This window comes from Haliotis rubra, unplaced genomic scaffold (genome assembly GCF_003918875.1).
Source record: "Haliotis rubra isolate DU_JTF1 unplaced genomic scaffold, ASM391887v1 Scf431, whole genome shotgun sequence".
In the NCBI taxonomy this organism is placed as follows: domain Eukaryota; kingdom Metazoa; phylum Mollusca; class Gastropoda; order Lepetellida; family Haliotidae; genus Haliotis; species Haliotis rubra.
In genome coordinates, this window is record NW_025767115.1 from 567,397 (window position 1) to 711,575 (window position 144,179).

The 144,179-nt window shown below is 40.0% G+C and overlaps 1 protein-coding gene and 1 long non-coding RNA gene across 4 annotated transcripts; one reads left to right on the forward strand and one right to left on the reverse strand.

The window, feature by feature from the left end:
* Positions 1-15,705: 15,705 nt before the first annotated feature.
* On the forward strand, positions 15,706-89,560 carry LOC124289073 (3-oxoacyl-[acyl-carrier-protein] reductase FabG-like). Of its 3 annotated transcripts, XR_006901583.1 has the most exons (11): positions 15,706-15,913; positions 19,056-19,189; positions 22,177-22,269; positions 34,719-34,804; positions 59,482-59,575; positions 61,213-61,282; positions 81,673-81,709; positions 84,488-84,551; positions 86,052-87,416; positions 88,189-88,190; positions 89,491-89,560. XR_006901583.1 is itself a non-coding variant. In XM_046725672.1 (9 exons), exons 1-9 carry the CDS (start codon positions 15,865-15,867, stop codon positions 86,208-86,210), a joined length of 786 nt encoding a protein of 261 aa, XP_046581628.1. In that variant the 5' UTR covers positions 15,706-15,864; the 3' UTR covers positions 86,211-87,488. The 3 variants fall into 3 exon arrangements, 2 of the variants coding, with proteins under 2 accessions (XP_046581628.1, XP_046581629.1); XM_046725672.1 differs by lacking the exons at positions 88,189-88,190; positions 89,491-89,560 and having other exon boundaries at positions 86,052-87,488; XM_046725673.1 differs by lacking the exons at positions 15,706-15,913; positions 88,189-88,190; positions 89,491-89,560 and adding an exon at positions 16,195-16,267 and having other exon boundaries at positions 86,052-87,488.
* LOC124289074 lies at positions 58,409-70,738 on the reverse strand. Its single transcript, XR_006901584.1, has 3 exons — positions 70,728-70,738; positions 59,287-59,291; positions 58,409-58,527 (listed from the first exon to the last, which is right to left on the reverse strand). It is a non-coding gene; the product is annotated as an uncharacterized LOC124289074 (long non-coding RNA).
* Positions 89,561-144,179: the final 54,619 nt, after the last annotated feature.

Consider the following 144,179-nt stretch of genomic DNA (forward strand, 5'->3'; position numbering starts at 1 on the left):
CTGTACTCCAACTGCGACGAAGGCGGTGGGGTAGCCTAGTGGTTAAAGCGTTCACTCGTCACGTCGAAGACCCGGGTTCGATTCCCAACGTAGGTACAATGTGTGAAGCTCGTTTTTGGTGTCCCCTCCGAGATATTGCTGGAATATTGCTAAAATCGGCGTAAAAATATACTCACTTAGTGCGATGTGTTTTGAAACGTATAATGACTTTAGACGGTAATTTGACATCGTACGCAAGCCCATGTACTTATGGATTGAAAAAATGGAGATTGAAAATTGAAGCAGTCTGCCTTAAGAAACTGAAATGAAGTTCTTTCCAAGCTGTATAGCTGTGTAGTTCATTCACCTGACTGTACAACAACACCATAAAGTACTCTGTGAACGCCTAAGCATATACAACCAGTTCAACTCAGGAAACTAATTACATGCAGGTCGTACAGTGTGAATCCAACGTCATTTTAGGTACTGACATTTACCACGCCTCAGCTCAACACGTGAGCATCGACGTGTGATGCGTGGATGAAGAAGCTACATCTGCTGCCGTCACTGGCATTTCTCAAACTACTCCATCATAGTTTATTCAGCAGCTGATTGACGGCGTACAATAGATGAACAATACCTCTCAAGCCTACGTACATCACGGAGATCACATAAGTAGACGCTGCCCTTCGTTCCTCTGACGTCACAATGACGTTAATTCACCACGTTATCTTGACTCTTAGCGTAAAGTTCTTCCAGTGACGGTTGACCGTGTATTTTGGCGTGTGTCCCCCGAACAATGCAGCTATCGGTACACTTAGTATCAAATTTTAATTTAATCTTTTAGTTCTACAAGTGATACTATTGGAAATCGCTGATGGCCTATATATCCTACGTGGCAACATATATGGATGAAACTTTGCTGAAACTGACTTAAACCGAATAAGGATTAACACAAGACTATATTGAATATTAATATCATCAATGGATTGTCTGGTCCAGATTCCATTATTTACAAACCGCTGACATATAGCTGGATCATTGCTGAGTGCACCATTAAACAACAAGCCAGCCAATCGTTTAGCCTCGAGGTTTATTCGGAAGATTGTCACGCGGAAGTTCTGGGTTTAATTCCCAACATTTGCCCCCACAAACCTCATTTTGGGGTACCCGACGTGGCTCCATATATGGATGAAACTGACTTAAACCGAATTAAGGAATAACACAAGACTATAATATTAAAATTACGGGGGTTCTATAAATTGCGATATCGATATCTAGTTAGCGGAGCTTTCGTTTTATGGGTACTGTGAGCAGGCAATGTGCCTGGATATGAGCGTCATATAAGCGGACAGTTACTATTACTATTGGATAAACAATGGGCAGGCAAGACGTTAGTGTTAATGCAATCTGCAGCACTAGGGTTAAAACGAAAAGTTTTACAAGTCAACCAGGAACTCTATTACTTTAAAACCGTTAATATGTCTCCATTACCTCACTAACGCCCCAGGTGGTGCCCTATGTGATAGAACCAACACGAAGAGGATGACGGTCAGCTGCCCCGGGGGTCAGGCCAGGGACGAGTGTCTCCATTGCGGACACTGTACGTGAACTACTGGTCTGTAGCCGGTCATTATGTCTGTGGGCAGAATTATTCCTTTAACTGACAATGAAGTTGACAGCCAGTTCTTCAGCATAGACGTCCTGAGGGTCTCAGATGAAATGGCACGTTTATGGGTTGAGGCAGTCAAGCCTATCCTATCTGCAGACTACAGATAGTATTTCAAGTCCCTTCAGACCATCATCACGGTAATCAAACAGCAGGCAGAACCCGCATTATACTGCATGTGTTCACGCTTTGCAGGGACACGGGTAACCCAGTCGTCTATGACTTCGCTCTGTAGAGTTGTTTCTTCGGTACGCCAGGCTCGTGGGTTCGAACCCTTGAAGATCAGCCCTAGAATTGGTATACAGCTACCCATGCTTGTCGTAAGAGCGGGTACTAACGGGATCGGTGGGCAGGCTCGCTGACTTGGTTGACACACATCATCGTATGTTAATTGCGTAGATCGATGTATATTTTGCCTCTCGTCACGATATGGCTGAAATAACGCCTATGTAACGATTAATCTAAACTCTCACTCAAGCGCTCATCACATTATGTCAAAAGCTATTACGACAGAATCTTAGCAGCAAAATGCCCATCAATCTTCATTCTCATCCCAATCGATCCTGTTAGTAATGAGTATGCCTGATTTTAAGCCGCTTTTTGCAATATTCCAGCAATATCACGGCGGGGGACACCAGAAATTGAGCTCCACATATCGTACCCATGTGTGGGATCGAACCCGTGTCTTCGACGTGACGACCTAACGATTTTACCGCTTGTGTTAATACGAACGAGGAACTGACTCTAAATATTGATAAAAATGTGTTACCCCCAGAGGAGACATGCCTCGGAACCTTTGGTTGTATTCGATTGTTTGATTCCGAAGTCTGTTACGTGGACATGGCAAACAAATGATCGATGTCATGTGGAATGAACTGACCCTCGCCTTAAAACTGTCCCCATCTTTTGCTGTGTTCAAATCACATCTTAAAACGCATCTCTTTTCATTGCACTATTAACTCTATTCAAACATTATTATTATTTTGTAGCGCTTTGAGCACCTACTTAGTGGTTGGATTTAGCGCTATATAAATTTCCATTATTATTATTATTATTATTATTATTATTATTATGTTTTACAGATTAAAAAATTGTATGCAGCAGAGAGGGTTCGGGTGATCCTGGCACAGTCAGGCTGGTAAGGCTCATCATCAGCTCAGGGCCCTTGCCCCCTACACGCAGCCCAGACAGCGAATGGGACTTCTCCCAGGAAACGCTGCCTAGTCGAACCCACCAAGAACTTTCCGGAGAATATGAAGGCTCCTCAACACTGCAGCCTTCTGCATTACCCAGAGTGTCAGAAGGGCTGTGCTCCCGGTGAAGAACCCGGGCACTCTCCTGAGCTGCGCCAAGAGATCAGGAGGTACCAAACCAAGGGCACCGAGAACAATGGGGAGCCTGACGACAGTGTACTTGGGATGCAAGCGAGACATTTCAAAGGCGAGGTCCGCATATTTATCATGCTTTTCCTTAATCTTGCCAATCACATTGGTGTCAAAAGGGACAGAAAATTCAATGATATAAATAAATTCATTGGCTTTATCAAAAGGACAAGATCAGGTTTGTTAGCTGGAATTCTTCTGAGGCTGTATATGGGCCTATTCCAGAGAAGTTTGAAAGCATCATTTTCCATGACGCCCTGGACATGTTCAGGGTCGTACCATGGATGGACCTCGAGTCAAAGCCACAGGCATGTCGGAGACGGTAGTAAAAGCAACGAGCCATGCCATCATGTCGTTTAAGATATGCTGTTTGTGCCAAGGAAGGGCATCCACTGACAAGGTGTTGACAGTCTCTGTAAATTCATTGCAAAGTCGACATTTCATGTTAATATTCTCTTTAAGAATCACATTTAGGCGATTACGAGTGGGAAGTGACTGGTCCTGAGCAGCAAAAAGGAAGCCCTCAGTTTCACATTTAAGACCAGCCGACTTCATCCAGGCGAAGGAGTCGGTGGGATTGCTATTCTGTTCAACACACTGCATGTACACACGATGCAATGGCTTCTCAGAAAGCTTCTCCACAAAAGACCGACTCTGGGCAGACTTGGTAAAGGACTTCACCTGGTTTACTCCCATCGCTGTACCGTCCAGCAGTACATTGCCATCAGCAAAGTCAACCTCAAATTTCAGATTCTGTCCAACAACCTTGGCACGCTTAAAATAGCTGTGGAATTCCTTGCTTTCATCATGAGTCTTCACATGCATCACCAGAGGATCATCCGATAAATAAATATGTACAAAAGTACACAATAAAATTCTGTCATGAAGAGCCTCCACATTAATCAAACCCCGACCTCCAGAATTGATTGGCATGTATAAACGGTTAAGAGAGGAACGAGGGTGGTGGGCTCTGTTATCAGACATGATCCTTCTGGTCAGACGGTCAAGACTCTGGATGTCTTGTTTTGTCCAATCAACTACTCCAAAGGAATAGGAGAGGACTGGCACAGCAAAAGTATTGGTGGCTTTGACCTTGTTACGAGCATTTAGCTCTGAGCTCCAGATTTTCTTTAAACGAGATTTATACTCGGCCCGAAGTTTGTCTTGAATCTGGGCATTCTGGAGCTTGTCTCGAACTTGCATTCCAAGATAGGTGTAGGCCTGATCTTCCACAAGATGCTCAATAACTCCTCCCCCTTGTAACCTGACCGATCCATCATTAGTTACCTTGCCACGTTTCAAATGAAGAGTATTACATTTGTCGAGTCCAAATGTCATGCCAATATCATTAGAAAAGGACTCGACAAGGAGAACCTGCTCTTTCAAATTGGAATCTCCTTTGGCAAGGAGTTCGATGTCATCCATGTAAAGGAGATGAGTAAGAGGTGTTGGGGATCTGTGCTGAGGAGGTCCGGGATGGTAACCTCCTCTTTATTGAGCAGAAAGCTCAAAGGATTTAGAGAAAGACAAAAAGCAAAGGACTAAAGGAATCCCCTGAAATATTCCCCTTCTGATTGGAATAGATTCCGAAGTCTGCACCTGCCCTTGTGAGTATTATTATTATTATTACTATGAGCAACGCCTACGTACAGCTTGTTCAGCTTGACCTGATCAAGTGAATACTAATGTATTGCGTGACCGTGCCACAACTGGTTGGGTCCATTATTGTGAAGGGGTGCACCTTTGTCAGTTCATTGTCAACAGCCGAGACAAGGTCGCCGTTTGACATCTCAGTGTCGAGAAATCGTCAGCAATGTCCTAACTTTCTTCAAAGGGGAAGCTAGAGATGGTTTAAAGTTTCCAATTCGGGCTTTTAGGCATACATAACATTCTCTGTTCCCTTTTTAATGAAGTTAACTTGACCTGCCGTTTTGTGCCTTTTGACCTCCCGGGTCATGCATATGTAGAGTAGCTCAGGTCAAGCTGAAGAAGCTGTACACTATCATTAAAGTAAGATCTTAGTATTCTCTACCTCTAAACGAAAGATAGCAACACTAAGATGTGACTTTAATGGGATTGCCGGTAGGCTGGCATTCATTTACGTGATGTACGATACCGTCATCAAGATATTCAACAAACACGTCCCATCTCTGCACAGTCTAGTTGTATACAATGCCAGAATATGACGGCATTCTAACAACCAACGTGACTCAGAAGATGATAATTTTTGTCGAATAGCTATTCCGATTTCAGTTTGTTATTTACATTAAACAGGACATACATCATGCTTTGTGTGCGCCGAAGACGGTTCAGAGCAGCACGGAGTAAGAATACAATGAATACGTTCAATGTTTTGTCTACAAAGGCCGTTATCCTCTTGGGGATGCATGTTTGTGGAAATATATCACATATTGATTTAAGATGATTTTTCTCTTAAAAATAAGGTTGAAGCATTTTGATAGCCTGTGAATATGAAGATAAGAGTTTGGCACCAAACACATACATGTCGTAATCAGGCAGGGTGGTTCTGCTGCTGTCATGGACCTTTACCTTTGTGTCTGCTGTGTAGAGGTGAGGTGATGTGAGGTGAAATGGGGTTTAACGTCGTACTTAAGTTTATTTACGTGTATGCATGAGTACGTGTGTCTGTTTGTACTAGCCCACACTTAAGCTGGTTTTATAGTGCTAGCACACTGAGATACCATGCCACAGTTAAGCATGAATACCCCACTCAGACACATTATACTGACTCCGAGCCGACCAGTCCTTGTGGCAATTAATGCCGAGCGCCAGGCAGGGACCAACAAGTACCATATTTTAACGTCTTTTGGTATGCCGCGGCCGGGGATCGTACCCACGACCTTCCGCTCTCCGGGACGAGACGCTCTAACCACTAGGCGGTCTCTGCTGTGTAGAACATGATATCCATGTAACTTGTCCCTCTTATAATTTCCATATTGTAGCTCAAAGAAATCTTCTCTACAACTACGGTGGATGTAACAAAACAAGAACTTATGTGAATAGTTCTTCGGATAGTTTGTTTGTTATTTAACGCCGCACTCAGCAATATTCCAGCAAAATGATGGCGGTCTGTAAATAATCGAATCTGGATCAGACAATCCAGTGATTGACTTCATGAGCATCGATCTACGCAATTGGGATACGATAACATGTTTCAACCAAGTCAGCGATCACCCGATCCCTTTAGTCGCTTCTTACAAGCATGGGTTGCTAAAGATCAATTCTAACACGGATCTTCACGGGTCTTCTTTGGAAATCACGGGGGAGAAGGTACGTTTGGACCGGTGTTGACCAAGTACCTACAGGCTTACATTTCACGTTAATACGTCGTGATCATGGTGAATCTCCACAGTACGTACTCTATGTACTTGTTTCTATTTATGTCAAATGTTTCAAAAAGGATCTTTGAAAGATTCAAACTCCCAGTCTTTGACCAATGCCGATGCTGTTTGTCCAAATTCCTTCTTCCACTTATCCCTATGTAAACAGTAATAAACGAGTGTAAAACGTAAAGCCACCAACATCAGGGAAAGTTAGATCGGTGACGTCATTTGATTATGACGTCATAGTAAAGGATGACGTCAAAATGATCTGTAACTCATCGCGATGTATTTTCATTATATTAAAGCGATATCGCCTTGAATACCAGGATCTTTTTTTCTCTTTTTATAAACCGATATCTCAAGTGGTCATTAAACTAAACTACAGTTCCTAGGTTCTAAGCAACAAATGATCAAAATTATTCACTTTGAAATGGTTGGATAAATAACGTGAGGCTAGGATGTACTCGTAGTCCGTGACAAAATTATTCAGCTTCATGCTGTTGTTGTTTTGACTGGTGTACCCATAACCGCATGCAATAATGTATGACAGTCCTTACCACGGTAACCATTTTACCATTGTTGAAAAGGGAAGTAATCGAGTTCACTCATTCAACACTCCTCGCCAGGCTTGGGTTCATTGAGATAATACAGTTTTCAAGAAGAATATCGACGTGAACGTTCTAATCACTTTCTTCGACGAATTAGCAGTCATTTGACGGACAGGGTATCACTGGTCATTAAGACGGCGCATTAACCAGCCAGTGAGTAATACAGTCAGCTGATTGGTCATTTCAAGCCCATTAGTGTTAGGCTATGGGCACATTGGGGTCAACTAAATGTCATCAGCAGAAGGGCGACGTGCCATGGTTAAAGCTGACACTTAGAAAATTACTGTTGTCACCTCGGCTTGGGACGGCATCACTGTCGACAGCGTGGATCTTTACGTCAATACTCTATCAAACTCTATTACATATAGATGTAAGTGTGAGCATGGGCGTTGTAATTCGTGGTCAGTACAGGGACAGACACATCCTCTAAATTGTTGTCAGGATTGGATTCTGCTTGAATTTATTATTTGATTATAATGTTTGATTTATGACCATGATGATATTTACATAACTTATTGAATTAAATAAAACTGGTTATTGTGACATTCCTAGCCAAAATTGCGACTTTTTTGAGTGACTTATTTTCCTGTGACTTTCTTTCCGATACCCCTGCAACTGAGGGTGCACCCTGGCCGGCAGTAGTATTCAACTAATCTCTGAGATGTGCATTTCTTAAAACCAGATGACTGAATGGAAAGGTGAGGTACAGGAGAGCATTGTAGTTTTGAATTTTGAAATTTGCCAAGTGTGTGTGTGCGCGCGCGCGTTTTGGAGGGAAGGGAGGGAGATGAGCTACGGAATGGTTTTGTTGATATTTGTTTGGTTCTATTTTATGTTTTGTGCTTACACGCTTTGGGGTTTTGTTTAGCCTTTTTTATGTTGGCGCTAGTAGGTTTTGTGGGATTTTATGCGATTATGTTGTGTAAGGCGCACTTATGAAAGGCTCACGTGTCCTGTCGATGCACATGGCCGAACCGATGCTTAGTGGCGACCTACTCTCCCTTCACACAATCGACACAGCCAGGATCCATTTGTAGCGCAAGCGCAGCCTACCAAGGTAACCAGGCTGGCGACACCGTGCTTCTTCCTGCTGCAGGCATTACTCGTGTCGGAGACCATATAATCTATTATATGGTCTCTGCTCGTATGTGTTTTATTGTCCGTTATATAAGGCAGTCCGTGTTAGTTTTCCTAATCCCCCTGAATTTTCATTTCAACGTGAAACAACTCGCACCTCAATTTTCCCCGAAAATGGTGCCTCGATGTGGTAAAGCAAATATTACTAAAATTACGCACTCATAACAAAACCAGGTCGGCTTGATCTTTCTGTAGTTGTGTTAAATAATTAAAAATTCGTTTGGAAGCAATGCGACTTGATCGACGTCATAAATTAAGGTAAAACATGATGCCAAGTGTTTTGAACTTTAAAATGTCATCAAAGTTGTAACACAATTAGTGGAAAACATTTTGGGAGGGGATTGTTTCTATTTAATTTTCATCATATTTTTCCATAAATGAATATTCACCCGCCCATTCTCTTGCTAAATGATTTAGGAGATGGGAAATTAACTTAAAATATGTATGACGCCTCCCCGACACACGGCACCACGATTTTCACGGGGTACGCACACGCACGCACGCGCGCGCACACACACACACACGCACATACGCTCTCCTATCCAGTGTTCCCGGCATCCAATCTAGACTGACCCTTAAAATACGCTTAGTGAAACCTTGTTAGTCCAGGGTCCAGACTTCGTTATTGCTGAAACTAATCTACTGCTGTAAACGGTGAATAATTAAACCCCGATTCCCCAATTCGCCGGTATCACACTGCACCTAAATCAGTAGCATGTAATTCAATCATAAATGGTTCTCTCTATTGAAAGTAATCGCTTTACGGTTAATATTACCCGGCCATTTAGCGATCTAACTGAATCTTCAAAGCTTCAATTCATTGCATAGTCAATGGACGAAAAAACAAAGAATTATCAACATATCCTTGGAGATCGTTTATTATTTGTCCCTGGTATTAATTTAGTGATGTTATACATTCTCTATTTTTATCGTTATTTATCATTGTCGGGAGTATCATAGTATCATGAACATCATTATGATTAATTAAGGGGCAAGATTACTGTGCATCCTCCACACACCTCACACCCTCCCTCACCTCGCCACACACACACCACCTCACCACCCACCCAGCAACCAAACCTCAGGTTTTCGGCAAATGTCAAACTAAATATTTGTGTATTTAAGCGACCCAGCCAAAACATGGAGCAAACTGAAGGCGCTAAGATGTATTCTTTTTATTGTTAGTTGTACAGACATTATTATTTGTAGCTGTTTAAGGAAGTGTTCACGTGGCGGTAATTACTTAATTACTCAAACAGCAATAATTACGTCGTCTCGACCTCAACCAGACTCGTCATCAAACCGATGTGCAGTCGTGAAGGTCGAATGCTGATGAGGTGGGATCGATTTCGATTTGCTGATGTTGTTTGTAGTTAATCTTCAAACAAATAGGATTAGTGTATCCATCGACCTTGCTTTTATTGATCAGAATTGAATACTGAAGAAAAGTAAACTGGTAAATTATTCAGTGAGGGCTGGAACTCTTGACAAAGCACAGACCTAATACCACATAAAATAAAGATCGTGTCAAATGAATTCTTCAGTATTCTTTGTTTTATGCTTGAGCTGTTTCTTGTATACTTTTTCCGGGTATAGGGACACAGTGAACCGTGAAGGCTTGATGTAAAATAAATAGGAATTTGTTTAGTAATTTAATTGGTTGGAAACGATTTTATGGTCTTGGACCCACTGCCATCCAAATTTTAAAAATCTGCTTCGGTGAAAAGGAAAACAACAATTCAGATCGATATTTGGGATAAAAAAATTGATAGTGCCACGGAAAATTACTGATAACTCTATAATTTTGTGTAAAATACACGGGTTTCTCTCAATTCAGCCAGGATGTATAACAAACATGAAAACGTTGGTGTAAGAGAAGATATTCTTTAATAAGCATGGGTTCAACATCAGTCCAATGTTTTGTGTGGGTTTTCGATCTGCGACAGCGAGGTGCATGACAGTTTGTCTTTATACACCAAGGTCACAGAATAGCTTTCTATCAGGGGAGCCGTACATATACTTCAAGACACCCCCTGTATATTTGATTGACGTGACCTCCTGATACTTGAGGTACACGTGATGTCATTGATGAACGAATGTTCTCAGACAGCTGCAATGCACTCCTTGTTTTGATTTACGTCTACCCCAAGACAAATACACGTTGTCATTGACGTATATCCTCAGACATTTGCAGACCATTTTATTTCAATCAGCGCATACCCCCAATAACCTCTGGTGTACACTTTCATTGACACGTGTCGTATGCATTTTCTCATTTATAAACGTATGTTCCCAGACACCTGAGTACGTTTTGTCATTGATTAACGCATGCCCTTAGACACCCCGTGTAGTATCGCATATCGCCAGACACCTGGGGTGCACATTGTGTCAATCAACGTACACCCTCAGACACCTGCAGAGCACATTGTGTCAATCTACGTACACCCTCAGACACCTGCATTACACACTTTGCCAGTGATTATCCTCAGACACCTGGGGTGCACATTGTGTCAATCTACGTACACCCTCAGACGCCTGCAAAAACACACTTTGCCAGTGATTATCCTCAGAAACCTGGGGTGCACATTGTGTCAATCTACGTACACCCTCAGACACCGCCTGCAGAGCACATTGTGTTAATCTACGTGCACCCTCAGACACCTGTAATACACACTTTGCACCCTCAGACACAAGCAGAGCACATTGTGTCAATCAACGTACAGCCTCAGACACCTGCAGAGCACATTTTGTCAATCTACGTACACCCTCAGACACCAGCACTACACACTTTGTCGTTGAGTAACGTGTACCTTCAGACACCTGGATCGCACACTATTGCAGTCAAGGTACAACTCTAGTCTGCATTAACACCTTGTCTATCTAAATAACGTATCATCTGCAATACACACTTTGTCAAACAGCACCTACAGAACACACACAATACCCTCTTCGCCATTGATTAACGTATATCCCGTGTACCCATTGTACTCGGCAAAATAAATATACACAAAAGAACGAAGTTTTCAAAGACATATTATTGTAATCGTAAGAGTCCTTGGTGCACTCTTGCTTTCTGTAGAAGGAGACAAACTTCAGTTAAGAAGAAACGCCAAAATTACAAAGCGCTAGCATTAAGCAAGTTAATATTGTGTGTAATGACCCAGCATCCAATAGCACACAGGGATAATACACCTGACATAACAATTATTCCTATAAGCTAACGGAGATATACCACCAACATGGGGGGAGACATGTGAAGTTGACGGACACGATGCTGTTGTTGGCACTCAGGAAGTGTGAAAGACTTAGAGTGCTGAGACCTGGACAAGCTGCGCTATCGGCTAGGATTTGCGATAGACTCTCAGCAGATACCAGACTCAGACGAAGGATGACAGGAACGTCTGCTCCATAAGGAAGGCTGACCGCTGACCTACGGCCAAAACGTCTGAGTTGGTGATTGTGCGATGCCACGCGTGAACGTGTCGTCATCTTACCCACCAGTTGAAGTAATGTTGACTCATCCCATACTGAAGTATAGTTATATTTTGACAGAACCAAACAACTTCATGATAATTGAAAATGATCCCTTGCGAGACAGGGAATTCAGAATCCTGACCCTCAAAAAAATTGTGTTTGACTTTTAGTCAGGACTTTTCTATTGAAGAGGAACACTTGTTTATGGATGGACAATTTCTTTATTGCAAACAGATCTATGCGAGGTTTTGGTGTAGATTCTAACACCGTCATCAAGCAAATGATAACGGTGTTAGAATTTACATCGAAATGTCGCATCTAATTTGCAATAAGAAGTTGTCTATCCATACGAAAGTGTTCTTCTTCGTCATACCAGCTTCTAAATGTTACCTAAAGACATGGGTCTTTGTTATGGCTAGCGAACGCTTTAACTTCCAGGCTACCCAACAGAATGGCCTGGACGGAGGGGGAAAATAATGTGTTTCAAAGACTCTGAGATTGACTAAAGGGCGTATTCATCGTTGACAAAGGCGCAAGTGTCCACTATAGATCGCAAGAGTACACTATTGATTACCTCCCAGAAACAGCTACAATGGCCATCTGTCACAATATGATATATGTTTTTGCATGAAATACAGCCCTTATTGATGACATTAAATACACATAGTGACTGTTAATATCCACCATGATCTATGTAAGCATGTTGTGAAAGTAATGATGTGTAGTAGGTCGACAAAGGATGCATACGTACATTCACCAGGATTCGTATGCACGTGCTTGGTACGCAGCAATCCTAAACGGTTGTTATTCTTGTATTCTTCCATGACGAGCAATGTTTTCAGAGAACATCGGCTATGTCCGCCAACTATTTGACCATGTCCGTCTCTAATCGGCAGTGCCCGTCAGCGTATTGGCAATGTCCGTAAGATGATCGGTAATGTCCGTGAGCTGGTCGGCAATGTCCGTTAGCTAGTGACAATCCGTTAGCAGCCTTTCTTCATTTATTGATTCAAATACCCTTGGTATTTGGTGGGCAAAAAAATCAGCAGTTCGGGTCTTTCAGATCATACTGACATCGTGAATGTGAGTTTGTATTGACTGTACGTTGTCGGCCTTGAACGGAGTCTACCCATATTCCAAACGTGCTCTTCTTCGACAATCAATGAGTGTAGGGTTTGTTAGAAACAGATTACTGCGCACTGCCTGCCTGTCAGGATCCATTTAGCGTATGATTTGTTGTTTTAGAACAGTGTTAACTCGGTTTCGCTCCTCAAAACGTTTTGAAAGAACTTGGTATAAGTTGTACATTTCATTACATTGTAAATTGTTAAACACTCGTATAGTGATGTCTGTATGGTCAAATTGGAGATGCCTAATGACGAGCTTTCAGCCTTTGAAAGCATGGTGCAGTGGGAGGGAAAACTTTCAAAAGGCAACACGATGCAATTCCACATATGGTATCTCACTGGGTTAACGCCATTACATAGCTGTAAGTGCGAACATGACACACACACACACGCGCGCACACACACACACTCATACACACGTGCATGCACCTCAGTTCACCTCTCATCATTACACAGGCAGAAGACTAAGCACATTAGAATACCACGGGTAATACCATGGGTATTTTCACTCGCCGATAAATATGGAACAAATACATGTTCCTTAATATTCACAAATTTGTGTATATTTAATGCTGTGAAAAGGAAACAATTCTGGAGCTGCAAAGACTGTAATGACTACAAAATCCATAACCCGCAGAGGAATGTTACACTCTTAAAAAACCAGAAACAGGAAGATGATGAGAATGTTGATTTTTGTTTTATTCATGAAACTTTCGACTTACTAGACGTGGGGAAATGCCGAGACTGAATGCTGTCAATCACGATATCCCCACAGGATTTCATTAAAGCTAAAGAGTCTCGTCTACAGTTGCACGTCATTTTAACGTTCCCCAAACACCTTATCTCGGCAAACCTGCCTCTGTTCAACCCAAACATCGTCCGAGAGGTGTCCAAACCAAAAGGACTGACTGACTGAGTTTGGTTTATGCCGCTTTTAGCAATATTCCAGCAACATCATGGCGGGGGACACCAGAAATGGGCTTCACTCAGTGTAACCATGTGGGGATTCGAACCAGGGTCTTCGGCGTGACGAGCCAACGCTTTAACCACTAGCCTACCCCCCACCCCACCCCCCACCAAAAGGAACCTCCACTGCACAAGATCGTTACATCCGGGTCGTTCATCTACGTCACCGACACGCTACAGCCACCAGCATGTCCCTGGTTTGAGGAGGGCATTGGCCCAAACGCGTTGGACCCGGAAGACCGGTATTTGTCCCTTTACAGAAGCGTTCGCATCTGCGACAACGTATGCGACAGAACAACGCCCTACAGACGTGGACTCTGGTTGAGTGATGAATTACGTTCACCTCTCAAACGTAAAGCGTGTCTACCGACGTCGAATTTAACGTTTAGCACCAAACTGCGTTTGGCAGGTCGACAGATTCGATGGCGGAAGTGTTATAGTGTGGGGGCTATATCCAACACCCTGAGACCTGCCTTGGTTGTGGTTCAGGAAACTCTGACAGCAAATCGGTACATCAACCTAATTCTCCAGCATCGCCTTCTTCCGATCAACAACCGACAACCCTGCAGCACTCACATGACTTACGTCATAAGTCAAACGTCAAAACCTAGCCACGGTCCCCCAGCATCTGAATCCTACATAATTTTAATCACCCGTATGAAAGATTGTATAATGCCCGCTAGTCAGGAAAACTTCAATCTTTCGTTAGTTAGACATGAAAATAATGTTTTCAACATCATACATACGTGATGAACAGGTTATCACGTTATCGTGCTGGTAAAACCGTTTATCATCCAAAACTGTGTTCCACAGGAGATATCGCTTGTGTGAGATCATATGTAGGCTCGCGTACAGATCTCGATTGGTTTGACAGTAGATGTTGTACAATGCCCTGACAATGCTATGCTATGATGTCATCAACTTGATGACGTCACAATGCTATGACATCACTGCACAGCAAGTCTAATGGTAGTACAGTGTTGAGAGATGTACATTTTTCATTGAAAACTAATGAAGAATGATTTTTGATGATAAATAGAATCTCACCCTCGTGTCTACTGATATCAATTATATCAACACTCGTTGATAAAAGTGAAAATAACCTCGGCAAGCCTCGGATATTTGTAACTTTATCAACGACTGTTGATATAATTGATATCAGTAGACACTTGGGTGAGATTCTCTATGTGTATTTATAATAAACACTATCCATTTGTTTTTGATTCAGGATATTTAGGATGCTTCAGAAACCCATGCTTGTATTGGGATTGCAGGCTCGCGTACAGATCTCGATTGGTTTGTGCTTAATCCTCGACGAGTAACCTCCCCTTAATCCCTGTCGACGTTTTGGTGATCATGCTCAGCCAGTAATGTCAGTAATGGTGCATAGAGCGAGAACACATATGGTGGGGTGAGGTGAAATGGGGTTTAACGTCGTACTGAAAATTATTTAGCTCATATGACGACGTGCATGTGTATTAGTGGTTGCTTGTTCTAGCCCAAACTTATAAAGGTATTATAATGCTTGCTCACTGAGATGCCATGCAGCAACATACCATATGTAGCATGAATACACCCCTCAGACACATTATACTGACTCCGAGCCGACCATGGGGACATAGAGTTTTATAGATTCAAGACCCGTGTTCAGGTCCGGGTGAAAATTGATCTTCAGTAACCCATGCTTTGCGCAAGAGGCGACAAACGGGATCGGGTGGTCAGGCTCGCTGACTTGGATGACACAAGTCATCGAATCCCAATTGCGTAAATTGCATATCACTGGATTGTCTGGTCCAGACTCGATAATTTACAGACCACCACTATAATTAGCCGGGATATAATATTGAATGCGGCGTAAAACCTAAACTCACTAACTCACTTCAAATATTCAAAGTTATGGCGATATGCTTATGGTTAGGGCAAGATTTGATGCACAAGTTACGTAGGGGCGGTGAGCCGCACACCATTCAGGCGAATGTCACGGGTTTGACGTCACACGTTAAGAAGTAGTGGTACTGTCAAGATGTAGTGATGCACAGTGTGTTAGTATTATCACACATGGGTCTGATCCTGCTAAATGCGATAGCCAATGTAGGTTACTATGTTGAACGGGGATTATCAGTGTCCACACAACCTGACCTGATTTTTCGGTAAAGGTGCTTCACCGCTTCACACACCATGGACTCATCGCTCGGTAACCTCGCAGGAAAAGTTGCATTAATTACAGGTAACTTCATCACAGAATAAAATGCCACCTGAGTGAGCATATTTGAACAGAATCCTTTTCTTACAAATATAACAATCAAACGAATTTAAGTAGATTCAGTAACAAAAGCAAAATATCGAATCGACAAGAGGTCACGTGTAAAAAAGATGATTGCAAAAAAATAACTGTACATAAAAAAATGGATCCGTGAACATATCCACTTGTAAATCAAATGACACGTTGTGAAATACATACATTTCGAATGGATCCATGATCGCCTTCAAATACGCCTCCGGTCAGCTGTTGAAAGGTGAAGGTCATTCAAGATGGCGGCCTCCATTGCAAACCTCGCTGGCAAGGTTGCACTAATCACAGGTTGTGTCACTGTTTAACATATTGTTGACAAGTGATGTAAAATTAATTCTTGGTCTCATCTTCATGTACCGATTTCATTGATTCATTTTTAGCGATTGCCGATCGGATATGAAAATGGTTTTTAAAAATCCCTCCGATATCAATATTAGAGCCGGGTTGCATGCTAACGTAGAGTTGAATGTTCTACATTTCTATGCTGGCCTAGGGTACACGCAGTGTGTCTGTAGTGCTGCATTATATGCATCAGTTGAGCAATATGACTATATTCAGTCAATCATTCATTAACTGTGTGGGATTACAAAGCCATAAATACACGTACACTGTAAACACAATAAACATCACACGTCAGTTAGTGATGGAAGCGGTCATAAAATGTCTTATCATGCCACATGCCCCAATCATTGGAATGCGTACGGTCTATAGTCTGTTTGCAGTGAAAACGTACCGATGAATTTCAATTCAAACAAAAATGTAAATCAAATAAAGTGAAATTAAGATTGCGAATCCTCATAATTTTACCTTGCCATTTGAACGTTTAAATCTGAGAATTTCATTCAACTTAGGATAAAAGTTGTTCAACAGACGATCATAGTTTCAAATCATTATTATTGGTTTGTATTACACGGGGGTATGCAGATTAAATGAAACCCCGAGAACAAGAAGGGTTGGTTTCTACGGTAGTCTAAGTTAACGCTCATCACGCACCGCACGTGCATATGTTTCACTGTTCCAATTACTGCGAGTGGCTATTACGTAATAGACAGGGGGGCCACTCTGGGAATACACCATAAGGACCTGCAGAAAATAAAAGCTATGGATCCGAGTGGTTTTCAGTTGGCTTCGGGTCTAAGGACCGATGTTAATTTCGAATGCTAGTTTTACAAAGTCATAGTCAGGAATAAAGTAGTCCAAGTCATGTGAGAAGTGCAGCATGCTCTGGTCTTCAGTTTTAAAAGAATGATTGAACGAATATGAACATGAATAATAACAGCGGAAAAACATCAAACATGTATCCAAGGAAGGCATGTGACTACTTCATTCCTGACTATGACTCGGTAAAACCACTATCAAACTTCAACTAAACTTACAGGGAAGTCTTGTGTAATCATTCAATTCTACCTTGTCATAGTCGTGACATCACTTCGTAGTCAGGTGAGATTTCTAAACTATGTGTTCAAGAACAACAAATCAAAGAGATCAAACTTACTGTTTATAATGCCTTGTTCAGCACTTAACAACCACACAACCACAACACAAAGATGCTCTGTGAGATGAAATGACACTCATAATTTCAAAAAATACAAAAGTTCCTTCAGGATTCATGCAACTTATAACACAATGTCCAAGGTTTTCCTCAGACTGCGCAGCCCCCTTTCCATTCACACAATTCTGTGGAGGAGGACTGTCTGACAGTAATTCACTCTCCATGTCACTTTGGACATTGTCTGCTGTATTGGCAGCCATGTGGTCCATGTCTCACGTGGCTTCAAAGTCACACGGTAAAACACCTCCTACAAGTTGACCCAAAGCTATGCACGACACCGACAGAGTCCTAGTGGTGAACATACATAACCACTCCAAACAGAAAGTGAACAATTGTTCAAAGAACGAGGAGAGTTCTATGGATATACAACTTCTTTAATATAATATGAGCAACGTTTCAGTGTAGCTACTTGCTTCATAACGGTGTGAGTAGCTACACTGAAACGTCGTTCATATTATATTAAAGAAGTTGTATATTCATAGAACTGTCCTCATTGTTCATCACACCAACTCGATATGACACTCAAAGAAATTGTTCGAAGACCGACTTGAACGTAACCGTTCACACTGAAGACCAGACCACGTGGCTCTTCTCATGTGACTATAAAGTGAGGTCATGACTATGATAAGGTAGAACCCAGTATTGCACTGTAGATTTGTTAAATATTTAATTATCATGAAGATGGTTAATCAGTTACATAGACAAGTAATTGGTTCAAGATTCTTCTTTACATGATTTGTAGAAAAACAACTGATTCATTTTTCAGAAAAATTTGCTGTATGCACAATTTGACAGCAGTGCATATATTCACCCTAACCACAGACTTCAGTCCTTCCTGGTTTCCGCGATTCCACATTTGCAGAATAAATCACGGAAATTACCTTTTGATGCAGAAAAACGTCTAGTCCGTGGAAAACACATTTTCATGCAGAATACCTGCAGAATTTGCCATTTTTCTGCAGCGGAATTTACTTATTTTGAAATATCAAGATTGACATCAACCGAAACAGAAAGTAGGGGTAAATGTCAAAAGTATGATTTGTTACACAAAAACGAACTAAGATTTTTGTTATAACAATATTTTTAAAATATTCACGAATAAAGATGATTTATTCATGAGGTAATCCTTTCTTAAGCACCTTACAATAATATTATTTGAATTTGACACTGCAGTTATGTTCACCAAATCGATCTTTATGAAGATTGTAATGTCATTATTTTGTTGGGTTTTTTTTTCAAGTTTTCAACTACAGTATTTATTGCAGAAATTTGAAAGATGGGATGCAGAATTTACTTAATTTGCTGCAGAATTTTTAAAACTTTGTCGCAGAAGCCAGAAGGGACTGCACAGTGACAATAAACATAGAAGTAAAGAAATAGGAAACAGTCCTTATGTTCTTTGTTTTGTTTGTTGTTTAAAGTAGCTGCAATTTTCCAGACATATAACATCAGTCTGTAAATAGAGTCTGGACCAGACAATCCAGTGATGTGTTTGATTGTAAAAGTGTGATGTATGCCTGACAGGTGCCAGTTCTGGTATTGGTGCCGCAACTGCAGTCCTTTTCTCCAAACTTGGCGCTCAGGTTGCCCTGACAGGAAGGAAGGAGGAGAATCTCCAGCAGGTTGGAGCCGAGTGTGAGAAGAGTACGTCTCAAAAGGTATTCCATGCTTAGGAGTTATTGTTGGAAACACATTCCTGCCAATAAATGTGTTACCTTCTTGTTTCATTGACTAATTTTACCTGGGAATGTAATGACCTAATCTTCTATTGTAAGTACAAACACTGACTGATGTTTTTGTGTTTAAATGAGTGAGTGAGTGAGTGAGTTTGCTTTTACGCCACTTTTTGCAATATTCCAGCAATATCACCGCGGGGGACACCAGAAATGGGCTTCACACATATACCCATGTAGGGAATCGAACCTGGGTCTTCGGTGTGACGAGCCAATGCTTTACCCACTAGGCTACCCCACCGACCCCGTGTGTAAATGATGAATATTTTAATCTGATGAGCAATATGTAAAGTTAGTTGTCTCAGGAACCAATGATTTGATATTCAAGGATTTTATATGAAAACAATTGTCCCAGTAATTTAAAAACCCAAATAATTAAGCTTCATACTGTAGAAAAACTATAAAATTACATTGTTGCATGACATGATGTCTTTATACAAAATACCCCACAACCCCACCCAACACAGACTAACAAATGGCCGTTGCCTCAGCTATGTTGGAATAATGTGCTCATTAGTATAATTGTGATGGATTTTCATCTTCATGCTACAAATGTTTGCTGTATAATATTTAGTATCGATCATCTGATCTGACAGTATCCATCACAAGTTATTGTGTGAGCAAGTGATCATTATATGAAAACCTGTTGATACGGGACCCATGATTTATGTGGCTGTAAGAATATAGGTCATTCCAACTTTCTTGTGGTCAGAATAGATTTATGGAACTACCACTGGTCAAGGATTTGTGTCATAACAGAATGCAATTATTACTGCTGACTGTGACCAGTAACTGACTGAGTGTGGTTTTACGCCGCTTTTAGCAATATTCCAGCAACCTCACGGCGGGGGACACCAGAAATGGGCTTCACACATTGTACCCATGTGGGGATTCGAACCCGGGTTTTCGGCGTGACGAGCCAATGCTTTAACCACTAGGCTACCCCACCGGCCCTGACCAGTAACTATTGACTGTGACCAGTAACTATTGACTGTGACTCTTAAGTACTGATTGAGACTAGTAACTAACTATTGACTGTAACTAGTTATTCACTGTAACTAGTAACTGCTGACTGACTAGTAAGTACTGATTGGGACTAGTAACTATTGACTGTCACTAGTAACTACAGAGTTGGACTGGTAACTATTGGCTGTGACTAGTAACTATTGACTGTGACTGGTAAGTTCTGATTGGGACTAGTAACTATTGACTAACTAGTAACTATTGACTGGAACTAGTAACTGCTGACTGACTAGTAAGTACTGATTGGGACTAGTAACTATTGACTAACTAGAAACTGCTGACTGTGACTAGTAACTATTGACTGTAACTAGTAACTGCTGACTGACTAAGTACTATTGACTGTAACTAGTAACTATTGACTGTAACTAGTAACTGCTGACTGCTGTAACTATGACTGTAACTAATGGAATGACTAGTAACTAGTAACTAGCTGACTGACTATTAGTAACTATTGACTGTAAGTAACTGCTGACTGACTAGTAACTATGCTGACTGACTAACTGTAACTGACTGTAACTAGTAACTATTGACTGTAACTAGTAACTGCTGACTGACTAGTTACTATTGACTGTAACTAGTAACTACTGACTGTAACTAGTAACTGCTGACTGTAACTAGTAACTGCTGACTGTGACTAGTAACTGCTGACTGTGACTAGTAACTATTGACTGTGACTAGTAAGTACTGAATGGGACTTTTAATTACTGATTACTACTACTGCGATTAATTCATTTGACCGTGACTGGGACTAGTGTTGGGAATTGGTTAAAATCTCATAATTGATGATTGGTTCATTACAACCAATAAATCATTGAAAATAATTGGTTAGCATCATTTATCAAATTTTCCTGGTTATGTTTCTTAATGCACGAAACATAAAGAAAAAACATGTCGTTCTTTCGGGGTATTTTCAAATTGCACAAAATGAATTTGCAAATTTCACATATTTTAAGGATGACTAGTATGTTAAGAACATAAATTTCATTAACTCTTTAAGATAATTTCAATCATGACTTGGAGTGAGCTTGTAGTGCTTATGAAATGTAACAGACAAAACCAACCTTGTGAAAATTGAAAAAATGTTGTCAATGCAAAAAAGTGTTCCAAAATTGATTGCTTGATTGTTTAGTCACTGTGACCAATCTTCGATTATTTCAATTAATCAGACCACCACTAACTAGTACTAGTAACTGCTCATTAGTGCAGTGTCTGCTAATGGAAGTTCACTGGACTTGCTGATTGTACTCAAAAATAATGTGGATTGGTTGTGTTGAAGCAGTGACATACAAAATATCCCCACCTCCATGATTATTAAACCTTAGCTTTCTATGCATGTGTGTCATATATAATATATACTCCCCATCAAAGTTTAGACTCACTAGTGTAAATGTAGCCACTTACTTAAGTCAACACTTCTAAACAAGATTTTGCAAAATTTTCCATACTGTATAAACGTTCTACACATGAATTGAGGTATTATAAAACAAATTCGTAACGTTGAAAAGATTATTGTGATGGGTTACGATATTTGCACATGCTGTTTAGCAATATAATGCATGATCCTCGTGCAATTCATCTGCGTCAAGTTTTCAGTTGGTTCCCCAAAGTTAGTGGAGAAATTCATCTTCGATGTAACCACACATATATGCATAACATATTGTTAGTGTTTTAAGTGAGTCTAAACTTTTGATGGTTAGTATAATATCACGTCTCATTATTCAGGATTCAAACTATGGACCTTCTGATCTGAAGTCAAACACCTTGTCAGAATTGTTTAGGAGACAAGCAGCAGTGAGATATCCAGTAATGATTTTCTGTATATTGGTAAGTCTTGACAGATGAGACTGATGCTAACAGTCAATATACCTATCGACCTTTGTCTGTTGCAGCCATTCCTTGTCACAGGAGACCTGGTGAAGGAAGCCGATGTGAAAAATGTCCTTGATGCGACAGTCAAACACTTTGGTAGACTGAATATTCTGGTGAGTTAAACCATCATGTTCATGTTTCCTCTGTCCTGATGGCACGGTGGGGGGAGCCCAGTGGTTAAAGCGTATGCTCGTCATGCTGAAGACCCGGGTTCGACTACCCACATGGGTACAATGTGTGAAGCCCATTTCTGGTGTCCCCTGACGTGATGTTGCTGGAGTGTTGCTAAGAGTGGCGTAAAACTCAACTCACTCACTCATTCACTCTTAAACTGCCAAGTCAGAGTGATGTACAGTAGCTGTGGCAGTAACCACTACGTGATATTATAATGGATCCCGTCTGTGCGTCCGTCCGTCCGTGCATGCACATTCGCCTTTTCCGGAGCAGAACATTAAAACTGTTAAATATTTCTTCACCAAACTTGGCACATAGATAGGTCTGGTGGTGAACTGGTGCCTTTTGGCAGTTTTGGAATTCTGGTTAATATATTTTTTGCGTTTCCATGGCAACAAGTTTGACTTCAACTGAAATTGTTGTTGGTGCTATTTTCCAGAGCAGAACTTTAAGACTGTACGCTATTTTGTCAAAAAACTTCTCACATAGATACGTCTGGTGGTGTACTGGTGCCTTTTGATAGTTATGGATTTCTGAATGAATTATTTGTTTTACGTTTGCATGGTAACAAGTTTGACTTTGACTGAATTTGGTGGTACTGCCCCATTTTCCGGAGCAGAACTTTAAAACCGTACAATATTTCTTCACCAAATTTGGCACATAGATATGTCTAGTGGTGAACTGGTGCCTTTTGGTAGTTCTTGAATTCTGAATAGAATAATTTTGCGTTTCTATGGCAACATGTTTGGTGGTAGTGCTCCTTTCTGGAGTAGAACTTAAGAACCTTTCAATACTCTCCTTCTACTTTGCTATATACATGCCAAAACATTTGACATAATCATAACTAGTAGACATATTCGGGTCATTCTCAAAAAAAGGCCAAATTCATGCTATGAAAAATATGAAAATACAAAGCATCATATTGAATTATCTCTTTATTGTTTTGAATGGTCAACACATTAAAAAATGCAGTCATGATAATTTGCACACAGGAAAGTAACAAAATATTTTTAAAATAACTTTTTAAAGTATCCACTGAAAAAAACCCGTCAGTGGTGTAACAAGCATAAAAGTAATTTTTTCAAACTTTGATGTGAGATTAGGAATTTTTCACTTTTGTCACTATTTACAAACTATTTTTTTTTTTTAAATATAAATTAAATCATTTCATTATTCTCACAAATTTAATTGTAAATTTGGCAAAAATGTCTTGGTGTGAGAAGAATGAAATGGTAACATATGATATTTCTTCTGATATAACTTGTATACTTAAGACTAAACATGTGTGATGTATACATTGGTATTAAAGCTGCTTTCAGTTATCATAAAATATCAGTCTAACTGTTAAATTATTCTTTTGAAATAATTAAATCTTAGCAAATACGCATGTTACACCACTGATATTGTTTGTTACCCCGCCTGTTACACCACTGAACTTTCTGCAACTTACTAGAGCAGTAAACCCAATCAACAGCCATATGATGCTTTGAATTACTTAATAATCATCATTGGAGAACGATTTTCAAAATGTGGCATTGAAAAACAAATAATATCAACAGGTAAGAATAAAATTTACAAATTCAAAGAATACTGTGACACCAATGACATGTTGTGTTACACTACTGACTTTTCTTTACCTTACTGCAAAGTTAAATCCAAATTAATAGCCTTTAATTCATAATCAACAGATTTGAACAGCTCAATAGCAAATTCTGAACACTCAGATTTTAAAAGGTTTTTCAAAAATAATATAAAAAAACAAAACAATTAACATAATGTAGTAATATTGTTACACCAATGACATCTTTTGTTACACCACTGATTTTTCTTGAATTAACTTCATGGATAAATTCAAATTAATTGCCTTTAATTGATCATTAACAGAGTTGAACAGATCAATAGCAAATTCTGATCACTCAGACTTTAAAAGGCTTTTCAAAAATAATATTAAAAGCAATAAAATGAACGTATTGCAGTAACATCGTTACACCAATGACATCTTTTGTTACACCACTGATTTTTCTGAACTTTATATACTAATATACCAGAACAAATTACCTTCACAGACTTTAAATGACTTAATGGCAATAAAATATACTGGATAAATACAACGCAAAGCAGTTAAGTTCTGTGAATCCAAAGCTAAATCTATGGATAAAATATGTAATGATCTGAAAATTGAATGGGTAATTGGTGAATTTGATGTGCTAGGTATTAAATTTACACCAGATCTTAAAGAATGAAGAAGGAGGTTTGAGAATGATTGATGCAAAACATTTATAGGCGCTTTGAAATTATCTACTTTAAGACAGTATTTCAAAAGAGGTGATAAGAATAATCCATGCAATATACCTTTTAAAGACATATTTAATTTTGGAGCAAATTCTGAAACTTACTTTAAGATTGAAAATCCTTTTTGGCGTGATGTGCTAAAAGCATGGCAACTATTCCACAAAAAACATTATATTGACCCTAATAACATTAATGAAATTCTATCCCAACCATTATGGTTTAATCATAATTTTAAAAATCCATTAAACTTCATAAAGAACTGGGCAGATAAAGGGATTATAAATATTAGGGATATGTGTGATGAAACTGGATTATTGTCAATAGAATCTTTAAAAGAATTATATGGTATCAAAGGCACTTTTTTAGATTATGAATATTTACTACATGTATTACCTGACTCTTGGAAAAATACTCTTAACCACTGTCATTTAATACCAGTCAGGATTTAAATATTAACCAATGTCAGATATATCTAGTAAAAACATCTAAAGGCTGCAGGAAGTTTTATGATAAACTTATTTCCAATGATATACACCCAAATATGTGTAATAAATGGCAGCTGCTATTTCCTGAAATAGACTTTGATTGGAAAAATATATTTACAGCATACAGAAAAGGATTGCAAGACACAAAACTTTTAGATTTTCAATATAGATTTATCTACAAAGAGTTATTTATACAAAAAGAGAATTGCTTAAAGGTCACATGCAACCAAAAAATCAAACATAATTCAAACACAATTATCACTTATTCGTGACATATAATATACATTGCTGGTTATGAAAAAACATATAAACAAAATTATAAGCGTACAATCGCAAATCAAAAGTGCAATATTGTGTACTTCGGTTTACTTCCCAAGAAACGAAGCAGCCGGGATACCGAACCCAGTCAGAGCGGGTGGGTGTGCACTCAAGTGTAACGGCTGGTTCATTTGCATATGCCCTCACGGCTTATTGTGTGTGTATATGTAGAGATGTTGGGTTTTGTAAATACATGCTCATTTTTTGTGTATAACATTTTGCAGTCAACAGACATCATAACATGTCATGTGTTCAACTATCACACCTGCCTGTCTGTGTAATTACATAATGTGACAGAGACCGAACTTCGGGCCATAAATCAATGCATTTTGTTTATGGTGTATAGCCTGATTGGTGTTAAGTTCAAATTGCATGTGGTCAGTGATAGCAGATGTGTATTGAATATTGTCATTAGCAGACAGGCAGGCAGACACACAGATGTCAATAAAACAAGACATTGAGTTTTGTCTGTGACAACGACATATCTATATCACAGTTAGAAATTCTGTCAGCTAAATAATGACATTGCTTTTAAGTATCGAACTGAGAAAGTGACTTGGTAAGAAGAAGCGTGTGGTGAAATTATATAAACAGTTTATTTACTGTCATAACATATAAAAGCTTCGGCGCCTGTGAGATATCAACAAAACATTAGAAAATAGCTCACACCAAAGCCTTCACGAGTATTCCCGGACAACCCCGCTTCCAAGTTGCGCGAACCTATTTCACTGCGCTTGCGTGCTATGGCGCAGCCCAGCTGTTGAAACCCGTTTTCCCCAGAAAAGTCTGGGGAAAATTAGTGAAACGTTTGAACTCCGATTTCGCGCGTTTTTTTTCATCGCGTTATTTTTCAACTTTATGAGTTGAATTTGCAGTTTTGACGATTTGTTTCGGTAAGTCCATACCGAAAAGTATCAGAATCTGCAAAGTTGTGTTTTACGTTGCATGTGACCTTTAAGATGAAAAAGGTTGATAGCAGTCTATGTTGTTTCTGCAATGATCTAAATGAGAGTGTTTGTCATGTGTACTGGGAATGTCAGGAGACACAAACTTTTTGGAAAAACCTGCAAATTTGGCTTAACAATTTATACCCTCATCCACTGCTATTATCAAAACATATGGTTTGGTTTGGTACTCTACATCATAATATATTACTAAATCACATCATCATTGCAGCAAAAAGACACATTTACGTATGCAGTATTAAAAATACGCATCCAAACATAACTCTATTTATAAAAACTTTGAAAGAAATATTCTTTGTGGAAAACCATATATGCAAAAGAAATAATAAAATAGAAGATTTCAATCATAAATGGGGTCTTCTCTTCCCAGTACTTTGATGAATTTTAAATGCACCCAATTTACCTGAGGTCATATTTCTCTTTTATTGACTTATAAATGTGTATTAACATGATATTGATACCTGTACATCATCCATCTGTCTGTACATCACTGTTCTACATATCATGACATTGTAATCCAGGGAACCAATAAAAAAAAAAAAAAAGTTCTGTGAACAAGTGTCTTAAATGAACATTTTGTCAGTGGTGTAGCAAAAACTGTCAGTGGTGTAACATTTTCCCATGTTATACCACTGACAGTTACACCACTGACCTATTCCCACTCTATTGAACTTTATAACAATTAATGCTCCCTAACCACTGACCAATGTTGATAAATGTTGATGTTTCATTAACTTTGATGTACTTTAAATGAACAATGTTATGAAAAAGTACATATGAATAAGTAATCAGCCTTACACAACTGACTCGATAAAAAATTATGGTACAAAGTAGACTCACCAATTGCAACAAACTTCAACATCAAAATAAAATTTGGCCTCCACTAAACTCCTGCCATGAGGAGGAAGGCATCAGCAAAGGGACCAGTTAGTATTCCATATTTTACTCAAGGGGATAATTATTAATGTCACAAATTTATATTCGTTACACCACTGACTGTGACATTTTGGACAGTCATTGTTTTCATCATAACTATGTGATTTTTTTTTTTTTTTCAATATTTCATGCAGGAATGCGTTTTTAATATTGGTATTTCATTATAAATCTTTAAAAAATATATATAAATAGCCTGGAATTTAAACTTTATGGTACTGCAAAGTAATGTCGCTGTCCACTGACAGTGGTTTTTCTTTCAAAATGATGATAAAAACCCAAATTTGTCCCAAAAATAACAAACAGGTACACCATTTTACATCATTATGAGGAACAGAATACATTTTTCTTTGATAATATGATTTTTGAAAAACAATTTGAAATGATATTTTCAGAGAAATGTGCTACTGACCAAAATTTGGGCAAATTTTGAGAATGACCCATTCATGAAGAGTATTTTGCCATTACGGGGGATATTGATGACTTTGTTATGTCTGGGGGGGCGGTTGGGTAGCCTAATGGTTAAAGCGTTGGCTCGTCACGCCGAAGACCCGGGTTCGAATCCCCACATGCGCACAATGTGTGAAGCCCATTTCTGGTGTCCCCCGCCGTGAGGTTGCTGGAATATTGCTAAAAGCGGCGTAAAACCAAACTCAGTCAGTCAGTCAGTCTTGTTATGTCTGTTTCTCATCATCAAGCTGCAAGCAGGCAAAAAATAGAATAGTTAGAGAATATTAAAGATGTATTATTTTACACTTTGTGTAACCCATTTTCATGAAATTTCAACAAATTTCGTCACTTTGCAAGTCTAAATTCATTTATAATGTTACTTGGTGTTGTACAACATTGAAGTAGAAAAACCATCAAAGGAAGGTCAAACTGTACTGATTTATTATGCTTGTGCAAGGGTAGGAGTAGTTTTTATCACAGTAGGGCATAAATGTCCCCAGCAGTGGGTAAAATTGAGAAAAGAAAAGTTTTTAGGTTTGGATAAAGGTTCTTGGTGGGAGGTGGGAAAAACAGACGGAACAAACATGTCCTTATAGACATTATTCGTTGACTGCACACATCAAATGAACCTATTCATCCAGAAAATTAAAGAAAGTACTTCAAGATTAATGTGTCAAGCAACACTATCTGTAAACTCTTACTGAAGTTTAGTTGCAAATACAGTCACCTGAGTAACTAAAAGCTGACAGTTTTGGAGCAGGGGGATATCATTTTTCTGAGAGCAAGTTATCTCAGGGCTATCCACAGTGGTATGAAAAAGTAGGATGAAACATGGGTTAATGCAAATCACGCATCTTCTTATCAGTGATAGCATCCAAACAAATCCTAATGGGGTGGTGGGGTAGCCTAGTGGTTTAAGTGTTCGCTCGTCACGCTGAAGACCTAGGTTCGATTCCCCGAATGGGTACAATGTGTGAAGCCCATGTCTGGTGTTGCCATGATGTTGCTGAAAAATTGCTAAAAGCGGCGTATAACCATACTCACACTCATTTGCATGGACACAGACCTATGAATTTATTGAACGGGTGGTGGGGTGGGACTCACTCACTCACTCACTCACTCAAACATTCACTCACTCACACTCACTCACTCACACTCACTCACTCACTCACTCACTCACTCAAGACTCACTCACTTCTAGTCAAACTCATCACTCAGTCACCCAATGGGAAACTCAAGAGTATGTGAGTCACTCACAATGGAAAACGAGAGTATGTGAGTGACTACGCAGCTTTTCGCAATATTCCAGCAATATCACTGCGGGGGACACCAGAAATAGGCTTCACACATTGTACCCATGTTGGGAATTGAGCCTAGGTCCTCCGGCGTGACGAGTGAGTGCTTTAATCTCTAGGCTACTCCATTAGGATCTGGATGCTGCCACTGATAAGATGATGCTTGATTTGTTTAACCCATGTTCCATCACCAGAAATGGGCTTCACACATTGTACCCATGTTGGGAATTGAACATGGGTCTATGGAAAAAAGGGTGACTTATTGTGCTGCATGCTGGGATTTCTGCCAGTTTGTGATCTTGTATTGCGATTGAAATCAGTTGATGATGGTGACAGCCATTTAGAGATGATAAATACGAAGGAAGAATCCTTAATTTCGGATGACAAAGTCTAAAACTGATTTTTCTTATCAAGTGAAATCATACAAATGGCATTTAATTTTCGTCATATGATCACAGAGCAATAATATATAAAATTTCATTTAAAATTATTACCATAACAAGCGATTTGTTAGGAATCTGATATTAGGAAAACATATTTATAGTATGTTAGTTTCACCATGATCAGTTTAGAGAAAGACACCAGTCTGAAGTAATAAAAACTCATCTTATAGACATACTAGACAAAAGGTTTAAGTTACGTGTACATAGTTTAATAGATGTTTCAGATAAATCCTAGCCTAAGGTAACAAGGACTTCTCTCTTTAGCCCACTTCTCAGTTACACAAAAACTATGCCTACAATGTTTTATAAATTGCCTTGTTTTATTTTATACAGTAAAAATATCATTACCTATATTGGAACAACCTAAAACAAATACTTCAATTTGGCTAATTAAGAAAAGGCCACGTGTATGCATGTTCACTGTAATACTATCAATTTATCCAAGCATCCAGTAAATGTGCCAACAAGAATATTGAAGGATTATAGTACTCCTGTCAGTCTGGTCATTTCATCTATTGCAGAGCATTGTAGGGCACAACCCATTTTGTATCATCAATCAACCATAATCTTTTTATTGGCTCAATTTTGAATAAATAGTTAGGAAATCAAAATGTTTGCCAGTAGGGCTTCCCGGTGCTGGTTAGCTGCAGCACTCAGCCCAGAGGGTTGTACTGACTCTCTGTGGCCACTCTAGTTATATGTTCTTCCATTCTTGTAAATAAAACTTTAATTGGATTCCTGTGACTTCTCTGCTGAGCTGGGACCGCCTCCGTGGTGTAGTGGTTAGAGCGTTCTCCCGGAGAGCGGAAGGTCGCGGGTTTGATCCCCGAACGCGTCATACCAAAAGACGTTAAAATATGGTACTTGTTGGTCCCTTCCTTGCGCTCGGCATTAATGGGTACAACAAGGACTGGTCGGCTCGGAGTCAGTATATATGTGTCTGAGTGGGGTATTCATGCTTCACTGCGGCATGGTATCTCAGTGGGCTAGCACTATAAAACCAGCTTAAGTCTGGGCTAGTACAAGCAGCAGCACATACACATGCATGCACGTCGTCATATGAGCGAAATATTCTCAAGCACGACGTAAAACCCAATTTCACCTCACCTCACCTCTTTGCTGAGCTAATTCCCCACAATGACTAGCAACACTATTCAGAAGGGTTACCACACTGGTATCATATACATGGGATGATGATAATAAACAAACATACTCAGACGAATTACAGTGCTAAAACTGGTCGCGAAGAGTGAAGTTGACGGACTACTACTCTGAGGTTACTGTCATGTGACTAAACCATTGCATATTAAATATAGACGTTGTATAGTTGAAACACTGAGAAGGTTTGTTAGTAAACTACACAATTCAGAGATAACTTGAGTTCCATTAACTGATTCTTTTCTGTTGCTATTCTGACCCTGTTCAAATACTGTTCTGACATTGTTAAAATACTGTTCTGACACTGTTCAAATACTGTTCTGACCCTGTTCTGACACTGTTAAAATACTGTTCTGACACTGTTCAAATACTGTTCTGACCCTGTTCTGACACTGTTCAAATACTGTTCTGACACTGTTCTGACACTGTTCAAATACTGTTCTGACACTGTTCAAATACTGTTCTGACCCTGTTCAAATACTGTTCTGACACTGCTCAAATACTGTTCTGACACTGTTCAAATACTGTTCTGACCCTGTTCAAATGCTGTTCTGACACTGTTCAAATACTGTTCTGACACTGTTTAAATACTGTTCTGACCCTGTTTAAATACTGTTCTGACACTGTTCAAATACTGTTCTGACACTGTTCAAATACTGTTCTGACTGTTCTACTGTTCAAATACTGTTCTGATACTGTTCTGACCCTGTTCAAATACTGTTCTGACACTGTTCAAATGCTGTTCTGACACTGTTCAAATACTGTTCTGACACTGTTCAAATACTGTTCTGACACTGTTCAAATACTGTTCTGACACTGTTCAAATACTGTTCTGACCCTGTTCAAATGCTGTTCTGACACTGTTCAAATGCTGTTCTGACACTGTTCAAATACTGTTCTGACACTGTTCAAATACTGTTCTGACCCTGTTCAAATACTGTTCTGACCCTGTTCAAATGCTGTTCTGACACTGTTCAAATACTGTTCTGACACTGTTTAAATACTGTTCTGACACTGTTCAAATGCTGTTCTGACACTGTTCAAATACTGTTCTGACACTGTTCAAATACTGTTCTGACACTGTTCAAATACTGTTCTGACACTGTTCAAATACTGTTCTGACCCTGTTCAAATACTGTTCTGACTGTTCAAATACTGTTCTGACACTGTTCAAATACTGTTCTGACACTGTTCAAATGCTGTTCTGACACTGTTCAAATACTGTTCTGACACTGTTCAAATACTGTTCTGACACTGTTCAAATACTGTTCTGACACTGTTCAAATACTGTTCTGACACTGTTCAAATACTGTTCTGACACTGTTCAAATGCTGTTCTGACACTGTTTAAATACTGTTCTGACACTGTTCAAATACTGTTCTGACACTGTTCAAATACTGTTCTGACACTGTTCAAATACTGTTCTGACACTGTTTAAATACTGTTCTGACACTGTTCAAATACTGTTCTGACACTGTTCAAATACTGTTCTGACCCTGTTCAAATACTGTTCTGACACTGTTCAAATGCTGTTCTGACACTGTTCAAATACTGTTCTGACACTGTTCAAATACTGTTCTGACACTGTTCAAATACTGTTCTGACACTGTTCAAATACTGTTCTGACACTGTTCAAATGCTGTTCTGACACTGTTTAAATGCTGTTCTGACACTGTTCAAATACTGTTCTGACACTGTTCAAAATACTGTTTCTGACTGACTGTTCAAATACTGTTCTGACACTGTTCAAATACTGTTCTGACACTGTTCAAATACTGTTCTGACACTGTTCAAATACTGTTCTGACACTGTTCAAATACTGTTCTGACACTGTTCAAATACTGTTCTGACACTGTTCAAAATACTGTTCTGACCCTGTTCAAATACTGTTCTGACACTGTTCTGGACACTGTTCAAATACTGTTCTGACCCTGTTCAAATACTGTTCTGACACTGTTGTTGTTCAAATACTGTTCTGACACTGTTCAAATACTGTTCTGACACTGTTTAAAATACTGTTCTGACTGACCTGTTCAAATACTGTTCTGACACTGTTCAAATACTGTTCTGACACTGTTCAAATACTGTTCTGACACTGTTCAAATACTGTTCTGATACTGTTCACTGTTCAAATACTGTTCTGACACTGTTCAAATACTGTTCTGACACTGTTCAAATACTGTTCTGACACTGTTCAAATACTGTTCTGACCCTGTTCAAATGCTGTTCTGACCCTGTTCAAATACTGTTCTGACACTGTTCAAATACTGTTCTGACACTGTTCAAATACTGCTGTTCTGACACTGTTCAAATACTGTTTCTGTTCAAATACTGTTCTGACCCTGTTCAAATACTGTTCTGACACTGTTCAAATACTGTTCTGACACTGTTCAAATACTGTTCTGACACTGTTCAAATACTGTTCTGACACTGTTCAAATCTGACACTGTTTCTGACACTGTTCAAATACTGTTCTGACCCTGTTCAAAAATGCTGTTCTGACCCTGTTCAAATACTGTTCTGACACTGTTCAAATACTGTTCTGACTGTTCTGACTGTTCAAATACTGTTCTGACACTGTTTAAATGCTGTTCTGACCCTGTTCAAAATACTGTTCTGACACTGTTCAAATACTGTTCTGACACTGTTCAAATACTGTTCTGACCCTGTTCAAAATGCTGTTCTGACCCTGTTCAAATACTGTTCTGACACTGTTCAAATACTGTTCTGACACTGTTCAAATACTGTTCTGACACTGTTCAAATGCTGTTCTGACCCTGTTCAAATGCTGTTCTGACACTGTTCAAATACTGTTCTGACACTGTTCAAATGCTGTTCTGACCCTGTTCAAATGCTGTTCTGACACTGTTCAAATACTGTTCTGACCCTGTTCAAATGCTGTTCTGACACTGTTCAAATGCTGTTCTGACCCTGTTCAAATACTGTTCTGACTGTTCAAATACTGTTCTGACCCTGTTCAAAATACTGTTCTGACACTGTTCAAATACTGTTCTGACACTGTTCAAATACTGTTCTGACCCTGTTCAAATACTGTTCTGACACTGTTCAAATACTGTTCTGACACTGTTCAAATACTGTTCTGACCCTGTTCAAATACTGTTCTGACACTGTTCAAATACTGTTCTGACACTGTTCAAATACTGTTCTGACACTGTTCAAATACTGTTCTGACACTGTTCAAATACTGTTCTGACACTGTTCAAATACTGTTCTGACACTGTTCAAATACTGTTCTGACACTGTTCAAATACTGTTCTGACACTGTTCAAATACTGTTCTGATACTGTTCAAATACTGTTCTGACACTGTTCAAATACTGTTCTGACACTGTTCAAATGCTGTTCTGACCCTGTTCAAATACTGTTCTGACACTGTTCAAATGCTGTTCTGACACTGTTCAAATACTGTTCTGACACTGTTCAAATACTGTTCTGACCCTGTTCAAATACTGTTCTGACACTGTTCAAATACTGTTCTGACACTGTTCAAATGCTGTTCTGACCCTGTTCAAATGCTGTTCTGACCCTGTTCAAATGCTGTTCTGACACTGTTTAAATACTGTTCTGACCCTGTTTCAAATACTGTTCTGACACTGTTCAAATACTGTTCTGACCCTGTTCAAATACTGTTCTGACCCTGTTCAAATGCTGTTCTGACCCTGTTCAAATACTGTTCTGACACTGTTCAAATACTGTTCTGACCCTGTTCAAATACTGTTCTGACACTGTTCAAATACTGTTCTGACACTGTTCAAATACTGTTCTGACACTGTTCAAATACTGTTCTGACACTGTTCAAATACTGTTCTGACACTGTTCAAATACTGTTCTGACACTGCTCAAATACTGTTCTGACCCTGTTCTGATGTTCATATTTCATCTCCTATATAGTATCAATCCACATACAAATTAGTTTTCTTTCACCATAACAAAGTTTCACAGAACATTACTGATCACTTTATAAACTTTCTGAAGCACATGGAAAATGTCTGTAACACTGTGTACATGATGCAAGGGTTGTCTTTACAGGTGAACTGTGCAGGTATCATAGAGCTGGGTAGCATTGAGAACACATCCCTTGAGCAGTATGACAGAGTCATGGATGCAAATGTCAGGTAGGTGTGCCACCAATATCATTCTGGGGTCAGGACCTTTTCCAAGACCAAAATTCAGCACATCTGCAACATATGTCAACGATATCCCTGTATCAGAATTAGTGATTTTCAAATGCACACTGATATAGTTCTTTGAACCTCTGGTTTGTTTTACAGGACATTATTTTCATAGAAAAAACCTCCCAGGGGATATTGTATATACAGTCATCTGTCCCAAGGGTATTCAAGTTTCAGTCCATCTGTCCCAAGGATATTCTAATTGCCGTCCCTCTGCCCCAAGGGTATTCTAATTGCAGTCCATGTGTCCGAAGGATATTCTAATTGCAGTCCATCTGTCCCAAGGGTATTCTAATTGCAGTCCATCTGTCCCACAGATGTTCTGTCTGCAGTCCATCTGTCCCAAGGGTATTCTAATTGCAGTCCATCTATCCCAAGGGTATTCTAATTGCAGTCCATCTGTCCCAAGGGTATTCTATTGCAGTCCCAAGGATATTCTGAGCAGTCCATCTGTCCCAAGGATATTCTGTCTGCAGTCCATCTGTCCCAAGGGTATTCTAATTGCAGTCCATCTGTCCCAAGGATATTCTGTTTGCAGTCCATCTGTCCCAAGGATATTTTGTTTGCAGTCCATCTGTCCCAAGGATATTCTAATTGCAGTCCATCTGTCCCAAGGGTATTCTAATTGCAGTCCATGTGTCCCAAGGGTATTCTGTTTGCAGTCCATCTGTCCCAAGGATATTCTGTTTGCAGTCCATCTGTCCCAAGGATATTCTGTTTGCAGTCCATCTGTCCCAAGGATATTCTGTTTGCAGTCCATTTGTCCCAAGGATATTCTAATTGCAGTCCATCTGTCCCATCTTGGGTATTCAAATAGCAGTCCATCTGTCCCAAGGATATTCTGTGTGCAGTCCATCTGTCCCAAGGGCATTCTAATTGCAGGCCATCTGCCCCATGGATATTTTGTTTGCAGTCCATCTGTCCCAAGGGATATTTTGTTTGCAGTCCATCTGTCCCCATGATATTCTGTTTGCAGTCCATCTGTCCCAAGGATATTCTAATTGCAGTCCATCTGTCCCTTGGGTATTCTAATTGCAGTCCATCTGTCCCAACGGATATTCTGTTTGCAGTCCATCTGTCCCAATTGATTTTCTAATTGCAGTCCATCTATTCCAAGGGTATTCTGTCTGGAGTCCATCTGTCCCAAGGGTATTCTTATTGCAGTCCATCTGCCCCATGGATATTTTGTTTGCAGTCCATCTGTCCCAAGGATATTCTAATTGCTGTCCAGGATATATTCTAATTGCAGTCCCCAAAGGATATTCTAATTGCAGTCCATCTGTCCCAAGGATATTCTAATTGCAGTCCATCTGTCCCAAGGGTATTCTAATTGCAGTCCATCTGTCCCAAGGATATTCTGTCTGCAGTCCATCTGTCCCAAGGGTATTCTAATTGCAGTCCATCTGTCCCATGGATAGTCCAGTCCATTTTCCCAAGGATATTCTAATTGCAGTCCATCTGTCCCAAGGATATTCTAATTGCAGTCCATCTGTCCCAAGGATATTCTAATTGCAGTCCATCTGTCCCAAGGATATTCTGTCTGCAGTCCATTTGTCCCAAGGATATTCTAATTGCAGTCCATCTGTCCTTGGGTATTCTAATTGCAGTCCATCTGTCCCTTGGATATTCTGTTTGCAGTCCATCTGTCCCAAGGGTATTCTAATCTGCAGTCCATCTATCCCAAGGGTATTCTAATTGCAGTCCATCTGTCCCACAGGATATTCTGTCTGCAGTCCATCTGTCCCAATGATATTCTGTTTGCAGTCCATCTGTCCCAAGGATATTCTAATTGCAGTCCATCTGTCCCCACGGGTATTCTGTCTGCAGTCCATCTGTCCCAAGGGTATTCTAATTGCAGTCCATCTGTCCCACGGATATTCTGTCTGCAGTCCATCTGTCCCAAGGGTATTCTAATTGCAGTCCCTCTGTCCCAAGGATATTTTGTTTGCAGTCTATCTGTCCCAAGGGTATTCTAATTGCTGTCCATCTGTCCCAAGGATATTCTAATTGCTGTCCATCTGTCCCAAGGGTATTCTAATTGCAGTCCATGTGTCCCAAGTATATTCTGTCTGGAGTCCATCTGTCCCAAGGATATTCTAATTGCAGTCCATCTGTCCCTTGGGTATTCTAATTGCAGTCCATCTGTCCCAAGGATATTCTGTCTGCAGTCCATCTGTCCCAAGGGTATTATGTCTGCAGTCCATCTATCCCAAGGGTATTCTAATTGCAGTCCATCTGTCCCAAGGGTATTCTAATTGCAGTCCATCTATCCCAAGGGTATTCTAATTGCAGTCCATCTGTCCCAAGGGTATTCTAATTGCAGTCCATTTGTCCCTTGGGTATTCTAATTGCAGTCCATCTGTCCCAAGGATATTCTGTCTGGAGTCCATCTGTCCCAAGGGTATTCTGTCTGCAGTCCATCTATCCCAAGGGTATTCTAATTGCAGTCCATCTATCCCAAGGATATTCTGTTTGCAGTCCATCTATCCCAAGGATATTCTGTCTGCAGTCTATCTGTCCCAAATCTATTCTGATTGCAGTATTCTAATTTCTAAGTGCAGTCCATCTGCTGTCCCCAAGGATATTCTAATTGCAGTCCATCTGTCCCAAGGGTATTCTAATTGCAGTCCATCTGTCCCAAGGATATTCTGTCTGCAGTCCATCTGTCCCAAGGGTATTCTAATTGCAGTCCATCTATCCCAAGGGTATTCTAATTGCAGTCCATCTATCCCAAGGGTATTCTAATTGCAGTCCATCTATCCCAAGGGTATTCTAATTGCTGTCCATCTGTCCCAATTGTATTCTAATTGCAGTCCATCTATCCCAAGGGTATTCTAATTGCTTTCCATCTGTCCCAAGGGTGTTCTAATTGCAGTCCCTCTGTTCCAAGGATATTCTGTCTGTAGTCTATCTCTCCCAAGGGTATTCTAATTGCAGTCCATCTATCCCAAGGGTATTCTGATTGCAGTCCATCTATCCCAAGGGTATTCTAATTGCAGTCCATCTATCCCAAGGATATTTTGTTTGCAGTCCATCTGCCCCAGGGATATTTTGTTTGCAGTCCATCTGTCCCAATGACATTGTGTTTGCAGTCCATCTGTCCCAAGGATATTCTGTTTGCAGTCCATCTGTCCCAAGGATTTTCTGTTTTAAGTCCATCTGTCCCAAGGGTGTTCTGTTTTCAGTCCCTCTGTACCGAGGATATTCTGTTTGCAGTCTGTCTGCACCAATCAATATCGCAGTAGAATGTATTTCGATTGGAGATTTTGATTTGCATTTTAACTTATAATGCATACCTTAAAAGGAAATGTCTCGAATTATAAAAAGTGAAACAACAAATGCCACTTACTTTCCTGTTAGATGAAACTTGCAACCTTTAGAGTAGGCAGGGAAAGTACCTAATATATTGGTCCCAAAAATTGTGTACCAACAACCAAAATTTTATTTCGAATTTGGATGATCAAACTTTTTTATTGATCATTATGTCCAAAGAAAGCTTCCCCCTTTCATCATGCAGGACATCAGCAGGCACGCTTTTATGTAATTCAAACGCACAGAGGTACAGATAAGCTGTGTATCTGCGTAAATTACGCAAATATTTATGTGAAAACTCAATTCCTATTAAGTGTATTGCGTACAAGTACGCTTGAATTTTTGTAAATACTCAGTATATGTGATCTTACATGCGTACATACAAAAATGTCAAATCTTAGCTTGCGTAACAGTGGATAGATAAAATAACTGAGGTATATTGGGAGGTTCTATTTCAGGACATGAACTTGACAACTTGCAGTCTTTCTTACCGTTTTTCATATTACAGATCAAATATAAATAACAAACACTAACATTTAAACTTCATTATATTTTAAAAATTAATGGAAAATGGCAAAATACCCAATTGAATTTGAGTGAGGTGAGTACAATTTATTTGGTTACTCAAAGGAAAATTAGGATACCCAATTGACATGAACACAAGCGAGTACTTAACTCAATGACTCAAAAACTTATCTGTAGCTCTGAATGCATACGTGATGAACATTTTGTTTACTTTATCTATTATATGGGTATTTTTACTCCCCAAAGCCTCACATATGTGTGGTATTCTAATATCAAAAGCCTAAAGTGTACAGGAAATATGTCTTCACTTTAGAAAGCAACCTCAGTGCATCACCTTAAGACCTTGATTTCATAAGTGTTTCATACCAACAACAAAAATTGTTTGTGTATTTTGTAGAAACAAATTTTGAGACAGACATAATTGTTAATGCTATCTATAAGAATATCAGCAAATCTGACTTTCTTTTTCTGGCTATTCAAGATAAAAAAAAAAAATTTTTGATTCGCTAACATTTCATTTAAATTTTCATTCCAAACAATATTCTTTAACAACTGTTCTATTGTAACTGATCACAGCTTTTTGCTTCAACCTTGATGGCTTGGTAACGCCAACATTGCACATTGTTTAATAAATAAAAGGAAAAAAGGAAAAGGAACAAATGCAACATGTCCCCATGTCAATTACCTTTTTGGGTTGGAAAAATGCAGAAGTTGATTACTTTTCCAGAAGTTGCATAGGATTTGATAATATCTTACTTGTGAAATAAGTGTAATATACATACTTCTTGATACCCACGCTGAGATCAATTTGTGCTTCCTTGACGTCAAATGCCTTGAAAAACCAAATGCGTTTTTTGTTTTCTGCTTAAAGTATTACCATGAGGCAAAAGAAATTAAAAATATATGTGTGTTTACGGTCATGACCGACCCTATCACAAACTTCCCAGACCGTAAAAATTTTTCTGAATGTGCCTCAAACCATACATTTGATAAAGGTCATCAGTGATTAGCTTTGTTTGTAGAAATAAACAAGGATCTCTTGTTACATAAGAGGGCATCAATTCACCCCTGGCATTGATGTGTTACACGGTGTATCCACGTTCCATATCTGCAATACACCGTCGTATAAACAAGTTATTTGCAGATATGAAATCATTTCAGTTAATCAAGGATTCATCAGGCCCAAGTACATGCAAGAGCTCAATTTACAGTGAGACAGTGTAGGTTATATACCCAGAGGCCATATGTGTTTACATCGAAGTTTGGTTCAATAAGACAAATACATTAATTTATAACTCTGTTGCACTGAAAAGTAACTTTACGACTTTTGTGATGACATCTAGTTAAGAAATCATACTTGTTACTGAAATCAAGGAGCATTATGAGTGAGCGAGCAGTGGCAGATCCTTTTGAAAATGACTAAAGGGGTTGGTTTTGGGTGGGTGGGGGGTTCAGGAGGTTCAAACCCCTGAACCCCCCGATTTGAAAATTTCTTGATCCGCCTATGGTGAGTGAGTTTAGTTTTACACCACTTTAGCAATATTTAAGGAAGGGCGATAAAACTGGTTAACCGGTATATTGCAATTCGAACTTCAAAATATGATATATTGCGGTACACTTTTCGCGAACCGGTTCACCCGATCCGATCGGCAATTTCTGTGACCATGATCGGTAATTTTAGTGATGTAGTCAAAAATGCTAAAAACATTTGTATTTCCTTCATATCATTATACATTAGTAGTTTTGAGAATGTTTTTTTGTCATATAATTGCATTTGTGTGACTTTTAAACCATATAACTAAAAAATAGACTGGTATCAGCACTCGTTGTAGGGATAAACCAACTGGTATGGCGGACGCTGCAGCAGACGCTTTCTTGAGTTCCAAACTTTAGAGCGAACTCTTCAGTTTGGAAACATTTTCAATTGATCTCTTGTAAAATCACATCTGAGTTCTGACAGTGGCCATTGGCAATGTTTCAAAAGAAAGGAAACAATAATTTCATTACCTTAAACCTTGTGTTACACACACAGCACATATCACAATATATCGCAATATGAAAATTTTGGCAATACCCAACCCTAGCAATATTCCAGCAAAACCACAGCTGGAGACACCAGAAATGGGCTTCACACATAGTACCCATGTGGGGAATTGAACCGTGACTTCTGCATGACGAGCGCACGCTTTAACCACTAGGCTACCCCACCACCCCACGAGCATTATGAGTTACCTTGCCATCAGGTCTTAAAACATAATGAAGACAGCCAGTTGTGATTTAAGTGCTTTAAAGTGAATTGGTTTGAAAAGTAGTTGACTTTTAAAGATATAACTGAGAGCTCTCTCTACTCTTGGATAATGAGTCATGATAAATTTGATAATTTTAAATGGAAATTTTTAAATTAGTTTCTGTCATATGAATTCATACTAAAATTAAAAAAGGGGTGTGGGAAGTGGTTTGAATTGAACAGTATATTACAGGGATGAGAATTTTGTGCGGATCCGCAGAATTCCGAGAATTTCATAAGGCCAAGGGTAATTTTCAGCAGATTTAAAGTTTTTTAATGGTTGGTGTGTTCCTGATATTGTCATTTCTGTGCCAGTTTTAAAGGTCTAAAATGCCTTAATATCAGGAGCTTCGGCTAGTTTTCAGAGTGTTTCTCAAGACGTCATTCTCATCCCTGATATTATTACCGGTGGTGACTGGTGTACCATCTACAGTACAGGGGCTCTTTTCATGAAGCTTAACTCCCAGTATTTAACATTGCTCTAAGGTTACCTTAGTGACTTACAATCACCTTAGCGCTTTGTGAAAGGAGTCCCAGCATAGCGTGTCATACAGACCCTGAAGCAAATATATCCAAGAAAGCCCACGCAAGTCTAGAAAATGTGGCAAGTCTAGATTTCCAGTTTCTGAAAGTGAAGAAAGTGTCAGGGCTCCTTTTCATTATTTTTTATTTTTTTACTTTGAACTTTTTTTCTGTAAAATATGTTTATTTCAGAGACTAGTTGTTAGTCAAGGCCCAGCACTGCAACAAAGTGTTTGTCAACAGACTAGCAATCACCTGTAATGACTCATGTTGGCTAAAAATTATATTTCTTTGATCACAAGTGCAAACATTGAGCAACCCATTTCAATTGCATTAACTTTGTGTTGTGACCCATATCTTCACGGTTCAGGAACTGGACTCACCCAGTACTGAAGCAGTAACTTTGTAACATTTGTTAGCAATACCAGAATTGGTTTTCCATCGACTGGTCATTCAGATCATTGACCAAAATGTCCCACACTCTGGTCCACACTTGATTATTTACAGACAGCCACCATATAGCTGGAATATTGCTGAGTGCGGCATTAAACAAAATACAAACAAAACATCAGATACATAATGTCAAAATGGTAGACAGTATAGACATGTGGGAAGAGATTTCCTAATTCATCATTGTTCATTTGGCCAGTAAATGGAAGATGATTATAGAGATGTGTCAAACAGATACTTAGGTAAATCTATCAATCAAAATTAAATCCTTTTTATTCTTTATCTATTTTATAGTATTCACAGAAATTATTGAGATGGTTGTTTTGGCAAATATCTAATACACGTATGTAAACTATGAACGCTTTACTTAAACGAATATGTTGACATACGATTGTCTTACAGTATTAGTGTCTTTCCAGTAGGGCGGTGGGGTAGCCTAGTGGTTAAAGTGTTTACTCGCCACGCCGAAGACCCGCGTTCGATTCCCCACATGGGTAGTGTGTAAAGCCCATTTCTGGTGTCCCCTGCCACGATATTGCTGGAATATTGCTAAAAGCAGCGTAAAAGCAAACTCACTCACTCACTCTTTCCAGTACTTTGTGAGACCTCCTTGCCCTGCAATACACAACTGAATGCGCCTAGGTAAACTGCTGATCAAATTTTTTGGGAAAAGCCAGACAGAACTTTCATCAGAAAAGAAAACATTATCCCAGTCTTGATCTTTTTGAGCCCTATCACCGGTTTAAATGCCTTTCTTTTTGTGCATCTTTCATCAGTAGTGAGGGAATTCCGCACTTTTTCACCAAGTTAAGTCTTTGCAAGTTTTGTCTGAGGAATTCATTACATACCTGATGACTAGCTCTATTAATCATACCATTTCTGATATTCTCACTGCTTTTCAATTTTCCCCTCTCACAATCTGAATCGCTGGAGATCCATAGCACTGAACTTCCTTGGCCTCCCTGCCCCTTTCTTGTGCTCAATCCCAACTCCTGACTGAATATTCTTCAAAGTTCTGTATACTGTAGACAGAGGAATGTCATGTCTACCAGGTAACTCTTTTGCATTAGTCACACCCCTTTCAAAATCACCTGAACCAGCTTTCCTTTCTCTTCTGCCATCGAATGTGCCATGTCAACAAAGGAAGCCGTCTGCTACACCAGGGGAGATAACGCTTGATGTAGTGAGGTTCATTCTTAAGCCTACAAGAGTTGCCTCCCATTTTAAGTACCTTACTACATAATGTAACACCTATATATAAATTCTATTATCAGTGTTAGGAAGCAAAGATTTTCTCAATAATTTCTGGGAAAACTACATTTATTGAACAGTCTGAATGTTTCCTAAAATCTGCCAGGTATAGAGCCACATAGCCTATCAGATGTGTGTTTTTATCTCCAGATCACAAGAAATATGTATGAAATATATTGGGAGTGGTTTCCAAATTGTTGAGTAAAATATGCAGGAATTAAACATTATTTAAAACTCTGAGATAGTCCCTCAGGGATGGAATTCAATCACAAATCTGTCAATATTTGACAGGTCGGAGTCCACATCGCAATGATGCCATTGCTACTGTGTTAGAGGTTACAATGTTCAAGTGTTTTTTTCCAAAGCTGGGTGTTCTTGCATGAAGTGGGGTGGTGGGGTAGCCTTGTGGTTAAAGCGTTCGCTTGTCATGCCAAAGGCCCATGTTCGATTCTGCAAATTGGTACAATGTGTGAAGCCCATTTCTGGTGTCCCCCGCCATGATATTGCTGGAATATTGCTAAAAGCATTGTAAAACCATACTCACTCACTCTTGCATGAAGTAGACAACGTCAGTCATTCCATTAAAAATTGTACTCATATCTTACACACAGTGTCCCAGCCTTTATTGTTTACATTCAGAAATGCTCATTTTAATTTGTTTTCAAACTCAGAAGTCAGATACATTGGTCTAAATGCATCACTAAGTCATACCTAAGTACGGTGCTTACCGTTCATCTGACTCCATGTCTTGTGAAAGAGTTGTGAGATATCCACACAGATGAGTTCAGGATTGGAGTAAAAGCTTTTTATGTTATTTTTTCCCCCACTATTGCAAAATTTTCAACAACAGGATAGCTTAACTAAAACTAAAATAGCTTCAGATCCCTATGAAGCTGACTAGCTCAAAACTAAATCAACCCTCTTGATCCACATTATTTTATTTTGTCTGTTACAACTTGCTTCCTTAAGTGGCATTTAGAAGCATATACTGCAACAAAGAGGTTGTCTATCCATAAAAAAGTGTTCCTCTTCATGTTACAACTTGATTTAACTCCAGTCTAATCATCAGGGCCCTTATTCTCAAAACTTTCGTAGCCCTAAGAATTCTTAACTTTGATCGTAGCCTATGTGTTAAGAATGGGCTTATGAAGTTCTTAGGGCTACGAACGTTTCGAGAATAGCGACATCGTTTACCATTATATCTAATATCATGTGTTGGGAGCTATGTTACACCTGTCATGTAATTGCTTCATACCAGACGCTAGACGAGTCCTTGGATCTTGCTACATTGTTATTGTGATGCTGAACATGTTATACTAGACTTGTTTACACAAACATGTTTAATGAAGGCGTTTTATGTTCAGACTCTCGTTTTGCTGAAGGTGAGACTCATTGTCCCTTAGGATAGATATGTACCGATACTTAGCAAGTGAAAAATTTGGAGTTGATGATACTCATGTTTTTATGTGATGATATTCATATTTCAATCAGTTTCAAATTTGTATCTAACAGGACACTGCATCCAAATTCAACATTTAGAAACAAGCTGACTCTCAAAAATTCAGAATCCTCTTAAATGTCACAGCAGATTCTTAAATCTATGTATTCTATTTTTTGTATGTTTGCTATGATTCATTTCTACTTCTGTTTTATATGAAACAAATTTTCACAAGTTTTAGATGGTTTTTCGAGACAAGCTGACAAAATCCTTGATAACAGAAACACGATTACTTTAGATTATCATTATTTTTGTCCAGCTCTGTTTCAGAATTACTTGACATGAGATTTTTTATCACTTCTGCTGAAAACAAAACAATCGTTATGTTTTCGTATCCTTTTCAGTCATACTTACATGTAACCAAGTTAAAAACAGAAAGGGGTTATTTCAGTTTGGGGTGACATTATGTGGGAACCATATTTGGGAACCAAAGGTATGATTGTGTATAGATTTAGAAAATAATTATTCCTTTCACAATTTGTTGTGAATTTCATGTTTTTCATGATTTGCGTGTGGACATGGAGAGTGTGATATTCTTATTGCAATATCGTGTCATTGTCTGGCTGTGATAAAAACCAGACTGCAGGTTGTTCTGATATTGTTTTAAACTCAATTAAACGTTTTAGGACCTGAAGCTTCTGTCCCCATAAAGCTTCTGTCGCTTCAGGTCACGGCTCGATGTAATTGTATGTTGGAAGTTTTGGAAGCTTTGTGGGATGAGCTCTTAATATTTCATTTTAATAAGCAAATTACACTCACGATACTAAGACTGACTGACTGCCTGAGTTTAGTTTTACGCCACTTTTAGCAATATACTAGCAATATCACGGCGGGGGACACCAGAAATGGGCTTCACACATTGTGCCCATGTGGGGAATCGAACCCGGGTCTTCAGCGTGACAAGCCAACGCTTTAACCACTAGGCTACCCCACCGCCCCCACGATACTAAGAGACCAAGAACATTGATGACAGATGTTGTTCTGGTGGAAGGGCGACAGCTGGCACATAAGACCGTTTCATCAGAATGATTGTTGAGATACTGTAGTCAAAGTGCCTCTCAAATTGGATATGAGCTTCACATAGGTCCAGGTGTTTGAGTGAGTGGATGGGTGTAGTCGGCAACACAGATGGAAACTGTATTCCTGATGACCAGGATGTGATGGACCCACACATCTCTCCAAGACGTTGGTAGGGTCAAGTGCAGCAACACTGGACCAGTCGTCACTGGGCAAACATAACTGTGACTGGCAGAACACTTTTACATTCACGGATGTGTTACTGGGCAGTACTGCTATGGCAACATGGTGCCTTTTTTGCACTGACAGTGATGACGTTTTGTGTTCCAGGTTGTTTCAGAGAACACAGGGCTTGTTAATTGTTTCTGAGTACCTGTAACAGGAAAACGTAACCACCTTACCATGGCCAGCACTTCAGTCCAGACTTCCATAAAACATATGTCACTGTCAACAACCACTGACCTGTAACCTTCGACATACTTGGCACTGGACTGCAGGAGGAATGGAATGAATAGAACCAATTAAAGTTGACACTGGACATTATTTATTAGGAGTATGACCTGCTGAATCTGGTATTATCTTGAGATTAAAGGCAGCTGTAGATTGAGGTTATATCAATGATTTTGACTATTCATGATAAATGATGTGATTGACAGTGCCTTGGTCAGTCGGCTGACAAAATCTAGGGTCATCTGACATTCCACAACTCTCACTCAGATGTCCCTGTTACACTGTTAAACTATTCATCTTCATGAAGACTTGAACTAACAATTATAGTTGTGACAACTTTTTATTGAATATCCCTACTTTGTTAATAGAGGATACTAAACGACCTTCCGTGTAATACCATTTTTATTAAATGAGTTAATGATTTGGTATCAAACGAGCAAAAGCAAGTTTGATGCTAAATCTTTCACGAGTTTAATAAAAATGGTATTTCACGAAAGCGAGTTTAGTATTCTGTTTATTACTCTCCAACATAAACTGATAAAAACTGCCTACGAAGTGTAGTGACTTTCAGCTTTCCACGAGTCAAGCAAGGTCTAATACCATTGTGACAGAGGTATTAGCATTGTGACATCATAACTGCAACTCATTATGACGTCATACGTCCAGCTCGCAATCTGGTATCTGGTATTTGGTATAACCTTGGAGAACTTGCTTTCATGTTGATGTCCAGGTTGTTGGGGACCAATTCTAGCTCGCAATCTGGTATCTGGTATTCGGTATCACCTTGGGGAACTTGCTTTCATGTTGATGTCCAGGTTGTTGGGGACCAATTCTAGCTCGCAATCTGGTATCTGGTATTTGGTATCACCTTGGAGAACTTGCTTTCATGTTGATGTCCAGGTTGTTGGGGACCAATTCTAGCTCGCAATCTGGTATCTGGTATTCGGTATCACCTTGGAGAACTTGCTTTCATGTTGATGTCCAGGTTGTTGGGGATCAATTCTAGCTCGCAATCTGGTATCTGGTATTCGGTATCACCTTGGAGAACTTGCTTTCATGTTGATCTCTAGGTTGTAGGGGACCAATTCTAGCTCGCAATCTGGTATCTGGTATTCGGTATCACCTTGGAGGACTTGCTTTCATGTTGATGTCCAGGTAGTTGGGGACCACCCTAGCCTCGAATCTGGTATCTGGTATTCGTATCACCTTGGAGAACTTGCTTTCATGTTGATGTCCAGGTTGTTGGGGACCAATTCTAGCTCGCAATCTGGTATCTGGTATCTGGTATTTGGTATCACCTTGGAGAACTTGCTTTCATGTTGATGTCCAGGTTGTAGGGGACCAATTCTAGCTCGCAATCTGGTATTTGGAATTCGGTATCACCTTGGAGAACTTGCTTTCATGTTGATGTCCAGGTTGTAGGGGACCAATTCTAGCTCGTAATCTGGTATCTGGTATTCGGTATCACCTTGGAGGACTTGCTTTCATGTTGATGTCCAGGTAGTTGGGGACCAATTCTAGCTCGGAATCTGGTATCTGGTATTCGGTATCACCTTGGAGAACTTGCTTTCATGTTGATGTCTAGGTTTTTTTTGGATCAATTCTAGCCCGCAATCTGGTATCTGGTATTCGGTATCACCTTGGAGGACTTGCTTTCATGTTGATCTCTAGGTTGTAGGGGACCAATTCTAGCTCGCAATCTGGTATCTGGTATTCGGTATCACCTTGGAGGACTTGCTTTCATGTTGATGTCCAGGTTGTTGGGGACCAATTCTGGCTCACAATCTGGTATCTGGTATTCGGTATCACCTTGGAGAACTTGCTTTCATATTGATGTCCAGGTTGTTGGGGACCAATTCTAGCTCGCAATCTGGTATCTGGTATTCGGTATCACCTTGGAGAAGCTTGCTTTCATGTTGATGTCCAGTTTGTTGGGGATCAATTCTAACCCACAATCTGGTATTCAGAATCTCATATCTATCTGGTATTTGACATCCACTTGAGAAGCTTGCTTTCAAGTTGATGTCCAGTTTGTTGGTGATCAATTCTAACCCACAATCTGGTATTCAGAATCTGATATCTATTTGTTATTTGACATCAACTTAAGAAGCTTGCTTTCAAGTTGATGTCCAGGTTGTTGGTGATCAATTCTAACCCGCAATCTGATATTCAGAATCTGATATTTATCTGTTATTTGACATGAACTTAAGAAGCTTGCTTTCAAGTTGATGTCCAGGTTGTTGGTGATCAATTCTAACCCGCAATCTGGTATTCAGAATCTGATATCTATCTGTTATTTGACATCCACTTAAGAAGCTTGCTTTCCAGTTGATGTCCAGGTTGTTGGGGATCAATTCTAACCCACAATCTGGTATTCAGAATTTGATATCTATCTGTTATTTGACACCCACTTGAGAAGCTTGCTTTCCAGTTGATGTCCAGTTTGTTGGTGATCAATTCTAACCCACAATCTGGTATTCAGAATCTGATATCTATCTGTTATTTGACATCCACTTAAGAAGCTTGCTTTCCAGTTGATGTCCAGGTTGTTGGGGATCAATTCTAACCCACAATCTGGTATTCAGAATTTGATATCTATCTGTTATTTGACACCCACTTGAGAAGCTTGCTTTCCAGTTGATGTCCAGTTTGTTGGTGATCAATTCTAACCCACAATCTGGTATTCAGAATCTGATATCTATCTGTTATTTGACATCCACTTAAGAAGCTTGCTTTCTAGTTGATGTCCAGTTTGTTGGGGATCAATTCTAACCCACAATCTGGTATTCAGAATCTGATATCTATCTGTTATTTGACACCCACTTGAGAAGCTTGCTTTCAAGTTGATGTCCAGTTTGTTGGGGATCAATTCTAACCCGCAATCTGGTATTCAGAATCTGATGTCTATCTGTTATTTGACATCCACTTAAGAAGCTTGCTTTCCAGTTGATGTCCAGTTTGTTGGGGATCAATTCTAACCTGCAGCCTGGTATTCAGAATCTGATATCTATCTGGTATTTGACATCAACTTAAGAGGCTTGCTTTCAAGTTGATGTCCGGGTTGTTGGTGATCAATTCTAACCTGCAATCTGATATTCAGAATCTGATATTTATCTGTTATTTGACATGAACTTAAGATGCTTGCTTTCAAGTTGATGTCCAGGTTGTTGGTGATCAATTCTAACCCGCAATCTGGTATTCAGAATCTGATATCTATCTATTATTTGACATCCACTTAAGAAGCTTGCTTTCAAGTTGATGTCCAGTTTGTTAGATATCAGATTCTGAATAACAGATTGTGGGTTAGAATTGATCACCACTTAAGAAGCTTGCTTTCAAGTTGATGTCCAGTTTGTTGGTGATCAATTCTAACCTGCAGCCTGGTATTCAGAATCTCATATCTATCTGTTATTTGACATCCACTTAAGAAGCTTGCTTTCAAGTTGATGTCCAGGTTGTTGGTGATCAATTCTAACCCACAATCTGATATTCAGAATCTGATATCTATCTGTTATTTGACATCCACTTAAGAAGCTTGCTTTCCAGTTGATGTCCAGGTTGTTGGGGATCAATTCTAACCCACAATCTGGTATTCAGAATCTGATATCTATCTGTTATTTGACACCCACTTGAGAAGCTTGCTTTCCAGTTGATATCCAGTTTGTTGGGGATCAATTCTAACTCACAATCTGGTATTCAGAATCTGATATCTATCTGTTATTTGACATCAACTTAAGAAGCTTGCTTTCAAGATGATATCCAGGTTGTTGGTGATCAATTCTAACCCGCAATCTGGTATTCAGAATCTGATATCTATCTGTTATTTGACATCCACTTAAGAAGCTTGCTTTCTAGTTGATGTCCAGTTTGTTGGGGATCAATTCTAACCCACAATCTGGTATTCAGAATCTGATATCTATCTGTTATTTGACACCCACTTGAGAAGCTTGCTTTCCAGTTGATGTCCAGTTTGTTGGTGATCAATTCTAACCCACAATCTGGTATTCAGAATCTGATATCTATCTGTTATTTGACATGAACTTAAGAAGCTTGCTTTCAAGTTGATGTCCAGGTTGTTGGTGATCAATTCTAACCCACAATTTGATATTCAGAATCTCATATCTATCTGTTATTTGACATCCACTTAAGAAGCTTGCTTTCTAGTTGATGTCCAGGTTGTTGGTGATCAATTCTAACCCACAATCTGGTATTCAGAATTTGATATCTATCTGTTATTTGACACCCACTTGAGAAGCTTGCTTTCCAGTTGATATCCAGTTTGTTGGGGATCAATTCTAACCCACAATCTGGTATTCAGAATCTGATATCTATCTGTTATTTGACATCAACTTAAGAAGCTTGCTTTCAAGTTGATGTCCAGTTTGTTGGGGATCAATTCTAACCCGCAATCTGGTATTCAGAATCTGATATCTATCTGTTATTTGACATCCACTTAAGAAGCTTGCTTTCTAGTTGATGTCCAGTTTGTTGGGGATCAATTCTAACCCACAATCTGGTATTCAGAATCTCATATCTATCTGGTATTTGACACCCACTTGAGAAGCTTGCTTTCCAGTTGATGTCCAGGTTGTTGGTGATCAATTCTAACCCACAATCTGGTATTCAGAATCTCATATCTATCTGTTATTTGACATCCACTTAAGAAGCTTGCTTTCCAGTTGATGTCCAGTTTGTTGGGGATCAATTCTAACCTGCAGCCTGGTATGCAGAGTCTGATAATGGTGGTATTTAGTATATGTATTCAGGTGAATATACCAGCTGATTACTTGTTTTGCTGTTGAAAATTGAAATACATACATATATAGAACCTCATACTAGTGCATATGGATGTTTTGTATTGAACGAAAAGATGTCATTGGAGCAGAGAAACAACAAGTTTGAAGAACCCTTACCATAGGGAAAATAATGACACCATGCTATTGAAATTTATTCATATGTTAATACATACAAACTTGTATGAATGAATGAACAAGCTATTCAACTTTTATAATGATCTGTCAAGCAATAAACATTTCATAAAGTTCAAGGTACGGAAAATCCCAGAAAGTGCCAAGCTTTGGAGAAAGTAGAATTGGCAGGGGTTCAATACGGAATCAGGGGCGCAATACAGAATTTGACCATGTCATCCATATTGCACCCCTGTACTACTATCCTAAGTTTACATGGGTATATAATAAATATATTTAATGATCAGAACTTTACATTTTCCATCTGTATCTCTCTGCTGCTTCGATATGCATGCATTTATCCTTATCAGTACAACCATGACACAGATATTGGTGTGTGCAAATATAATATTTTGCTTGTTTAATTTTGTGATTTTTTTAATTTTCCAAATATCAAGTGTAACACTTTGAATATAGATTGCACATTGTTACCATAGTGACCAGGAATGAATGGACAGATGAATCACTTTGGACAGTCATCATGTGTTAACCGTGGCAGCTGTCGTCTTCCTTGATGTGTCACTGACTCATGAGAACATATTTCTATCTTTGGATGAAAATAGATGTATGACTGATCAGGTGAATTAACCATACACATACACTACTGCCTAAAAGTACATTCCCCTCACACGCATGGGCAACCTGTCTGCACCGTGTTGGTCACTCATGTGGAACCTGTGAGTCAAGCGTGTGAGACCTGTGTGCAACCTATACACTACTGCCTAAAAGTACATTCCCCTCACACGCATGGGCAACCTGTCTGCACCGTGTTGGTCACTCATGTGGAACCTGTGAGTCAAGCGTGTGAGACCTGTGTGCAACCTATACACTACTGCCTAAAAGTACATTCCCCTCACACGCATGGGCAACCTGTCTGCACCGTGTTGGTCACTCATGTGGAACCTGTGAGTCAAGCGTGTGAGACCTGTGTGCAACCTATACACTACTACCTAAAAGTTCATTCCCCTTACATGTATGGGCAACCTGTCTGCGCAGTGTTGGTCACTCATGTGGAACCTGTGAGTCAAGCGTGTGAGACCTGTGTGCAACCTATACACTACTACCTAAAAGTTCATTCCCCTTACATGTATGGGCAACCTGTCTGCACCGTGTTGGTCACTCATGTGGAACCTGTGAGTCAAGCGTGTGAGACCTGTGTGCAACCTATACACTACTGCCTAAAAGTTCATTCCCCTTACATGTATGGGCAGCCTGCTCATGCCGTGTTGGTCACTCATGTGGAACCTGTGAGTCAAGCTGTGTGAGACCTGTGTGCAACCTGCATACACTACTACCTAAAAGTTCATTCCCTTACATGTATGGGCAACCTGTCTGTTGGCGCAGTGTTGGTCACTCATGTGGAACCTGTGAGTCAAGCGTGCAGAGACCTGTGTGCAACCTATACACTACTACCTAAAAGTTCATTCCCCTTACATGCATGGGCAACCTGTCTGCACCGTGTTGGTCACTCATGTGGAACCTGTGAGTCAAGCGTGTGAGACCTGTGTGCAACCTATACACTACTGCCTAAAAGTTCATTCCCCTTACATGTATGGGCAACCTGTCTGCGCAGTGTTGGTCACTCATGTGGAACCTGTGAGTCAAGCGTGTGAGACCTGTGTGCAACCTATACACTACTGCCTAAAAGTTCATTCCCCTTACATGTATGGGCAGCCTGCCTGCGCCGTGTTGGTCACTCATGTGGAACCTGTGAGTCAAGCGTGTGAGACCTGTGTGCAACCTATACACTACTACCTAAAAGTTCATTCCCCTTACATGTATGGGCAACCTGTCTACGCCGTGTTGGTCACTCATGTGGAACCTGTGAGTCAAGCGTGTGAGACCTGTGTGCAAGCCTGATTTCATACACTACTGCCTAAAAGTACATTCCCCTTACATGCATGGACAACCTGTCTGCACCGTGTTGGTCACGCATGTGGAACCTGTGAGTCAAGCGTGTGAGACCTGTGTGCAAGCCTGATTTCGTACACTACTGCCTAAAAGTACATTCCCCTTACAAGCGTGGGCAACCCGTGACACAACCTGTGTGAGTGTCGTTGGTCACTCGTGACACACACATTTCGGACGGAACAAACTTTTCGCCATGTGAACTTATAATTGGAGGTCGTAACAAAGCGTCAATTTTAAATTATCTGATGAAGTCTTTTTAGATGTGATCTTGCAGGAAAATAAGAGTGAAGTGATCACTCGGACCCATCTTATATATAGGTGAGCATTAGTTTCTACATCCTTTGACATGGCGTTCTTGTCATTGAAAGGTTTGTGTAAGTTGTAATAGTAATAGTCCGCTTATATGGCGCTCATATCCAGGCACATTGCCTGCTCATGGGGCTATGTACATTATTATCCCCGGTCATAGGACACTATCGTACTTTCCGATACTTTTTCAACTCCCTGGGGATCATATTGCCATGCTGCCTGTCAGCGGCAATGAACTATGTAACACTCACATGTGCCCACCTTGGGACCCGAACCTAGGTGCCTCCACCAGGGATCGACCTGGGTCTTCAGCATGATAGGCAGACACTATCGTACTTTCCGATACTTTTTCAACTCCCTGGGGAACATATTGCCATGCTGCCTGTCAGCGGCAATGAACAATGTAACACTCACATGTGCCCACCTCAGGACCCGAACCTAGGTGCCTCCACCAGGGATCGACCTGGGTCTTCAGCATGATAGGCAGACACTATCGTACTTTCCGATACTTTTTCAACTCCCTGGGGAACATATTGCCATGCTGCCTGTCAGCGGCAATGAACTATGTAACACTCACATGTGCCCACCTCGGGACCCGAACCTAGGTGCCTCCACCAGGGATCGACCTGGGTCTTCAGCATGATAGGCAGACACTATCGTACTTTCCGATACTTTTTCAACTCCCTGGGGATCATATTGCCATGCTGCCTGTCAGCGGCAATGAACTATGTAACACTCACATGTGCCCACCTCGGGACCCGAACCTAGGTGCCTCCACCAGGGATCGACTCGGGTCTTCAGCATGATAGGCAGACACCTTTCCACTGCACTATAGCGCTCCACAAATTTAACATTAAACAACTGCGGCACAACTTCCAGTGAGTGTATGCATGATGTTCGATGCTGTATTGTTTTTATCGGATGATCTTAATTATTTTATGATGGCCTCAGTCATTTTGTGTTAGCTCCGTGGCTTTCCTCCCTCACCGGAGAGAGTTGCGGAATCTCCTCCAGTGGTTTAACCATTGGAAACACTACCTGTTGGGGGGAGGCTTTGGTTCTTTTCTCAGAGAATGGACGTTTTAGACGACCCATATGTTCAACGACTTTTGACATGGGCCTATACCCCTTGCCTAGACAAGATTCCGCCGTTAACATCATTCCTGTTGTCATTGGTAGAGAAGGAGGCCGCCTCGGACCCTCAGTCACCCGGCTTTTACTCCCCTATCTTCCTAGTTCCGAAGAACATTTCGTCTATCAATGCATTCATTCACCAATGGGTAGCCCTGCCATTTGGAATTTCCACGGCCCCGTACATTTTCAATCGAATTATGAAACCTGTCGTGGATTTTCTCTATCGTCAAGCTATCAGGGTAGCCTTCTACCTGCTCACCTAGGGTGGATCATTAACCTCCAGAAGTCTTATCCCCTACCCAGGATCTGACATATGTGGGCATTTGATTCAGGACGGCACTCAATCTGGTCAAGATCGAGGGGACAAGATTGTTGCCTGCATTCCCGACCTTCTGCATGCGCCATCGATGGCGCATCGTTGGCAGGAGGTTCTGGGGCTGTTGATTTCAGCACAGGATCTCACTTCTCCCAGTCGACTCCACCTTTGTCCCCTGCAGAGGTTTCTTTACCCACATCTACTGTTTCCCGATCGGCTGCTTCACTTGCCACTCCATCTCCGTCGTCATCTGGAGTGGTGGCTCCTGTCGTTGAACGTTTGTGAAGACGTCTCTATGAGCGTGCCTCCGTTTCAGTCTCATCTCTTAGTTGACGCCTCCCTTGAGGCCTGGGGAGCTCATTTCTACGACGATCAGGTCTCTGGGCATTGGTTACCAGACGAACGGGTTCGTCACATCAGTTGTCTCAAATTGGAAGCAGTCATTCGGGCCATTCGACATTGGGAACGTCGCCTCGCCTCTTCGGCAGACAGTTGAGAATACAGTCGGACAACGCGACTGGGATCGACTCAGTCATCTGCTCTCCTCGACCTCACGTTCGAGTTCTTCGCCCTCTTCGACGCCTTACACATGGAGGCCCGGGCCCGTCACATTCCCGGGGCCAAAAACGTGGTTGCCAACGCTCTCTCTCGCCCATCTCGTCCCTCTCCCATGGAGTGGATGCTTAATCCAATCACCTTTCGCCTTTTGACAGAGTATTTCTAGATTCCACAGGTGGATCTGTTTGCGACACGGCAAAACAATCGTCTTCCTCACTTCGTGTCTCCTGTCCCGGATCAGCTGGCTTGGGACCACAACGCCCTGGTGATATCTTGGGATATACGCATTCCCTCCGACCGTCCTGTTACCTTTGATCTGGGGAAGATTAAACAGACCAATCGACTTTGTCTGTTTTTGGTCGTGCTTTATTGGCCAGCCAGGACGTGGTTCCCGGAATTGCTATGCGTCGTCTATCGGCCTCCACTCGCTCTCCCATTCCGGGAGGATCTTCTGTTGAATCCACACAGCACCGCGCCGCATGTGGGGTTACACAACTTCCAACTTCACGGGTGGGATTGCTCAAAGCCTCGTTGATCAAGAAGGGTTACTTGGCTAAGGCTGCCGTGCTTATCTCCTCTGCTCATCGTGTCACGACTCGTAAACTGTATGATGATAAGTGGGTTGCCTTCTCCACTTTCGCTGAGAAGCAGGGGTTAAAATGTTCTGTCTTCTGCTACACCTCCACTGGTGGCCGATTTCTTAGTCCCCCTCAGGCCATCCAGGTGTCTCAAGGGTTCGACCATCTTGACCTATTTGGCTGCAATCAGTTCAGTTGTGTCATCGGATTCGGGTAACAAGCTCACGAATGTGCCTGCCCTTCAAAAAATCCTTCAGGCTTGTTCTGTGGAAGATCAAGTTTGTAAATTCTCTAGCCAAGGATCAGCTTCCTGGCCAAGAAGCTAGAATGTTTCACATTCCTCCACTTTCCGCCATTCTTGGTTCTCAAGATCATGTTGACTTGTCCCTTTGTCAGGTGCATGCGTTACGCATTTACCTTCAACGTTCTGAATGACATCGAAAGAATTTTCGTTGTTTGTTCATATCATTATCTCCAACTTCCAAGCCAGAGATCACCAGGAATACTCTTTCTTCCTGGTTACGGGCTGTGATTCTCCGTGCCTATGCTGCGCAGAATATGGATCTACCGTCCTCTTCCCACCCTCACGAGGTTTTGGCGCTTGCATCGACATTAGCCCTCCATGGTAACTGCTCCCTACAGGCTATTATGGAGGCTGCTTTTGGAAATCAACCTCGGTTTTCGACCCTCACTATTTGCGGGATATCTCGATGGCAGATATTGCAGGCATCCAGCAATTTGGGCCACTAGTTGTCACACAACAACTTCCCACCGCCCGTCGTCAGTGACTCTTGACTTTCTGTATCTCGACTTCGTTTATTTTCCACAATAAAAGTGACTCACTCTTGTTCTTTATTGCCAGGCAGTATTCCTATCCCATGTTTTCCTTCACCGCTTGTTGTGGTTTAGTTCACTTGGTCACTGATCCCGCAGGACGTTGTTGCCTGGTATACTGCACATGCTATATCTTTGTCGTTCTTAACGATGTTCTGTCGTTGATATTTACATCCTCGATCATTCCTCGTTTTTGTCACTCTTCTACAGCTTTTGGCCTCAGACTCTGGATAGATTGGTGACAGCGAAGTGGAGGTAATTGCACAGGTGGGGTAGTTTTGTGTTTACACGTCGTTTCCTCTCGACTTATGGTAGGTAGCTTAACAGGTAGGTATAAGCATTAGTACGTCTGAATGTAAGCTTGTTAAAACAATATTTTTAATAAAAAAGACCCATATTCTAATGCTGTCAGGTGGAACAGCTGACAATCATGGTCTCATCAACTACCGAGGTTGATAAACCCTGACTCCCACTCTTGATGGGTCGGTGATTAGGACAACAGTTCAATTTATAGGCTTCTTCATCAGTACATATGCTCTTATAAACTAATAAGATATTGTGTGCATGCAAATAGTTTTGGGGTAAGTTTCTACAGTTGCAACTGGTCAAACTTTTTGTGCCAAACTACGAGCTGTCTCCAGTGACCAACATTCACTTCCACAAACTCTGCATACATTAATAAACCATTCTTCAAAAGCTTTAAATAACAGTTCAAGCTTGTTTTGAAGATGCACTTCAAAGGACTTTCACTGAGGAGTTTTATTCCAACTGATTCAATAATATAATCTCATTCTATGACAAGCATCAAACGCAACAAATTTGGATATTCTACATCTTCACATCGTTTTTGGCGTTCCGAGTAAATCTGTGTTGTGTAATGATTAACGTCACCACTTTCTTACAGTGGTTCGCGTCATCATAACCTATCTTCCGATACTTTGATTTATGCTGTGCCAATTCACATCTGTATTTAGAGAATGTCAGTGAAACACCTTATTTCGATAAGTCCTCTCAAAAAGCTTCCACTGGCAGATTTATAGATATACTTGTGGAAGTGAATAAGGGAACACATGAAAGTACAAGTGTTCCTTTATTCTTTTCCAGGTTTCTTCACAAGGTATGAATTGCACTGTTAGTGAAATTCTGGGAATAAATAGAGGAACACTTCTACTTTCATGTGTTCCCGTATTCGTTTCCATGAGTATAGTTGAAATCTGTTTTCAGTTAATAAGGCTACAGTCGGTACGTTTTACCCACATACATTGCAATACATTATAAGTTGTTCACTGATCTCGAGGGGGACATGGGTTGATGTACCCTCGATGTTTGTTTATGTTCCCTGAGCCCGAAGGGGAACATGAAGAAACATTAAGGGTACATCAACCCATGGGCCCCAAGGGACCAGTGGACAGTATTTATCTTACCAAACACCTCAGTGGTTATTTTGAACTGTTTGAAGCACGGGTATCAAATCATAGTATGGAGTACAAGACGACAAGAAAAACAGATTATAGTTATCTCCCTTCCATCGATTTGCATTCGCAAAACATCGGTAATTTCGGTAATAACATGATTCAATGTTATTCAAGATAAAGAATTACTACTACAAAGTACCAAATGAGTTCGGCATTCCCAGCGGTGTACATAGCAAATGTTACTCGCTTGTAAGCAGGCTACATTGGAAATAATAGAAGAGCCCTCAGCCAATCAGAAAACGACATTTATGTGTGAGGCAAGATAAATGTACCTATGTAGCTATACAGCTTTTCAAAGGAGAAACTAATTACTAATATTAGTGTTCTTATGATCGATTTGGATACAATTACTAATACACATCACACTTATTGGTTGTCATCATACTTCTGTGTTTCTGTTTAACACACAGTTATTAGCAAGTCTAATACTGTTTATATTATGTTCTGATCTTGGAGATTGAATCATATAATATGTTGTATGCAAGCAGTGTTAACATAACTGTAACAACTGTTTCACCAATCCCCTATTCATTTATTGAATAAAATATGTTTAAATGAAGAAGATACCATGTTTATGCTTTTGATGACCTGTTGAAACGTCTATGGTATACATACCATAATATGCAGAAATGTTAAAACTCATTTTGATGATGATTTTAAGGGGGGTCACCCATTTTGTGCTGGGGAGGTAGAGGGTCTCAATGTTTACTAAAGATGGGGGGCATAATTGATTTTTTACATGACACTGACTGAGCTTAGTTTTACGCCGCTTTTAGCAATATTCCAGCAATATCACGGCGGGGGACACCAGAAATGGGCTTCACACATTGTGCCCATGTGGGGAATCAAACCCGGGTCTTCGGCGTGACGAGCCAACGCTTTAACCACTAGGCTACCTCGCCACCTCTTGTACATGACAAGCAAAGGGGGGGAGGGTCACTTACTTTGTACATAGATTTTAGGGAGGGTCATTCACATTGTACATGCTTCTCCATAAAATCATCATCGCCACCTAGCCATAAATTATGAACGGTTCCTAAGGCCTCAGTTGATAATTGACCCCAAAATACATGCCTATACATTGTTTGTGTTGATGTCAGAAAGTTGTGGTAAATTATTACTCACTCACTCACTCACTCATGTCTTAATGCACTTCGGGTTATCTTCATCTGATTGATGCCAATGTAAATATAGTGTATTTATTGGAGCTTGCTTTTTGTTGACAGGTCAGTGCTCCACCTTACGATGTTGGCAGTGCCATACCTCACCGAAACCAAGGGCAACATTGTCAACGTCTCCAGTGTCAATGGCATGAGATCGGTATGTACTATCTAAGATCTAACCTAAACCCTTTACATGATACAGCATACCCAACAAACTGACTCCATGGTGTTGTGTAGTCTTCAGCAATCTTCCATCTATATGATAGCAGTCTGTATAACTCAAGTCTATAAAAATATCTAACAGTGGAGTGAGTGAGTTGAGTTTTACGCCACACTCAGCAATATTCCAGCTATATGGCAGCGGTCTGTAAATAATCAAGTCTGGACCAGACAATTAAGTCATCAACATCATGAGCATCGATCTTCGCAACTGGGACAGGTGTCAACCAATTCAGCGAGCCTGACCATCTGATCCATTGTCAAGGCCACAAGCATGAATTGCAGGAGACCAGTTGGGACAGGATTAGGGATCAGAGGATTAACTCCCAAATCCATTAATTCACATCAAGGATTATTTCAAATTCCTAAGGGGCAGTGGGGTAGCTTAGTGGCTAAAGCGTTTGCTTGTCACGCCAAAGACCTGGGTTCAAGTCCCCACATGGGTACAACATGTGAAGCCTATTTCTGGTGTCCCCCCGCCATGATATTGCTTCAATATTGCTAAAAGCGGCATAAAAATAAACTCACTCACTCAAATAAATATATTTGCTATAAGCATTACTAATTGATAATGACTGAAATGTTAACCATCCTCAATCAATTAGTCACTCTAAGCCAGTGTTTGCCCTTATTCCTGAAAAACTGCAGGCCCTTAAAGGACCCAGAACCATAAAAAGTTGTGGGTCCTGATCAGAATGTGTAGGCCCTATATTCTAGCTACAACATAAGTAATTCCAAGCAAACAAGAAATGTGACAACTAACAAAGTGAGTTAAAGAGTTTAATGTTACTCTAGTGACTGACTAGTCTTCATTTACAACTAGAAATTATCGAATGATATGTTCTGAAAAATAATACTCGTAGTTATTGGGGATGAAAAACCTGTCAGCCATAAGGACCTGCAGAAAACAAAAGCTGTGGGTCCGAGTGGTTTTCAGTCAGCTTCGGGCCTAAGGGCCGACATTAATTTCGAATGCTGCTCTAATGTTGTGGTGACACTCACCTGTTATTACTGTGATACTTGTTCAAACTTACTTTTCTGCCATTTGGGAGTTTCAGTAAGAAAACATTCAGCAAACTAAATGCATTCTTTGGGAGCAAAGACATTCTATTTCAAGGTTTTTCAAACATATCAGACCAGTGAAGATCCGGGGTAGAATAGGTCTTCAGCAACCCATGCTTGCCGCAAAGGCGACTATGCTTGTCGTAAGAGGCGACTAACGGGATCGGGTGGTCAGGCTCGCTGACTTGGTTGACACATGTCATTGGTTCCCAATTGAGCAGATCAATGCTCATGCTGTTGATCACTGGATTGTCTGGTCCTGTCTCGATTATTTACAGACCACTGCCATATAGCTGGAATATTGCTGAGTGTGGCGTAAAACATATCAGTAAGATGTTTCGTTTAAATGAATTAGTATATATTATAATGTTTTATAACAGAAATCATTACCTAATTACTTACTGACCATCAAAACACCTGCCTACAATGCAATTCACTCACTCATGCCATGGTGTGCCATGTTTGTTTGTACAAGGAGGTGATAATGTTGATAATGCTGGTACCTTGTCTTAGTTTCCAGGTGTCCTGGCCTATAACATGTCAAAGAGTGCCATTGACCATTTCACCAGATGTGTGGCTTTAGGTGAGTTGTATGATGTTTATATGTACTGACAGATGGTTCCAACTATCCCCTCTATCCATCAATCATCCTCAACTATCCCATTCTAGCCATCAACCATCGTAATGTTCCACCTCCCTCTATCCATCAACTATCCTTTACTCTCCATCTCCCTCTATCCATCAACTGTTCCAATGCTCCATCTCCCTCTGTTCGTCAACTATCCTCCATCTCCCTCTGTTCATTAACAATCCTCCATTCTCGGTCTCCCTCTATCCATCAACCATCCTCCATTCTCCATCTCCCTCTATCCATCAACCATCCTCCATCTCCCTCTATCCCTCAACCATCCTCCATCTCCCTCTATCCACCAACCATCCTCCATTCTCCATCTCCCTCTATCCATCAACCATCCTCCATTCTCCATCTCCCTCTATCCCTCAACCATCCTCCATCCTCTATCCATCAACCATCCTCCATTCTCCATCTCCCTCTATCCATCAACCATCCTCCATTCTCCATCTCCCTCCTATCCTTCAATCCATCAACCATCAATCCATCCTCCATCAACCATCCTCCATCTCCTCCCTCTATCCATCAACCATCCTCCATCTCCCTCTGATAATCCATCAACAATCCTCCATTCTCCATCTCCCTCTATCCATCAACCATCCCATCCTCTTAGATAATCATCAACAATCTCCATTTCCCTCTATCCATCCATCCATCTCCCTCTCTCCATCCATCCATTCCTCTATCCATCAACCATCCCATTCTCCATCTCTCCTCATCCATCTCATCCTCCCTCCCTCCATCAACAATCCTCCATTCTCCATCTCCCTCTATCCATCAACCATCCTCATCTCCCTCTTAGATAATCTATTAACAATCCTCCATTCTCCATTTCCCTCTATCCATCAACCATCCTCATCTCCCTCTTAGATAATCCATCAACAATCCTCACTCTCCATCTCCCTCTATCCATCAACCATCCTCATCTCCCTCTTAGATAATCCATCAACAATCCTCCATTCTCCATCTCCCTCTATCCATCAACCATCCTCATCTCCCTCTTAGATAATCCATCTACAATCCTCCATTCTCCATTTCCCTCTATCCATCAACCATCCTCATCTCCCTCTTAGATAATCCATCCTCCACTCTCCATCTCCTCTATCCATCAACCATCCTATCTCCCTCTTAGATAATCCATCAACAATCCTCCATTCTCCATCTCCCTCTATCCATCAACCATCCTCATCTCCCTCTTTGATATTCCATCTACAATCCTCCATTCTCTATCCTCTGTCCATCAACCATCCTCATCTCCCTCTTAGATGATCCATCAACAATCCTCCATTCTCTCTATCCATCAACCATCCTCCATTCTCCATCTCCCTCTATCCATCAACCATCCTCCATCTGCTTCCCTCTATCCATCAACCATCCTCATCTCCCTCTTCATAACATCATCAATCCTCCACTCTCCATTCTCTTTATCCATCAACCATCCTCTCCATCTCTTAGAGAATCCATCCATCCTCATTCTATTTCCCTCTATCCATCAACAATCCTCCATTCTCCATCTCCCTCCATCCATCAACCATCCTCCACTCTCTATCTCTATCCATCAACCAACCATTAGATAATCCTCTATCCATCAGCCATCTTCATCTCCCTCTTGAGAATCAATCCTCTCGCTCTCTATTTCCATCTATCCGTCTACTTCTCCATTTCCCTCTATCCATCAACCATCCTCCATTCTCCATCTCCCTCTATCCATCAACCATCCTCATCTCCCTCTTAGATAATCCATCCAACAATCCTCCAGTCTCCATCTTATCCTCTATCCATCAACCATCCTCATCTCCCTCTTAGATAATCCATCAATGATCCTCTCATTCTCCTCTATCCATCCCATCTCATCCCTCTTGGATCAATCCATCTACAATCCTCCATTCTCCCTCCTCTATCCATCATCCATCCTCAATCCTCTTTGATGTTCCATCTACAATCCTCCATCTCCCTCTATCCATCAACCATCCTCATCTCCCTCTTAGATAATCCATCAACAATCCTCCACTCTCCATCTCCCTCTATCCATCAACCATCCTCATCTCCCTCTTAGATAATCCATCTACAATCCTCCATTCTCCATCTCCCTCTATCCATCAACCATCCTCATCTCCCTCTTTGATATTCCATCTACAATCCTCCATTCTCTATTTCCCTCTGTCCATCAACCATCCTCATCTCCCTCTTAGATAATCCATCAACAATCCTCCATTCTCCATCTCCCTCTACCCATCAACCATCCTCCATTCTCCATCTCCCTCTATCATCAACAATCCTCCACTGTCCTTTTCCCTCTATCCATCAACCATCCTCATCTCCCTCTTAGATAATCCATCAACAATCCTCCATTCTCCATCTCCCTCTATCCATCAACCATCCTCATCTCCCTCTTAGAGAATCTATTAACAATCCTCCACTCTCTATTTCACTCTATCCATCAACCATCCTCCATTCTCCATTTCCCTCCATCCATCAACCATCCTCCATTCTCCATCTCCCTCTATCCATCAACCATCCTCATCTCCCTCTTAGATAATCTATCAACAATCCCCACTCTCTATTTCCCTCTATCCATCAACCATCTTCATCTCCCTCAGACCATCTATTAACAATCTCCCTCTTAGTTCACTAATCCATCAACACCATCCTCCATTCTCATTTCCCTCCATCCATCAGCCATCCTCCATCCATCATCCATCCATCCTCATCTCCTCTTAGATAATCCATCAACAATCCTCCATTCTCCATCTCAATCTATCCATCAACCATCTCATTCTCCATCTATTAACAATCCTCCACTCTCTATTTCACTCTATCCATCAACCATCCTCATCTCCCTCTTAGATAATCCATCAACAATCCTCCACTCTCCATTTCCCTCTATCCATCAACCATCCTCATCTCCCTCTTAGAGAATCCATCAACAATCCTCCACTCTCTATTTCCCTCTATCCATCAACCACCCTCATCTCCGTCTTAGATAATCTATCAACAATCCTCCTCTCTCCATTTCCCTATATACATCAACAATCCTACATCTCCCTCTTAGAATATCTATCAAGAATCATCCACTCTCCATTTCCCTCTATCCATCAACCATCCTCATCTCCCTCTTAGATAATCTATCAACAATCCTCCACTGTCCATTTCCCTCTATAATCCATCAACCATCCTCCACACTTCATTTCCCCTCTGAGCATCAGTCGTTCCCTGCTTTCATCACACTATCTTTAATCATCATCCCCGTCACCCCTACTTATTTCACAGCAGATGCATTCCCAAACTCTCCTTCTCTCTATCTATAAGCTATTCCTACACTTCTCTATTTCCTAATAATATCTTCATCAAGTTACAACATACCTAGTTTTCAGTAGCATACAAATGTTTTCTAATGATAAAATTTTACAAATAACATATAACTCCTACATTTTAAAATTGTTGATTTAGTATGGCAAGATTAGTATAAAAGTAAACTAAATGTATTTACTCTACTTTCATGTATTTTTCATACAATTCCACTATTAGAGACCCGTGAAGATCCGGGTTAGAATTGCTCTTCAGTAACCCATGCTTGCCGTACTAGACGACTAACGGGATTGGGTTGCCAGGCTTGCTGACTTGGTTGACACATGTCATTGTATCCCAGTTGCGTAGATCGATGTTCATGCTGTTGATCCCTGGATTGTCTGGTCAAGACCCGATTATTTACAGACTGCCACCATATAGCTGGAATATTGCTGAGTGTGGCGTAAAACTAAACTCACTCACTCACATGTCATCGCATCACAAATGCTTGGATTGATCCTTATTATGTTAGTGTGTTGTCGGGTCCAAATTCAATTATATATAGACTGCCGTTGTAGCAGGCCATTACTTTCCCGCCTGTTTAAACTAGGATATTTTGTTCTGTTTTCTATGAAAAGCTGGGTGATTCTGGCCTACCCATGCTACTTCTTCCCCACCCTTGCTCTTATATCAAAAGTGGGAGATTCTGGCCTACCCATGCTACTTCTTCCCCACCCTTGCTCTTATATCAAAAGTTGGAGATTCTGGCCTAGCCATGCTACTTCTTCCCCACCCTTGCTCTTATATCAAAAGTTGGAGATTCTGGCCTACCCATGCTACTTCTTCCCCACCCTTGCTCTTATATCAAAAGTTGGAGATTCTGGCCTACCCATGCTACTTCTTCCCCACCCTTGCTCTTATATCAAAAGTTGGAGATTCTGGCCTACCCATGCTACTTCTTCCCCACCCTTGCTCTTATATCAAAAGTGGGAGATTCTGGCCTACCCATGCTACTTCTTCCCCACCCTTGCTCTTATATCAAAAGTGGGAGATTCTGGCCTAGCCAGGCTACTTCTTCCTCACCCTTGCCCCTAAATTAAAGAGGGAGATTCTGGCCTAGCCAGGCTACTTCTTCCCCACCATTGCTCTTCTATCAAAAGTGGGAGATTCTGGCCTAGCCAGGGTAGTTCTTCCCCACCATTGCTCTTCTATCAAAAGTGGGAGATTCTGGCCTAGCCAGGCTACTTCTTCCCCACCCTTGCTCTTATATCAAAAGTGGGAGATTCTGGCCTACCCATGCTACTTCTTCCCCACCCTTGCTCTTATATCAAAAGTGGGAGATTCTGGCCTACCCATGCTACTTCTTCCCAACCCTTGCTCTTATATCAAAAGTGGGAGATTCTGGCCTAGCCAGGCTACTTCTTCCCCACCCTTGCTCTTCTATCAAAAGTGGGAGATTCTGGCCTAGCTAGGGTAGTTCTTCCCCACCATTGCTCTTCTATCAAAAGGGGGAGATTCTGGCCTAGCCAGGGTAGTTCTTCCCCACCATTGCTCTTCTATCAAAAGGGGGTGATTCTGGCCTAGCCAGGGTAGTTCTTCCCCACCATTGCTCTTCTATCAAAAGTGGGAGATTCTGGCCTAGCCAGGGTAGTTCTTCCCCACCATTGCTCTTCTATCAAAAGTGGGAGATTCTGGCCTAGCCAGGCTACTTCTTCCCCACCATTGCTCTTCTATCAAAAGTGGGAGATTCTGGCCTAGCCAGGGTAGTTCTTCCCCACCATTGCTCTTATATCAAAGGGAGATTCTGGCCTAGCCAGGGTAGTTCTTCCCCACCATTGCTCTTCTATCAAAAGGGGAGATTCTGTCCTAGCCAGGGTAGTTCTTCCCCACCCTTGCTCTTATATCAAAAGTGGGAGATTCTGGCCTAGCCAGGCTAGTTCTTCCCCACCATTGCTCTTCTATCAAAAGGGGGAGATTCTGGCCTAGCTAGGCTACTTCTTCCCCACCATTGTTCTTATATCAAAAGTGGGGAGATTCTGGCCTAGCCAGGCTACTTCTTCCCCACCATTGCTCTTATATCAAAAGTGGGAGATTCTGGCCTAGCTAGGCCACTTTTTCCCCACCATTGCTCTTCTATCAAAAGGGGGTGATTCTGGCCTAGCTAGGCTACTTTTTCCCCACCATTGCTCTTATATCAAAAGGGGGAGATTCTGGCCTAGCTAGGCTACTTCTTCCCCACCATTGCTCTTATATCAAAAGGGGAGATTCTGGCCTAGCTAGGCTACTTTTTCCCCACCATTGCTCTTATATCAAAAGGGGAGATTCTGGCCTAGCTAGGCTACTTCTTCCCCACCATTGTTCTTATATCAAAAGGGGTGATTCTGGCCTAGCTTGGCTACTTTTCCCCACCATTGCTCTTATATCAAAAGTGGGAGATTCTGGCCTAGCTGATACTATTTTGCCCCACCATTTGCTCATATATTGTTGTTGGGAGATTCTGGCCTAGCTTAGTTAAGTTCTTCCCCACCCTTGCTCTTATATCAAAAGTGGGTGAAAACATTTTGAATGGATATGGACATCCAAGTAAACACTGGGTATTTAGTTAAAGTTTTGAATATAGTAATGATTTTGACATATCCCCAATATTGAGTAAGTGGGGATAAGTAAATTATTGAAATATAAAAATAAGTAAATGATAATATAAAACAATAGTAATGATATAATATCTTTGCTTTTATGCTTGCTTTTCTTTTTAATCTCATCTTATAGAAGGGTATTGAAACAAAATGGGAACCAGTATATGAAGATTGAGATGACCTGTAAATTGTTAATGGAACTTGACATCAACATGAATATCTTATCAATGTGTTCACGTGAATAGCTATGTCTTGTTTTCAATTCTGACTTTTTCAAGACAAACATAAACATGAAAACAAGGTTGGAGAAGAAATAGCCTAGCTAGGCCAGAATCTCCCCCTTTTGATATAAGAACAAGGATGGGAAACAAGTAGCCTTTAAAGTTGATTCAAGGGTGGGGAAAATTAAGCCTAGGGGGGAAAGTTTGGCCTAGGCTAAAGTTTCCCCAGGAAAGTTTGTCCTAGGCCAAAGTTTCCCCAGGGAAGGTTTGGCCAGGGGGAAAGTTTGGCCGGTTACACCTTCACATTGATACAATATTGCTGAATTATTTGTTAAGCAACCAGTAATCAAAAGAAAGCTTTATTCAAGACCTACAGGGGTAGAATTCCATGCATGTGGTACGAAACTTTGAATGAGTTTAAAGTGGGGAAAATCTGAATATGCAAGCGTACTCTTAATGTCAACCACTAGCTGATACCGATATTTACAATCATTTTTTGTCCAAACACCGGTTCCGTCCAACTCTCACTCCATTCCTGGCAAACGTTTTAACCTGAATGTGTGGAACTGGGTTAAAACGTTTCCTAACAAATCAACTACTATATACTTTTAAAATTTCAACATAGTACAAATTAGAATTTTTAACGAGTATAATGGCCTTGACATGATACGGCATGAAATATTCAAAGACAGGACAACTATGCTTTGTGATGAAGATTAATTGTTTTATATAATGAATATAGATGTTTTACAAAAAGAATTAGCAACTGCACTTTTTAAAATGTTTAAAAGACATCAAATGGCAGAATAATGTTAATTTTGTAATATATATCTAATTTATTCTTATTTATGCTTTTTCATTTTCTTTTTGGACCTAATTATTTGATTATTTAATGATTACGTGTGTATTTTAAGAATCTACTGTTATTCCTTTTCTTTCTCTGTTGTTGTTTTATCGAGGAGTCTGCTGTTATCAGTGTGACTTATCTACAATCTTAAATTATTATCTCCACGTAAGAATATTGATCTTCAGGTAACCCATGCGACTAACGGGATCAGGTGGTCAGGCTCGCTGACTTGGTTGACACTTGATCGGTTCCCAGTTGCGTAGATCGATGCTCATGCTGTTGATCACTGGATTGTCTGGTCCAGACTCGATTATTTACAGACCGCCGCCATATAACTGGAATATTGCTGAGTGCGTCGTAAAACTAAACTCACTCACTAACTATTCTATTATGTGTGTACCATTAATCTAGTTATAATGTATTTATAGTGTATCGTAAGCCCATGTATGGCTTGACGCACTTCCTTTAAAATGTTTTATGCGATTCTGTATTTTAATTATGGGTGGGTATTGCAGAGAATTTTCATATTGCGATATATTGCGATGCGAAAGCATATATTGCGATATGTATTGCAATATATTGCAAGAAGTATTTTTAAACAAAAACTACTTATAATCGAGTTAAAGCTTGATTTATAGAGCATAAACACAACAAAATAACAATGCTTGATTAAGCTTTAACAACAACCTTTAATCATGACAAAATAGAAAAGTAAATAATATTTGGCACAAATGAAACACGGAAATATCCGAAGATTTCCGAGTGTTGTGAAGTTTTCCGAATGCGTGTCAAAATAACGATTTTTGATCAGCGTATCGCAATACGTATCGTTTTTATGTCTGAACCGGTAAATACCGGTAAACCGGTTATATTGTGCAGCCCTAATTTTAATGTAAATGTTGTGAGTGTGACACTTTAATAAAATCTTACTACAACTATGCTGAGTAAAGGGATTAAGTGACCAGTCTTGTACTCAAATTAAGTTAAATCTGTAACTTTAATGACACAGTCAGGGGAGAAGTGATGTCAACAGTGTAAACATCAGATTCAGTCAATACCGTACCATTAATCGTCAGTCACACGATCGTACATGTGCATGATGTATCGTCTCAGACTGAGGTGTGATTACAGTGCAGGACGTTGCAGACAAATCACGATTGTTGTTGTCACAGTATTGAATAGCACTGGGCAGATATATGGCTTGATCTTGTAAGACTTGGTTGTTTGTTGTTTAACGCCGCACTCAGCAATATTCCAGCTGTATGGCGGCGGTCTGTAAATAATCGAGTCTGGACCAGACAGTCCAGTGATTGAAATCATGAGCATCAATCTACCCAACTGAGATACGATGACGTGTCCACCAAGTCAGCGAGTCTGACCACCTGATCCCCTTAGTCGCCTCTTACAACAAGCATGGAATATATTGGGTCCCATTCCACAAAGCGATCGCGGCGCTAAGATAGTCGTAACTCCCATACTTTAACATAGATTTATGACTGTCATAGCGCGCTTCTAACGCGCTTTGAGGATCTTGGCACTGGCTTACTGAGGAATACCTGGATCAGATGTGTCTAAACACAAATAATGTCATATGATGCATAAATATCCATATTGCAAATTCTTCTATTTTTAATTCATATTTTTATAAAGAAGTTTTAGATAACATCTATTATATTGTCAGCTTGCTGTCCCTTGATGGCTAGGTCAGGTAATATAACGTCAAGTTAGATATGTTAAACCCTATATTAGTCGATTTATTTCCCTGATACTCAGGTTCCATTCACATAGATTGATGCTCATGATGTTGATCAGTGGATTGTCTGGTCCAGACTCAGTCTTGTACAGACCGACACCAATATTGCTGGGAATATAGCCAATATAGCTGGAGTATTGCTGGGAATATAGCCAATATAGCTGGAATATTGCTGAGTGCAGCGTTGAACAATAAACCAACCAACCAGCTCAGAATTACATTACATTGCTTATGATGCTCATCACTGGATTGTCTGGTCCAGACTCAATTATGTACAGATCGACACCAATATTGCTGAGAATATAGCCAATATAGCTGGAGTATTGCTGGGAATATAGCCAATATAGCTGGAATATTGCTGAGTGCAGCGTTGAACAATAAACCAACCAACCAGCTCAGAATTACATTACATTGCTTATGATGCTCATCACTGGATTGTCTGGTCCAGACCCTATTATTTACGGACTGCCACCAAATAGCTGAAATATTGCTAAGTGGGTGCTACACAACCAAGCAACTCATGACTGCATTACAAGAGAGTTTGTCTGCATACAAGCCGTGGTTAAAGCACAAAAACACAACACAGATTGGTGTGCAGAAACATCTGTGAATGAGATCTGTAGCGGAATTTTCATGAAGCCATCATGCAAACTACACTTCCCACTGGCATATATATAAAATTCCAATACTGAGTTGTTCAATGAATGGAAATTGAGATTCCCTGAAACACATAGATAACCCAGATTGTGTCAGGTTGATTGTGATGGTGCATGGTGATGTAGAAGACATACACTGCAGCTGCCGGACCATCCACTGCAGACAGATACAGATTGCCCTACCTTGTTGTTATTCTTCCCTAATGGGGACAGAAAGCTGAATGTTTATTTGCCACAAGCATATTTTAGCTCTGATAAATGGCTTCAAGTTAGTGCAGTCATCTCAAGGGACATAATCATGGAATGGAATACTGACTGTACTGATTATTAAACATGTGCATATTGGAGTCGTTTCAGCAGCCCTCAGCTGGTCTGGAATATATTTCTGAACATGTGTGTCTGTAAATACCTTTAACATTGCTGCAATTGTCATGTTTGAGAGGAAAATGACAGTTAGATTTTTCTTGATGGATCTTCGGTTTTGAAAATTCATCCAGCCGAACTGTTGGAAAGCCCAAGTGAGCTGTGATGTATCCGGTCGTTCATTCTTCATCTTCATGGAACAGTGACACAATGAAATTGCAACATGTTTACTACATGCTATGTGTCAACTGCCACACTGGAACCCGTGAAGATCAGGGTTAGAATTGATCTTCAGTAACCCATGCTTGTCGGAAGAGGCGATTAACAGGATCGGGTGGTCAGGCTCGCTGACTTGGTTGACACATGTCATCGTATCCACATTGCATAAATCGTTGCTCATGCTGTTGGTAATTGGATTTTCTGGTTTAGACTCCATTATTTACAGACTGCTACTGTATAGGTGGAATATTGCTGAGTGCGGCGTAAAACTAAATTCACTCACTCACTACAAATTGGAATAATATTTCAATGCAGAATTCTTAATTGTTTGATCGATTGACTGTTGTTTGACGCCGCACTCAGCAATATTCCAGCTATATGGCAGCGGTCTGTAAAATAATCAAGGCTGGACCAGCCAATCCAGTGATCAACATCATGAGCATCATTCTACACAATTGGGATCAGATGGCATGTGTCAACCAAGTCAGCGAGCCTGACCACTGGATCCCGTTATTTGCCTCTTACGACAAGCATGGGTTAAGACCAATTCTAACCCAGAAATCTATGTGCAAAAGAAAAGTGATAAACCGATGAACATACGTGAAATGTTATTTCACTCAGCAATATTCCATCTCTATGGCGGCGGTCTGTAAATAATTGAGTCTGGACCAGACAATCTGGTGATTGAGATCATAAGCATAGATCTATGGAATTCGGATATGAGACATGTGATAACCAAGTCAGCGAGCCTGACCACCCGATCCCGTCAGTCACCTCTTACAACAAGCATGGGTTGCTGAAGACCAATCCTAACCCATTTCTTCATGGGTCAGTGGCACTAATTCAGAGATGCTTACATTCATCTAGCCTCAACACTGATCAAGTTTCCAAATGGCCTAGGTGGGATATCCATGACGAAAATAACGTGTCTCAATTTAATGTGAGATCATAGAAGCATATGCTTCCCCCCCATTTAGTCTAAATACCTTGTAGAATGTTCCATACTTTGCTGGTAAAATGTGTTGTTCTATTAGCTTCTAGATTACAATTGGTCACTTGGAAAACTTGGTCACCATGTAGAGATTTGAATGGACTCAATTAGGGATGAAATGGTATACCGCAGTATTTTAACTTCGGTTCGGTGTACTATAATACAATTCAAAAATGCGTTATTTAATGCGTTATTTAACGTTGTTTTCGTACCGTCATTTTATTAACCTTTTTAACCCGTCATGATATTGCTGGAAATTATTGCAAAAAGCGGCGTAAAGCCATACACACTCACTCACTAACCTTTTTAAACATTTCCTAAAATTTCTGGAAATGGAATCATTTTGTCAAAATCTATGCATTTCTTTGCTAAACGGCCGTCGACTTACAAGACAGTAACTGAAGATACCAGATCAGTAGCTGGGTTCTGTTTCTTATTCAGTTATTTCAAATCATACAGACAATGGAACATCATAAAAAAGTATAAAAGACAACTTTTATCATAAAGACATGTCATCAGCCAAGTACTGACGATGTTTGCTGTGATGCAACACACCGCGTTATAGCACGGGTAAACACTGCCATCCGAAAACGTATGATGTCAGAAAACACTTAATTAAACGATCTCCCTCGATTTCATTTTATTTGATTAAATTTAATCCCATTTTCATTCATTAAAACTGGTTACAGTAACATTGGAAAAAATGTGTGAAATGGCATCACCTCATTCTATACTCTTACCACTTCCGCTTACCATGTTCGTGAGGGTCCACTTCTCTACCGCGATAGCACAAGTTACACATTTTTCTTGGCAATCACAAACTGATTACCGTCTTGTCATCCATGGACCCCTTGACACGTTATTGACTCATTGAAGTCATATTTAACAATTAATTGCCAAAATTTTGTTTTTACGATCAAAATAACACATACTGTGGGAAGTTTATGGTGACTTGTCAAACTGTCTCATACGTAAAATGTTTCTTGACACGTAACCCAAAATGCTGAGCCTATGTTAATTATGTTAAAAGGGTCATTCTCAAAAAAAGGCCAAATTCGTGCTATGAAAAATATGAAAATACAAAGCATCATACTGAATTATCTCATTATTGTTTTGAATGGTCAACACATTAAAAAATGCGGTCATGATAATTTGCACACAGGAAAGTAATAAAATATTTTTAAAATAAACTTTTTTAAAGTATCCACTGAAAAAACCCGTCAGTGGTGTAACAAGCATAAAAGTATTCTTTTTCAAACTTTGATGTCAGATAAGGAATTTTTTCACATTTGTCATTATTTACAAACTTTTTCTATTTTCAAATATAAATTCAATCGTTTCATTATTCTCACATATTTAATTGTAAATTTGGCAAAAAGGGCTTGGTGTGAGAAGAATGTAATGGTAACATATGATATTTTTTTCTGAAATAACTTGTATACTTAAGACTGAACATGTTTTATGTATACAGTGGTATTAAAGCTGTTTTCAGTTATCATAAAATATCAGTCTAACTGTTAAATTATTCTTTTGAAATAATTAAATGTTATCAAATATGCATGTTACACCACTGATATTTTTTTATATCCTGCCTGTTACACCACTGAACTTTCTGCAACTTACTGGAACAGTAAACCAAATCAACAGCCATATGATGCTTTGGATTACTTAATAATCATCATTGGAGAACGGCTTTCCAACATGTGGCATTGGAAAACAAATGATATCAACAGTTAAGATTAAAATGTACAAATTCAAAGAATACTGTGACACCAATGACATGTTGTGTTACACCACTGATTTTTTCTTTACCTCACTCTAAATATAAATCCGAATCAATTGCCTTTAATTGATAATTAACAGATTTAAACAGCTCAACAGCAAATTCTGAACACTCAGATTTTAAAAGGTTTTTAAAAAATACTATACAAAAGCAATAAAATGAACAAATTGTAGTAATATTGTTACACCAATGACATTTTTTGTTACACCACTGATTTTTATTGAATTAACTTCAAAGATAAATTCAAATTAATTGCCTTTAATTGATCACTAACAGAATTGAACAGCTCAATAGCAAATTCTGAACACTCAGATTTTAAAAAGGTTTTTCAAAAATAATGTACAAAAGCAATAAAATGTACATATTGTTGTAATATGGTTACACCAATGACATTTTTGTTACACCACTGATTTTTATTGAATTAACTTCAACGATAAATTCAAATTAATTGCCTTTAATTGATCATGAACAGAATTGAACAGCTCAATAGCAACTTTTGAACACTCAGATTTTAAAAGGTTTTTCAAAAATAATATCAAAAACAATAAAATGAACATATTGTAGTAATACTGTTACACCACTGATTTTTCAGAACTTTATATACTGATATACCAGAACAAATTACCTTCACAGACTTTACATGAGTTAATGGTCATAAAATATACTGGATAAATACAATGCAAAGCAGTTGAGTTTTGTGAACAAGTGACTTAAATGAACATTTTGTCAGTGGTGTAACAAAAACTGTCAGTGGCGTAACATTTTCCCACTGTTACACCACTGACCTATTCCCACTTTTATGAACTTTATAACAATTAATGCTCCCTAACCACAGACCACCTGGCATAAATGTTGATGTTTTAGCAACTTTGATCTACTTTAAATAAACATTGTTATGAAAAAGAACACATGAATAAGAAATCAACGTTACACCACTGACTCGATAAAAAGTTATGATATAAAGTAGACTCACCAACTGCATTAAACTTCAACATCAAAATAAAATTTGGCCTCCACAAAACTTCTGCCACGAGAAGAAAGTCATCAGCAAAGGGACCATTTAGTTTTTCATATTTTTTATATTCGTTACACCACTGACTGTGACATTTTGGGACAGTCATTGTTTTCATTGTAATTATGTGATTTTCATTTTGTTTTCAATATTTCATGCAGAAATGTGTTTTTAATATTGGTGTTTCATTCTAAATCTTTAAAAAATATGTATAAATACCCTGGAATTTAAACTTTATGGTACTGCAAAGTAATGTCGCTGTCCACTGACAGTGGTTTTTCTTTCAAAATGATGATAAAAACCCAATTTTGTCCCCAAAATAACAAACAGGTACACCATTTTACATCATTATGAGGAACAAAATACATTTTTCTTTCATAATATGATTTTTGAAAAAAAATTGAAACTATTTTCAGAGCAAAGTGTTACTGACCAAAAATTGGGCAAATTTTGCGAATGACCCAAATATGTTTGTAGAAAACATGCATTATACTAATACGATAGCAATATATATTATGTCTGTTAAAGTTACTGCTTGAGATATGAATTATTCTGCTAATGGGAATAGAAATTCTTTGATGTTATATTTTTGGATCGTTTTTAAGAGAATCACTGGTAGATTGGAGCGAAATATGTGTAAACAGCTGATTGCTATTCCCGGCTTTGTTGAATAACAGGAAGCTTAAGAGGAACGACAACTGAATTATCACGTCTAGTGATGTTTGATTGCAAGTTTCGTATACACATATACATCATTTACAAACTGTAAGTTTGATTTTTCACCTCTAACGATGCAATATAGTTTTGACCGGGCATAATACGCAAAATAGCACTTCTGTTATGTCCATGGAAAACGTTTGTGGTCATCCATGGATCCCAAGACCCACGTTATGGCAAAGGATGACTGTAATGAAGGGTATGGATCTGGTGGCTTTCCCATCATAGTTCTTAAGCCTTATGTGTGTTAGTTGTTGCTACCACTACACAAAGATGTGAGCTCATCTCATTACAAGCTGTATCAGAATAATGAACATTTGAGGACCAATATAAAGAGACAGCAGCATTCTCAAGCAACAACATATTTGTTTCAAAAAGAATAAATGGAAATTCCGGAATGTGCCAAGATTGTGTACCAGTACTTCCCAAGGACTGTGGGAAGTCTCTAAATGTTTAACGAACTGAACCGAGAGACAGACTGTAACTGTCCTAGGACAGGAATGACAAGTGTTATGGATCAACTTTTATGTCATTCCTATTACTTACAACTTCTAGAATGCCCCTCTCCAGTTCACTGGCCAGTTGACTACTGTGTTGTGTTAATTTGTTTAATTTATTTATCTGTGATATGTCATCAACAGAGTCACATTCTACAAGATCTGATTTGTGTATAGCTTTATTTAAAGTATGAACAGTTCTGGGACATAGTGGTGATTTCACTGCAGTAAATGTTGATGTGATGTTAGTGACTTTTAATCATACTTGGCTAATTGCTATTTTGCCACACAGTGATACTTTAGTTCTTATATCTAGTCATAAAATGACAGTTTTGTTCATTAAAAATAACAAAGATTATGGTTATGTTTTTTTCATGTTATCAAACAATGTAAGGTTTGGTTCTTGTAAATTTTCTGCATTATGATTGTATCTCATATGCCGAACCTTAGGCCTTGTACTGCAATACGTACCGTACTGTTGTAAGAGCGTACCGTTTTACCCTACAATCAATTAAGAGTACATTTCATTATCTTGATGCCATCTACATTAAGGTGTGTCATTACTTGCAGTGCAAGTTTTTGATGACTAATGTGTGGTTCCAGGGATATTAGGTTTAGTGTATTGTGATGATAACCAAAGGGAAGATGTTCAGAAAGTGGGAAGGAAATGTGTCCTTCGAACTAAAATATACTAGGCACATAAAGAAACTGTGCATACAAAAATTTAAAATCTAAATTTATCAAACCTGTGTAGACACACAAGGATTTAAAGTCAGAGATTAATGACATGTATCCAACATGCATGCACATGCCACGTTCCGTGACGTCAGTGGGTTCGTCCTTGAGACGTGCAATACGTTGTTGCACGTGCATTCCGGGAAAGAGAAACAGAGCAAATGAATGCCACACAATACTGTCACTTTGGAAAGCTCAACCCCTGCCCTTGCAATTGTTCAAAAAATTAAACGGCTATTGAAACGCATAGCATGCCAAGGCTCACGTCTGCACAACGTCATGAGGCCATTGGGATGGTCCGTGGGGGAATGTCTCAACGACAAGTGGCTGCACAAATGACGTCATCGATCGGCCACATTCTGGACGTCCACGTGTAACAACGCCAAGACAGGACAGATGGATAAGGGTGACCCATCTTCGCTCAGAGGTTTCAGACTGCAGTGATGACTGCCCGAACCATCCCAGGACTTCGCTGTATCCACCCCAACACAGTTCGACAACGTTTACGTCATCACGGGATCAGACCACTACGTCCCGCCATACGACCTATCCTGACACAACGTCATCGATAAGCTCGCTGCATGTAGTGCCGAAATCATGTCCGCAGACCCTTGTTTTGGTGGAGAAATGTTGTTTTTACAGATGAGTCCAGGTTTAACATTCCCCATAGTGATGGACGTCAACGTGCCTATAGACGCGTGGGAGAACGTTATGCACAGGCCTGTGTCTTGGAGAGGAATCGCTTTGATGGTGGTTCCGTGATGATTTGGGGTGGAATAACAGCACGCCAAAGAACTCCTTTGGTGATTGTTCAGGGCAACTTAACTGGTGTGGGCTACAGGGATCAGATTCTTTGACCTGTGGCAATTCCTTTTCTGCAACGTCATGGCCCTGGGTTAACATTCCAACAGGACGATGTCCGCCCTAATAAGGCAAGGAATTTCTTGCAACACCACAACGTTGACTTACTGCCTTGCCCTGCAAATTCACCAGATCTCTCCCTGATAGAGCATGTTTGGGACGAGATGGATCGACGTCTACGCCGTCTTCCTCATCCGCCAGATAACGTCCTTGACCTTGCAACAGAACTTGAGAGAATCTGGCGTGACATCCCACAAGCCTTCCTTGCACGTTTGATAGGCTCTATGCGTCGTCGATGCACTCAATGTCGATGCACTCAATGCCGATGGTGGACATACCCGTTATTGAGCTTGTGACATGGTCGTTTGACCCCTGTCCCACTTGTGGACTCGTTACGTCATTGTTATTGACTTTTCAATTGAAATTCTCCCGACTTGTTATGGTCTCATGACCCCTGCATTAAAGATTATATGAACCTTTGACATTGTTATCATACTTATCAACTGGGATAATATTTTGACAATGCACAGTTTCTTTATGTGGCTAGTATATTATTGAAACTAAATTACTTGATGATCTTAGTGCATGGTCTCCACTTTCCCATAGGCATGATATGAGGTCAAGGTCATTGTGAAGGTCTTTTGTGAATAGGTGAGGCTGTTTGGCTCTCATCACACTGACAAGAGGCATCTTTAAGTGGTTTTTAGAAGCTGGTGTGATGAAGAGGAACACTTTTTGTGGATAGACAACTTCCTCATTGCAATGAACGCCAACTGAATAATGACGTCCTCAGTTTGCACGGTCATAACCTTTCCATAAGCATGATATGAGTTCAAGGTCAATGTGAAGGTCTTTTGTGAAGTGGGTCAGGCTGTTTGGCTCTCATCACACCGACAAGAGGCCATCTTTAAGTGGTTTTTAGAAGCTGGTGTGATGAAGAGGAACACTTTTTGTGGATAGACAACTTCCTCATTGCAATAGAATCCAACTAAATGATGTCCTTAGTTTGCATTGTCTCCACGTTTCCTAAAGCATTCGTTGGTTTCACATTACTTTTGTAAACCATGCGCATAGCGAGTTGAAAAGTAATGTGAAACCAACGAATGAGGTCAAGGTCTTTTGTGTAATAAAAGCTGGTATGATCATTTGCTAGATAATGGTGTTAGCATCTACACCGAAAGGTTGCATCAATTGCAGTAAAGAAGTTGTCTATACATAAAAACTGTTCCTCTCCAATAACTTTTCTTTTCTCTTTATACTGGCCAAGCCAGCATATTGTCCTGCTACACTTTCTACAGTAACCATTTTCCTGTGATGCTCCCTATAAATGATTTTGATTTTGACTGGTTGCTGCTCAGAGGTACATACTGTGTGTTAGTGTTTTGTTTAAGGATTTTGTTTAAGGATAAGTTTTTTTGTGCATTTATCAAAGGATAAGAGCTACAATTTGTATAAAAGTGCACAGTGAAATGGATATACATATGGATATGTATATAGGACATAAAATGCGTTGCACGTTTATGCTGTAACAACTGATCTAATGGTAAATGCAAAATAATTCCCTTCCTTAGGCATTGCCATTTGATACGATTATGTTTACTTTGATCTACAACATTTAAAAAATTTATTGATCAAGTTGGAAATGAAACTGAAACTTGATATTTATCCACAGTTGTGCTCAGAAGATGAAAATCTATAAGAATTTTCAAGGGGTATGCACATTAAATCAATCACCGAGAACAAGTAGGGTTGGTCTAATTTACCGCTCATCGCGTACCGCACGTGCATTTGTTTCATAGCTCCAAGTGCAGAGCTTACCCCTTTGGAATACAAACCAGTAATAGCGATTTGAATCTATGATTGTTTGTTAAACAACTTTTATCCTAAGTTGAATAAAATTCTAAGATTAAAAAGTACAATTGGCAAAGTAAAATTAAGAGGATTCGCAATCTAAATTTCACTTTATTTGATTTACGTTTTTGTTTAAAGTGAAATTCATCGGTATGTTTTCATTGCAAACAGACTATAATCATAACACCTGTTATGTTTGGGATTACCCTTTCTCAGTCAAGTGCAGATTCTGGTATTTTTATTGTGTTGAGTCCCATCCGGGATTCCAACCCACACCCACACGAGTCAGGCACACGAAGTCAGCTATCTAACTCAGCCAACGCGGCTTCCAGAAAATGGCTCCCACGGCCAAAACCTATGAATACACAATACCATTTAGAAAGGGGTCAAATTGAACACGTGTTGTATTTGGGATTACACTTTCTCAGTAAAGTACAGATTCTGGTAAGTTTATTCCAACCTACACCATCAGAGTCAGGCACGTAATCACTTGCGAATGAATGAACGAAGGAACGAACGGACGGATGGACTTGCTCACTCACTCACCCACCGACTCACTCACTCCTGTGATGATATGCTTGGATTTGGGCAGTAAAAATTAAATGAAATTATGAAATAGCAATGTACCATACACAATAAATTTCAACTACATTTTATTCCGTATCAAGCTATATGTGAATACTTACTACTGATTTAGGTGAGTACAAATATGAAAATTGGAAATTGGAAAAGTTAATACTAATTTGGGCCATGAAACACTAATATTTGCATCAGTTTTTGGCCAAACTAATGATTGGGCTAATTTATGGTTGGCGTCTCTGTATAATTCTTCTGCAGCTATGACAGTTTATGATATTTTTTTTTTTAATATTGTTTTAGCTAAGTCCCTAATTAAACACCATGTCATTTTAATTAATGTGTTATACAGTTTTCAGGAAATATAAAAGAAAGACAAATTGATTACATTTTTCATAGAGGCATTGTGGTTATATAGTGACTCACTAAACATCGGTCAGGGAAAAAGTAACAACAGGCTTGCCCTCACCTTGCTTAGGAACATGCTCGGTCCACTGTTGTATATATTTGTCAGCTACCTAGATATATATGATGTTCATATGAATAAATCTATGTTTATTGTACAAGTCATCTCCTGTCATCACCTTTAGTCAGAATCGATCATGGTAATAAACTACATTTTATAAAGATCTAGCATTTAGATTTTCCCACTAAATCTACATCGCTAACATTATTTTGCAACAGAAAATACTGATCTGCAAAATATGTTTTGTCAAACAAGCTGAAATCATTGCTCAATATTACTTCTGTGTTCCCTTAGTTTTGGTTCATCAGTATACAATCTGCCCCAAACATTACTTCTGTGTTCCCTTAGTTTTGTTCATCAGTATACAATCTGCCCAAAACATGTTTTTTGTCTGCTGTTCCGAAATTGGCTTTTGGCGTCTATTTTCAGAAGATTTTAGTCCAGTTATTATGACTGTTATTTGCTGATCTTAATGGACCAAAGAGACTCAGGTTTTCGAAATGTTTGCAGACTTAGTACATACTAAGACTGACTGACTGAGTTTGGTTTTACGCCGCTTACAGCAATATTCCAGCAACATCAGGGCAGGGTACACCAGAAATGGGCTTCACACATTGTACCCATGTGGGGATTCGAACCCGGGTCTTCGGCATGACGAGTCAACGCTTTAACCACTAGGCTACCCCACCGCCCCTTGAACATACTGACAACAGCCCTAAGGTCATGGTGAGAGTTGTGTATGAGGGGGCTACAGTTCCCTACTTTCTGAACAATATGTCGTTTACAACTACATCACATGTACTGTAAAATGCTGTTACATTTTTCCATTACCAATGACAGTTTTCATTACCCGTTTCGTCTCTGTTCCAGAGTTGGCTCCCAAACAAGTTCGTGTAAACAGTGTAAAGTGAGTATATCAAATTGTAGGCTACGTTCAGTACAGCATGTTTTTGTGCACACCTTAAAGGCACAATGTCACACTACACTGCTCTAAAAATACATAATGCATTTCCCTCAATAATACTAACTATCAGCCTTCAGGGAAACTACCATAGAATTTATTCTAAAATAAATTAACGTATTTAGATTACAATATTAAATTAAAAAGTTCGAATGAATTATTGCAATGTTGCATTAAATCGACTCTCGCTCCCTCTATCGGCCGAACATTATTTCAAGCGAACCCAATAGAGTCATGTCCCTTGGAGCGCTCTTTACGAATATCCTATGCACAAATTGTGATTGAAACCAGTTCGGCAAATACCGACAACACAGCGTTCGACAGTTTTCGATGTACGGAGCAATCATTTATATTCCATATATGGGGACCGCCTCCGCGGTGTAGTGGTTAGAGCGTCCGCCCGGAGAGCGGAAGGTCGCGGGTTCGATCCCCGACCGCGTCATACCAAAAGACGTTAAAGAATGGTAGTTAATTGGTCCCTGCCTGGCGCTCGGCATTAATGGGTACAAGGACTGGTCGGCTCGGAGTCAGTATAATGTGTCTGAGTGGGGTATTCATGCTTCACTGCGGCATGGTATCTCAGTGGGCTAGCACTATAAAACCAGCTTAAGTCTGGGCTAGTACAAGCACCCGCACATACACATACACATGCATGCACGTCGTCATATGAGCGAAATATTCTCAAGCACGACGTAAAACCCAATTTCACCTCACCTCCATATATGGCAACTGTTATCTGTTTGGAAACTGTTCACCTTGAAGTTTCAATAATCGATTTCAGGCAAGTCGTAAGGGATAATAAGTCTTTTATTGCATCAATAGGAAGCTAAAGTGAGTGCATATGCTCCTAATATATATAATACAGGCTAAAATGTTGTCGAAATTGTGTGACATTGTGCCTTTAACAAACCAGGAGGAATGTCTGTGACTGTCAAACATGTTGTTATGAAGTGTTTTACAGAGTTCTTTTAAAGTGCAGATAATGCGAGGTGGCGATCTTTCCTAATCGGTAAGTTCTGATATTGCCTGTGACTTTGAAGCCAGTGTATTGATCTCTGCAATGCAGTCTCATCATGTTGGCAATCAGTTTGTGGTCAGTTGAACTGAATATAGGATAGAAGAAAATGATAGGTCACACATCCAGCAATAGCTCACAAATGAAAACTTACAATAAACAAGTTGTTTGGACGTCACAGAAGTTTTGATGAATGTTGCTGTCATTTCCAGCCCTGTATTTCACTGTCTTAATGTTTGCATTTTCTGGCATGTATTTGGATAATCGGTGTACAACACATTAGCTACTTATTAGTCAACTGTTTTGGGATCTTAAATAAATATTCAATTACAATAAATACAAGTTTGGAATTACTTTAAACATTTGTGTGTGTGTGTGCGTGTGTGTGTGTGCGTGAGCGCCAAAACTTGATCCATTCCTGACGAACTCCACCAGCTAAAACTAGATTCTAAGTGGCCTCTAGCTTTTGTGGACTAAATTTGACCCTAGTGGCATAAACTTGTCGCACTGAAAACTGATTTGTTGTTGAATCGTCTCTTTGAACTAAAAAACGTTACATTATGGCCTTTATGAACTGAAACATGATCCATGTCTCCATAAGCTGAAACTTTATTCAAATAGCCAAGATTTTATGAACTAAAACTTGAACCATATGTGTCATAACCTATTTAAACTTAAACATCATCCATCATATGAAAGTTTATATAAAGTGACACATGAAATGAAATTATGCACCATTTGCCATTAATACCTGATATGGTGATATTAAGTTTTGATTTTTACAGGTTATGTGCTGTTGGGTATTTTTGTTGGCACTTTTTATGTGGATTATATATGACCTAAAAGGCCAGTTATGATTAGAAATATACCTAAAGCTTTGAAGGTTTGTTTGTTAATAAGGGATAATAAGTCTTTTACTGCAACAATAGGAAGCTAAAGTGAGTGCATATGCCCCAATATATATAATAGGCCAAAATATTGTCGCGAATGTGTGAAATTGTGACTTTAAGTTCATTTCTGGGAGTTTAAGTGACGCTTTAGCTGCCTGGTTGCCATGGACATTGCTAAACATAGTCTTGAGTGACTGTCAGCATTTATCAACCCACCAGTGTGTTTGTAGGTAGGCCCAAAAATAATATGTCCTTTTCCGGTAACCCGACCGACCCTATCCTAACCCCCCGACCCTAAATATTTTTTTAACCTAGTCAAAATCATGACAGGAGTGCATTTCAACTCATCATTTTCATCCAAATCGAGTATGATATTTTCATGTTTTTCAGTGTACATAGGGCTAAAATGCATTGCATTGAATTGGCATAATGGGCTCTCACTGACAAAACCTGCAAATAAATAACATAAATAATGATTTGATATAGAAATCTTTCAGTATTTCATCACAAGGCATTGTCACTACATGATATGGTACTTGGTACTCTTGAAGACATTCTCAGGTGTCCACCTGGTGCATCTAAAAAAAAAAAAAAATAAAAAAAAAGAAGATAAAACCGACCCACCTACCCTATTTTTAAAAAGCATGTAATAGGAAACGGACATATATTTTTGGGGGGCTGTATTGTGATCGGTACTTCGGCTTTCGTCCACCTCAGGCTGACAGGCTTCACAAAGCAGCATAAAGCTGACAGTGGGCTGATTCAGATGATTGCTTGTCTGTAACAACTAACACTAATTATGTCCTGCTTTCCATTCAGCCCAGGGGTGATAGTCACCAATCTTCAGAAGCGAGGAGGTCTGGACGAGGCCAGATATGCGCAGGTATGTCAACAGTGTGGAACAGAGATGTAGCCATTATCCTTGACTGATAATGGCCTTATGACTTTTGTCACCTTAGCATTTTCTTTGGTCTGGTTCAAATAATGTTCTGCTAAAATGCCAATAACATCATTGATGTGGGGTGTCCATATTCAGTACAACTATTTCACATCACTAAACACATCTGTTGTTGATGATGATGATGATGATGATGATGATGGTGGTGGTGGTGGTTGTGCTGCTGCTGCTGATGGAGATGATGATGATGATGATGATGATGATGATGATGATGATGATGATGAAATGCCTAGTGTGACATCTTGAAATCAAACTATTTGTTGTTATGGACAATATATCAGATGATGATGATGATGATGGTGGAGATGAAGATGATGATGATGATGATTTGCCTAGCGTGACATCTTGAAATCAAATAACAGTCTATGTGTTGTCACCTTTTAGTAAATACCTAATAAATAAACAATAAAGATAACAGATAAACAGACTGTACAAATGGGATGCATCAATTGGCACTTTCCAGCATTGCATCAATGTGTTGTCTCAGGAATACTTTAGAGGGCACCTGATATCAGAGGGCTCACCTTTGATCCTCATTTTGGGAAATACTCTGTACAAGCCAAACATGCATTTACATGCCTTCTGTTTGGTGAAAGGTGATAACTTATCGAATCAACTTAACTTGCTTAACTTCATTTAAACTGACTGACTGAGTTGGGTTTTACGCCGCTTTTAGCAATAACTTCATTTAAACAGAGGAGTTAATCAACTTAGTTTGCTTAACTTCATTTAAACAGAGGAGTTAATCAACTTTATTTGCTTAACTTCATTTAAACAGAGGAGTTAATCAACTTAGTTTGCTTAACTTCATTTAAACTGAGGAGTTAAGTGGTCGTTGATGACAAGGACTAATAATTTCATATATTTTGTAGTAGAGCCTGAGATTCTAAGATAAAATTGTTTCCGAAAGTTCTAAAAGAAAAATATTGCCATAGGTTGTTGAAATATAAAAATGGGGCGGTGGGGTAGCCTAGTGGTTTAAGCGTTTGCTCATCATGTCAAAGACCTGGGCTGATTCCCCATATGGGTACAATGGGTGAAGCCCATTTCTGGTGTTCCTCGCAGTGATATTTGCAGGAACATTGCTAAGGGCTTACTCACTCATTCACACAGTCAGTATGATGTTTCTGAGGGGGGTGTCTTTGTTAGACTGGCATGGTATGGCATGAACTAGCTAGTAGTACCCACAATAAGTTCAGTCTAGTTCAGTTATGTGAGCATGCACTCACATACACAAACACACCATTAAAAAAGTGAAATGATCTTTAACGGGATGTTATTTCCGTTTTGCCTCCCACAGTCAGCAAAATATTTTCAATACAGAATGATTCATCACGATGCCTTACATGACATGAACCTAACATACCGGACGTCATAAACAATGATGCTTAAAATGGCTTCTACTCCTGCTGTGTTTATTTACAGTTCCTTGAAAGGTCAAAGGAAACCCATGCACTTGGACGCCCAGGAAATCCAGAAGAGGTTGCAAGAACCATTGCCTTTGTTGCTTCAGATGATGCTTCTTTCATTACGGGAGCACAGGTGCCCTGTGACGGAGGGAGGCATGCAATGTGCCCAAGATAAATCCTCAATAGATACAGTTGTGTTGTATGTTTGTATGAGAAATACTTTTAACTTTATCATTCAAAATACTGCACAATTCAACATGTGGTAATAAATCCTGATAATTGATCCTGGTAATTATTCATGATGCATACTTTTCCAATTGAATGATTTATATCAAAGAATACACTGTCTGATTGTGGTATCCCTGCTAAACTACAACATTTTATCTTGGTGATCCCGACACGATATTGCTGGAATTTTGCTAAAAGTTAGGTAAGGGTCCGTTCATAATTTATGGTTAGGGGGTGATGATGATTTTAATGGGGGATCACCCATTTTGTTCTGGGGAGGTTGCTTCAGATGATGCTGATGTTGGGAGTGGTCACATGTACAAGGGGGTGGGTCAGCAATTTTGCACATGACATGCAGGTGGGGTGGTGGTGTTATTTACTTTGTACATGAATACTGAATATAAGGCATGTCCTGCACATTGTCAGGGGTGGAAATAACCCATTGCCCGACGCCTGAGTCCAGCGTTTTTTTCTGTCGGACCAGCAAATTGTATATCACACTGTACCGGTGTCCAGTTGACTTTCCAATGTTAATTATGTTGTTTATTTAAAGAATCAACAAGAAAACGGCCGGTATAGTGGAAAAATCATCAGGGCAAGTGATTTTGCATGTGCCACTGTATCGGAGTACACTAGCAATTTTAAAGTTATTTCCACCCCTGATTGTACATGCTTCTCCATAAAAATCATTAAAATCAACCGAGCTATTAAATATGAACGTTGCCTGAAACCAAACTCACTCACTGTATCTTGTGACCTGCATTTTCAAACTGGTTGATGTCTGGCCCAGATGTACATAGCAGCTTCACCCACATGCGCTATATACATGTTGCTATATACATGTGCTATAATCTTCAACACTATCTCCATCTCCTTGACAGCTCCCCTACTCAACTTGTCAACCTAGAGTTACGAAATGATCTTAACTTCATCTTTTAAAACATAACACATTATTCCATACTTGTGAGTAATCTTGCAGTGTGATTCATGATGCATTACCTTCTGACATGACTGGGGATCATCTGAACACTTCTATGCCCGTGTTGGATTGTGAGGAGATAGACAAGATTCTTCAGCCTGTCATCTTGAATATGCATAATCTGATCAGCTGGAACTATGCTGTTGCAGTATGTTATCGGATAAATTTTCATGTGTAAACAATAACGTTTCATAGTGCTACATTCATGCTTTTTTAACATGCGCAATAAACTGCCTTGCGAAAGTGTGTTTGATTGTGTTTTAGTGAGTCAAGAATGTAATGTTCAATTTTATTTTATTTTGAAGATCGATAAGCTCGCTACCGACTTTATGACATGTAAACACAATGGCGTCTGCCTCTCGACTGGAGTTTTAAAGTTAGTGAAGCATATTCTGACAAGCTCAATACTACTATAAAAATGGTTAATTATGTTTATGTTGAGTGTGCAAACGATGCAATGTATAAAATAGTTTAAATAAAGCAGTGAAAGACGGTAAAATACATGTGTACTTAAGGAACTCAAGAACAGTTAATCGAACAGTTTTCGAACTCCTTGCACTGCATGCGTCATATTATGACGTCTTACGATTGCAAGTGATAAAGCTTCTCGGCGGAGAGTTTGGCGGTTGCCGTGGCAGCGGGTAATATTTTTTGCATTTTGCAGCTGTCACCCTCCTGGGAGGGATGTCACGACGGAAACGTGTTTAAACGTCATTGACCGATGAAATTAAAGTGTTTTACATGACTGTAAGAGAAAATGCTGTTGTAACGATGAGGACATATCTGCAATGTTGATTTTCACAACATATACTAAGACAAACGAAAAGCTCGTGTCAGAGACAATGTAATAAATGGGCTTCACTTTAGCAGACCCTTTAGTTTAAAATACGGCGAACCGTTATATTCAGATAGATATTATATTGTTCTGTCAAACTAAGCACAGAAGATGTGACCTGTGATATGTTTGTGATGTTTTTGACAGTCCAGGTCAATTCAAACCGAGCATGAGGACAACGGAACAACAATCTGTATCGAAATGTCGCACTCACGAAATAAGGGAAGTTCTCATCCATAAAGTTTGTCTATGTTGATGCGAGGATAATGTTAATTGTGACAGCCCAGGTCAAGCCGTACTGACCACTTCGGTCTGGAACAATCAAACACAAACGTATGCCAATTATACGGTATTGTGTGTGCTCTTTAGTGGGCGGATTGTCAAGGATATTTATTTTGCCAGTTTAGAGCATGGCATACAATAATGATTAGACAACGTATTGAGTGATGTTTGTGTAACTCGTTATTGGAATATGTTTCAACAGGGAGACTATGTAACAGGGAGTGGTCACTCCTCGAAAAGCCCCTTAGCATATGCCTCGGCTCGTCACGTGACCAGTGTAGCCAATATGGCGGAAGAGTAGTTTTTAAGATTGAGCTTGGTTTGTTTTCAACAGCTGATTACATTCGCTGAGTGTTGTGACAACTGAAAACCTACATGTAGAAGATAAGTTACCTATTCTGTCACTTCATTTTAAGTCAAATAATTGTTATTAGTGTCAGTATTAGTACAGTAGATTTGTAGTAAAGTTTCAAGTCGGCATGTTGTAGCTCACTGGCCTCAGTTCTCGGTACACAGCGAGGAAAGACTAAAGTCTATCTCTAAAAACTTCTTTCACATATTCGTTTAATTTTTAGAAGGGAAATATACCTTTAGTTGAAAGGTGTTTACAAGTAATAGTGATAGTTTTATAACTAAAAAATTTGTTAGGGTGTATTTGAGGTGTTTGAAAAATATGACATGTCGCCGATTTGCCATTGAAATACTACAGGGCGTTGTTTGAGTGTTTCTAGTTATTGTTCTAAAACATCTTTCACATACACCTTTAATTTTTATGAGGGGAATATACCATCAGGTGAAAGGTGTTTGCAAGTAATAGTGATAGTTTATAATTTAAAAAAATTTGTTAGGGTGTATTTGAGGTGTGTGAAATATATGACATATCGCCGATCTGTTCTGATCCGCCATTGATGCTTGTGATGCTTGAGTGGTATAGTTCTAAAACTGCTTTCTTTCTTGTTGATCTTAGTATTTGACAAAACTGGAAAGGTATTTACAACGCTTTGTTATAGTTCTAAACTTTCTGTTTTTGAGGGGTGTGTGACAGTGTCACTTAACAATCTTCAGCCTGTCATCTTGAATATGCATAATCTGATCAGCTGGAACTATGTTGTTGCAGTATGTTATTCGGAGAAACAATAAAGTTTCATAATGCTACATGCATACTTTTTTAACATGCGTAATAAACTGCCTTGCGAAAGTGTGTTTTATTGTGTTTTAGTGAGTCAAGAATGTAATGTTCAACTTTTCAAAAATGTAAAGAAAACGTCAACTATGGATGTGTTGTTTTAGCTCATCTGGCTTAATTATATCTATAAATAATTATATGATATGGATTAGTTTAAAATACTGAAACTCAACAACAAAGACTGTACAATTTAGGGATATATACTGAGGGGAAAAAAAATAAGGGATCACATGAAAGCACAAGTGTTCCTTTATTTGTTTCCAGGTTTCTTCACAAGCTATGCGATACAACGCTATACGATACAACGCTATACGATACAACAACGCTATACGATACAACGCTATGCGATACAAGGCTTTTGAAGAAACGTGGAAACAAATACAGGAACACTTGTGCTTTCATGTGATCCCTTATTATTTTCCCTCAGTATAATACTGTTCTACAGATATAAACACATGAGTCAGGATGTTTAAGTTGCATCTATGATGCATTTAACAACCTGAGCCAAGTTGAACCAAACACACGCTGGCTAAGATTTTTGTTTGGTTGTTTGGTTGTTTGTTTGTTTAAAACCGCACTAGGCAATATTCCAGCTATGTGGCGGTTGTCTTGAATAGTATGTGTCGTTATTTACAGATGGTCTAATTGGTCTGTCAACCAAGTCAGCAAGCCTGTCCACATGTTCATCCCATCTTACGACAAGCATGGGTTACGGAAGCCCATTTCTAACCCAGATCTTCGTATAAACATTATAACTGAAAAGTACAGGGGAACAGAATTCACTTTGAGCACTGTGAACACATTAGCTGTGAGAGGATAACATTGTATTACGGTAGACATTATACGTTGTTCACTGGTCTCGAGGGGGACATGGGCTGATGTACCCTCGATGTTTGTTTATGTTCCCTGAGCCCGACATTTATGTGTGAGGCAAGATTATATAAGTTGTATGCTTCCCTCGAGGGTAATACCGTCTGATGTACGCCTCTTTGTAGAAGTGTTACCCGAGTCGGTAGGCACTGCTACACAGCGTCGTACATCAGACCACAGGGGCGTGTCACGCTTAGATACAGCGTTAGAAAGACATATCGGTATATAGACCCAACCCTAGCACTATATAAAAGGATCCTTTTATATAGTGCTAGGGTTGGGTCTATATACCTGTATGTCTTTCTAACGCTGTTTCTAAGCGTGACACGCCCCTGTGCATCAGACCGCGAGGGAGACGTTTGCAACGTATTGATCTTACATGTTGAATGTACAAAATATCATTTTATTTTATTTTGAAGATCGATAAGCTCGCTACCGACTATATGACATGTAAACACAATGGCGTCTGCCTCTCGACTGGAGTTTTAAAGTTAGTGAAACATATTCTGACAAGCTCAAAACTACTATAAAAATGGTTAATTATGTTTATGTTGAGTGTGCAAACGATGCAATGTATAAAATAGTTTAAATAAAGCAGTGAAAGACGGTAAAATACATGTGTACTTAAGGAACTCAAGAACAGTTAATCGAACAGTTTTCGAACTCCGTGCACTGCATGCGTCATATTATGACGTCTTACGATTGCAAGTGATACAGCTTCTCGGCGGAGAGTTTGGCGGTTGCCGTGGCAGCGGGTAATATTTTTTGCAGCTGTCACCCTCCTGGGAGGGATGTCACGACGGAAACGTGTTTAAACGTCATTGACCAATGAAATGAAAGTGTCTTACATGACTGTAAGAGAAAATTCTGTTGTAACGATGATGGCATATCTGCAATGTTGATTTTCACAACATATACCAAGACAAACGAAAAGCTCGTGTCAGAGACAATGTAATAAAGGGGCTTTAGCAGACCCTTTAGTTAAAAATACGGCGAACCGTTATATTCAGATAGATATTATATTGTCCTGTCAAACTAAGCACAGAAGATGTGACCTGTGATATGTTTGTGATGTTTTTGACAGTCCAGGTCAATTCAAACCGAGCATGAGGACAACGGAACAACAATCTGTATCGAAACGTCGCATTCACGAAATAAGGGAAGTTCTTATCCATAACGTTTGTCTATGTTGATGCGTCTGTGAGGATAACGTTAATTGTGACAGCCCAGGTCAAGCCGTACTGACCACTTCGGTCTGGAACAATCAAACACAAACGTATACCAATTATACGGTATTGTGTGTGCTCTTTAATGGGCGTATTGTCAGGGATATTTATTGTGCCAGTTTAGAGCATGGCATACAATAATGATTAGACAACGTATTGAGTGAAGTTTGTGTAACTCGTTATTGGAATATGTTTCAACAGGGAGACTATATAACAGGGAGTGGTCACTCCTCGGAAAGCCCCTTAGCGTATGCCTCGGCTCGTCACGTGACCAGTGTAGCCAATATGGCGGAAGAGTAGTTTTTAAGATTGAGCTTGGTTTGTTTTCAACAGCTGATTACATTCGCTGAGTGTTGTGACAACTAAAACCTACATGTAAAAGATAAGTTACCTATTCTGTCACTTCATTTTAAGTCAAATAATTGTTATTAGTGTCAGTATTAGTACAGTAGATTTGTAGTAAAGTTTCAAGTAGCTCACTGGCTTCAGTTCTCGGTACACAGCGAAGAAAGACTAAAGTCTATCGCTAAAAACTTCTTTCACATATTCGTTTAATTTTTAGAAGGGAAATATACCTTTAGTTGAAAGGTGTTTACAAGTAATAGTGATAGTTTTATAACTATAAAAATTTGTTAGGGTGTATTTGAGGAGTGTGAAAAATATGACATGTCGCCGATTTGTCATTGAAATACTACAGGGCGTTGTTTGAGTGTTTCTAGTTATTGTTCTAAAACATCTTTCACATACACCTTTAATTTTTATGAGGGGAATATACCATCAGGTGAAAGGTGTTTGCAAGTAATAGTGATAGTTTATAATGTAAAAAAATTTGTTAGGGTGTATTTGAGGTGTGTGAAATATATGACATATCGCCGATCTGTTCTGATCCGCCATTGATGCTTGTGATGCTTGAGTGGTATAGTTCTAAAACTGCTTTCTTTCTTGTTGATCTTAGTATTTGACAAAACTGGAAAGGTATTTACAACGCTTTGTTATAGTTCTAAACTTTCTGTTTTTGAGGGGTGTGTGACAGTGTCACTTAACATTCTGTCAATGTCCATGCCATTCCACACATGCAATAAGATATCTGCATTAATTACTAATGTAAAAAAGGTCTCAAAGTAGATTTTTAAAAAAATGGACAGCTGATGTTGACACATGTGTTCCAGCGTTGTAGAGTATCCCTGGTTTCAAGAACATGATTCAGCTGTGAGTAGACAGGCTCATATTTATGGTGAACATCGATTAGATATATCTATGAAAGCACATGGCTTTATAATTGTAATTTTAGCAACTTGAAGAGTGCCTGAAGAGCTATTGTGTTATATCAGTATATGTTTCCAAAAAGGGCCGCATTTTTATTTTTTGTGTTTCTCATCGCCCGACCGACCGTTCTTATTTTATTGCCGACCCCTCAAAATAACGTCTTCTTTGTTTCATTCCAACACCGCCGACTCGAACCTAAAACGTACCGCCTCGTCATATAAAATGTTTATCTTTAAATCAGTCGCTGCCACAAGTCCAAAAGAACGCAAGAAATTGTAATAAGAATTACAATAAATGAGAATCAAGAACATTATTCAGATAATTTTGTCTTTTTAAGTTTTTTTATTTATTTTTTATTTATTTTTTACCGGCCGACCGACCCACCCATGTTCAGAATTTGGTGGCTACGTGAAACACATTAAAAAATGATGCCCATAAAATAAATATGTGCTGCTTCAGCATGAATCTATAAGGACAGTAAAGGAGTTACAACACTTTAATTAGGGAATGGAAAGTCAAAACACTGTCACGTCTTGCCAAGGGCGTCACACAAGTGGTGGTCCTATTAATTGAAATAATCGAAGATTTGTCGCAGTAACTAAACGACCATGCAATTGATCATGTTTTCTCATAATCGAACACAAACAATTTTGGAACACTTGTTGGCATTAACAATATTTTTCACAAGGCTAGTTTTGTCTGTGTCATTAAATTTACATTTCTCAAGCACTACAGGGGCGGTGGGACATCCTAGTGGTAAGAGCGTTCGCTCGTCGCGCCGAAGACCCGGGTTCGATTCCCCACATGGGCACATTCTATTGAAGCAAACAGCACTGACCATGTAAATCCTGTTATACTATTACCTTTATCATTATGTTCGCAAAACTTTGTTGCAATACGTCAGTTAGACATTCCACGTTGAAGTTCTATATCATTTTCTTTATCTGTACACCACTGTCATACAGTCATACACAATGGGGCGGTGAGCCTGAAAGTGTGGTGTAAAAGCAACTAAGAACATGACAAGACAAGTTTATTTTTCTCAAAAAGCACCCACTTTGGTGCAAGAGAATACAAATATACCTGTATTACATAAACAGTCAAGAATGGTGATATCAGTAGCATAGGTAAACTTAACATTTTAAAAACAATATATAAATATTTCGACAGATTCTTAAATAATTCTGACATTTTCCTTTTGCAGATTAAAATATAATTCATTAAAATATAAAGACAACGTTCCGTACATCTAAATAAATGGCGTACATCAATCTGCAGTGACTGGAGAATAGCACATGTCGAGGACATGTTCTCTCCTCACGCCATCTGCCTGTTTCTGCTGGAACATTATGGTGGCTTGTTCAAAAGCGGGAGATATAACGATTTTTCGAAATTAAAAAATTGTTCGAAAGACGGGATTTCTTTAATTAGTTCATAACTAATTCCTTTAGAACTATTAATAACGGAGCTTCGCCATGATAGACAGAAATTGTCTCTTACGGTGATTTCTACTTCTACTCTTGTGATGAAACCTATTTGGGGAATAATTATATGGATTTCTGAACACATCACTCAGTCCGCCTCTATTCAATATACCGGTATCCGCTACATTTTTAAGCCAAACACTTTCTTTACCAGTTTTGATTTTATCATACATGGTGTCGCAAACAGAGAGCTATTATGAATTTATGTACGCACTTGGTCAGAAACCTTCCAGTCAGTATATCACAATATGTATTGTAATATGAGGTTCTTGAGAGGCATATAAAAGTTGGTATTCAAGTATAAGACAACATATTATGGACGTCAACTTCCTCAATTTGTATACACGTTTCTGGGCTATTCCTTGTCCCTTCGTCAGGAGCTGACGTCAGGCGTTATCAGGCGTAGGTCACGTTGTGACGGAACTACTTTTTCATTCATAAAAAACACGTGAATTCATTCATTCTACAACTTATATGCATTGTTGGAATGTAAACATTGCGAACGTTGCCGTATCGCTGTTTAATTTATAGATTAAACGAGACTTACCTGTAAGGTGAAGTTTGATCTGAATTCCACTGACCTATGAAGTACTGAGGGATTACGTGAGATGTGCGCATGCGCATTATCACCAGTCTTCAACGCAGAAATAGGACTACTGTATTTACCTCAGGGGTTGGGTGAGGTGGGCACGTAATCCCTCAGTACTTCATAGGTCAGTGGAATTCAGATCAAACTTCACCTTACAGGTAAGTCTCGTTTAATCTTTAAATTCCACCTCCCTATTCCGTACTATCGGAATCACGTGAGAGTTTTAGAGAAATATTTCTATTTCTGATACAATCATAACCATAAACAGAAAAAAAACCCATCTGGTTACAATCTTTAATTTCTTAACTAGTACAACTGTATTGAAATTGCTTCAAAATCATTTCAAATGAAACAGGATTGTTACCATGAAAGCAAAAAAAAGAACAACAATGTACACATACATGTGTCCAGATATGACGTGAAATGTCTCTCAACCAAGGGTTTTCCAACCTTTGCTTTACTACACAACAAAATCATCTTCAAGTGTAGCTACAGGTTCACTACAATTGCTACCTAAGAACTATGACTAAGAATAGATTCACTATATTGTCCATCTATCACCGGTTTGTTGTAGAATTTGCCAAACACACAATCACTGCTCCAGCCAGCTGTGTTCAGAATTGTCTTTAATGGCACTTTCAGGGAGAAAGCCCCACTGGTGGAAGCAGACCTAATGCTGTGAGGTTTAAAGACTGACATGTCAACACCTGCCTCACACAACACTGTCCTCACCCACCGGCTAATAGTGTCCTTGGAGACCGGCCTATGGGGTTTCTGAGTACTGATAAATAAAGCATTCTCAGTTCCCCTGAGAGGATTTGTTATCTCTAAATACAACCTAAGATTATCCACTACACACAACTTCTTGTCTGGGTAACCCTTCAGTATTATTTCACTCTGGTGAAAACCTGGTCGAGTCTGTTTCAATTTATCACCAAATCTGATCTTCACATGATCATCATTAATGTCAATATTCCTGCAGTCAATAAGATGCATTGACTGAATTCTTTGTCCAGACAACAGGAGAAGAAGAGTACAGAGTTTCATTGATAAGTCTCTTAGTGATTCACCGACTTCCCAGCCTTTGAGATAGGTAAGAACTTGCCCGACATTCCAAGTTACATTATATTGAGGCAAAGCTGGGCGTAGATTGTAAATGCCCTTCATGAATCTCACAACTGTTGGATGTTGTCCAAACTGCACCCCTGAGATCTTAACAACAGCAGAAATTGCTGACCTGGCTGAATTTATGGCGGAGTAGCTCATTCCGTCTTTGTATAGTTTAGCTAGAAAGTCAAGTGCTTGCTTCAGAGATGGTGAAAAGGGATCAGAGTTCCTTGTACTGCAAAACAGCACCCACTTTTTGAGATACGTCCCATATTGTTTGTGGGTTGAATCTCTCCATGATTGCAAGATAATGTTTGTAGCCTCTGCAGATAGGCCTTCACTTTCCACTGCTTTCCGGATAATCTTGCGGCTACAAGTCTCAGTTTGTGATGTAGAGGATGGATATAATCTGGACGATTCCGAAGTGACAAGAGATTCTGTGACTTTGGAAGCAGCCTCGGACAGTCTGTTAACCAATGCAGTAGCTTTGTAAACCAAGGCTGTGTCGTCCACAGGGGCACCACGATGAGCACTTCCGCCGCCTCCTGTTGAATCTTCTGCAGTACTCTGGCAATCAGGCTGAATGGACAGAAAATATATTCATACAGTTTTCCCCAATACACAGTAAAAGCATCAACTGCTTCAGCCTCAGGATCTGGGTGCCAAGAAACATAGCGCTCAAGCTGTTGATTTAATCTTGAAGCAAACAAATCTCTATATGGGGTGTTAAATATACACACAATTCTTTGAAACACAACACAGCTTAATTGCCACTCCTTGTCATCTGACGCATTACGGGAGTGCCAGTCTGCCTCTACATTACACACACCTGGTAGATGAGCTGATGAAAGCCATATTCCCTTTGAGATACACCATTCCCACATTTGTCTCGTTAAATTGTTGCACATTACTTTAATGCCTCCCATATGATTTACGTATGTCACTGCTGTGGTGTTGTCCAATAACAATCTTATGTGAATGTTATCTCTATCTGAACAAAGGGACTTCAACATAAGCCAGGCTGCATAAAGTTCAAGGTAATTAATGTGCATTTCACTCTCCTCTAACGACCACAGTCCCGAAGCACTAACACCATTAGATACACCTCCCCAGCCTGACTTTGTAGCATCTGACTTGACTATGAGTTCAGGTTGGGATAGTTCTAAAGTTTGTGGCATGGTACCAACATCGTTTATCCACCAACGCAAATGGTCACAACACACACTGTCTAATTGCACTAAGCCATCATAGTTTCCTTTTTGTAATTTTAGACCTTTGTTTTTGATGATTTCCAAATGCTTGTAGTACACGGGCCCATATTTCACCCCAGCTGAACTTGCATTTAACTGTCCTATCACAGCTGATAGTTCTCGAATCGTCAAGTTCTTCTGATTTAATGTATCTTTGCAGGTTTGTTTTATCCTCTGAATTTTTTCCTCAGTCAGATTTACAGTCATATATCTGCTATCAATGACAAATCCAAGATATGTAATGCACTGAGTGGGTTGCAACACTGACTTATCTGGGTGAACAGTAAACCCAAGCTGATCAAAAGTTTGAACTGTACACACCACATTATCCTGACAACTCTCTCTAGTATCCCCGACAAGTAGGGAGTCGTCAATATATCCAGTGTTAGCATGTCCTTGCTTACGCAAGGAGGAAAACACTGGCTTCAACATTTTTGTAAATAGTCTAGGTGCTGAGGAAAGGCCATTTGGGAGACAGGTAAATTGGTACAGATGACCTTCCCAAACAAATCGCAGATACTTTCTGTCCTTTTGAGCAACTGGGATGGAAAAATATGCATCCTTTAGATCTACTGAAGCGAAAAAGCAATCCTTTTCAACCAAAAGTAGGGCAGATCTCAAAGTATCCATTTTAAAGTGGGAGGAATCAACAACATTATTCAATGTTTTCAAATTAAGGATGATACGAAGGGAATTGTCTTTCTTTTCTCTACTGAAAATGTTTGATATAAATTCCCCATCTTCATGAAAGCACATTTCAATTACTCCCCTTTGTAACATTGAAGATACCTCGTTATCCACTTTAACCCACTCTCCACCTTGGAAACAGATAGGTTTAGGATGAAGAGTCTGACAGGGATAATCCAAAAATTCTATCTCTGCACCTTTCACACAAGACAGAACCCAAGAGTCAGATGTTATTTTTGTTTAATTATCAAAATAAGCACTGATATTTCCTGCCCAAATTTTTTCCGGTGTATTTATGAGTGGTTGTAAACCATGATATCCCACCTGAGGGCTTGTCTCATCAACAGGTGTTAACATTTCTTCCGGTCTGTTTTCCCTGGGTATTGTCGCTTGGATAAAAAACCAGTCTGACCACCCTGGGTTGATGGGCTTGTTCGACCTCTGCCATAGTTGTGTTGGTAGGGTCTGGACTTGCCTCTCTGTGTCTGCCCATATGGCCTGAAGCGATAATGTCCTCTAGACGTGGAAGGATATGGTTGAGCTGAGCTCTTGTATTTTTCTGGAGCATTCAGTTTCTTTCCCAACTCTTTGGAGTCGGAAATTTCCTTAATCTGCTTAGGCAAATCGTCCCCAAAGAGTAGAGTGGTGGTTCTTGTTGTAGGGTCCTTGCAAATCTGAGCGGAAAATATCTTTCCTCTTTGTATTGATATCAGACTGTACAGCCACTAGGAGTCTTAAAGTGTCTTTAGATTTCACCAACAGGTCTTTTGCGTCAACGCCTGTTTTATTTACTACTGCTGACAACAAGGAGTCAAGCATGCTGACAACTGGGATAATGGCCTTGACCAGTAGCCCCTGGGTATGCTGCAATTTGCAGTCTCTTGTCTTTGTATGAGATTTTGCCTCTTGCCAAATTTCTGGGTTCGTCTTTGGTACCAGCAAATACTCGGTGTTACAAGGCCGTTTATACTTGTCCATAAGCGGCTTAACCTTATCCATGTTTGGCGCTTTCGAAAGTCCTTCGTCAACTGACTTGGCAAGGTCAGCATTGATCTTTTCGCCAGTTTGGTCTTCATTGCCAAAAAAGTCCTTCATCTCTTCAAGAAACGAGTCCATTTCGTTCCCTTCTTCGGCAGCCACAGTATCGTCGGCGCCGGCATCGAGGCATTTGGAGACCACATTGTCGAAATCCTCGCTGTCATACGAGCCATCCTCGCTATCATGGGCGCCGCCACTTGTTGACAGTCGGAACCGCTCGGCTGCTCTCGTGACTCCGACATGTCCCTTACTGAAGGCCGTGCTAAGAATAGATAGCGCTGACCTTATTTCTGCCATGGTGTCGGCCTGTCCCTGTTGGCTTGCGAGGAGCGCTTGCATGGTATCTGTCAGCTGCCTCTTATCTGGGTCAACCATTCCACTCTTACAAAGTTTCCCTTTTCCCTTCAGGGATTTTTGTGACTTTCTTCCAGTGGAGGTCGTGTCATCATTCTCTTGGGACTTCTCAGTGAGATTGTCCACAATGTCAAAGAACCCAGCATTCTCACTCTGGCGTTTGTTTTGTCCGGCTAATTGGTCATCAGACATTTCATGTGACGGCTGCGCCATTGTCACTGACCACGACCAGTGGCCGTATCGGTCTCAAACAAACAAGTTCTCCAACAGTCTGAAAAACCTTCGAAACTGCTCCAACAACTCACAAACGAATCTCGAGGTAGTCCCACACACGATGAATATTCACAATCCGATGAAAACGTAGTTTGGTCGCCCAAAAAAAACTAATTAGAAAAACTTCTTGAAATTGCGTCGAAGACTAGGTAAACACGCTAACGAACTGGTGATAATGCGCATGCGCACATCTCACGTGATTCCGATAGTACGGAATAGGGAGGTGGAATTGTGAGTCGAACTGAGATATTTATATGCGTCGAAAAACATAAACGCAAAGTTTCCACCAGTGATGTTTCAGTGAAGCAACTGCAAACCAAGAAACGGGGTGCTACGGAGTAGTTTAATGTAGGAGGCTGTACGAGGCGATGACAACTGACATGCATTGTGACGTCATGCAAAACGTGTACTAAGGAACAAAATTCTTCCGCAACCTCTTTATGATTTTATGAGGTTGAAACCATAAAAATAAAAAAAATACGCTATTTTGTCAATTTAATGTATGTAAGACGTGGGTAATAAATAAAATACCACACTCGCTCTCATAACAAACGAATTATACGAAACTCGTGACCATCCTATGGTTTCTGACCTCGCTTTCGCTCGGTGAGATACCATAAAAACAGAAACTGTCTCACCAGAATAGTTTTATTAGCCAGTAAAATTGCAGGTGTATCTTTTGCTAACCTAAATGAAATATATGAAGAAAGAGTTCTCAAGTCAGCCCGTAAGATTATATCTCATCCAGATCATCCCATCTACTATGAGTATAAATTACTGCCTTCTGGGCGCCGTTATAATTTACCCCGTTTTAAATCCAATCGTGCCATGAAATCCTTTGGCATTAAATCCCGCCAGTATTAATCTTTTAAATAATTCCTAGTGTTTGTCTTACCTTGTAAGCGTGTTATATGTGTGTTATTTGTATGAAAATAATTGTATCAATGTTTGAGCTCTGTACTTTACACAAGAATTCCCTCACGGGTATAAAAGTGTTGTCATTGTCATTGTCATAGGAAGGACACTCGTTTCGTATAATTCGTATGTAATGAGACGTCGTGTAGTATTCTCTATTAACTGACTCAACACACGTCTTCAGAAGTTCCCCATGAGTTTTTTTTTCTATTTGGGAGCACCAGTGTTATCACTGATTTTCGGGATTCGTTCATTTGATCGTTAGTGCATTTTCCTTTATGTGGTTTGCGGGGCTAATATTAATAAAGTAATTCAGGCAAAAGGTACAAGGATAATTAATTTACGACAGTACAATGATTATCATTGATTCTCTCCTCCAGGAGGTAAAGCAGCTGGAGGTGCTTCCATTCTTGTACGGCAGGGTAGCATACATAGCCCTGTCTCTCTTACCTTCAGCCTGCTGAATTAATTTCAGCACAAAGCGCTTATAACAGGGTGGTTGATTTCATACTGTTTATTAAGGAACACCTGAACCAACATTTTGTACATTAATACTAGTTGGAAAATGAACAACATTATCAAAATATATTAAAATATTTTCCAACACACAGAGGTTAATCCCAAGGCAAACATGAATAATGTAACTTTTCTAGAATTTACCTGCTGTACTTAATTCACAGTAGAATGTGTTTCATTTTAGGAACCTGCATAAATCGTTAAAATTGTGCTAACCGATTTCAGTAATCATATTTCCGATGCCTCATATTTAACTGAGCTTAAATTCATATATATGCATCAGCAAATATCAACGCGATGGTATATTAAAACACATTTCTGAAAAATAATGTTCGAAACTTTCGTCCTTAAAAGTCGTATTTTCTACGTCATTACATCGTTTGTTTATATGACACCATTGGTTTATTCCAACGTGTTATGTCACGAACATTGCAGAATATAACATATTCCTTGTGAATATACCCCAATCCCAATTTCAAATGTCATGGTTCATTATTCTCAAATATGAATAGGTGAGATGAGGTGAAGTTGGGTTTAACGTCGTGCTTGAGAATAGTTCGCTCATATGACGACGTGCATGCGTGTGTATGTGTATGTGCGGCTGCTTGTACTAGCCCAGACTGGCTGGTTTTATAGTGCTAGCTCACTGAGATACCATGCCGCAGTGAAGCATGAATACCCCACTCAGACACATTATACTGACTCCGAGCCGACCAGTCCTTGTTGTACCCATTAATGCCGAGCGCCAAGCAGGGACCAACAAGTATCATATTTTAACGTCTTTTGGTATGACGCGGTCGGGGATCGAACCCGCGACCTTCCGCTCTCCGGGCGGACGCTCTAACCACTACTCCACGGAGGCGGTCTATGAATATGTAGATAAGATATATATATATATAATCGTGATGTATGTTGATGATACTTGTTATACACAATGACCTACATAATAGATACAGATATAAACTAAGACCGGCATCAACAACAGGTGCGCGACAATAGGCGTGTGTCACATTTGTTTCTAAATAGCACGTTTCCCGATGTTAGAAAATCTCAGTGCCTGCATGACGGACATGTTAACAAAATACTAAAAACAGATTTTCAATTATAATTTTACATGAAATTTTGGATATTTTGATAAATTGTGCTTCCATAACCTCTTAAAAAACGCACAGGCCAAAAATAAGGAAATATATTACTTCATAAAATGTCAAAAAACTAACATTCATCCAATCACTGTCCATGTAATCATTAGAATCTGTTTCCCACCTGGAGTCTGTGTTCTTTTAGCAGCAACTAAATAAACCCAAAAAAAACAAAACAAAAAAACGCATCATTCACCGGGTGCAAGTTGGTATACATATCAGGTTGCATTTGCTGTTTCAGTATGTACCAGTGCAAGTGCTAAATGCTTAAATCGAGCCCTGTAATCATTTGGTCACTTGACCAGTAAATTAGAAAAGGACTTTAGTTGAAACAGGCAAAAAGATGTAAAAACCTATTCTTGCCCCCATCATTCCAAGAAATCCAGTCACCTAAAATCTAGGTATTTACGCTAGTTCTGGTTTCATCCATTTCTGTGGACGCCAGGTCCTCTATAAGAAAAAGGTTTCATGCATCGACATCTTCAGTCATCAGAATTGTCCTTCCAACGATAGACACAGAACAATATCATGTTATTGTAATCATTATGACATATTGCCATGTTATATACTCCTCACAAAAAATTAAGCAACAAGTATTTTCAGTGTAATATCTTGACCTTGTGCAGGTGTTGCAGAGAGAATGGCAGAACATTCCACAACAGTAACTTTAAAGGCTCATTTGGTCAATGGAAAGAGGTGTACAAGCTTGCATTTGTGCTCATGGTGGTCATACGCGTTACTGAACACTGCTTCACTGTCCAAAGCTGACTTGAACCGTAATGTTGACATTTTGCTCCATCTATGCAGCACATTTTGCACGACTGTTTCACGGGCACATGCTTTTGATGATTTGTAAGTCTATTATTGCTCAATACCATTTCATTCTATTTTGTTAATCGTGTGTGCATATGTTTCACCTTTCTATGGCATCATTTCATGATTTGCAATTTCAATAAATGAAAATGTAATGAGACTAAAAATTTGTGTTGCTTAACTTTTTGTGAGGAGTATATACCTCCCCGTTGTTCGAAATACATCGATAGCTATATCATTTCTTTAAGCGGGATTTAAAGCTAGTATGATAAACAGGAGCGATTTTTATGGATAGACAACTTCTGGATCCGACGTTTCGGTGCAGATGCTAACACCGTTATCAAGCAAGTGATACATAGCATTGTGAACACGGAGAATATACACATGAAGGGTATTTGAGTATATACAGTACACGGAGTTGATGTACAGTATGATGGATACTGATAGTTGTTGTGATAGTAGACAATGGGATGAAGCAAGATGGACAATGGTGGGGTCTGCTGAATCTTCATTACCTTGATCTCTGTTGATTGTTGGGTTGAGTCGTTTGATGGTGTTTGCCTCTAAGAGTTTTCTTACGTTGTTGTCAAACCGGTAGGCTTCAAGAATATTAATGTTGTTCCAAAGGATGGTAGATTCGGGTGGACTAGGGTGTGGTCGTTGCTTGACAACGGTGTTAGCATCTGTTAGTCGTCTATCGTTCCTGGTAACCGCTATATCCATTACGACTTCGGATTTGTTTGTTGGAAATAATAGAACTAGTTTACATGCTAATGCAAAACGTGGTTCTGGATGTGTAGGGGTATTTGTTAAGAGGTATTTGTAAAGAGGTATATGACAACTAAATATAAAGTTGAAGGTCTAAATGACGAGCATGAGGATATCCTGTGGCTACTGATAGGGAACGGAAGTGCAGACGATAGTTTGTGCGTTGGTGTGACGTGTGTGCCGCCGGTTGGATCAACCAGATCATGTGATCGTCAGGAGGTGCTCACGACTTTGATTGAGCACATCTATGACTATCAAAATATGGGCAAAGTCGTGTTAGCTGGTGATTTTAATACACGAGTTGGAGAGGAATCTGACTATATAGAAGGCGTCTATAATGTCAACATTAGAAATGTTTTGGATGAAGGAATAAACTCATCAGGACAACTGCTACTGAGCCTCCTAAATGACTGCAATATGTGTGTTGTTAATGGCAGAGTGGGGAGTGATAACTTCATCTGTCTCGCATAGGGGCAGAGCTGTTGTGGACTACTTCATTGTGCCGCATGAATTTAAAAATGAAGTGTCTGATTTCAATGTAAATGTGATGTCTGACGTCATAAAAAGTACGTAACAAGCAGGAGGCAGTAGTGTTCCAGACCATTCTTTGTTAGATATGGCATTAAATGCTCTTTCCACTATGCCAAAAACTGCCTCCAGACCGTGCAAATATAATAGTCATAATACCAAGTATGCTGTCTCATCGTTACCTGGAAGTTTTATGAACGACGACGACTCTTCTCTGCTTTTACTACAGGACACCATTAGAAAGATCGAAAAAGCACTAATTGAAGAAACTGACAGAACGTCTACTTGTTACTCTTTGAAATGAAGCTGAAGAAGATAAACACCAGAACCAAAATGTGGGACAACGTGCAAAGAATAAAGGCATATTGGTCAGATGAACTTCAATCAAAATGGAACAGTGTATGTGCAAGTGAGAGGAAATGGTTGTCTTGCAAAGGAAATACTCAACAAAAGCGCCTATTGAAGACTACATATCTATGTGAGAGAAAAGCATTTGATAAACAGTTAAGGAAAGCCATGCGCAAACTGCAGCTGGAACAACAAAGGGAACTATTAAACTTACACAACAGCTATAATGGAAAAGATTTTTGGAAGAAAATTGGTAACCTCGGTCTTACAAATGACAGGAGATCTTTTAATGTTATTCCAATGGAAATGGAGAATAGTGATGGTAATATGGACAGTGAGGTGGGTTCTGTGCTGAAACGCTGGAGAGACTCGTATAGTACGCTGTATAACCCGGTGGATAACGGTACGTTTGACCAGGATCTCTCTGAGAGAGATTGTGCGATCCCATTTCCTAACGGTACAGATCACGTGCAAGTGGATGCACATGAACTCAACATGCCTATTACGCACAGGAGGTGCAGTTCTACACACCATGAGAGGCAAGGCTGTTGGTTTGGATGGTATACCAGTTGAGGTTTTGAAAAACCAATATTGCATCAGCCTGTAACAGATGTTATATTTGGGATTACACTTTCTTAGTAAAGTACAAATTCTAGTACTTTTGTTGGGTTGAGTCCCATCCGGGATTCGAACCCACACCCTCAGAGTCAGGCACCTAATCGCCAGCACACAAAGTCAGACGCCTAGACCGCTCAGCCACCGCGGCTTCCACAAAAATGGAAGTCGAACAACTGGTAGTCTAGACTGCGGACTTTGTGTATTCCTCTGATAAGTGTTAATTGGCACGGCTCCCACTTTCTAAATGACATTGTGTATTTCATTGCATCAGCCTGTTGTATGAAATAATTAGTCACTGTTTTAATCATTCCGTCTCACCCACACAATGGTACCGAGATCTCATAAACCCAATTCCTAAGGATAAAAGTGTTCATACTGACCCTTGATCATACCGTGGAATAACATTGATGTCAATACCATGCAAAATATAGGCTTATGTTTTGAACTCAAGACTCGTGAAATGGCTGAAAAACAACAACGTGCACGTGGTGTGTGAAGAACAAAACGGATTGAGATCAGAACGGAACTGTATAGATCATTTATATACATTACATACTGTGGTAAACAGTAGAAAAGCAGCTGGATTATCTACATATGTGTGTTGTATTGACCTTAAAAAGGCATTTAACACTGTTGATCGGAATTGCTTATGGTATAAGCTTATGTCTATTGGTGTAGATGGGAAGATGCTTAATGCCGTTCAAGCCATGTACCAAGATGTGACGTGTGCGGTACGTGTCAATGACTACATAACTGACTCCTTCAATTTCACAAAAGGGGTGAAACAAGGTTGTAGATTGTCTCCAACCCTCTTTTCCATTTGCATAAATGACTTAGCAGCCGAAATAAGAGACATGGACTGTGGTATGCCTCTTGATGATGAAATTTTATCAATTTTCTTATATGCTGACGACATAGCACTGTTAGCACCAAATGAGATATGCCTCCAGAAAATGAAGGATACAGTTAGCAATTGGTGTTTTTAAATGGCGTATTAGTATTAATAATGATAAAACATAAGTTGTACATTTTAGAAAAAAATCTGTCTCCCGATCTTGTTATGAATTTTCTCGTGATAATAACAATATCATGTATGACAGTGTTTACCGTTATCTTGGCTTGTGTTTAAACGAACATATGGACATGCATAAACCTGTTGAAGAGTACTGTAAAGCGGCTAGTAGAGCGTTATATGCTCTGTATACTAAGTTATTTGTGCTGGTGGCATGTCATATGACGTTTTTGCCAAACTGTATGACTCTTTGGTTGAACCGGTTTTATATGATGGTTCTAGCTTATGGGGTATGAGTGTGTGAGTGAGTTAATATTTAACGTCACACCGGCAATATTTCAGCCATATCGTGACGAGAACACATTTGACATTGAAATGGAATATGTGTATATTATAAAAACCTGTCATCAAAGGACAGTGAAACAACTACTAGAATATCACAATTAGAATTAAAACTAGTGTGGAAAGTTAAAACTAATAGCACAATTTGGACATTACAATATAAAAACAGGCTATAGATCGTAAACAACAAAGGTTAGATCACCATTGTGGGGCAAGAAGTTGCAGGGAAGTAGAAGTTGTACATTATAGAGCATGTAGAATGTTTCTTGGTGTAAGTAATTAGAATGCGCCTGTTATTGCGCTTAGAGGGGATATTGGATGGTTTTCAGTGTCTGTAAAACAAAAGGTAGAGGGTTTCAGATATTATAAGGATATTATTAAGATTGAAATATCTGCAGCAAAATCGGCTGCCATATGTAATTCATCGATGGGCAAATGGGATTCCTTCCTCTTGGGATAATAAGTTAATGAATATCGTTCGACAATATATCTGTGCCCATTTGTTAAATAATAATTAGGGAACTAAATCTTGTGTAAAATATTTTAAAGACGTTTTAATGTATGAGGACGTATTAAAATGGCACGCTAAGCTCTGGGATGAGGACCGTAAGGTTTGGTCTCTATTCGCCTACATCTCAATTCGCCTACATCCCATTTCGCATACAAAAACAATGTAGGCTAATTGGGATTAGAAAATGCATTCCTACTCTTATAATGAACCTGACTCACTGGTCAGTGCCATACCAATTAGGTAAATCTTCCAAATTATCCTTACTCATCTCTAAATTACTTTTTAAGACACACATTTTGGAAAAAGTAAGCATATAGTGATAATGAATACTAAATATATTCTCTATGAGCGGCAAGTACTTTCAACGTCTGAAAAAATCATTAATGACACAACACATTTTTTAAATCTAGAGTGTAAGCTTTTACCTTCGGGCCGCCGCTATACAGTGCCAATCACCAAGACTAAACGAGCTCGAACGTCTTTTGTACCTCAAATTATTGCAATTTTAAACAAATGTTGAATGTCCAGTTATCACCTTATTCATTTAATTTTATTTAAGCACATATTTATCCCTTTTTATGTTTTTAGTAATGTCATCTTTTATGTTGTTATTCATTTGTATTTTTGTCAAGCTCTGTGAACCAAAACGAATTCGTTTTAAGGTAATAAATTATTGTCTGTCTTTATGTCTGTCTGTCTGTCTGACATCCGCACATGTACACGTCCTTAACACTGATGTGATATGATGTTATATGATGTGATATGATGTGAATATCAAATAACAGACAAATAACAGAAATAATGTTTTTTTAAAATGTCTTTTGTCCTTCAACTACTTCAAATAGAAGAGTCCACGTTTAGGTCACAGGGGTGCGTAATAAACAGTCAACAGACCATGAAATGTTGTTTTAAGACTGTAGGCGAATTGGGATGTAGGCGTAATGAGAACAAGCCGACCGTAATGTTAATGGGAATAAGTTACGAGCTTACAGAAAGTATAAGGTCTCCCATGCTGCAGAATTTTATGTAAAAAATGTCTTTCGAGACCATCGTCGTATTTTAGCTGTGTTTAGGTGTGGAATTTTACCATTGTATTTTGAAACTGTAGATATACAAAGCCTTCTATACCACTTGAAGAAAGGCTATGTAAATATTGTAAAAATACTTGTACATATTTAATTGAAGATGAATTTTACTTTTTGATCCAATTTACTTTTTATAAAGATATTAGATTTAATCCTTTTAAGGCAGCTGCAGAAAGCAACCGTAATTTTAATCACCTTTGTGATGAAGATAAATTGTTTTATATAATGAAATCAGATGTTTTACAAACAGAATTAGAAAATGCACTTTTCAAAATGTTTAAAAGACGCAAATTGGCGGAAAAATGTTAATTTTATATATGCATTGTGTATCTATTTTATTCTTATTTGTGCTTTTTCATTTTTGGACTTAATTTATTAATATGATTATTATGAGAATCTCCTGTCATTCTTTTTCTCTCTCTGTCGTTTCATCGAGGAGTCTGTTGTTGTTATCAGTGTGTCTTATCTACAATCTGCCTAAATTTCTATCCCCCATATTATATTCTATCATGTGTGAACCATTAATCCTGTTATAATGTATTTAGTGTGTCTCGTAAGCCCATGTATGGCTGTACGCACTTCCTGGTTTATGTGATTCTGTATTTTAATGTAAATGTTGTGCGTGTGACACTTTAATAAACATTTTACTGCTACTACTACTACTACTACTACTACTACTACTACTACCACTGCTGCTGCTGCTACTGCTGCTGCTACTACTACTACTACTACTACTACTGCTCCTCCTGCTGCTACTACTACTGCTACTACTACTACTACTACTACTACTGCTGCTGCTGCTACTACTACTACTACTACTGCGGCTGCTGCTACTACTACTACCACTACTACTGCTGCTGCTGCTGCTACTACTGCTACTACTACTACTACTACTACCACTACTACTGCTGCTGCTGCTGCTGCTACTACTGCTGCTGCTACTACTACTACTACTACTACTGCTGCTGCTGCTGCTACTACTACTACTACTACTACTACTACTACTACTACTGCTCCTGCTGCTACTACTACTGCTACTACTACTACTACTCCTGCTGCTGCTGCTGCTGCTACTACTACTACTACTGCTGCTGCTGCTACTACTACTACTGCTACTACTACCACTACTACTGTTAAGTAGTCAAAGACTGCTTAAGTTATATTATCATAATTATGTAATCCGTTCCATCTAAATTAGTTGGATATATCAAAGGGACTGAAATAGTTTTTCAGCATCATGATGCATGTGGAGTTTGTTTAATGCCATTGCCATGGTTGTTTCCATTCAACCAATGCTGTAACATTCAGATTGTTTTTGTATATATCTTATTAAACCGAAAGTCTAAATTGAGAACACAAATATTGATCAAATTTGTAAAAAAATGATTTTATTTTGAACATAACACACACATCGCCCATCCCTCGACGTGAAGTGTCTGAAGTCAAAAATGACCGTTGCCGTTGGCTATTTGCCGAAACATTTGGCCAGCACATTATTAATTCACGAGCTTTTCGTTTTGATGTACATAAACTACTTAAATGTATATATTCAGAAAGCGGAGTATTTATGCATTCCATATGTAATTCAAATGACAAGTACGTCCTTCTCGATAAACAATTAAAGCGTGCGAGAAACTTAAATATACCTTTGGATTGTCTCATCTCTGCCTTTGATAAACTTGTACTTCCGATTCTGCTTTATGGTTGCTAAATTGGGGGGTTTGAAAACATTAAAATCATCGAGCGTGGTTATTTGAAGCTCTTAAAGTTGGCAGCAGGTTTAAAGATGTCTACACCAAATTTCATGGTTTACGACGAATTAGGCAGAGCCCCACTGCGCTTACAAGTAGCTCAACGTTTGATGATATCATATTGGTCTAAATTATACTCTCCCCAAAAAGAAACGCATCATGAAAATAGCAATTTCATGTAGCAATGAATTAAAACGTGATTCATTTTACAAAAGGTTTTGCTCTGTTTATGAGTCCTATGGTGTTTATGTTTTGAAACATCACAACAAAACGCACCATCCGTAAAATACCCGTATTTAACAGCATGATTTTCAATTTCGGCGTGTAGTGTCACAGAATACACAATTCACATGCAATGCACGTGAAAGTTGGGGATCAGATAGTCTCAATGATGGGTATAAATAGTTGATCGCTGTTTGTCGATTATTCACTGTATTTCGAATATTGTTGACGAACGCAAAATGCCACGTCTAAGTGAAGCCAACCGTCATATCGCCATTTGTTTGCTTGAAGCTGGCCAGTCTCAACGTGCCCGACGCATGAATGTTCACCAAAGCACCATGTCACGGCTCTGGGAGAGATATCGCCGGCAGAATTTGGTAGCAGATGCCCCTCGTAGTGGGCGACCTCGAGCGACCACTGCGGCGCAGGATCGCTACATCCGGGTACATCACCTGCGTCATCGAACAGCTACGGCGACCAGTACCGCTCGACAAATACACGGATTGAGGAGGCTTTCTGCACAGACCGTCAGGAACAGGTTGAGAGAGGCTGGTTTACGTGCCAGAAGACCTTATTTTGGCCCTGCGCTTCGACAACAACATCGTCGACATCGAGTTCAATGGTGCACCAACGTTCAGGCCTGGAACCTACCGAATAGGCGTAGAATCTGGTTCAGTGATGAATCACGATTTCTATTGGAACGACGCGATGGAAGAATGCGGGTGTACAGACGTCGGCGTGAACGTTTCGCCGACGTTTGCCTTCCCCAGGTGGACAGATTCGGCCGGGGAAGTGTTATGATGTGGGGGAAGATCACCTGCCGTAGGAAAAAGTGATTTGGTGATGATCCAGGGCAACCTGACAGCTCAACGGTACTGTGACGAAATCCTACGACCAGAGGGAGTTTTTTCAACAGGACAATGCCAGGCCCCACACAGCACGTCACACTAGAGACTTCCTCCAGAACCACAACATCAATGTGCTCCCCTGGCCCTCAAGATCACCGGACTTAAACCCGATCGAACATGTGTGGGATGCCCTGGACAGACGGGTGCGACGCCGTAACCCTCAGCCCCAGACACTTCAGCAACTCGCACAGGCACTACTGGCAGAGTTGGCTGCGATTGGGCAACACGAGATTCTGAGACTTATTCGTTCGATGCCGAGGCGATGCCGTGCAGTTCTGGATGCCAACGGTGGTCACACGAGGTATTGACTTCAGCGCCACCACACGTCTCCATGTGACACTCCAACTGACTTTCCTCGAGTTGGTGCCAAAGACGGATAAGTCTGCATTCCCAGTGTGCAATTTCGCTATATTTCATTGACTCATAATGCCTACAAGATGTTTCAAAATAAACATAAAAATACAGATGAAATTCCTATATGCGTTTCCTTTTGGGAGAGTATATCGTGTCTACAAACAAATCATATAATTGCCTCATTTCTGCTTAATCATATACATAACAAAAGTATTCATGGTAAATCATGCCCTTGGATGAATTACGTTAAAAATATATTTGTAACATGTGGTAACTGCAACAGTATTTGACATTTTAAAAGATCAATTTTTGCAGTCATGGCGAAGTGATGTTAACGATTCATCTAAAGGTTTTATCATTCTATCATTAAGGATTCCCAATGTTTTGAGCAATATCTTTTATTGAATGAAAACGTTTATAAACCAATATTATATTTTAGAACAAGCAACCACAATTTACCAATAGAAAAGGGACGATATTATAATATCCCTTGTCAAGAAAGAGTATGTACTAAATGTAACTCAAGACTTACGGGGATGAATTCCACTATGTATTTGATTGTACTGCTTTATCAACTCAACGTAAAAGTTTGATTAATGAGTAGATGTCAATCTTTAGTGAATTATCAGAAACTGATGTGTAATGGGAATATCAACACAAAGTTAGCCGCCTAACCGCTCAGCCACCGCGACGTCCACGCTGAGCAGGTTAGGCGGCTATCTTTGTGTGCTGGCGATTAGATGCCCGACTCTGAGGGTGTGGGTTCGAATCCTGCATGGGACTCAACCCCCTAACAAGTACCAGAATCTGTACTTTACTGAGAAAGTGTAATCCCAAGTTTATTGTCTAACCTAACACCAGTTTTGCTCTATTGTATCTCGCCCTGTATTGCAACAAGCTCTCAAAGATTTGATGCACTCCATTCCTCCGTCATATCTGGAAGACCGCTGGCAATCAAATGATTAAGTTCTATCCTACATTCTGTCCTGATGACATGTCAACATTACATACTAACATTTGTATAGCGCCGATATCCAGCGCAGCTGCTCAAAGGCGCTTAGTTTTTTCCCTCGATCACTGGATGTCAATCTCAACGGCACGTCGTATTATCAATCTCAACTCCCCGGGGATCATACAACTCTTGCAGCCACTAGGCGCACCGAGTTAGTGTGGCTTTCCCATCCTTACGATGTACCCATTCACAGCTGGGTGGACTGGGACACATAGTCACAGTACTTTGTCCAAGTTAACTGAACGTTGCTGTACCCGCAACTAGGTGTTTGCACGTATTCATGTGGCCACCATCTGGTCATATACCAACGGATTCGTGGGTTCTTTTAAGTGCACAGGTTTGTGTACTGTACACTAGGGGTTGTGACAATACTGAAAGAGTCTGCACACAAATTTGACTCCGAGGTTTTTACACCCGGTCACAGGTGGGCTCGATCCCATCACCTCAAGCTCGCTGGATCACTAGCCTGGCGCTTTAGCCAGTTCGCCCACCACGCCCCCATGATGTGTCCTTCTTGAAGGTATCCATGAAACAGCTGCCTGTATCTTTGGATGAAGCCACATTTTAATTACTAGTAACTCTCTAGCTGACTAACGTTGTTTAACCATAGAAACTATCTCAAATACCTTCACGGGCGGTGGGGTAACCTAGTGGTTATAGCGTTCGCTCGTCACACCGAAGCCCCGGGTTCAATTCCTCATATGGGTATAATGATTGAATCCCATTTCTTGTGTCCCCCGCCGTGATATTACTGGAACATTGCAAAAACGGCGTAAAACTAAAGTCACTCACTCACAAAATACCTTCACTATAATACGGAGGGCCCCAACATTATATGACTGTGAAGGGGTTGCCACATAATCATTATTTTGGACGGTCTCTCAAGTTCTGTGTTTTGCATGTTAGTGGTTTAACGCCACACTCATCTCTATGGTGGAGGTCTGTAAATGTTCAAGTCTGGACCAAACAATGCAGTATACGACATTTAGAGATTCGATCTACCCACCTGGGATACGAGGAGGTGCATAAATCAAGTCAGCGAGCCTGAACATCCAATCCCGTTACGACAAACATAATTTGATGTAGTGAGTGGGTTTAGTTTAACGCCGTTTTACGCCACCGCTTTAGCAATATTCCAGCAATATCACGGCCCGGGAAGCCAGAAATGGGCTTTAACCACTAGGCTACCCCACCGCCCCTCATCATATCTTATGGGTGACTTAGCAGATATTGTATTATTTATTAGTAGGCTTGGGTTTATAACACTGTCAACGTAACAGCATATCGATATGAGCACGAACATAATCTAATGTGAAATCTAATGTAAATGATAACTGCACCAAATATTATCATCATGGATTTGGATCAAATATTAGCAAATCCTGGCAAAGTAAGGTATGGTAGTCTGCATAGTGATTTGGAACGTATTACAACTCGTCTTCAGTCGTGACTCAGCCGATAAGACGACTGTGTACATTATCGATAATGTGTAATGGAGGTTTTAGAGAAGTCAGTGAATTCCAGTGTTAATATATCAACACAAGATTTTAGCTGCACAAAACAATCAGCGGAGAAACCATAAAAGCAAAGGGTCTTGAAGGACCTGCATCTGGTCTGTTGTGTCTTAAAGGTAAGCAACTTTACCAACTAATATGAAGAACCTACCTGGCGAACCTTAGTTCCATAAATACTCACGGGGACTAGTTGCCTTCAAAACCATCAAACGACAAGACACAACCTTCAGGCATTTGTGTAAAAAATGGGTTTCCAATTCATCACATTAAGCCTAATTAATTTGGTTTCAAATTCTGTATTGGGAGGGGGGAGGGAGAGGAATCTTGAGATTCGTCAGTTTATGAAGGGATCAGGATTTGTACGCCCACTATAGCAGATGTGTATGATCCATATTCCAGCTTTGATGGCGGCGGTCTGTATATAATCGAGTCTGGACCAGACAATCCAGGGATCAACAACATGAGCATCGAACTACCCAATTGGGATACGATGACATGGGTCAAACAAGTCAGCGTGCTTGACCACCCGATCCCGTCCGCCGCCTTTTACGACAAGCATGGGTTGCTGAAGACCAATTCTTACCCGAGTTACAGATTGCCCGCCGACTAATCCGTGTTATTTACCCTTAATACCAACTGCCAGGCAGAGTAACATAAAGTACCACCTGTTATAATGTTCCGATATGACGCAGTCAGGGCCTCGAACCGCCGCAATTAGGCTCAACGGCCAAACTCTTTATTAGATAACGGGTTAGTTATAGCTATTTAAAATCGATCACAATAAAGTAAATTCTTAATGTGTAAGTGAAAATTCCCCCAAAATCCATCCTAATATGGGCATTGCTTGTGATCAACGTACCTGATGTAATGATCGTTTCATTCATTTCAGACGAACCGGGTTGACCTTTTCAAATCTAGGTGCGGCTGAAGCAAGATCGCGCGTCACTTTACACCTACGGGATATCTAGTTACACAACGCTGCAGGAGTAAGACTGGTCTCTTAAAACTGGACCAACTTCATCTTTGATACACATATCAGTAGGCCGTCGAAAGTGTCATTTTTCTCAATGGCAGTAATGCCAAACAGACTGACTTGGCATGGTGTTGATGCCTGTCGATGTCCAAGTTGAGACAATGAGATGACCAGACATCTGTGAAAGAAATTAGCGTGAAATTAACAAGCAGTGAAATGTTAAATAATTAACAATTGATAAAAATTAAAATTAAAAATTAACCAGGTTTGCAAATCAATACAACTGGTATGCAAGTTCATTCTTATGCTGACTTGTTCAAATCAGGAATGTTTTAAGAAAACAAAGTTTTTAGAATAAAGTTCGAAAAGGTTTTTAACCTTGTTCTAACGGATCAATGTAAATATAGTGAAGCTTTGTATGAATGTAATGACAATAATAATATCAAAGTGTGTTGGTGACTTAACTGTTGTCTTGAATGATGTTGCAAAAGAAAGTTCCTTCTGTTTAAAAGATACTGAGGCACAAAGTTGCATTTTACTCGTTGAAATATTGTGTGCGTGGCTTCAAGACGAGTCTTTCTGTATCAGGTTTCAGATTCTCGGCGTGTCTTCATCACTGCACGTGTAATGTATCAAACACGAGACGCTTACGATTTATTGAAACGATAGAGCATTGTGGAGAGTTGTCATTTTGGATTTCAGATCAAACAGTTTTGCTGAAAGCGATAGAACATCCATATATGTCGGTGTCTGTCAAGTGATGTCAACGAAATGTCTCTCATTTTGTTGTGCTTCTAAGACGTCACAACGTGTGAAATTTCACACGTAAGTGCTGAGACTTCACACCTACCTTTGTATGCTAGTTCTTGCACATGACGTGACATTTCTGCCTGTCTTGTGTGTAAAACCGATATCTCTGATTACCACGCGACTGAAGTTACCGGTACATTTTCAACTTATTAAAGCGAACATATCAGTAAGGTTATCATTCAACACCTGTGAGACCAACAGCGTCATCTAATTGACGTTAATGTTGAGTAAACAAGTATACATTGACGCAGTGCATTATCTGCCTTCCCCCCGCCCCATCCCTTGCAAGATGCTTCGCTAAAGATCAACGGTGCCGACTGGTCTTTATCAGATAAAGTCACTTTTTTTGTATTACACCACACTGTAATAACGTCACTCCGCCGCTATCGTGAGGTGAGGTGAAATTGGGTTTAACGTCGTGCTTGAGAATATTTCGCTCATATGACGACGTGCATGCGTGTGTGTGTATGTGTATGTGCGGCTGCTTGTACTAGCCCAGACTGAAGCTGGTTTTATAGTGCTAGCCCACTTAGATACCATGCCGCAGTGAAGCAGGAATACCCCACTCAGACACATTATACTGACTCCGAGCCGACCAGTCCTTGTTGTACCCATTAATGCCGAGCGCCAAGCAGGGACCAACAAGTATCATATTTTAACGTCTTTTGGTATGACGCGGTCGGGGATCGAACCCGCGACCTTCCGCTCCCAGGGCGGACGCTCTAACCACTACACCACGGAGGCGGTCCCACCGTTATCGTCTGCCTCCTCGTTACCAATATCTAGGACTTGGTGCGTACCTTGGTAACCGACGTCACGATTCATGTTAGTTGTCATCGCCTCGTACAGCCTCCCATAATAAACTACTCAGTAGCACCCCATTTCTTGATTTGCAGTTGCTTCACTCGCCTAACACCACTGATGGAAACGTGACATTCATGTTTTTTGGGGCGGATAAAATGTCACAATTAAAGCCTGAGTCACACCAAGGTAGTTCTGAGAACGTCCTGCCCGACCAAACAATAATTGTAATAGTGCTCGAACGGGATAGAACGTGTGACTTTTGTAAAATTTACGATGCAAGTTCCATCAAAAACAGTTCTCAGTATGTCTATCTCGTCTCGTTTTGAAGCAGTTCAATCCCGTCCTTAGTATGAATTATATCCGTTCCTAACTAGACCTATCTCGTTCTTAATATGCACAACTCCGTTCTGACGCGTCCTCAACTGAACCAACTCGTGTGCAGGCAGTTCTTCCTTTCGCATTACGTTCTCACTCTGTTCATGGTGCGTGCAATCGGTCTGGCCCAATTTCTATCAGTATTCAGCTCGTTCTTGCCCGTTCTCATGCCCGTTTCAAGGACTCGGACCTCTTCCTTCAGTTGATGCCCCACAGCTATTCGCCTCTCAGGTTTATGCCAGTTATTCACCCAACAAGTTCTTGACTATTCTTGCTCTACCAACTCAATGTGCTCTTGCTCTGCTTCCAATAAAAATTGCTGGAAACCAGCATTCAACATGTTGACAGATGCAAATGACGAACCTGTTAAAAACGCATGTGTACACTATCTTGTCATATCGAAATGCACACAGTGTTGGCACAGTAAGAACTGCGTGAGAACGACATAAACGTACTAACAACGAGTAGAACGTAATGAGAAACCATCGCAAACTTTTAGAACCGTGTAGAAACGTACTACTAACTTCTTCAGAACAATTAATTTTGTTTTGAACATATTTCCACGGAATAACAACTAACCGAGGACGTAATGCGGTCGAATTAGGTCCGTCTGCGTATGGGATGGACGCTCTGGAAACTGTGTACAAACGTATTGCAATTGATGTCCGACTGCACTACGTCCGCACACGTCCCCGGTAAGATCGAAGTACAGCAATTACGTTCGTAAAACCGCACTTTCGTTCGTAGAACGGCAATCTCGTTTTAAGTACGTTGTCACTACGTCCCATTTTATAACGGGTAGAACGTTCAACGTTCTGGAGCACCCTTCCGTCCCTAGTCCGACCGAGCCCGTCCATAAAGTTCTTAAACAGACTGTAAACAGGTGCCACTACGCCCAGTCCGCCCGCACACAGTTCAAGTCCGATCCGAACATTTTTCAAGAACGTACTGAGAACGAGTTTGATGTGATTGGGGTATAAACAGCAACACTGCAACGTTCGCAATGTTTTCATTCGCACAATGCATCCGTGGAATGTCGCGTGACTAGTCAGCTTCAACTGGATGTACTGATCTAAACTTAGGTTGGTAGTAGAAATGGGACGTTCATATTACCCCATATGGTTTACGATAATCTCAGACATGATTAAAATAATACTACACGAGGAAGATATTTCACCAGAACGTAAACCGGCTTCAAACTGTTTATCATTTGTTTTCAGGGCAACGTGCGTCTTAATGTAGGGCGCAGACACGTCACTGGAAGAACCCGTCAGAATCCCTGAACGAGGATTGTTAGTTTAGATCACCGTCGCTTTGAACTCTTTGTTTTCTGCCTAGATTAGTTCCTATGTGTATTAAATTTGGCATCTTAGAAAGGAAAGACAGTTTGCTTTTCCCCCATGTATAGTGTAATGAAGTACCCTTTGCCCTGAACTATTATAACGTTAACGCACTCGGACGTAAGCGTCCTCGTACTTTAACTGTAATATACTACCCATCAAAAGTTTAGACTCACTTAAAGCACTCACTATATGTTATGTATATATGTATGGTTACATAGAAGATGAATTTCTCCACTAACTTGGGTGAACCAACTGAAAAACGTATGCAGATGAATTGCACGAGGATCATGCATCAAATTGCTGTAATGCATGTGCAAATATCATGCATGTGAACAGCTGCGTTTTGGTGTGAAGTTTTTTTAAGAATTCGCCACTTTTCACTGCATTTCATAATTTATTGAACTCATGACAATAATCTTTTCAACGTTACTAATTTGTTTTACAATACATCAGTTTATGTGTAAACAGTACCTTTAAACAGTATGGAATGTTTTGCAAAATTTATTTTAGAACAGTTGACTTAAGTAAATGGCTACATTTACACTAGTGAGTCTAAACGTTTGATGGGTAGTATAGTCCAGGGCAAAAGTGTACTTTATTATAGTATACATGGGGGTAGAGCGAACTTTATTTTTAAATACAACATACGTGAAAGCATGACAGGGTCACTGTGGTTTCAACTGGTTATTATTAAACAATATAAACGATCATATTTGAATTATGTACTATATGCAATAAACTACTGTGAAAGAAAACACAAATATTGAATATATATAGTATAAGAAAATGTATCGTGGATAATAACAGTAGGTTACAGAAAAATATGGCAGGTAAAATGAAAATACATAAGTAAATCTTTGCATCAAATGGTTATAACTGTGAAATGTGTCAGAATGTTTGCAGTTAGTGAGATTTTCATTTTAGATGAAGGCATATTGTTGTCTGAGTGAGAAAAAGCGATGGAAATGATAACTTAATAGAGCAATCCATCCTTATCTACCAAGGATATGCAGTCACAGGCTGTAGTTCATGGTTCCCAAGAAGGAACAGTCTGTTCCATATCCATCTAGTTGGCAATCCATCCTTATCTACCAAGGCTATACAGTCACAGGCGGTCATGGCACATACGGTCAGTTGGAGCCCCAGCTGTTTACTGACTTATCATATGTTGACTGACTCATCACATGTTGCCCTACAGTCCAAGGGTAATGGAGGAGACCCGGAATCAACACAGAATCTGCATAGAAACCTTGCATTGAAGATTTGTTTCAATTTTTGTTAATGATGTCTTCAACGTATGCACCACTACAAACAACCTTTATGACAACCAGTAATTGATAGCAAGCAGTTCCTTCATAAACAAGTATTAAATGTCAGACTGTGTGTCCGGGAACCATCTGAAATGAACTCTAAGGGGAATGTCTGAAGTAAGTGCCAAAATATCATTGCAAGACCCTGCAATCTATGGCTGACTACTTCCAATTTCGGTATATCAGATTTTGAAAGTAAACCCGATATCTACGATCCGGTGAAATCGGTTTGCTGATTATGGCTGTATATTCAATAGGCAGACAGGACAATGTAGGTCTCAGCAATGCAGCTAACATTTTCAATGACCTGGTGTGTGTTAGAATATTCATATTTGTTCTGCAGTTCAAAATAAGGGCACCTGCCACTGAAATACGGTTACGAAAATATGCACGTGTAACTTTATTTAATAAGAAACGTGTCTCGGTGCTTTACATCGGGTAAATCTGATAGAGTAATATGACAAGGTGCAATTATATGGAGGCATAGGCTGCCAGGTTTGTCATTTCACAATATGAGATGAACGTGTTTTTTTATTTTGATAGGAAAACACCACGCGCATTTCATTTAGAATTTTCACATCGAGGTCGCTGTATGCAACAGAGTAAAGTCAGTGAGTTGGGCTGAAACGTTCTGGTGTAAAGTGTCTTCAAATTGTAATTTAAATATCACAAATTTAACCATATATCCGTCTTAATCTACTTGGCGTCGGTTTTGGATAGGCATTGATGAATCACAAAGATTCAGAACGGATCAAGCTGTAAGCCAGTGAGATAGAATGTGTATGAAGTGAATATGGTTTGTACAAAACCATTTCCAAGGTGCATCATGACTCTGAAATAGTTCCACGTATGAAATCAGGGTCTGAAAAAGGGAAGACGTAAACTGCACTTCATAGAGACTTTGTTAGTCAAGCATTTTCATAATCGTTCTTAAAAGAGGCGTCCATATATGTCGGTGTCTGTCAAGTGATGTCAACGAAATGTCTCTCATTTTGTTGTGCTTCTAAGACGTCACAACGTGTGAAATTTCACACGTAAGTGCTGAGACTTCACACCTACCTTTGTATGCTAGTTCTTGCACATGACGTGACATTTCTGCCTGTCTTGTGTGTAAAACCGATATCTCTGATTACCACGCGACTGAAGTTACCGGTACATTTTCAACTTATTAAAGCGAACATATCAGTAAGGTTATCATTCAACACCTGTGAGACCAACAGCGTCATCTAATTGACGTTAATGTTGAGTAAACAAGTATACATTGACGCAGTGCATTATCTGCCTTCCCCCCGCCCCATCCCTTGCAAGATGCTTCGCTAAAGATCAACGGTGCCGACTGGTCTTTATCAGATAAAGTCACTTTTTTTGTATTACACCACACTGTAATAACGTCACTCCGCCGTTATCGTGAGGTGAGGTGAAATTGGGTTTAACGTCGTGCTTGAGAATATTTCGCTCATATGACGACGTGCATGCGTGTGTGTGTATGTGTATGTGCGGCTGCTTGTACTAGCCCAGACTGAAGCTGGTTTTATAGTGCTAGCCCACTGAGATACCATGCCGCAGTGAAGCAGGAATACCCCACTCAGACACATTATACTGACTCCGAGCCGACAAGTCCTTGTTGTACCCATTAATGCCGAGCGCCAAGCAGGGACCAACAAGTATCATATTTTAACGTCTTTTGGTATGACGCTGTCGGGGATCGAACCCGCGACGTTCCGCTCTCCGGGCGGACGCTCTAACCACTACACCACGGAGGCGGTCCCGCCGTTATCGTCTGCTTCCTCATTACCAATATCTAGGACTTGGTGCGTACCTTGGTAACCGACGTCACGATTCATGTTAGTTGTCATCGCCTCGTACAGCCTCCCATAATAAACTGCTCAGTAGCACCCCATTTCTTGATTTGCAGTTGCTTCACTCGCCTAACACCACTGATGGAAACGTGACATTCATGTTTTTTGGGACGGATAAAATGTCACAATTAAAGCCTGAGTCACACCAAGGTAGTTCTGAGAACGTCCTGCCCGACCAAACAATAATTGTAATAGTGCTCGAACGGGATAGAACGTGTGACTTTTGTAAAATTTACGATGCAAGTTCCATCAAAAACAGTTCTCAGTATGTCTATCTCGTCTCGTTTTGAAGCAGTTCAATCCCGTCCTTAGTATGAATTATATCCGTTCCTAACTAGACCTATCTCGTTCTTAATATGCACAACTCCGTTCTGACGCGTCCTCAACTGAACCAACTCGTGTGCAGGCAGTTCTTCCTTTCGCATTACGTTCTCACTCTGTTCATGGTGCGTGCAATCGGTCTGGCCCCGATTTCTTTCAGTATTCAGCTCGTTCCTGCCCGTTCTCATGCCCGTTCTCAGTTTCAAGGACTCGGACCTCTTCCTTCAGCTGATGCCCCACAGCTATTCGCCTCTCAAGTTTATGCCAGTTATTCACCCAACAAGTTCTTGACTTTTCTTGCTCTACCAACTCAATGTGCTCTTGCTCTGCTTCCAATAAAAATTGCTGGAAACCAGCATTCAACATGTTGACAGATGCAAATGACGAACCTGTTAAAAACGCATGTGTACACTATCTTGTCATATCGTAATGCACACAGTGTTGGCACAGTAAGAACTGCGTGAGAACGACATAAACGTACTAACAACGAGTAGAACGTAATGAGAAACCATTGCAAACTTTTAGAACCGTGTAGAAACGTACTACTAACTTCTTCAGAACAATTAATTTTGTTTTGAACATATTTCCACGGAATAACAACTAACTGAGGACGTAATGCGGTCGAGTTAGGTCCGTCTGCGTACGGGATGGACGCTCTGGAAACTGTGTACAAACGTATTGCAATTGATGTCCGACTGCACTACGTCCGCACACGTCCCCGGTAAGATCGAAGTACAGCAATTACGTTCGTAAAACCGCACTTTCGTTCGTAGAACGGCAATCTCGTTTTAAGTACGTTGTCACTACGTCCCATTTTATAACGGGTAGAACGTTCAACGTTCTGGAGCACCCTTCCGTCCCTAGTCCGACCGAGCCCGTCCATAAGGTTCTTAAACAGACTGTAAACAGGTGTCACTACGCCCAGTTCGTCCGCACACAGTTCAAGTCCGATCCGAACATTTTTCAAGAACGTACTGAGAACGAGTTTGATGTGATTGGGGTATAAACAGCAACACGGCAACGTTCGCAATGTTTACATTCCCACAATGCATCCGTGGAATGTCGCGTGACTAGTCAGCTTCAACTGGATGTACTGATCTAAACTTAGGTTGGTAGTAGAAATGGGACGTTCATATTACCCCATATGGTTTACGATAATCTCATACATGATCAAAATAATACCACATGAGGAAGATATTTCACCAGAACGGCTTCAGACTGTTTATATTTTGTTTTCAGGGCAACGTGCGTCTTAATGTAGGGCGCAGACACGTCACTGGAAGAGCCCGTCAGAATCCCTGAACGAGGATTGTTAATTTAGATCACCGTCGCTTTGAACTCTTTGTTTTCTGCCTAGATTAGTTCCTATGTGTATTAAATTTGGCATCTTAGAAAAGAAAGACAGTTTGCTGTTCCCCCATGTATAGTGTAATAAAGTACCCTTTGCCCTGAACTATTATAACGTTAACGCACTCGGACGTAAGCGTCCTCGTACTTTAACTGTAATATACTACCCTTCAAAAGTTTAGACTCACTTAAAGCACTCACTATATGTTATGTATATATGTATGGTTACATAGAAGATGAATTTCTCCACTAACTTGGGTGAACCAACTGAAAAAACGTATGCAGATGAATTGCACGAGGATCATGCATCAAATTGCTGTAAAGCATGTGCAAATATCATGCATGTGAACAGCTGCGTTTTGGTGTAAAGTTTTTTTAAGAATTCGCCACTTTTCACTGAATTTCATAATTTATTGAACTCATGACAATAATCATTTCAACGCTACAAATGTGTTTTACAATACATCAGTTTATGTGTAAACAGTACCTTTAAACAGTATGGAATGTTTTGCAAAATTTATTTTAGAACAGTTGACTTAAGTAAATGGCTACATTTACACTAGTGAGTCTAAACGTTTGATGGGTAGTATAGTCCAGGGCAAAAGTGTACTTTATTACAGTATACATGGGGGTAGAGCGAACTTTATTTTTAAATACAACATACGTGAAAGCATGACAGGGTCACTGTGGTTTCAACTGGTTATTATTAAACAATATAAACGATCATATTTGAATTATGTACTATATGCAATAAACTACTGTGAAAGAAAACACAAATATTGAATATATATAGTATAAGAAAATGTATCGTGGATAATAACAGTAGGTTACAGAAAAATATGGCAGGTAAAATGAAAATACATAAGTAAATCTTTGCATCAAATGGTTATAACTGTGAAATGTGTCAGAATGTTTGCAGTTAGTGAGATTTTCATTTTAGATGAAGGCATATTGTTGTCTGAGTGAGAAAAAGCGATGGAAATGATAACTTTATAGAGCAATCCATCCTTATCTACCAAGGATATGCAGTCACAGGCTGTAGTTCATGGTTCCCAAGAAGGAACAGTCTGTTCCATATCCATCTAGTTGGCAATCCATCCTTATCTACCAAGGCTATACAGTCACAGGCGGTCATGGCACATACGGTCAGTTGGAGCCCCAGCTGTTTACTGACTTATCATATGTTGACTGACTCATCACATGTTGCCCTACAGTCCAAGGGTAATGGAGGAGACCCGGAATCAACACAGAATCTGCATAGAAACCTTGCATTGAAGATTTGTTTCAATTTTTGTTAATGATGTCTTCAACGTATGCACCACTACAAACAACCTTTATGACAACCAGTAATTGATAGCAAGCAGTTCCTTCATAAACAAGTATTAAATGTCAGACTGTGTGTCCGGGAACCATCTGAAATGAACTCTAAGGGGAATGTCTGAAGTAAGTGCCAAAATATCATTGCAAGACCCTGCAATCTATGGCTGACTACTTCCAATTTCGGTATATCAGATTTTGAAAGTAAACCCGATATCTACGATCCGGTGAAATCGGTTTGCTGATTATGGCTGTATATTCAATAGGCAGACAGGACAATGTAGGTCTCAGCAATGCAGCTAACATTTTCAATGACCTGGTGTGTGTTAGAATATTCATATTTGTTCTGCAGTTCAAAATAAGGGCACCTGCCACTGAAATACGGTTACGAAAATATGCACGTGTAACTTTATTTAATAAGAAACGTGTCTCGGTGCTTTACATCGGGTAAATCTGAGTGATATGACAAGGTGCAGTTATATGGAGGCATAGGCTGCCAGGTTTGTCATTTCACAATATGAGATGAACGTGTTTTTTATTTTGATAGGAAAACACCACGCGCATTTCATTTAGAATTTTCATATCGAGGTCGCTGTATGCAACAGAGTAAAGTCAGTGGGTTGGGCTGAAACGTTCTGGTGTAAAGTGTCTTCAAATTGTAATTTAAATATCACAAATTTAACCATATATCCGTCTTAATCTACTTGGCGTCGGTTTTGGATAGGCATTGATGAATCACAAAGATTCAGAACATATTAAGCTGTAAGCCAGTGAGAGAGAACTCTGAAATAGTTCCACGTATGAAATCAGGGTCTGAAAAAGGGAAGACGTAAACTGCACTTCATAGAGACTTTGTTAGTCAAGCATTTTCATAATCGTTAGAGATCTCTCTTAAAAGAGGCGTCTTCTGTACAATTCTATGCCATCAGGATGTGTTTGTGAATAAGTAGTGAATAAATTATAGCTGATGCCAGGTATTCACGTGTTCCTGCTCCACCATTGGCATGTGAACGACAAACACAAGTAAATTGTTAATTGCCAATCTGATCCCCCTCAACCCTTAAAACGCCATCACATACATAACAAATACAAGAAACAAGGAACAAAATTTAACAAAACCACAATTTAAAAATACGTCCGTCCGTCCGCACGCACACGCACGCACACGCAAATTACACAAACACACTGATCAACAACAACAAACACACAAATACACGAACCCACAGCAACATTTGGAAGAAGACAAAGTCAAAATCTGAAATTGCATGGACATCATTTTGGCCACTAATGACAAGACATTCTGGAAATGTAGACCACCATACAGATGTTTCCAGGCTCCAGTGCGGCCTTGACTGCTTTGACGGTTACACTTAGCTAGCACTTTAGGCGAGAGTCGTGTGACGTTCTTTAAAACCGTGGTTCCCCGAAGGTACCTGACCCGCAGACGCATGAGGCTGAAGCTGATAGATCATATTTTAGGATAACATGACTGTCATAAAGTTGAGTTTATTATTCCTATAATGCAGTTCAGTTGATAAAGTTTTAGTCTGAAGTCTGGAGTCTGAAGATTGCGAAATTTGACACAAAATAATTTCGATTTTAATGGTCCTGTCGCGGATACATAGTAAGTACAAAGATCATGCTACACGCATGTAGGGAATGTTACTTTAAACTATAAATTAGGAACAGTATCAAATATATAAAACAAATAACCGTGGGCAATATCTATACACGTCTGTAAAATGTACGTATGAAGTGTGTCTGATGTTGAGTTAATATATGTTATATGATATATAACGTGTCTGTTATCGACGTTCAGGGAACCCATTGTATTTTGCATTGACATGACAAGATGAATAAAAGTGCTTACTGTCAACTAGCAAGCAAATCAGGAGACAGCTACGTGCGCCTCTGCAAGCCCCTACGGTGCCAGTAGGTGTGAAAACAACGACAGAGTATATCCAGACACTTGTAACTTCAACTACTCGAAACAACTGGCCGCCCCCACAAACTGAACTGAATGGCATTTCGATATTCTTTCAGATATGTATATTTTTCAAATTGTTGCAAAGGCGAATATTAAAGAAGTGCCGTTTTCCCAACATGAATCCAGGCTGTATAATCCTGCTAGGGTCGTAAATGCTGAGGAATATGTAACAAATCACACACATTGTCACTGTGACCAATGAGTGAGTTTAGTTTTACGCCGCTTTTAGCAACATTCCAGAAATATTACGGAGGGGGGACACCAAAAATGGGCTTCACATATTGTACCCATGTGGGGAATCGAACCCGGGTCTTCGGCGTGACTAGTGAACGCTTTAACCACCAGGCTACCCCACCGCCCCTGTGACCGATGAACAACATATGAACAGATATTTGTACAGAAATCTGTGCTAAAAGATGAGTCGTTGTACATTCCGAATGTATCGTAAACATAAATCACTATCACATGATGACGCCATGTGTTTCTGAAAGGGTAAGCGTATCCTGCTCACGGGGTCACACGCCATAACCATTGGTGCAACGGTAAGTCTACTGATCGCCCGAAGACCAAACTCTGCAATATATGGTGCATGTCAATATCGGAAAAACTTCAGACATCATTCTGGTCACTAAATTCTCTCCAGTTCAACATTTCAAGTAGGGATCACTAGTCTTATATTTACGAACAGTTACGAGCGAATGAGGAAGTGAGATGCATAATAACACAGTCTGTTCTTCTTTTAGGAGAGATTTCTTATGAACGCGGAAAGGGTTTTGTCGCTCGTATTAAATGAAAACTTTAACACTGTCAAGATGTTGATAAAACTTGTTGAAAATTCAAAGATTTGCTCATTCTCTAGGCCCTGTGAGAGACATCGGGGAACGATGGGAACGATGAAAGAGAGCTACCAAGAACGCAATAGCTCATTACGAATATTGCACTCTATTCTTGGACAAAGCTCTGCTGGCGCCGCGGATCTTTCAGTCAAGCATCTCAGAAGAGGATTTATGGGATCAAAAGACATATTCTGCTTTCCTTCTGAAACATCAATTAAAGCGTTACTATATGTGCTGCATAGATCTAATCTGAAATTAATTTTAAGAACCAACTTCAATGCCAGCGCCATCAACAAGCGTTACATCTGCAACTCAAACATAATGCAGTAAATTATACGTAAACCTGTGATGTTGCTAAGCTTACCAAATGGACATGTAATTACATGTGTACCAGTGCTGCCCATGGTAATTTGGTTATCGTCTCCTGTTACAGGTACTTAGTAACAGACGAGCCCTCTATTCTCTTGCGTTGTCATCCATGTTGGCGCGCAAATGGCATCACGTGTACCAGTAACCCCCTATACACACTTGGAGCCACCCCATAATGATCGTTCTGCCACTCAGTCCACGCCACACTCTGTTACGACTGTCAAGGAAGTCCAAAGTTGATTCCTCCAAAAACAAAACACTTGAGCAACGACGATTGGTCCAGCGCTGCCGCTCTTGTCACCAACGATGCCCTGCAGGAATGTGACGGTCATCAGTATTGGGATGACACACGGAAGTCGGGCATGCAGGGTCCATCTGTGCTGTCAATTACGAATCGTCCATCCACTCATTTTAACACCTGTTGCACTCTGTCTACGGTTTTGTAACACAGTCGTTCTTATGCGCCAGTTGTCGCCTTCTGTCGACCAGATCGACGTATGTCATCAACATCACATGGCTTTTGATATCGTCACTGTAATTTGTCTGTGAGACGTTAAGAGCTGGTTGACACATGTCATCGTATCCCAATGGCGTAGAACGATGCTCGTGCTGTTGATCACTGGATTGTCTGGTCCAGATTCAGACTCTGTCAACTTCAAGTGACTGAGGTTTGCTCAGTTTTTCAGCTCAGGCCATCTTGTCATGAAGCTGCCGAAAGATGGAGGCGTCCCGTTTGCTATGGTTGGTTAGAAAGTCAGGTTGGAGTACTGTAACTTTTGAACTCCTGCTATGTTCATAAAACTGATGGGACATACCATTCGTCGTTCTTCGTCCAAGGCCACAATCGGAGAGATTCAGGCTTGCTGACCAGAGAATTTAAAAATAGATGCATCACCTGACCAGTAACATAACTCACAGACCGGAAGTCTACAAACAGCAGCTTTACATTCAACAGCACACACCTCTTTGGATGCAAATCTATCATCAGATAACGTTTGAAGTGTGTTAGTGAAACAGAAGATTGCATGTATTACCTCGTGTTTGATAATTCACATTATGACTTCAGCCTGATGTCTTCGGTAAGTTTTTGAAGCATCAACCTTGTCATTATGTCATTCAGTGTGTAGTCACGAAACCTTTTGCAACTCTAAAACAGGTGAGAAAATATGTGTCGTTGGGATACAGAGACATCGAAGCCATCAAGCTGGACTGTCTGACCATAAAGTCGTCTAACGACATCGTGTGGTCAAGCTAGTTAACTTGAAATACACATGCCATCGTATGCCAGTTGCGATGATCGATATGTTCATGGCACCAACTGGATTATCTGATTCGGCCAAGATTCGATTATTTACTGACCACTGCCAAATAGCTGGAAAATGACTGAATCTGAGGTGCATGGTTTGGACTCCCTATGAAGCTCGGATACATTGCACGTATGTTCCTAGGGATATATTATATATTCCTATCTAGATTGGCACACCATAAGCAAAGAGGTAATGTTGGTTGGTTGGTTGGTTGTTTAACGGCGCACTGAGCAATAGTACAGCTTTTACGTTCTGTAAATAATCGTGTCTGGACCAGACAATCCAGTGACTAACATCATGAATATCGATCTACGCAACTGGGATACGATCACATGTGTCAACCAAGTCAGCGGCAAATCTGCGATGGACATATATGAAACCACTGTTGATTGGTTGGTTCGTAGTTTAACGTCGAACTCAGCAATATTGAAGGTATATAGTGGTGGTCTGTAAATAATCAATCTGGTCCAGATAATCCAGTGATCAACAGCATGAGCATCAATCTATACAACTGGGATACGATGACATGTGGGGTCAACCAAGTCAGCGAGTCTGACCACCCGATCACGTTAGTCGCCTGTTTCGACTAGCATGAGTTATTGAAGACCAATTCTAACCCGGATCTTCAAACTATCAAATAGGGATAACACCAGGAGATCGCAGAAAGGTGAGCGTATCTTGTCCCCGATGGCACCAATCATAACGATTTGGAAAGGCTAGTCAAGTGTTCACCTGACAATATTCGGGAACGTTTGGCGCAAGTCAAAACAGAATTTGAGTCGGACATGATTCGTTTCCCTGATGCATCGAGTTTTCAGCTGTCCTCGACCAGCCTCCCATAAAGCCTTCTGACAGCCTCACTGGAACCTTGAATGTTAATGTGATCGGATAACTTCTCATCAAGAGTCGCATGCTACTCTTTGGAATCTTGGCAAAAAAGTATGCTCGATTTACCTCGCATTGTGAAAAGTAAACGAAAATACCTGAAACTGTTGCACCACATGAAGGGAAAATTAAATTAACCTTTTCGTCATACAACCTTGCGGATAGCGTTTTGTATTAACAACACATACCGCGCAATACTCCACACCACAAAGGGGCATGCTCACAGCGCGCACAAACAGCACAACATTATTACCCCGGATAACCCGAGCTGCCTGTTATGCGCTAGAAGGTTATAGTCATATGACATATCCCACCTGGTACCCATTTTCTGCTAGGTGAACAGTGGCAATTTTGAACAAACTCACTTGTCCAAGGTGAGACCAGATGCATCACATGTGCTTCATTGTGGGTCAGGACAGAAGTCCTAGAAACTCTCAGGATTCAAGCTGCCAAACACAGTCACCCATCCATGCTTAACTGATTTGTGATCTGAGCTCTATGGACAGGACCACACGCCACCACACGCCACGACACGCCACTCTGAATTGCCTATTGGATGGTTTTGGAACAATATTAGCTCATCGATATTGCTGAAATTCAAGTTAATCTTCTTAGCCAAATTCTGAATATGCATAAAAAACAGGTCCACAAGGAAGGGAGCACAATTGGTACATACTTCTTGTCTAAATGTTTTACCCCCACATTTTACATGGTGGAATGGAATGGTGATGTTGACAGGTTGCATCACTGGTAACAGTAGCGCGACAGTCTCGAGTTCCGGGACGGTTTCATAACTGACATCACCCATGACACTGACACAGTATCACTGTCCAATCTAAAAACCGTGCCACTGTCATGAATGACCCTTGTTATAAAACCAGTAACTAGAACCTGTCGACTGACGAACAATCTGATCAAGGCCATCATGCAGGAATACCTAGCATTTTGCAATATCGACTTAGGACCGTCTGAAACGAAATGCAGAATATGCGCCGGGATTATGAAACCAATAAAATACAAGACAAATGCCCCGACGGCACAACATCGTCACGTTGTCTTACGTAAGCCAGTCAGTCAGCCCCAGGTCAATACTGTAGACCACGTTCTTGTCACAGAGAGCCTGTACTGCCAACGTGAGGGTTTAGGTATCTGCAGTACGTATTACGCCTTTGTGATCAGATACGTCATTAAATGCTGGAAAATTAGCTGCGTAAACACAAATACTTCTTGAGTCCGAAACCCTCACTTCATAGTTTGTAACAATTTCAATACATAACTATTTATTAAAACCTTTAGAAGCAAAAGTACAGAAGTGCCACTGTCAACGCATACGTCAGTGAAGTACAACAATATCCATATCTGACACCCTCTCCGATGCCTGTCATCCTCTGTGGGGACAACACGGGTCAGTATTGGCCAGGAACACTGGCTAAGGAATGTTCTTTTTTGACTAAATGTTAAAGGCACTATATCACACCACACTTCTCTAAAACTAAATAATGCATTTCTCTCAATAATACTAACCATCAGCCCGCATGGAAGCTACCATAAAATTTATTCCAAAAATATTCCGTTATTAGATCACAATATTAAAGTAAAATGTTCGAACGAATTAATGCAATGTTGCATTAAATCGACTCTCGCGCCCTCCACCGGCCCAATATTATTTCAAGCGAACCCCACAGAGTCATTTCCCTTATAGCGCTATTTACGAATATCCTACCCGCAACTTGTGATTGAAACCAGTTTGGCAAACACCGACAACACCGCGTGCGACAGTTTTCGATGTACGGAGCAATTGTTTACATTCCCTATATGGCAAGTTATTTTTGTTTGAAAGCTGTTCGCCTCGAAGTTTCAATAATCGATTTCAGGCAAGTCGTAAGGGATAATACGTCATTTATTGCATCAATAGGAAGCTAAAGTGCGTGCATATGCCCCAATATGTATAATACAGCCTTTCCAAATCGTTATGATGGGTGCCATCGGGGACAAGATACGCTCACCTTTCTGCGAACTCCTGGTGTTATCCCTATTTGATAGTTTGAAGATCCGGGTTAGAATTGGTCTTCTGCAATCAATGCTTGTCGTAAGAGGCGACTAACGGGATCGAGTGGTCAGGCTCGCTCACCTGGTTGACCCCACATGTCATCGTATCCCAATTGTATAGAATGATGCTCATGCTCTTGATCACTGAATTGTCCTGTCCAGATCGATTATTTACAGACCGTTACTATATAGCTTGAATATTGCTGCGTGCGGCGTTAAACAACGAACCAACCAATCAACAGTGGTTTCATATACATGTGTGTCCATTGCATATTTGCTAGGAACAATGTGTTGAAATGTGTTTAAAGTGAGTTTTTCTTTACGCCGTTTTAGCAATATTCCAGCACTATCACGGCGGGGACACCAGAAACGGGTTCACATATTGTACGCATGTGGAGAATAGAACCCAGGCATTCGGCGTGACGCCTTAACCACTTGGCTACCCCACATATATATATAACGCTTTAAATCAACATCTGCATTGAAAATACAGTATTACATCTTCACAACACTAGTTTCTAATTCGCCATCAGATTGTTTACAAATTACTGATGTTCGTGTTTAAAGCTGTTCATGATCTAGCCCCTCTGTATCTGAAACAGCCTTGACCTGACACCAACCTCAGAGAACGCTGCGGTCAGCTTCTCTTCAGCAACTAAATGTCCTCCAACAAGAACATCACTCTACGGTGACAGGAGTTTTGCCAAAGCAGGCCCTGCTCTCTGGAATGAACTCCCACCAAATATCCAACAAATCAATGACTGTGAGATATTTTAAGTGAGCTGAAGATTTTGGATTTAGGCGTAATACACATATGAACTTTATTATATTATTATAAACACTGATCTTTGGGTGAAATAACTGGTAAGAGAAGTGACATAGGCACACCGATCAAATTGCGTGTCGTATGACTTCGAGTACTTCGTCGATTAATCATTCAGGAACAGTGTTTGATTTTCATACGTCTTGTGTCTTCAGATATGCCCAAAATATAAACCGTGAGTGAGTGAGTGAGTATGGTTTTACGCCGCTTTTAGCAAAATACCAGCAATATCGCGGCGGGGGACACCAGAAATGGGCTTCACACACTGTACCCATGTGGGGAATCGAACCCGGGTCTTCGGCGTGACGAGCGAACACTTCAACCTCTAGGCTACCCAACGCCCCCTACTCAGTCTGTATATCAACATAAATCCGATATGTTTTAAATAGCTTCTGCATTATATCATTATTAGGGTAACTATACATGAATCATATCTCAAGATGTTAGAAATTGTCCAACGCGTTGACTATTCGTTTTGCTATACCATTTGGGCGTAGACGGACCCAAGCTGCACAAATGACCACGAAAGGGTCCTGGGTCACTTTTCAGAAAGTCAAGTGATCACACTAGTCACAGCTGTGTCAAACCGTTACTTATTGTGCAATAAACTCTCTAGGTATAATTAAACAGTGAAGCAGCATTAATGATATAAGAGTAGTGTTAATTTTGCAAACCAGACGGGTGCATCTGAATCCATAGTTTCTTTCCTGGTTATGTTATCATAAACGCAATGATAGTTTCATTTGAATTCCACCAGTGTCTGCGATTTGGAATGTAGGCTTTCAAAACGTTGTATTAAAACTAGGAGATTTTGAGATTTGAAGTCTTACATTAAATATGACTGGATACCTGGGCCCACTTGCACAGAGCAGTCTTAGTTACAATCAATCTTAGACCCCTACAATCAACTTTACAATCACCATACAATTGCCCTAATCCACTTGCACAAAGCCGATATTAGAGCGATTGTAAGACGGCGTGTATTTAAGATCGCGATCTTAGTTAAGATCGAACTCTTCAACGGTGGTGGTACGAATTTCTTAAACTCGACTCCCGTCTACAGTTGTCTCAAAGTGCGCATAACATGCTGCGCAAATAAAAAGTGATACTGGTCCCAGCACACAATACATACCTCCCTCAATCGCACTTTGCAGAATTTTCATGAAAAACATTCCTAGAAATCTTCGAAGGAAACGATTACGTGGACGATAGCATATATTTTTCTACATTTTAACTGTCTTGATTTATGAACTGAGAATGTGATATTTCAACCACGGAAATACCTACCCATGTTTTATGAAAATATTGAACTGCGAAAAAATGCATTCATAAATTTGGGTCTAGATTTAGTGACTTAATAATGATGAAAATTATAATAATATATCAAATATCGACAATATTTACTTATGATATAACACCTAAATGCATGATTTGCCACTGGTTGTCAATGAGACATTGTTTAATGCACAGCTGTTTTTTTTCCTTCTTTTTTTGTGTGTGTAAAATCCTAAATATACCCTAGAAGTATTGGTTTTCTCACAATATAACAAGAAAATGTAATATGGCTACAGAAGTGTTGTAAAGAATTCATGACAGGGAAATACGAATATCAAATAATATATCGAGAGAGCAGTTGTTAAATACTCATTCACAGTATATTAATGATATGACCCTATTGCGTTGATAAATATTTTTCTAAAAGTGAAATTAAATTGAATCTTGATTTTGCACGTTAACTTTTATCTAATTTTTTGATTACTTTAATGATTAACTAAGACAAAATCACTCCATCACCGAAAAGAAAATATCTTGAGCTCTGCGATTGGGCATGACAGACTCTACGGCAACGGCATAGGCCAGGGGAAACCACTCCCATCTTGCCCATAAACTAAAATTATCTGCTCTTGAGTTAATGAAAAGGTCACGGCCATTGTTAATCGCACGCGGACACCATTTGCTAGTATCCTTCCTTGATTATCAAAAAGGTATGTTGTTTCACACTTATTCCAACATTGAATCGGGTGGGAATAGTACTTTGTGATATCGACTCGATAGTTCTGTGGTTCACTACAGCAAATAACAATGTATCCGACGTTAAATCGGTTGTGCATTCTCCGTGTTGAAGTGTCGAGGCGAATCATACAGTACAGTTTTATGCAATATAATAGCAATCTCCAAACGTAAAGCTGATTATTTGCGTGAAACTTGAACACCATTTTGTCACAGACTACAATGATCTTAGCTCCTTACAATTGGTCCGGACCAATTGTAAGTTTCGATTGTAACTTACAACGATCTTAGCCTACAATCGCTTTGTGCAAGTCGATGGCGATTGTAGCCGAAGCCTAAGATCGCGATCTTATGGATTTACAATAATTGTAGCGCTAAGATCGTTCTGTGCAAGTGGGCCCAGGGCCCAGATGTTTAATGATATGATTATCAATCTTACCTTCACGTAAAATACTTTAATTTAACTGGTCAATGACGCTTCAACAAGTTTCCGTGTCACCCCTCCCGCTGCCACGGTAACCGTCAAACTCTCCGCCGAGAAGCTGTATCGCTAGCAATGGTATGACGTCATAATATCACGCATGCAGTGCCCGGAGTTCGAAAACCGTTCGATAAGCTGTTTGTGAGTTCAACATGTACACATTTATTTTACCGACTTTCACTGCTTTTGTAATCTATTTTATACATTGATTCGTTTGCACACCCTACTTAAACATAATTAACCATTTTTTATAGCAGTTTTGGGCTTGTCAGGATATGTTTCACTGATTTTAAAAATCCAGTCGAAAGGCAGACGCCATTTTGTTTACATGTCATATAGTCGGGAGCGATGTTTAAATTAAAATTAAATGACATTTTGTACTTTTAAGATTAATACGTTGTAAATTTCTCCCTCGGGTAAATACGGTCTGATGTACGCCTTTTTGTAGCATTGTCATCCCTCGCCTACCGGCTCGGGTGTCACTGCTACAAAGAGGCGTACATTAGACAGTATTACCCTCGGGAGAAGCATACAACTTATATTTTAACTGATTTTGCAAAACAAAAGCAAACCTGTTATGCAGTTTGATGTTATATATTGTTTTAGCAATATTAACTATGAACGGATAATATTAGGATATACCTGTTCACATTTGCTGTGCATGTTTATAATAATCATACATTTGTGCAATTCCTTTTTCACTGGGGTTTTACCAATGCGACGTTCAGTTCTGAATTATGCATTTATTAAAAGCATAAAGATACTTGTTGAGAAAGTTTGTATTTGATATTTGTTTTTAAAAATGTATCAAAAGCCGGGCTGTTGCCGTATTGCCCTTTTTCATAAACAATACTAAAGTCCATTGTTAAGCTTCCAGCTCGAAAAGTTTCCCACATGTTCCATAAATATATTGAATTTGCTTGTTCTATCTAATCCCGGATAACTAGAACTTGGAGAGACGTTTACGTCAAACCCAGAATCAGCTATTGACGTTAGCTGAATTGGGACAAGCGTTGATCCAGACTCGATTATTTACAGACCGTCGCCATATAGCTGGAATATCCCTGAGTTCGGTGTAAAACTACACTCACTCACTCACGTTGGCGCAGACATGGATCAACATTCCCCAAGCTTTCATCAGTCCCTTAGTGTCGTCTATGCATCGTTGTTGTCAAGTCTACACCACCAATGGTGGACACACACGATACTGAATTTGTGAACTGACTTTGACACCACATCTCTTCAAGGACGTGTCAAGATGCCTAGTATCAATTCATACAGAATTCGATATCATCCTGTCAACAGTTAAACAGTGATCAAGGAAAATACCCAAAATAATATCAAATAATAATATCAAATAATGCACACTTACTAAATTCCAGTATTCTGAACTGCCCACGCGACATGATTCGTAGGACGCTCATGCAGGATACTGACTCCGGATTGACGTGTACGCTTTTTGTGGAATAACTGCATATTCCGCAATAGCTGCACTATATGTTATACACGAACCGTTCAGGGCCTAGATTTTCGAAGCTCTCTTAGCGCTAAAATAGTCGTAAGTCAATGTTAATGTATGGCACTTACGACTATCTTAGCGCTAAGAGAGCTTCGAAAAATCTAGACCCTGAAGCTTTCCAGGGGCATCATTGTGTGGAATGCCCCATTTCACCTGTTGGAAATGCTGAGAAAAAACAATCATGACGAGATTTCTCGTTCTTGCTCATTTGGCTTTCGTAGCTTAAGAACCGCCGTAATCATAAATTAAGTTTCAAATATTCCGAAGTCAATACCCCAACATTTATAAAACTCTCTTAATCGAGTTTTTGCCTTTTCATGTTCTGCTACAACCCTTTCGTAAGACACACCATTCACAAATTAATGTATATGTCCTTTGTAGGTTATATTTCCGACGTGTCCTTTGGAAAATGGTAAATGTACACCCGAACAGGTTCAATATGTAGACATGCAGCCGTTGGACTTGGGAACAGGAACGACGTTTAATGTATTTCAAGTGGTCACTGAGATCTCCCCGACAGATACGAACATATTTTAAAAATCTGAGGACGTTGATAACTTGTGCAAACGTGTTTCCAACCTTTTCACACAGAATATACTTTGGGTGTTGGCCCAGCAACATGTTTTCATTCTTGAAACTTTCAAACATATGGAGTGATTCAATCACTCACACTCTCGCTGCTCTAGAACTGGAGATTTTCCGTCAAAATGTCAATTTATAGAGACCGACACTGCAAAAAAGGAATTGTATAAATCCGTTAGGTTGGGACCGATGGTTCCATCATATATGGGGCGCGAAACTCTATAATGTATAATAAGGGTGGTACCACCGCATCAACAGAGCAGCAGCGAAAACCCATCCAAACATCTACGAAATTAACCTTAACTGATCTATGTAATGATTAATCGACATTCAAACAAACCCCTTGTTCCAGCTTCAATGATTTGTTCCATGTTATCTACATTGTTTCATATTGCTTGGTCGGAATAAAGAAGTGTCCTCTCTATGTAGTGTGATGTTTTAATATAGTCCCGATAGCGCGAACATTCACAGCGCGGAACCAACTCCTCCTTTGGGACCGATTGAGCGAACACCTTTTTCGGTAGTTCAGGATTTTCGCTGAATCAGCCATAAACGCAAAAACCCTTCGGCCACTTATATAATCCCAGGTTGACAGGAATAAGACGCAGTGGCAAATAGTGCTGATTCTGGACAGTAAACGCCATCTTTCAGATATAAACGTTCAAGCTTTATTCTGCTTAAACGAAGTAATTAAGTCTGGTTAAACTGGACACAATACATGCATATCACAAAGCTCATTTGGAGAATTAATTGCAAAGGTTCTAACCCTCATTTGCCAGTCCGTTACAATGCAGAAGAATCGAATTGCTTAACTTCATTACAATAATTCAGTCAATTTCTGTCGGTATCGAATTCCTGTGTTTAGAGCATCCCATGCCATTCCAAGACCTGTCCACGTCGCAATTGGCGACTAATTTTCATAATGCATTAATCTGGCTTCCTATTCACCTCCCACATGAGTGGGATGGATGGATGTTCCAAGGGACCCAGAGAAACACGCACGCACACACGTTCTCGTGTCTACATGCGCTGTGTCTAATAGTTCTAAAATTATCAACCAAAACGATCCCGTAAGTTTATATATGACGCTTTTCCAGATCCAGTTATTACCGGTACGTGTATACGTGACACCAAATAAGATGCCATATGCCCCCTTGTCGGTTTCTACTCGAAATGCGCCCTGTGGCTGTGTAGTGTGATCTGCATGACGTGGGTGGGAGGGAGGCTGACCATCATATATGAGGCAGCAGAGCGATGATGGCAGGTAACATCACAGGCCCGGTGACCGAGGTAGTTGGGAGCGGAACCAGAATGAAGGCTTCATACCGGCATCACATGAAGAACAGGACAGACGTACCACCGGTAAGGAACTTGGCATCAAGTATTTCTTTGCCTTTTAAACTATCCGTAGTTAACGTGAAACAAGAACAATCATGGCTTTGGGATTCTTCAGAAATCTTTTAATTCAATCTTTCACTGTAATTAAAATTTAAATTCTGCTTTGAAACTGACTTGAAATGGAAGCAGTTGGAATAATGTTGGGTTGTAGAGGAAGAAGGTAAAGAAATTACCAACCGGTTTTTCATTTGTACTTCGATACCATTTTATATGTGAAGTGGAAGCAGTGCCATTAGTGGAATATTTGGTTTTGTTTGGCAAGCCTTAGGCTGTGGTGTACACTTTGCTAATGTATTTACCTGCCACATGACACACCTGTGATCGAGGTTCTTTAGTTGGTGGCAATATATGCAATGATAATGACGCATTACTGTCTCGGGGAGCGGTTGTAAGAACATCGCACGACTCTGGTGTTCGAAAACGTACGTCAGTGAGGTTTCGTTCTCTTTGGTGTTGGTTTGGTTAATTGTGCCAGAATTCGATGATCTTTGATATCGGACTTTCAATTATGATCCTCCTTATGATCCCGTGATGCTACGAACCCATGGTTCCGTAGTTTTACAAATGTAGTATAGATCTAGTATTTAGTCTTATGCCGCTTTTAGTAATATTCCATCAAGATCACAGCGGGGAATACCAGAAATGGGCTTCAGACATTGTACCCATGTAGGGAATCGAACCGGGGTCTTCGGCATGTCGAGCGAACGCTTCACCCACTAGGCTACCCCGCCGCCCCTGAGTCCACATTAAGCTGATACACCGTGATATGATTATATTATATTTCTTAATGCGGCGTACTTAATGCTAACTCTTTCGTACAGGCACCCTCTGCACGTTATTTGAGCGTGTGATCCATAAACTTACGTTGATCGGAAAGGACACAAAGCCGTTTAATCAAAGTTTTGTTTTGTATATCATCAGACGAATGGACAATCTGGTCAACGTGACGTGGGAAGAAATCCTCCAATGAAGGGGATTCGGGTTGCATGACTTTATCATGTTTATATTGCCACGCGGAATAACAATTTTAAGTGGGTCAACATCTAGCTAGTAACGTTTGTTCTGAATGCCTGAGTGACTAATGTTACACCATTTTGAACTGATTGTATACAGAACGTCTGACGATGGTTGGTGGACATTTCAAAATGACGCCATCCATCTTCACGAACAATCATTAACACGGACTGTCCATGTGGCTCTCATGGTTACACTTTATTTCATGGTGCGAAGTATTGAGTGAGTTTGCTTTAACGCCGATAAGTCGTCCTGTTATATCACGAGGTTTCAGCTAAATGTAGACGGAATGTGATGCTGGCCTCACCCTGGTGAAATCCCACGAGTATGATGCTCAGAAACTAAGAAAGGGTTTAAGTGTGTAGTATTGTTGTATCACGAGCTTTCAGCTTAATGTAAACGGAGTGTGATGCAGGTCTCACCCTGGTGAAATCCCACGAGTATGATGCTCACAAACTAAGAAGGGGTTTCAGTGTGTAGTATTGTTGTATCACGAGCTTTCAGCTAAATGTAGACGGAATGTGATGCAGGTCTCACCCTGGTGAAATCCCACGAGTATGATGCTCACAAACTAAGAAGGGGTTTCAGTGTGTAGTATTGTTGTATCACGAGGTTTCAGCTAAATGAAGACAAAATGTGATGCTGGCCTCACCCTGGTGAAATCCCACGAGTATAATGCTCACAAACTAAGAAAGGAGTTTCAATGTGTAGTATTGTTGTATCACGAGCTTTCAGCTTAATGTAGACGGAATGTGATGCAGGTCTCACCCTGGTGAAATCCCACGAGTATGATGCTCACAAACTAAGAAGGGGTTTCAGTGTGTAGTATTGTTGTATCACGAGCTTTCAGCTTAATGTAGACGGAATGTGATGCAGGTCTCACCCTGGTGAAATCCCACGAGTATGATGCTCACAAACTAAGAAGGGGTTTCAGTGTGTAGTATTGTTGTATCACGAGCTTTCAGCTTAATGTAGACAGAATGTGATGCAGGTCTCACCCTGGTGAAATCCCACGAGTATGATGCTCACAAACTAAGAAGGGGTTTCAGTGTGTAGTATTGTTGTATCACGAGCTTTCAGCTTAATGTAGACAGAATGTGATGCAGGTCTCACCCTGGTGAAATCCCACGAGTATGATGCTCACAAACTAAGAAGGGGTTTAAGTGTGTAGTATTGTTGTATCACGAGCTTTCAGCTAAATGTAGACGGAATGCGATGCAGGTCTCACCCTGGTGAAATCCCACGAGTATGATGCTCACAAACTAAGAAGGGGTTTAAGTGTGTAGTATTGTTGTATCACGAGCTTTCAGCTAAATGTAGACGGAATGCGATGCAGGTCTCACCCTGGTGAAATCCACAAACTAAGAAGGGGTTTAAGTGTGTAGTATGATGCTCACAAACTAAGACCCTGGTGGGATTTAAGTGTGTAGTATTGTTGTATCACGAGCTTTCAGCTAAATGTAGACGGAATGCGATGCTGGTCTCACCCTGGTGAAATCCCACGAGTATGATGCTCACAAACTAAGAAGGGGTTTAAGTGTGTAGTATTGTTGTATCACGAGCTTTCAGCTTAATGTAGACTGAATGTGATGCAGGTCTCACCCTGGTGAGAACCCACGCGTATGGTGCTTGCAAACTAAGAAACATAATAGGCCCGAACGGGGATTCGAACTGGGATAGAAGTTGTTTGCGTGCCCAAGAGTCAGAACTCTGGGCAGCAAATAGCGGTGACTTTGATGTGTTCAGTTCCCTTTGTGAGATTCCTTTACACCAATCGAAGTTTGTGCCTGAGGATAGACAAGGCTAGGTATTCGTTTGCGCTGGCGTTCTATTTATAACTCTTCTGTTTAACACTGCAGTTTTAGGACAATTACTACCATTGATGCGTGGTACTTCACAGTGCATAACCTATCGTGCATTCAAATCCATATTCTCCAGTTGGATTTGGTTAGCGAGCTCCATGTTACCAAAATCTCGTCAGCTCGAAGACATGATCAAATGCATCGCGTTATCTGTTCGAGATATAATTTGTGTCGATGTTGACGATTGTCGGATAGGGATGCTGCGAGCTTATGAAAGTACCAACTGATTCTCGAGCATATGATTGAGTTGATGGAGTCCAAGTTTTCAGGGATGTTGCACTGAGCATGTACGAAAGACGACTGCAGACCTTACGCACGCCCTTTCCAATTATAACTGATCTGTGTATTTCCACAGTATAAAATAACGAAGACGTATGTTCCAAAGCAGCACTACTTATATATATGTATATATGTTACAGTCAGATTGTGAAATCAGTCATTTCGTGAAATGACTAAAACATTCAGTCATTTCGTGAAATAACTAAGAGGTTCAGCCATTCAGCTATTCCTACTGCTCGTTCTCTTTCTTCCTGTGTTAACCTTGGCATTCTCTCTTTGTGACTCTATGTGCAGTGATATTGCAGTGTTGGACAGGCCATTTATACTGATTTTTCGCACGATCTTTCCCATGTATCCGACGAAGACATGTATTTCGTGTTTCTGAGAGTCGGGGCCACAAAATGCGTTTGGTCGATTTGTTAAGTGCATCACAAAATTTGGCAATCCTTATCAAGCACATTTACATCAAATTTGATGGAAACGTCCAAACCTATTCATATAGCCAATAGCGAAATGGCTGATCCTTTTAGTCATTTCACGACATGACTGATTTCACAATCTGACTGTAACATATATATGTGGTGTATTACTCTGAACTGCAGGCCGTTGGCCCATTGTACAGTATTTACAAGGATTACAGTGAGTGCGACGTGAGCTGTCTTTTTAATAAGTTTAAGGCATGGTGAACGAACAATGCAATGTTACATAATACGTTCCTGTGTGGCGTTGACAAGGTTTCCTTGGGTTGACAATTAGCAAAGTTAGGTCGTATATAGCACTGTCTCCACTAAGAGTAAAAATCATGAACCAAAAGAACACAATTTTCATTTACTTTTATAAAACAAAATTAAAAAAGTTAGAAAAAGTTTCGTTTAATTTGAATTGGGATGAAGCTTACGACGAAGGATGGAAGCGACTTATGAGGTTCTTCGTGCTTGACTGAGAAAGTTAACTAAGAGACTGATGGTTTTTATATCTTGAAAACTTAATCATAACTTCTGTCAGGTGAAACCACACGTACGTGCACTTGAACATGGAGTTGTTATTTAGCAGCTGACAGAAACCAGACACTACGTCAGACACTCAAACTGCTAGAATAGGCGCTGTTTTCTCACATTGTCGAGCCAGGTTATGGAGCGTGTTGTACACAGCTCCGTTGGCGTGACGAGTTTCATGATATGACGCTCTTATGTGATTGTAGTTTCTTAATACAGTATCAAGCGTAACGTTTTACTACACGGTTCATGTACAGGTGAGTGAAACAACACGTGCTAACCTTTGTAATTTTCCTCCTTGTGGAACACAGTTTGTCTTTGGATTTGCGAATTAATTTTGATAGAGAAGAATTTCCTCGGGAGGTCGAATAGATATTCACGTTGGATATAGATCCGTAAGTGATAGGAATAAAAATAATCTTTGTTATGTTAAATCTAAACTAATATCGCTTTTTTGTCAAGTGAATATTTACCCTCGCCGGTATGAAAAGAATTTTATCGATCTTATTTGAATTTTTGGAAATTGTCAAAGTTTTACCATCGGTGTATCTAAAAATTAAGCAAAGGTAAATGTGTTTACTATTAACATATTTACAATGTTTGATAAGGGAAAAGGTTACCTAATATCCTTTATGAAGAGGTGCCTTGCGTTTGTTTAACATTCGGGTACAATAATTATAATTCAAACTCCCTACTTTGAATTTTGTAACTTGAAAAGGTGAAATATCGCGTCTGGTCCACACTCGATTATTTACAGACCGCCGACATGTAGCTGGAATATTGCTGAGTGTGGCGTAAAACTCAGCTCACTCACATGGATCGAACAGCCAATATTTTGTCTCTCTATTATCTGTTGATGGCAGTATGTCTTGCAATCTCATGAAGCTTGACTTAAAACGTGAGTGCATCGTATGTTCAGATTATAACATTATCAATTCAATCGCCAGATAATAGTTTGGGGTATTATATCTCAAATATATATATATTATGATAACAGCTACTATAAATGTATATTATAGTATGTTTATATGTGTCATGATTCCAAGCTGATTTATTTAGTTCCGAACCATAGAATACCATCACTTCTGTTACACCGTCTGCATTTTAACACCTGCAGCTACTTGTTTAACAGTGCAAAGGTGTACTGACTTCGCTTCAGTACTATACATTTTATAGTAGCTGTCATCCTAGGATAGATGACTACACAGATGCCCATTGTTTTGACATTTGTCAACGCAACGCTAATTACTGGAAGAGGAATGACAGTCTACACAGG

Bases quoted from the DNA above. Each gene is read 5' to 3' on its own strand.
- LOC124289073 (XM_046725672.1), top strand. From the start codon at position 15,865: ATGGACTCATCGCTCGGTAACCTCGCAGGAAAAGTTGCATTAATTACA. The intron at 22,270-34,718 runs GTGAGTTAAACC...TTGTCTTTACAG, and splicing joins TTGGTAGACTGAATATTCTG to GTGAACTGTGCAGGTATCAT. The intron at 81,710-84,487 runs GTGAGTATATCA...CTTTCCATTCAG, and splicing joins GTTCGTGTAAACAGTGTAAA to CCCAGGGGTGATAGTCACCA.